Source organism: Triturus cristatus, chromosome 4_1 (assembly GCF_964204655.1).
Source record: "Triturus cristatus chromosome 4_1, aTriCri1.1, whole genome shotgun sequence".
NCBI classification, from domain to species: domain Eukaryota; kingdom Metazoa; phylum Chordata; class Amphibia; order Caudata; family Salamandridae; genus Triturus; species Triturus cristatus.
Genome location: NC_140585.1, coordinates 343,547,996 through 343,692,174, shown reverse-complemented (window position 1 = coordinate 343,692,174; position 144,179 = coordinate 343,547,996).

Below are 144,179 nucleotides of genomic sequence, written 5' to 3'. Positions count from 1 at the left end.
TCTCGTGCAAGATTGTTTGGATGAAGGGTCCTTCGGTGTTTCATCATACTTGCCGTGACGCACGAGTATTTCTTGTTAGGATCCCCTTGCAACAGAACTCTTTTGCAAATCTTGCACGTGACCAAGGTGGCATTGATCTTTGTTTGCCCCGCGGGAAAAGTAAAAAATGTCCACACCACTGAAGAAAAACGTTGTGGGCGTGGTGCGTCCTCCAAAAATTCATCCTTAGATTCGGTGAATATTTTAAAGCGACAACATTTACAGTTTTTGTAAGTTAACCTTATAAAATGTTGTTAGCTGTAAGCATTTTATATATCTGTGATTTGTATCTTGTGGTATTTTGCTGAGAATAGCATGTTGGCTTTTTTTAACAATCTTTTTGATTATTTTTTTTTTGCCTGCTGTTAAGTGATGAGTACGATTGAAATCACTATTTTTAGTGAAATTCAATATATTCTGAGAACAGCAAAAAAGGCAAACAAATTACTTAGTGGAAATTATGCTGTGTTGTAAAAAATGTATTATTACATGTTATAATTTTTTTTCCTTTTCTTTCACAGATCCAAATTAAAAAATAAGCAATTTATATGAATTTAGATTGCAATGAAAATCTGAAAAAAATGTATACCATTTTTTATTGCTATTACTGTGAAGGTAAGTTTAACTAAGTCTCAATATGCAGAATGAGGAGGTCTGCAAGAAGCTACAAAGTTGAAACACGTTTCTAAAAACACTCTGTTTATACCTATGTAGTTTTGAAATCTGACCATGATCAGATATCATGTGACCTGCAAAAAAAGAGATTTGAGGGGTTCATAATATTTCCCATTGTAGCTATTGAAGGACCGCAATTATTTCAATCATTCTTCTTTGAACATCTTTGCAGACAAAACTCTGTGCTTACCTTCTATCATTCGCAAGGAATTTTTAAACTGGAAATATGTCACTTTTTGTAACATTGTTATTGCGCAAGACACTCTTTCATATTTACAAAGAGAGGAAAAGGCACTCTGTGCACTTTTTATACTCCATGTAATTACAACCTCATTATGCACACCAGTTTGCGTTGAAAGGGTGTTCTATAAGTGTTGTTGTGCATGATTGCACTGAATACTCATAGAACAAGACACATGTCTAGATTTGTCAGAAATCATAAATCTCGATATGTGTGTGAATGCTGCACCATTCTAAAATTGGTGTAGGAAAGCACAACAAGGAGAATTGTTTTCATTTCTCCACATTTTTATATCTTCAATGCATGCTACAATGCTCAGCATACATTGAAGGAGAAAAATGCCTTTACTGATTGTTTTTTTGCAGGAAGGTGTGTCTTCCTTTACAAAAACAAACAGCTCATGACACAGATATCCTTGCACTATGGTGCAAGGGTGCCTGTGTCACCACATGGCTGCAGTTTAAGCAGTCGTGCAGAGAGAAGCATAGATTTGCAACATATTTATGTACATATGTTGCATCTCTGTGCTTCGGAAGTACTACAGCACACTGTAGTTAAAGAGGTTACTGTGTGATGCTGCAGCACTTCCTCATAGTTTTGCACTTATACTTTCACCATACGCTACTAATGCATTAATTCACTCAATTACGTACTACACATACATTCATGTAAACTTTCACACACTAACAAAGAAATGTTGCTCTTTTTTAAACCAGGAAAGTTAGTTCTTCTTTCTTCTTTTATATTTTTTGGGGGGTTTTCTGAACAATTTTTAATTTTTTTTGGTTTTTCTGGAAAAAAAAACCCCAAAAACTAAACAGGAGGAACCAAACAATGAACTTCAGGGAACAATAAAAAAAACTAGCAAATGTGACTTTCTTGCCGGCGGCAGATCAGATCGATCGACTGCTCACCGTAACACAAAGTCACATTGCACTTAGTGCAGAGCACTTTTAAATATTAAAATTGAGGACGGATGTCCAAGTTTTTGGCTGATGGATGCACTCTTGAAGTGCTCCGCTGCGATGAGGTGGAAGGCGCAGGAGTGTTTCTCATCCGTTTGCACTCTTCTCGTGCAAGATTGTTCGGATGAAGGGTCCTTAGGTTCTTCATCATACTCGCCGTGCCGCACGAGTATTTCTTGTTAGGATCCCCTCGCGACAGCACTGTTTTGCAAATTTTGCACATGACCAAGGTGGCATTGGTCTTTGTTTGCCCCTCGGGAAAAGTAAAAAAAAATTCACACCACTGAAGAAAAACGTGGTGTGCGTGGTGTCTCCTCCAAAAATTCATCCTCAGATGTATGAGGAGATGCAGGTGATGCCTGCTGCCCTGAAGCCATTTATGGGTGAAAAAAGTTAGAGCTAAGTGTAAACTAGGGTGCCGATCACGATCCTGTAAAAATTTTCCCCGTACGACTCGTATCCGGTCTTTTTACCGTACGAATCGTACAAGTGCCGTACAAACTGCCAATTACGATTCGCATGGGAAAAAGACCATACGAATCGCATTCGGAATAATTCCCCACACGTCCTCGGGTGGGAAAATGTGTCCGACACGTCCTCGGACGATTTACGGTACAAATGTGAAAAGTGAAGTCCGACCGCGGAATCACGATCCATCCCGTGCGTCCGATGTTACAACCGTATGGAAAAAACACCGTCCGCACCGAACTCCCATAGCAACCATGGAGACATGTGCCCGCATACGCGCCCAACACTCCCCCCAGCCCCCGTACGTTCGAGTTGTACCCCCCGTGTATGTACACCCCCACCCGTGTATGTACACCCGTGTACGTGTCGTACCCCCCTGTGTACGTTCGTGTCGTACCCCCCCGTATTTACACCCGTGTACGTTCGTGTCGTCCCCCCGGGTATGGACAGCCGTGTACGTGTCGTACCCCCGTGTATGTACACCCGTGTACATGTCGTACCCCCGTGTATGTACACCCATGTACGTGTCGTACCCCCCGTGTATGTACACCCGTGTACGTGTCGTACCCCCCCTGTATGTACACCCGTGTATGTGTCCTACCCCCTGTGTATGTACACCCATGTACGTGTCGTACCCCCCGTGTATGTACACCCGTGTACGTGTCCTACCCCCCCCTCTACGTTCGTGTCGTACCCCCGTGTATCTACACCCGTGTACGTTAGAGTCGTACCCCCACCCGCGTATGCATGGAGCGTACCCCCACCACAACATTCTAAGTACGGAGGGCACCCCAGGCCCCAACATCACAACCGCATGTACGAGTCGTACCAAGCCACACACAAGGACAGCACTGTACAACAAAATGGCCCATGTACACACCGTACACACGCAAAAAACGCACGTACACAACCAGGACAAACCAAAACGACACAAGAATACACCATTTGAATGGCACAAAGCCACAAAACATGTCCAACAACCACTAAAACAACACATTCACTGACCTGCAACTGCCAAAAACAAACAGAGGCCCAAAACACAACCACTCCTTATAACACACCCACCCAAAGTTCAAACACAGCCACCAATGGACCAATAAAAAGGGCCCACACACACAAACCATGAGCCTTTGCAACAGACTCACTGTTGCCAGACCCCACAGACAACCTACAGCACCATACTAGAAGCTTTACCACACCTTACACTTGCACACCTTCACACACACACCTTCACAAACACCCCCTCATCACATTCACACACACACCTGTACAACCACACCCACACACCCACAACCATCCACACACACCCCCCCCACCATCCACACCCACACCCCTCACCATGCCCACTAACAAGAATCCAAAGTTCACTAGCCGATAGTTGGAGGTCCTTGTCGATGAAATCCTCAGAGTCGAGCCACACCTCTTTGGAACATTGGTCAGACAGACCAGCACTTCAGCAAAAACAGCCATGTGGCAGACCATCGTCGATGCTGTGAATGCTGTTGCGGACACCAGAAGGAACAAGCAGGAATGCCAAGCCAGGTGGTACGATCTGCGGAGGAGGGTCCGAGCCAAGATGACGGATGAACACAACCAGGCCAACGTCACTGGAGGAGGTCCGTCCCGCAGACCCGTACACTACCATCCCTGGGAGGAGAGGGTGATGGCCATACTGCCGGTGGAGGCAGTGGACGGATTAGAAGGACTCCGAGACCTGGGTGAGTACACAAACAACTCACCTCACATGGGGGAACGTCATCCACAACCAAACTCACAAACAGGCATGCAACCACCCCAAGCTATCGCATGACTCAACCACACTCCATGAACACGCACATGCCACTGGCGCCACCATGCCCCATGCACCCAGCTGGACAATGTCAAGTCACAGGCCACAGAAGACACCAACACATGACACGGTAAGCCGGATGGCGGGAGGGTGGGCCCCAAAAATGACATAGTGCAACTCAGAAGCAGACAACAATGCCCCCTGCCCATATGGCCTAGGTCACAGCCAGACAAACAGTGTGTCCCAACACAGGAATGACTTGCCAGCAAATGGCGGACGCCTTGCATCAACACATGGGGGTGAGGGCACGTTCTTGCACATGACAGCAGCTAATGAACAGCCAACACTGTGAAAGAGTGGCAGCACACACCACCACAGCAGCAGTGCAGACACAGACACTACACCCAATGGGTGCCTGGAGATCAGAAACAAACTCACATCAACAATCCAAGGGCCATTCAAAGATCTGCTAACAGTGTGTGCACAGTAAGCTGGGCTGAGGTGACAGAGGGTGACACACAGAGGGAGGGAGAGGGGGACAGAGAGGGAGGGAGACACAGGGAGACGGACAGAGGGAGGAGGCTGACACACGGAGGGAGGGAGAGGGGGACAGAGAGGGAGGGAGACACAGGAAGACGGACAGAGGGAGGAGGCTGACACACAGAGGGAGGGAGAGGGGGACAGAGAGGGAGGGAGACACAGGGAGAGCAAATCAGCCTTGTGGTGTGTGGGAATGTCTGCTCGTCAGCAGGTGGACTGTGTGCATGTAGACAAGGGTGGCCAGTGCCAGCACCCCCCTCTCCTCCATGGCAAAACACAGGGCCATGTCACAACCTGTGCACGAGCACAACGACAGCTACCTGCATCATATAAGTGTGTGGAACAACTTCATGTGCCCACGTACAGTGCTACACGGAAGGCGCCAATGCACGGCTCGCCACACCTGCCCACTCCACTGCTGACTGCAGTCACACTTGACGCAGCAAGTAAGACTGTGCCACACATAGGTAAAGTCGCCAAAGCTGTGCCCAAGGGACATACCCATGCACAAGTGCACTGTGAGTGGAATGCAAGACATATCCAAATTCCCAGAGGAAATGTTCCAACTTTGAAACTAATGAAACATGGATATTGCATGGAACAAAATTAACATTGTCTCTCTCACACACAGGTCAACGTCGTGGATCACCCCCCAACACTGGGGGGGGAAGACTCACAGGACCCGGCTTGGCGGGATGAAGGAGCCACCGGCAGCGACGACTCTCACCACTCTGTGGACCAACCCGACCCCGACCAACCTGGCCCCTCTGGTGTCCAACGACCTGCAGCACCTGCGTCAGGTACAACGGGGCCAACCACCACCCCCACTCCTGCCACATCCCAGGAGACACCCAGGATCCCTGCCCCACCACCACAAAGCAGCCAGGCTGGCCAGGAGGGACACGGTGTCCCGGGTACCCAGGAGGAGGCAGGCGACAACGCCAATGCCACCCCTCAGGGGTTCCGGAGACCCGATGTGCCCACAAGGGCAGACCAGGTGCAAGTGGGCAGGGGTGGTGGGAGTGGAGGACGGCGGAGGCGCCAGCCTGACCAGTTGGCTGGGGAACCGGTATATTCCCATGTCCGAAACATCCTGGACACATACCGGCAGGACACCACGGGCATGGCCCAGGTTGTGTCCATCCTCGAGGGGATCAAGACCCAGCAGGCCCAGCAACATGCGGAGCAACATGCCTGTCTACTGCAACACCAACGGAGGATGAAGGACAGACAGGCTGAGCTTGTGACGGTGTTCACAGGAATTCACAGTACACTCCGTCGGATGGCAGACAACATGGGCAACCCTCCCTGTGCCAGAAGGCATAGAACATCACCACCCACAGGGAGGGATCAGGAGGAGGAGGAGGAAACATCCGATGGAGCATCCCAAACATTGTCACGGCCTGCTTCTGAGGGTCCCCGCAGGACGGCGGGTCGTCCACGTAAAAGACCGTGAGGGTCGGCGCTACAGCACCATCTCCCAGGACACCTGGCCTGGCCCACTGGAGCAACAGCAGCACAGCTCCCCCCCACTAAAATAAAAAGTCACACCATGAAGAGAAGATGCCTGCTGGTTGCATTATTACCTTACATGTGTCTTGTAAAGTCTAAACATGCCTGAGTTCTCATTTGACTTCAACCATCCACACCCTGGGGCCTGAGTCTGGCACAGGACACACGGGTCACAGTGTATTAGGCAAGACAGACATGGAGCACCATACACACCCGTGATGGGCCCAACCAGCTGAGGGGGTGGCCGCACAACCGTGCCGACAGACATATTGAGTACAGCAACAGTCATGCGCAGAGGTCAGGGATCATGACGAGTGTCCTGGGGGGCACCCAGGTATGTGTAGACAGGTGGCAGAACCATGTCCTGGAAGCTTGAGTCAGGTGGATGCAGAGAATGGTGGCCTGGCCAACATTGGATGCATGGGGATGGCACATGTCACAATACCCACACAGTCATGGACATCATGCACAATACACGGTCTAATCCCACACAAACAGCTTGCATCTTGCTACTCTACACATAGACACATAGCCACTATCACGGAAAACCATGCCAGACATGCCGGATGCACCGTGGCAACACACCAGCATTGACAGAGAAGAGGCACCTTTGAGGCATAGGGACACCTTTATTAGTCATGTATTTGGGATTGCAGAGGCAAGTCGGAGTACACATGAACGGGTCATGTGGAGTAACATGTGGGTCCAATACTGGCACCCCCCTTCTGCACCACAAATGCGTGATATCCATGGAACTGGCACACAAGTGTCGGCTAACAGCTAAACACCCCCTGCTGCTCACGGAGAGCCTGCCATACACCATTGATCCGCTGATGTGGAAGTCCCACACCATGTCAAGCCAATGCAAACCGTATGTGTCCGAGGGCAGTGTTACACACATTGATGCCATCATCACATTCCACAATCCCATCACTGATGACTGTCAACAAGTCTGACTATCTATTCAGGTGTACCCATCTGCATGTCATGTGTACCATGGTGATGCAACATGTCTGCAGAGGAAACAAACATCGACAGGGGCAGTGTGCATACATCGTGAACTACTGCCACACCCAATACACCCCTGATGCATCCCTTACCCTAAGGAGACTTCCAAACTTGTCCGTGCGTGTAACGCTGAGTCAGCACACGATGACGTGTCCATGAGGAATAGCAGTGCCACAACAATGCAAGCAGCAGACGGCATGCGCAAGTACCTGGGGAAGAGAGACACACAAGAAGTCAGCCACAAAAAGCACAGCCACTTGCATGTGCATGTACTCGACACATGTATGCATGACAACATGCTAGGTCACAATTATGACTGGGGAAATACACTCATCACTGGCACCATCACTCCAGTGACACATCCACACACACCTCTGACTCACGTGCCATACATGCAGATGGAGACACACATCGCAACACATGCCACACAAGGACCAATGCGTGCACACTCAGACACTGGTACTCACCACTAAGCAAAGAAGTCGCGTATGAGCCGAGTACGGATGTCCTCTTGCGGCTCCACATCCTCCACATCACTAGCCCCATTGCCAAGCCCTTCGTCCTCCACGGGTGGATGGTCCTGGTCATCTTGATCCAGGATGAGTGGCACAGCTTTCTCAACTGCCATGTTGTGCAGCATGCAGCAGACCATGAAGATTTTGCAGACCTTCGCCGGGGCATATGGGAGGGCGCCGCCGGTCTTGTGGAGGCATCTGAATCGGCTCTTCAGGAGGCCAAACGTCCTCTCTATCACTCGCCTTGTCCGGCCATGGGCGGTGTTGTAGCGGAGCTGGGCCGGCATGATGGGGTTGCGGAGAGGTGTGATCAGCCATGGCATGTTGGGATAGCCAGCGTCCCCTACATGGAAAGCACATGGACATAAGTAGGACAGGAGAAGCGGTCGTGCTGGAAGTCTACGCAAAATACAGGACAGACAGACTGTACCCACCAACAACACATGCTCGTTCGTTGCGCAGCTGCGTCATCATTTCAGGCACCCTGCTACGCCTCATGATGTAGGCATCGTGTGCTGATCCTGGAAAACGAGCACAGACATGTGAAATCACCATGTTGGACAGACACATCACAAGGGCATTGATGGAGTGGTAGTGCTTGCGATTCCTGTACTCTACCTCCTGTGCCTGTGGTGGTACCAAAGCCACATGTGTCCCATCTATGGACCCAATGACATGGGGCATCCCTCCCAGGGCATAGAATCCACGCTTGACCCCAGTCAACATTTCAGGGGTTGGGAAATGGATGAAGTTATCCAGGTGAATCAACATGGCCTCTAAGAAATCATGCAGCACACGGCAGAACATACTCTGGGACATGCCACCAACATGAGCTATGGTATTTTGAAAGGTACCCTTGGCTAGAAAATGTAGGGCTGCCATTACCTTCAGCTTGGGTGTCAGTGCCGTAGGATACCTGTGCAGCGGTTGCAGGTGTGGTGCCAGTCTCGCCGTCAACTCCAGAATCAACCTTTGGGGGAAGCGGTAGCACCGGATACAGTCATTCTCCCGCATGGCAGCCAAGTCCGGAATTGGTCGGGGAAGAGGCGGCGCTCTGCAGTAATTTGGAAGTGACAAGGAAGAGTGAGTGCACCACAACAACAATTTATTTGTACTGAGCACATGTTAATCTGTCTATACACATATGCTACATACGGAGTCAGGTATGTGCCACATGCCCTGGATACGTATGGCTGCCAGGTGACACTCCTACCAAGACCCAGCTACACACGGAGATTGTGAACCTCCACATGCCATGGCATGGGATTAGCTGTGTCCCAGTGTAAGTGAACAGCCAGACGCAAGACAGGAGTGACACACATCCACACATCAGCAGAAGTAGGATGTCGATTTCAGAGACTGGTAGCGGAACACTAGAGCCACAGGTCACATGACATTACACTAGGACAGCCCACACACCTTGCCATTAAGGTGTACATGTGATGACTCACCACACATTCATAGAGAGGATGCAGACATGTCCTTGTAACGCTACTCCGTGTCCCATGCATACATATGCACCTCACATCCGATACCACATGTGGCATGGTGTGCGGAACAGTGTGCAATGTCAATCTACACACAGACACATGTTGGTTGCTGCAACAGCTGCAGCTTTTGAGGGAGCTCCAACATCAAGCTAATGCGAATCCCCCACACATACATGAAATAGTCACATCGTGCACCGTGGGTAGTGACATGTCAGGTGTGGTAACCCCTGTACCGGGCCTCAGGGGACACTTCCGTGTGTTGGTGTCCGTGCCATGCCAGTGACGCTCATCCCAAGTGTGCAGTACGACATGCACACATGTCAAAGGAGTCAAGGGCATGCCTGGCACACATTGCACCGTCACACATTACATGTGTACACATCTCATCATACATCTGGTGCCTTCTCGACTCAGGAGTAATGTGCCACATCACAGCCTTTCACACCTGTGTCCCACACATGTAGTACTGGCCAGACAATGCCTTGATGTCCATCCATGGACAAGTATGTCAGCCCTATTCCTTCCTGTGTGCTGCCTGTCACCACTGTGATGTGTGAAAACCACCGTACTTTTGCTAAGAGGGCCTGTGTACGTTCCCGTATCACTATGGGAGTGCTGCCGTATGTGTACCCATAGTGATGGTGAGCGTACAGGCGTGTGTACGCTCACTATCACTATGGGTACACATACGCGAGCACACCCATAGTGGTACGGACCGTACACACGTGCGTACGTTCACTATCACTATGGGAGTCCTGCCGTATGCGTACCCATAGTGATAGTGAGCGTACAGGCGTGTGTACGGTCCGTACCACCATGAGTACGCATACGCAAGGACACCCATAGTGGTACGGACCGTACACGCGTGCGTACGTTCACTATCACTATGGGTGTTCTCGCGTATGCGTACTCATAGTGATAGTGAGCGTACAGGCGTGTGTACGCTCCGTACCACCATGAGTACGCATACGCAAGAACACCCTTAGTGGTACGGACCGTACACGCGTGCGTACGTTCACTATCACCATGGGTGTTCTCGCGTATGCGTACTCATAGTGATAGTGAGCGTACAGGCGTGTGTACGCTCCGTACCACCATGAGTACGCATACGCGAGAACACCCATAGTGGTACGGACCGTACACGCGTGCGTACGTTCACTATCACTATGGGTGTACTCGCGTATGCGTACCCATAGTGATACGGACCGTACACACGCCTGTACGCTCACTATCACTATGGGTACGCATACGCGAGCACACCTATAGTGGTACGGAGCGTACACACGCCTGTACGGGCCATTGCTATGCATTTGGGGTGCCCCAGGGCCCCGGAACGCACCGTACCTGTGTGTGAAGCTCAAAATTACATAGGGGACACATGAGGGACAAGTATAAAGGCCTACATGCATGCTGGTTGTCATGGAGACCAAGTTTAAAGTTTGAATTTGTTCTGGAAGGTGCACAGCAGAAGTCAGTTGGAATGAATCTACTTTGTTGCAATGTGTTTGTGGGGTTGACATCATGCTGAAGAAAAAAACACAATAAGAACCCACTGACTGTGCTAGGTTTGAAGGGATTGGAGGAAACATAGGATGCAAATGTGAGTGACCAATCACTCTGTACTCCTGTGCATGAAGCAGGCCAGCAAGGCAGATATAAGGCAGCCAGGTCCCATGAGGGAGCACTTGCCTGCACATCTTTGTATTCCACGACCCAGCTGCTGCTACTGATTCCCTGGAACCATGTCAAGGTCTGTGAAGAGGTCACAACCCTTCACCCTGGAGGAGAACCTGGGTTTGCTGGATGTGATCCTCCCACAGTACCCCATGCTGTATGGCCGACCAGGGTATCAGGTGAGTGCAGAGTCTACCAGCACAGACTGTGTCCCTTTTTTGTGAGTTTGACTTCTGGCATTGTGTCCAGGTGTGACACACATTGTATGTACTGTAGGGGGGGCCAGGGGGGGGAATGCCTGATGTTTCCCAGCCAGTGCATGCTGTGGTGCATGTCTGCCGTCCTCACTTGCATTGTGTGTACTGTGACAATCACTGCATGCTGCATGCCACATTCTGCCTGTCTCGTCCTCCTGGGAATGTAGCCTCTACAGTCCTCATGTGACTCTGTGCTCACACCAGTGTGACAGGTGACTGTACCCACAGATGTGTGTTAGTTCTGTGTACCTGTGCTGAGAGTGTCCACATGATGTGTTCGTACCCTGGACATCGGTGTGTGTGTAAGTCCCCTGTCATGTGGGTGGGTGCATATGTGGAGTGGAGCACCCCAGCTGCATGAGGGATGGATATACCCTGGCCATGTGATGTGAGCAGGGAGCAGTGCTGTGTGTCTGACGTGCAGAGCCAGCCCCACACCTCTGAGCCCCCCCCCCAGTCTAGTGGCACATGTGCAGAGTGAGGTATGTCGCTGCATTTGGCAATGGCAGGTGAATGTCCTGTGCCTGTGTGTGTCTGTGTACTCTGCTGCGGTAGCGTCAGTGGCATGTGACTGCTTAGAGGTGCTGCACATTATCCTGGTGTAGCTTGTGATGCACAGTGTGAGCCTGGATCATTGATTGTGTAGTTGCCCTCATTCCACCTGTGTCCTTTCAATGGCACGTACTGCTTTTGCCCTACCACAGAGGATCATGTCCCTATGACAAAGGTGCAATGCGTTGGATGCATACTATGCCTTGTTGTAAACAGCAGATGTGTTCTAATATGTGTCCCTGTGACATGTGCCAGGTGTATTGATGTAGTGTCACTTGTTCATCCTCACAGGTAGGCGCCTCTGCCAAGGAGCAGATATGGCTGACCGCCGTCAGCGCCGTGAGGAGTGCGGATGGTCGGAAGCGGCGCCTGTCCCAGGTGAGGAAACGCTGGCAGGATATCCGGTGCTGGACGCGGAGGATCGCACGGGTCCTGCTGGGGGACTCACCTGAGAGCCATAAGAACCGCGGGTGCCGCCGACTGACCCACATCCACAAGCGTGTGCTGCCGGTGGTATTCCCAGACTTGGAGAGGCGCTTACAGGAGAAGCAGCAGCAGGAAGGGGGTAGGTACATGTGTGCTTGTTGTGTTTCACCAGCATTTGTAAGTGCACAGTTGCATGGATACACTGCCAGGGTTTAAAGGTGCTGTGCAGATCCAGTTACCCACAGTATAGCTGTGCTCTCCTGCCTCCCTTCCCCTCCTTGCAATGTGTTCCCTGGTCTGTGTGTGTGTAGACCACTGCGCCTTCATCGGCCTGGTCGCCCCCACGCTCCTCATCTCTCCTGCCTCCTGAGCCTCACCTGCTGCCTGTGCCTGATCGCCGACGCCGATTCCGGCGCCCCAGCCGCCGCAGGGCCGCCCGCCAAGCCCGCACTGGTTTTCCTGCCGCTGCCTGCCTGCGGCCCCGCCCCCCCGCCAGCCGATTGGCTGCCACACTCCCGCCTCCCAGCGGACCCTCCCTCACCGCTCCCTTCTTAAGGGGACCTAGACTCCTGCTCAGGAGCGACCACTGCGCCTTCATCGGCCTGGTCGCCCCCACGCTCCTCGCCTCTCCTGCCTCCTGAGCCTCACCTGCTGCCTGCGCCTGATCGCCGTCGCCGATTCCGGCGCCCCAGCCGCCGCAGGGCCGCCCGCCAAGCCCACACTGGTTTTCCCGCCGCTGCCTGCCTGCGGCCCCGCCCCCCCGCCAGCCGATTGGCTGCCACGCTCCCGCCTCCCAGCAGACCCTCCCTCACCGCTCCCTTCTTATGACGCCCCCAGAGCGACCGCGCAGCGGAAGCGCGCAGCGGGAGCACTGATTGAGCGCCGAAGGTGCGCCAAAGGTAAGCCCGTCTGCGCCCGTCCGCGCCTGGACCGCGCCCAGAGCCAGGACCCCTGGCGCCCGCAGACACCAGCCCACCCACCGGATCTACTACGCTACCGAACTCTACGCACTCAACGCCGGCAGAATCCCGGGCTGCTATCGAGCCAACCCGAGACGCACCCACGGACCCTTCTGCTGCCTCTCCTGCAAGTTCGCCTGCATTCGGACCTGCACCACTCCAGCACCGACCAAGCCGAACTCCAGCAGCAACCACCTCAAGTGCATCCTGCTCAACACCCGCTCCGTCCACAGACACGCCGTCGAGCTCTGGAACCTGCTCGACACCACAGCCCCAGACGTCGCCTTCCTCACGGAAACCTGGATGAACGCCTCCTCAGCACCCGACATCGCCATCGCCATCCCGGACGGCTACAAGATCATCCGGAGGGACCGCGTCAACCAGACAGGACGAGGCATCGCCATCATCCACAGGAACTCCATCCGCGTCACGACCAACACCGACGACACCCTCGCACCCGCCGAACACCTGCACTTCCAGATCCTCATCAACCCCAAGACCACCCTCAGAGGCACCCTCATCTACAGACCCCCGGGACCATGCACCCAATTCAGCGAAGACATCGCCGACTTCATCAGCCCGCACGCCCTCCCCTCCGCTGACTACATCCTCCTCGGGGACCTCAACTTCCACCTGGAGAACAACAACGACCGCAACACCACCACCCTACTGGACAAACTCGCCAACCTCGGTCTCAAGCAGCTGGTGACCACCCCCACCCACTATGCTGGACACACACTCGACCCCGTCTTCTCATCTAGCAAGGACGTCGCCTTCAGCCACGCCACCGGACTCCACTGGACGGACCACAGCTGCGTCCACTTCAGCTTCAGAAGGACCACGATCCACCACCACCAGCAACAGGCTGCACGCAGAAGCTGGAACAAGATCACAGCCGAACAGCTCGCGACTTCCCTGAACATGAACCCTCCCACCAGCGCAACGAACCCAAGCCAGGGGGCCACCAACCTCGCAAAGTGGATCAGCAACTGCGCAGACGACCTCGCCCCCCTGAAGACCCCGCCTAGCAGACCCGGCTGCAAGAAAGCCCCATGGTTCACCGACGAACTGAAGAGCTCCAAGAAGAACTGCCGAGCCCTCGAGAAAGCCTGGCGCAGAGACCCAACACCGAACAACATGACTGCCCTCAAGCTCGCCACCCGAAAACACCACCAACTGATCCACGCCACCAAGAAAACTGCCTTCAAGGAACGACTGGACAACAACGCCCACAACAGCAAGGAACTCTTCAACATCGTTAAAGAGCTCTCCAGCCCCAACACCGGAAACAACGACATCACCCCTTCGCAAGACCTCTGCAACTCCCTCGCCTCCTACTTCCACAACAAGATCGCGGACATACACAACAGCTTCAGCCCTCAACCGACGCACGCCACGACTGAACCACCACCCTCCTCCACCATCCTCCGCGCCTGGACCCCGATCAGCACCGAAGACACCATCCGCACGATGAACTCCATCCACTCCGGATCTCCGACCGACCCCTGCCCTCACCACGTCTTCAACAAGGCTGACACTGTCATCGCACCCCACCTGCGGGACATCATCAACACCTCCTTCGACACCGCCACCTTCCCGGAGAGCTGGAAGCACGCCGAACTCAGTGCCCTACAAAGAAGCCATCAGCCGACCCCACCGACCTCAAGAACTACCGCCCTATCTCGCTGCTCCCGTTTCCTGCAAAAGTCATCGAGAAGACCGTCAACAAGCAGCTGGCCGCCTTCCTCGAGACGAACGGATCCCTCGACCTCTCGCAGTCTGGCTTCCGGGCCAACCACAGCACCGAGACCGCCCTGATCTCACCTACCGATGACATCCGAGCCCTGCTCGACAACGGAGAAACAGCGGCCCTCATCCTCCTAGACCTCTCCGCGGCCTTCGACACAGTCTGCCACCGAACCCTAGTGCAGCGCCTCATCAACGTCGGAATCCAGGAGAAGGCACTGGAATGGATCACCTTGTTCCTCGCCGGAAGGACACAGAGAGTCCGCCTCCCCCCGTTCAGATCAGAAGCCACTGAAGTCATCTGCGGCGTTCCTCAAGGCTCCTCGCTCAGCCCAACCCTCTTCAACGTCTACATGAGCCCCCTCGCAGCCATCGCATGCCAACACAACCTCAACATCATCTCCTATGCCGACGACACCCAGCTGATCCTCTCCCTCACCAACGACCCCACCAGAGGCAACCTACACGAAGGGATGACAGACGTAGCCAAGTGGATGATGAGCAGCCGCCTGAAACTGAACTCGGACAAGACGGAAGTCCTCATCCTGGGATCTTCACCCTCCGCCTGGGACGACTCCTGGTGGCCCCCCGCCCTGGGCAGCGCACCCAAACCAACAGACCACGCACGCAACCTGGGCTTCATCCTAGACTCCTCCCTCTCCATGACCAGACAAGTCAACGCCGTCTCCTCGTCATGCTTCAACATCCTGCGCATGCTACGCAAGATCTTCCGGTGGATCCCCAACGAGACTAGGAAGACGGTCACCCAGGCCCTCGTCACCAGCCGTCTGGAGTACGGCAACTCTCTCTACGCCGGAACCACCGCCAAACTCCAGAAGAGACTCCAGCGGATCCAGAATGCCTCAGCATGACTCATCCTGGACATCCCCCGTCGCAGCCACATCTCCAGACACCTGAGAGATCTGCACTGGCTCCCGGTCAACAAGAGAATCACCTTCCGCCTCCTCACCCACGCACACAAGGCCCTACACAACCAAGGCCCAGGATACCTCAACAGCCGCCTCAACTTCTACGCTCCCTCACGCCAACTTCGATCGACCGACCACGCCCTCGCCGCCGTCCCCCGGATCCGAAGAGCCACCACAGGAGGAAGGTCCTTCTCCTACCTGGCCGCCAAGATGTGGAACTCCCTCCCGACCCACCTCCGCCTGACCCAGGACCACCTCGCCTTCAGGAAGCAGCTCAAGACCTGGCTGTTCGAGCAGTAGCGGACCCCCCTCCCCCAGCGCCTTGAGACCCTCCGGGTGAGTAGTGCGCTATATAAATGCTGTGATTGATTGATTGATTGATAGTCACTCCTTCACAAGGTAATGTAGGCTGGCGCTTTCTCCACGTGAACTATGCCTGTAGCATCATGTGTGGGGGTGGTGTGTAACAGGTTTTGGGGCCTTGGCTGTGCCCTGTCCAGTTCAGTACTTGTGGGTTCCATGTCAGTTGGCACTGATGCTGAGTCCAGACATGGGAGTTAGTCTCTCAAATGTCATGCCTTACAGCACGCATGTCCTATGTTGTGGCCTGTGACATGATGTGCATGAGTGTGCGATACGCATAGTGCAGGGATGGTGGCGTGTGTTGCAGTCATTCCCATTCAGGACCATGGAGTTGTGTTGCCACTACTGTCCCCTGGGGCATATTTTCCTAGGTGTCATGTGTGTCATCACAAAACGTGGACACTCTCAGTGTCTACAGCATAGGTTGTGCTCTGTGCCATTGTCCCCTGGCACCATGTATATTGACGTGAAATGTAGTAGAAGTGTCCACTGTATGGCCTGACCTGATTTTCCTTGTTCATAGTCACAGTGGCCAGTGCCTGTGTGTCTTGTTACAATCATCTGATGATGGCCATTTGTACATGATTATGTGGACAGGCGCACCTTGGGTATTTGGCGTCAAATCTTGCATTTATGCATCCCCTGTGTATTTCACCCAGACTAAGAGATGTAAGTGCCACCTGTGTCTCAACAAATTGTCTCATGGAGGGGGTGGTTGGTGCGGGCCAAGCCTACATGTCAAAACCAGAATTCTCCTTGCTAGGTCTGGCCAGTGTGTGATGTTTGTCTGGACATACACTCAAGGTGCAGTGAGCCAGTCATGTTGGGCATGTTTTCAGTTTTACCTATGCAGCATGTGCCTCAAGCTCATGGATTTGGTCCCTCCTCATCCCTATTGTCGGCAACGCTGTGTGGTGCAGATGCAGTGCTGGATTGTCCCCAGGGCCTGGCTCCTATGTCAAACTCCATTTCATTTCATTTGCTATTGTGTCATGCTCTCCATGGATTTTCTGTGGCATGGTGGGTCAACCAACTGTGTGTTGCATGCCCTACATCTGTACCTTGTTTTGTAGATGTTACTGATCTTTCTTTGCAGGCTATGCACTGTGACCTATGTAGATTGGACTCATGTGACATATGTATACAGGTGTGTGATTAATTCCTGTCTGTTCACCTTGCCCACAGCATCGTCGGGGGACACGGAGGGAGACATGAGCACAGACGGAGCGGAGGGACCGAGCACCAGTGCCAGCGTTGACATCGTGGCTGGCACATTGAGTGGTACAGAGGCGGAGGAGAGTGAGGCCGAGGACCTGTCCACTGGCACCACCGAATATGAAGCCGAGGATGATCTCTCCGAGTGGGCGGAGGCTGCACCAGCAGCTGACAGTGGAACAACATCGCACCCCGCCCCCTCCATTGCCATCAGCCGCCTCCCACTTGCTCGTGTCCCTTCCCAACGTCCACGGTCACCACATGTCTCCTTCCTGCCAGGCACCGCACCCCCTGCCCCTGTCTCCACTGCTGCCGCCAATGCCGAGTCTGTGGACATCCAGCGGCAGTTGCAGGTTGGTCAGGCTGCGATCCTTAATGTCCTCCATGGCCACAGCCAAGTGCTGCACAACATGGAGGCATACTTGGAGGGCATTTTTTCGTCGCAGGCTGACCAACGCCAGTTGCTGAGGTCCATAGACTCGACACTGACTGCAGCAGTGGGTCTCCTGCAGCGCTACGTCCCACCCCCTACCCCTGCCCCATCCACACTTCCCACTCCCATGCCTGTCCCACGTACACCCAGACGTACGCATGCACACACCACAACAGACACAGGCACCACACCAGCAGGGAAGGTCATACACACACCTCCTGGCACGCACACACAGAGTGAGGTAGGCACACCCACTGGGTCGGGGGGCAAATGTAAGACACGCAGCCAGAGTGGGAGTCCACATTCCACCCAATCCACTCCCTCCAAATCCCCTCCCCTCAGCTCTCCTGGCCACATATCAGGCAAGGACTCCTTCATGGCCGCTCTGTCCCTGAGCCCCACTGTGACACCACCCCGCAAGCGGTCAAGGGAGTCCCCGGTCAGGGTGGTTGAGTCCCCCCCCTGTCCACACCCTCCCCCAGTGGCGCTGCGACCCATCCCTCCGCCCCCCCCTCCTTGGGGCCTGTGGTTCCTTCGGGTGCAGGGGAGACGCTGGAGGACCTTACTAAGGTGTGCAGCGAGATCCTGGCCTCCGCCTTTGGCCCTGCCCCACCCCCTGTGGCGGAGTCCTCCATCCCTGCACCCAAGACACCTACCCTTTGCCCTCCTGTCCCTGCGGTGCCTGGTCCTTCCCCCCAACATGATGCCCTCCCCGCTGTGGAAGACGAAGGAGTCTGACTGTGCAGGCAAGCTAGGGGACACGCGTCCCACTGTGTCCCCCGTCCAGCTGTGACTCATGGACTGCCCTATGGGCTTTGTAAATATTGAACTTTCTACGAACACACTATTTAAGATCATGCTGATTAAAGCCATTATTGTTTCCTTTGAACACTACAGCTTTTCTGATGTTGCTGTTGGTGGGGCTGCTACATGAGTTTGGGTGTTAATCATGTGTTGGGTGTGTGGGAAATGTAGTAGTGTGCTGGTCATAGGGGGGACCCTGGTATCTGTGTGCCATCACACGGTGTTGACTAAGTTTCTCTGTTCATGTAAGCAGTTACTGCATGGTGAAATTGTCCCAAGGTGTATTCCTTCCTCTGTGTACCCTGACATCTTCCCTGCAGGGTGTTCCCAATATTGAGCGCTGAGCTGTGTGTACATTAGCTGGGTGTGTGACGGACTCCTTCAACTTTGCACATGCATGCTGAGCGATGTCTCCACCTGCATCATTCGTGGCATCCTTGGTAGTCATTGTACTTGTGTATGTGGACTATTGACATGACTTCATGTGGACATGTTTTCTTTTCGGCGCTATGCATGCGTATACTCCCAGCCTCCCACACATGTGGTACATGTACTGCAGGGTCTTTGTGCACCTGACTGACATTTGTGGGCATGGTATCTGTGGCTACTCCACCCTTTGCGTTCCATGGGCACTGCTGGGAGTATTAGGCACACACCCCTCCTGTCTCTGGGCACTGATGGGAGTGATAGGCACACACCCCTCCTGTCTCTGGGCACTGCTGGGAGGACTCTGCACCCACCCCTCCTGTCTCTGGGCACTGCTGGGAGTGTTAGGCACACACCCCTCCTGTCTCTGGGCACTGCTGGGAGGACTCTGCACCCACCCCTCCTGTCTCTGGGCACTGCTGGGAGTGATAGGCACACACCCCTCCTGTCTCTGGGCACTGCTGGGAGTGATAGGCACACACCCCTCCTGTCTCTGGGCACTGCTGGGAGGACTCTGCACACACCCCTCCTATTTAACAATATGTACGCTTAGAACATACACGTGTGTGGGTTTGCTCCATGCATACGAGGTGGGGGTACGGGTCGTACTTACACTGTTGGGGTGGGGGTACGCTCCATACGTCCGCGGGTGAGGGTACGGGTCGTACTTACACTGTTGGGGTGGGGGTACGCACCATACGTCCGCGGGTGAGGGTACGGGTCGTACTTACACTGTTGGGGTGGGGGTACGCTCCATACGTCTGCGGGTGAGGGTACGGGTCGTACTTACACTGTTGGGGTGGGGGTACGCTCCATACGTCCGCGGGTGAGGGTACGGGTCGTACTTACACTGTTGGGGTGGGGGTACGCAACATACGTCCGCGGGTGAGGGTACGGGTTGTACTTACACTGTTGGGGTGGGGGTACGCTCCATACGTCCGCGGGTGAGGGTACGGGTCGTACTTACACTGTTGGAGTGGGGGTACGCACCATACGTCCGCGGGTGAGGGTACGGGTCGTACTTACACTGTTGGGGTGGGGGTACGCACCATACGTCCGCGGGTGAGGGTACGGGTCGTACTTACACTGTTGGGGTGGGGGTATGCACCATACGTCCGCGGGTGAGGGTACGGGTCGTACTTACACTGTTGGGGTGGGGGTACGCTCCATGCATAGGGGGGGTGGGGGTAGGGTCCGTACATATCCGTCCCCATGCTATGTGATGCTTGTGCGGGCCGTACCCAGGCCTTTGCCACGTGGGTACAGCCTTCCCGCCATTGTTGGGGTGACGTAGGTGTGGGCAGGGTACGACTCGTACCCACGCTCTTAAGGCGTGGGTACGGACGTACCTGTATTGTTGTGTTGCCGGTTTGCACCGTCCAGCACTTCCGTTGTGGCGGACGCTGGCTTTGCTGGACACGCCCCCACCCCCTCGTAGTGACCAGGGCCTGGGGGTCAGGTATGTCCAGGGCATGTGTGCTGTGTGACTTTGGTGGGGGTTTTGTGGCCTGCCCCTGGGCCTGCCCCCCCCCCTCTCCCCCGCCCTTTGTTGTTCTGACCTTCTGCGGCGTCTGCGTCCGAACCTGTAGAGGAGGTCGACTGCTATGAGGGCCGGGATGACACGTAGGTTCGGGTCCATGTCTGTCCGTCGCGTGCAGGTACTCCTTGTTCGCGTCGTCCTGATTTCCCGGCAGTTTTTGGCAGTCGGAAAATATTCACCGTGCGGGATGACGTCGGTGCGAATCGTAATTCCTGGTTCATGAATGGCAGGCTGCGTGCGTCCCGACGTCACGTCGGCGCTTTCCCGGATCGCATTTGTATGTTTATTTTCGTCGGTCGGGGTTTTGTACGATTCGTACGGAAATGGAGTTTCCGTGCGAATCGTAATTTCATGTTTGTAAGTTTTGACGACCGGGTACGCGTCGGGCGGAGAATATGCTCCGTCCGACGGTTCGTACCCGGTTTTTACAGGATCATGATCGGCACCTTAGTCTAAAAAAATCTTCTTCTCTGCAAAGAGATGCTCCTCCAAAGAAGGTCAAAGAAGAATGATTGAATTGGGTGGGGTCTTTCAATAGTTAGAACAGGAAGTGTAATGAACCAATCAAATCTCTTTTTTGCAGGTCACATGGGATCTGCGCACTGTGCGCATACGCAACACGCACCCAGCGCGCATCCGCGAAATTGAATTAAAAAGAAATATAGGATTAGATGTACAAATATATTACTTTTAAGACTAGTTCAGATTTTGTCTTCAATTAATATTCACATGAAATACATATATATGTTTTTTTAAATGTAAAATATTTTGCGGGAGCCGCACACCTATCGCGTCATAGACGCAGATGACGCATCGCAGAAGCGCGTAAACGTCGCGTTACGTACATCGAACATGTCGCGTATAGGCTGGGAGTCGCGTACCGGTCGCATTACGATCGCGCACTAAACACGTACCCAACGCATACCATGCGCAGATGCTAACACATAGGGATCGAGAACGGTGCACAGAGGGTACGCAGATCCAAAAACATTGAAAGAATATATATAAAATAAGGTTTTGAACATATAGTTAAAAAAATATTTTGAAAAATATAAAAAAATATGTTCGAAAAACCCATTAAATTCAAATAATATTTTTTAATTTTTAAAAGAATTAATTGAAAAAATAAGTTTAAAAAAATGGTGATAAAAAAGTATTTAAAAAAAACATAATTAATGAAATTGACACACTGAATTTGAAAAATATATAAATCCAATCAAAATCATTAAACATGATATCTTTAGAGATAAGTTATAGATAGGAATTAGCATTTAAAAAACCTTTGAAATTCACTGAAAAAACCATAGGTTTCATGCACGTTATAGTTAGGAATTGGCATTTAAAAAACCTTTGAAATTCACTGAAAAAACCAAAGGTTTCAGGGGCGTTATAGTTAGGAATTGGCATTTAAAAAACCTTAGAAATTCACTGAAAAAACCATAGGTTTCAGGGGCGTTATAGTTAGCTGGACATTTCCCTCGTACAAAACCCTAGAAATTCCCCTGTTATAGTTAGTTCAGCTAACTATAACTCGCGCCCCCGTAATGCATTGCTGATGACGTCACATATTACATCACTAATGACATGGTCAGTTACATCACTGATGACATCTCAAATGACATCACTCATGACATCACTGATGACATCATCCAGTGAATGTGTGTTTATCTGAAAAGTTTAAATATGTTTTATATATTTATAGTGAAAGGCCTATGGAAGAATGAGTGGTTGTATAAGTGTGTGAATGGGTGATTTTCTAGGTGCGTAACTGACTCTATAAGTGAGTCATTAAATTTATCTTACTGCAGACTAGTGACTAAACTGTGTGAATGTCTGTATGTGTCTGTGTGTTGGTGTATAAGTGGCTGCATGGTTTTGTGAATAGCTATATGTGTTTCTATGTGGGTTATTGATTGGTTGTCTGAGTATCTATATGGGTGCCTGAGTGTTTGTGTGGGTAGGGTGTGTGTGACTCTGTGCATAGATGTGTGAGTGGGTGATTCTATGGGTGCATGGTTTTAACAGTGTAACTGTGATGGACTGTATGGTTGGGTGAGTGTATGTATGAGTGTGTTAGTGACTGAATGTATATCTCAGTTGTACATGTGTCAGTAACTACATATGTGAAACACAGTGTATATGTGTGTAAGAGTATATAACTATCTATATGTGAGAGTGTGTGATTGCGGGAGTGGCTGTATGATGAGTGTGTGCTTGTATTAGTAATTGTATAAGAGTGTCAGAATTTGTTCGTATTTTTATGAGTAAGTGAACTTGAGTGTGTTTAATTGTATAGGTGAGTAAATTGGACTGTGTTTAATTATTTGCACAACTGACTAGGTGTGTCAGTACCTCAATGGATGATTGGCGGTGTCTGAGTGTCTATATAGGTGTATAAATGCATATGAAAGTCTTGTACGGAGTGACTGTAAGTATGAGTGACTGTACAGGTGAGTGAGTGGAGGTGTATGTAGACCTAAGAGTCAATGAGTGGGTATGTAGTTATTGGTATTGGAGTATCTATGGTTTTCAAAATGGCCGTCTGAAATTTTGAGTCGGTGTATCAAAGGTTATATTAGGGTGTGAGAAGATGCACTAATTTATCACATGGATGACGTCATCAGTGATGTCATCAGTGATGTCATCAGTGATGTCATTTGAGATGTCATCAGTGATGTCACTGACCATGTCATGAGTGATGTAATATGCGACGTCATCAGCAGTGCATTGCGGGGGCGCGAGTTATAATTAGCTGAACTAACTATAAAAGGGGAATTTCTAGGGTTTTGTACGAGGGAAATGTCCAACTAACTATAACGCCCCTTAAACCTATGGTTTTTTCAGTAAATAAAACAACAAAATAGGCACAAATACCTGGGTCCGCTCTTGTTTGTTTGCAGCTGAAGAAAACGAGGAATCACATATAGATATATATATGTGTGTGTGTGTTTTCCTTGGTTCTTCACTACCTTTTTTTTCTTCTTTGTTCTTCTACAATAAAACATTTTAGGGGGGGTTCTTCTTTAAAGAGGTGAGATAACTGGTGTTTATGTAATATTTAGACTGTAGCTTATATTACAGAGTGTCGCATAAAAAATGCTTGGGTATCGTAGTTACCAAGGAGCCTGTGTTATATATAATGTAGTCTTTGGAATGTGTTGGGAAAAGGATTAGAACACAAGAGTTAGTATGTGCTGATCCTCTGGGCCCTCAATACATGTACCCTGCTATATGCTTTTAACTTTAATAAATAACTTGTGATCATCGATGGCTGCTGGATCATTCCTACCATGGATCAAAAGCAATCTAGTTTGTTCTTCACCTTGAGAAAATCCACAAGGGGCAGGAAAGGTGCCAGCCTCAGGTAGCACTTCAAATCAGCAAACTGCAGAATTTGAAGATGATACTATATGATCTATCCTACAAGTGATGTGGTGTAGTTTTCAAACAACTGATGGCAAGATTGACGTGTTTTCATTGAGTATGGACCACATGTCCAAAAGACTCAATAAGCATGCCTCCCTACTTAATCAGGCAGAGAGACGAATATCAGAAATAAAGGAAGAAGAAGTGACCAACACTGATAGAAAGCAGAGACTGTAAATGATAATGAAACTGATTCATGCCAAAATGAAAGCCCTTGAAGCATGTTCTCAATGCAACCTTATTAGAATAAAAGACATTTCCGAATCCACCAACATTGGGAACATGGAAAAGTTTGTATAAACAATTTTATCAAAATTATTTAGCAAAGACAGTTTTTCCACATTGTTTGTTGTCGAACTTGCAAACATAATGCTATCCTCAAGACCAGTCCACTGTGCTCCACAGTGTCAATAATTAACTAAAGAGACCAAGACTTTGCACTGAGAATAGCACCAGAGAATTGTGGACTATACTGCTCTGGATTGAACATCTCTCTTGTTCCAGATTTTAGAGTGGTAGCGCAAAAAAGAAGATCATTCACATCAGAGAAATAAAAATGTCAAACTCTAAACATTGATAGTAGCAATATCTACCTGGTCCATCTCAGGTTCACCCTAAAGGGTGAATCACAGAGGCACTCAAACCCACAGCAAGCACTAAGGTCACTGAAAAACCATATGAAAGAGAGTGAAAATGATAAAAAAATATGCAGGAGGAGAAAAAGGCAACGACTGCAAAAGAAAATGACTTAAATGTGATCAATAATAGGATTTCATAAGCCCTTCTTATTCTGAGATCCTTTTGGGAGTTTATTAGTTACAAGATAGGTGAAGAAGGAACATAGCATGAGGTAACTTACATGATGATGAGAAATGTTAACTAAGTGCCACAGATCATGAACAGAAATAAATAACTTAGCATGGGGTAAACTAGAGTGCCAACAACACCCTGTTAGAGGGTGGAATGTAGGAGCAGGTTGCGGTTACAGTAAACCAGGAGCTCCAGGAGGAGACATGATGGTCCCGTTGGCACCCAGTCTATAATAAGTATAATGGTGAGAATTGGCAATTGACTGCTCAGCTCCTGAGCTACTGCTATGGAGAGAAACTGAATAATACAGTTAGAACAGCTACTGGACATATGGAAGGACAGAAACCCACAGGAAGCAGGATCTTGCATGATAAGCACTCACGCATAAATGACCTGTTATCTTCTGGAGCAGTGGCCTCACGGGCCTTATGAGTAAAACCTTGCTCACACTAAGCTCGTGCATACATAGACCACTCAGCATTTATCATTGAAGTTGATTTGCTCCTTAGAAAACCCCCATGTAACATATGGAAATTCTCATCACAGACTGTACTTGACAGTTGCTTTTAAACACATCAAACATACCCTGGGTATAGTAAAAAGCTAAAGAAGCATTTAAAGCATATATTCATAGAATGCAGAGCTAAACAATCTTGTATTCTAAAGCCTATCTGAAATAGTTTGAACAAATTGGAGGCAAAGATGAGTGTGATGGAAAGAGCTTGTCACTCTCGTGCACAGACAAGTGACAATATAACATTAAGAGAGATTCAACTTAAATAGATAGAGAGGATAAATACTTAGGAAAATACATACTGGCTAAGGCCTGTGGATAGGGTGAATACCAAGCAGAAAACTACCATGGGAACTCCATCCCAAATGGTCAGAATGATATACAGCAAGAACTGAAACAGCAAAGGAACAAGTATTGTAAGATACACCCTTGCTCCCGAATAGCCAAAAGGTTCAAACAGTATTATGGCAATCTCTATGCATCATGAAAAATTTACCTAAGCATAGAAACAGAGTAGTACTGGATGGACTGTCCATGTGCTGGCTTGTGAACTCTGACAACAAAGTTCTGATGGCACCGCTGTCACAGAAAGAAAGCAAAGAAAGACATAAAGGACATGCCCAATGGCAGGGCACTGAGAGCTGATTGCCTCACCATGATTTTGTTTTACAAAGGATGCATAAAGAACTGACTCCACTTATTACTGAACTATTTGAAATAGCGTATGACAGATGGAGACTCCCGCCCATTTTTAGGGAGGCAGTGATGACAACCCTCTTGAAACCAGACAAACCTGCAGAATCCTTTTCCTGTTACAGACCATTATCTTTGCTTAATATGGTACCAAGACGCTTCCAAATATTTTGGCTAATCGTATCATCCCACACATATCATAATTAGGGCAGCTTCATACCCACCAGGAGAACGCTTACAAGTTACGTACCTTCCTGAGCAAAATCTCACAGTAAGACCCTGGCACAAATACAGCTGCTGTTTTCCTAGATGCCGAAAAGACCTTTGATTCTGTTGAGGTGGGAGTGGGGTTACGTGCTGGCAGTACTTAAGAGCGTGGGACTGTGGTATACTTTTTCAAAAAGGGTGAAATTGTTATATATAGACCAGAGAGCAAAGATATAGATAAACAGGCAAATTAGAGACACTATTCACTTCAAGAAGGGAATGCAGCCGGGCCGCGAGCTCTCACCACTGTTGTATGCATATCCAGAGAGCCACTCACATGTGCCCTTAGAGAGCACCATGCACAGAAGGGACTAGCATTTACAGATAAACAGCAAATGTTATCATCATTTGCAGACAACCTACTAGTATATGTTACAGACGCAGCCAGAGGATAACCTCTTCCTATCATTTGTGTGGTCCTAAGATTCGGAGGTATAAACAGAAATAAGCCCCAGATCATTCCATTAACAGAATTCACGAGACAGTGGACTCAGGAATTTTCACCATGGTGGATTGAAGAACTTATACATTGAAGCACAAGCTGTTATTATGAGGTGGTCATAAATAAGTTCTTGCAGGTAGAATAGGTTTTATGAAAATTGTGATGCTTCCTAAAATGTTATACTTGTTTCACAATATCCCAATAGTTACCACTCATGCATTCATGAAGCCTTTTCGTTGAACTGCCCTTGACAGCAAAGAAACCTAAAGTAAAATGGCCCACGCTAACTCTGCCTTATAAGAAGAGATGCCTTGCATCCTCTTATCTTAAACTATACTTTGACACAGCAGAGGCTCAATATACATATGACTGGAGCCATGGACCCATGGACTCCATACTTGCCACACCTCGCGTAACATTAAAAGGATACTGGCAGCGGCCCTTCGTCTTCCAGTTGCAAAACTGTGGCTGTGCATAGACCTAGAAAAATTTACCAGACTGGCTGGAAGGTGATACATGATAGAACTCTCCTGCTCTCCCATGCTAGTGGGTGTTCAATATAATGTACATAGGTGTGATGGTCCAGCACAGTATCATTAAGACACTAGAGCAGTTGAAGTTCAAAATCCCTACCCTGTCAGCATTAGATTTGCTTCAATATTATAGAATAAAGAGCACACTCAAAGTACACGTAAGCATGTCTTCCGAAACTGCACCAAACAACCTGTGTGTGTATTAATTTATTAAAATGAAAGATCATAAGCACATTGAAAATATATCAAGAGGCTAGAAGAACTGAGTAGACCAGCAATGGGAACTAGACCTGAGCTGCCCAATTACAGCTCTAAAATTAAAATCACTTCACTAAATAGCAGAAATGGACACATACATGTTAAATTCATCCTGCAAAAACGTGAATCCTGCCTGTATCATGTAAATGTACTCTTATGTATTACAGTGGTAATCATTACATATAAAACCAAGAATGTACCACTATCTTATAATTATAGTCAAATATGAATATTGTTTTATTGTAGTTTGAAACTTCTCTGGCTTTGAATATGTTTGCTAATTTAAATGATTCAAGTAGCACTGGAATCCAGAAGACCCATGTTTGTTCATTTGCACATTTCCTAGAGGTGCACCCTTGCTTTTGAACAAGTGGTAGCATTAGTACGGAGAATACTAATCCTAGTATTGTAGTATTGTATATAAGGGAGGACATCTATCCACAGACTTCTCTGACCTCCTTAGCAACCTAAATTCTCGAGCAACATGTGCTTGCTCCCACTCACACCAAAGGCCACATGTTAGACACATGTTAGACAAGGGGTCACCAAGCTTTTCTGTAGTGAGAGCTACTTCTGCTCAAGGAAAGTGCTCCTGAGCTACTAGCAAATGTTGTCACTGTAAAATAGCGACAACGTGAGTAAACATTCCACTGCTACCACCCTAAGAAGGATTATCAATAGTGACCCCCAAGCAGTCCAGGCGGGCCAGGCGGGACCAGTAGAAATACCAGTAAAATGTTAGAGATATTAAATAACATCATCTGACTAATGACATACCATCCAAATAATCACATGCCCTGTGGCAGAAAGGACACAAACATAGCATTGAGTCTCATCAACTAAGGTTGAATTATTCAACTTTAAATGTGTTTTGAAATTGCAACCTTTTATTTTCGTCAGTGTATAATTTTCCGAAAATGCAAAAATTTATTTAATCAAATACCACTTTCCATTTTGGGCAAACTGACTGAATTATCCAGAAGGAAACCCTTATCTGAAAAAACAAGTTTGCCTTCAAACTATCAGTTTTCATGTTTAGGAAATATGCAGTCCCAAAACATTAGCTTGTCCTTTTCATCAAGTACATACATGTACAAATGCCTCACATGGACAGATTCTGTTTCAAATGTCCAAGTATTACAATCATAAGCCATGGATTCTAACACCATAGATGAGTGTAAAATGCCAATAATGCTCAACATTGTAAGAGAGCCTCGAATATGCCAAGGCTGGACACTATAATGGCCAGTATGCCCACCATATATCAGTCATGGCTATTATTATGTGAGGGGTGGCCCCCATCATGTCAAGTGTGGCAAAAAGTAGGCCAGTCATGAACTTAATATGTCAATGATGGCTTCCAGAATGCCATGATTAGACCACAAATGCCCCCAATCATCAAGGATTATCATTATTATTCCATTGATACCTTTATGTTATGAACAGGGACAATTTTGCCAGAGATAAAACCCTTGTGATGGACTCCAGCATATACATTTGGGGGTCCTTAACACCAGGCGCAGTTACCAGGAAACAATATTGTGTATTAAGGAGGCACAGTATGTCAGACAGACACACACATGGCAGGTGGCTCTTACATTTCTCTACCTTGGATCCATACCCTGCTCTCCCCAGCTCTTGTGCTGATCATGCATCCAACAAACACATTTTCATTGTGTCTCCTGAAGTTCCACTTCTGTGAGTCAGCACTGGTTACTGCGCATGCTACTGTTGCCACTCTTCTTCAATGGTCAATTATTTACACACATGGTTTGACTGAAAGAGCAGGGCCTATAACATGGCCAAATTCCTTGTGACTTAGTTGGATGGAGAATTGATACAGAAGGTCATGTGGCATACCCCTAACGCCAACAAATTATGTGTTTGAGTGTTATCTTAAGGCACTGCCATAGGTTTTGCTGGATGTCATTCTAAGGGCCTTTTGCAATGAGCAGTTATATGTTATGTTAATAAAATTTATTGAGCGCAAGAATGCCCGGAGGTGTCTTGGCGCTAAGAATGTGGTAAGCCCGGGGAGAAACATCTAATTCTGAAATAGCCATGTTTTGAGACCCTTTCTAAAGGAGGTAAGTGAGCTAGCGTTTCTGATATCAATTGGAAGTGTATTCCATAGTTTTGCTGTGTCGTACGAGATGCTTTGGCCTCCCCAGCATGAGGTTCGGATCCTTGGAACCCTCATAAGTCTGGCGCTTGTGGAATGTAACTGTCTGGCTAGGTGGTACCAAGAAAAGAGATTTTTGAGAAACATTGGTCCAGTGTTGTTCAGGGCCTTGTATGCTAAGCATAGCTCCTTGAACTGAATATGATGCACCACCGGAAGCCAGTGGAGTCTTCGAATTTTCTTAGCTCCTGACTCGTTTTTAGGGATATTCAGTAGTAGTCTTGCGGCTGCATTGTGTATCATCTGAAGCTTTTTAAGGTATTGTTTCTGCATATTCAGGTAGAGTCCGTTGCAGTAGTCTAACTTTGACTGCATGAGTGCGGTCACTACCGTCTTTTTGGAGTTGACGGTAATATAAGGTAAGATCTTCTTCAATTTCTTGATCAGAAAATGGGAGGTGGACACAATAGCATTGGTCTGCTGAGAGAAGGTGAGTTTGTTATCAATCAGCACCCCCAGGTTTTTCGCCTTTTGAACTGGTTTTGGCAGTTCCCCCATTTCCAGAGGCCACCAAAGGGCTTTCCATCTGGGTTACAGATTCCCAAAGATCATCACTTCCGTTTTCTCAGAGTTAAGCTTGAGACAATGCTTTTCCATCCACCTGTTTATTTCCATCATGCAGTTTTGAAACTGCAATGTTGGGGAGGCTTTATCTTTATATGCCGCCACCACAATCTGGGTGTCATCAGCGTATGAAGTTAGACTAAAGCTGAAATCTTGGATCAAAGGGACAAATTCTGATACATAAATGTTCAAAAGTGCTGGGCTTAGTGACAAGCTCTATGGGACTCCGCATGTAACTACATAAGGTGTTGATTTAAACTGGTCCAGTGTCACTGTTTGTCTTCTATCCTTTAGAAAGGAGGATAGCAAGGTCAGTGCCATACCGTTAACCCCTAATGTTTCCAGACGCAGTTGCAGTAGGTTATGATCCACAGTGTCAAAAGCCGACGACAGATCGAGGAGGATGAGGGCAGCAGCACCCCGTCTGTCCATCACATTCCTGATCTCTTTGGTGGCCTTGATTAATGCTGTTTCTGTGCTGTGTTCAGGTCGAAAACCAAATTGGGAGGGATCGAGCAATTCATTTTCTTGTATGAACTGAGCTAACTGTTTGTTCATAATTTTCTCCACTATCTTGGCTGGGGGTGGTAGCCTTGCTCTCGGGCGATAGTTAGGGTTAGAATTGTCCAGATTGTGTTTTTTTATCAGTGGCAGGCTTGACGCATTGTTTCATGGAGCCGGAAAGATACCAGACGTAAACATGTTATTAAAAATTTCTGTGAGCGAGGGGCTCACCTCCTTCGCTTTATCTTTCAGGAATGCTGGCGGACAAGGGTCTAATGAGGAACCAGATTTAAGTTCTTTGATGTGTTTTTCCACTAGTTCAGTAGTGACCTGTGAGAAGCTATGAAAGATCTTTCCACTAAGGTCTTAACTTGGGAGTATTTCAGTAGGAACACGAGTGGGGATGGCTTCAAAGGCGTCATAGATGTATTTAAATTTATTTCTAAAGGCCTTTGCAATGACCTCAGAAATGCTGTGGTTGTTCTTGGTGCATTTTTTCTTAGGTAGCGAGGAAAGCTTCTCTACTACCGCAAACAATTCTTTGGACAAATTCTTGTTTTTCTCAATCTGCCTGGTAAAACAGGCCTTTTTTTCTGCGATCAGCAGGGTTTTGTATTGAGTTAGTGCAGATTTATAAAATGCTTTAGTCTGTTATATCATATTTTGTTCTCCAGTGTCTTTCGAGTTTGCGACATTTTTGTTTTTCCTGCCGTAGGGCCTCGGTAAACCAGGGGGCTGATGGTAAGTTACAGTTCCCTGAAATTTTACCGGTGGGTACCGTGGCCCTGATGGCCTCATTTAGCCAATCTGTATAATTGTTGACTGTTAGGTCTGGGGGTACGTTTAGAAGTGGTCGTGTCCTGTCCAATTGGGAAAGAAGCATGGCTTTATCAACCTTGTTCCCGGCATTATATGGTAATGAGTGGGCTTTAACTACCCCTCCCTTCTGGACTTTAGGGATAGTGTAGTTGAATGTGATTAAAGAGTGACCTGACCAGGTAAGAGGGTGAATGTATTTTACTGTTAGGCCCGATACTGATGTAAAAATGCCATCAAGTGTGTGTCCTGCCTTGTGTGTAGGCTTGTGCACCACCTGAGATAAGCCTAGTGTCCCTAGAGTTTTTAGGAGAGAGATTGTGTCTTTATCCCCCCCTATCCTCTAGGTATACATTAAAATCACCCAGAATAGTAAACTCATTAGTGGAGATAATAGGCTCCATGAGAACATCTATGTTATTAGTGGAAGTACTTCTGGAGCCTGGGGTACGATAGAGAAGTATGCCCCTAAAGGTTTTTTTTGCATTTCCTTCCAGTGCGAAGTAAAGTGCTTCATAGTAGGGGGTGGGAGCTGGGGAGAAAGTAGCTTCAAACTTCTCCCTGTATATTACAGCCACTCCACTCCAGTGCTGTCTTCTTTAATATAAACAGACCCTTTGAGTGAGGTACTGGCCTTAGCTTCACCTCTGAGAGCTACTTTGTGGGTACTGGTAAGTTACCAGTAGCTCCCGAGCTATCCGTTGGAGACCCCTGATCTACATTTTTATAATATTTAAGAGGATGTTGAGTAGGAATCATAGAAAGGAGGTAAAATATTTTGGAGTAATCACCATTTTTACAGAATGAACTTTCCACTACCTGGATAGATGTAAAGTAAACCATTTATGAAATTTGTCTTTAACATGGTTAAGAATGCCATCCCAATTCATTGTAATCAATTGTTTGGTGGTATGAGAAAATAGGATAGCAAGATATTTAATTTTTTTTTTGCCATATTATTTCGTTGTTGGGAAGCATATCAGAAGTACATTGAACATTCAAAGGAAACAACTCTGCTTTATTGGTGTATAACCTAAATTCTGAGAGTATGCCCGAATTAAAATTAATAAAGGAGGAATGGAAGATTCAGGATTACTAATATGCAGTCGTATATAGAAGTTATGATGGCAATGAGTAATGGTTCAAAACCAAGGTGAAAAAGTAAAGGGGATAAAAAGAAACAAATTACTAGAAATATGGTCATTAATGAAACGTTTCTCAGAAAGACCAGAGTATAGTGCTGATATCATAGGTATAAAAGAACTGCCCAAATTAAAATGTGGATAAGGTACAGAATAGATACTGCCAATGGACTTTATCAAAAGCTTTTTCAGCATCAAGTGCCATGTTTCCGGAGGGGGAAGGTAAGGATGGCCCAGCTTCAATCACATCAAAAAGTAATCTGATGTTATTTACAGAATGTTTATGTTTCATCAAACCAGTTTGATCAATATGAATGAGAATTTTTACTTTAAGTTAACAATTTTGATTAACTAAAGATATAGGGCGATAATTAAATAAAAAACTGGGGGATCTTTGTTAGGTTTCGAGAGAACTACAATCAAAGCTTCAGCAGACGACTCTGAAGTTGATACTGAAATACTAAAATGCATAAATAGGTATAAGGTGAGTAGAAAAATATTTATAAAATTCAGCAGGAATACCATCTGGACCAGGAGATTTAAACAATTTAAGATATTTAATAACAGATTACACTTCTTCTAATGTAATCAGAATATCCAATTTATTTCAGACTGATTGGGCAATTTGAGGTAAACCACACTTCTCTAAGACATTATCAATATACATAGGAATATTATATAAAGTGGAATAATAATACAAACATTAATTGACTATTTCTTTATGAGAAAATGCCGTTTTACCATTTGAACCATGAATTGCATTAATGTGACTTTGTTTTTTTAATACAAAGATAATTTGCCAGGAGCCTTCCAGATCAGTTAACACTTTAAAAAAAATTGCTTTATTATTTGAAATGTGTATGCTGGCCCTTTTGCTTAATAGGGAATTTAACACATAACAAAGTTTTGTAATTGTATACTGTTTTTGATATCATTAGATATGACAAAGAGGTGTTCATGATTTGCTATTTGCTTATCTAAATCTGTCATGTTAGATTTAAATGATTTGTTATTATCTGCCATAATAGATATTGTTACCCATCTGGTATGTGCCTTAAATGCATCCCAATCGTTTTACAATTGATGTAGACTAAGTTTGGTCCTTGCATCTAGCACTGTCCAACCTTACAGTGGCCCCATGCATTTGGTCAGACCATCACCTAATTAAAGTTTCACTATCAGGACTATCTCCCCAAAACAACCTCTTGTCTACAAATAAATTGAATGAGATCTTCAGAATCATTTCTGAACTCTCTAATCCTGATAGAGTCACACTACCCATTACCCCCTCCCAGACTCTTTGCAACACACTCAATACTTATTTCATCAACAATTAAGCCTATTAAAGAGAGCATACCCACTAGCTCTCTCTCAATCAAGATCAACTTGGATGATATGGATCCCATAACCTTACCTTAATTTTCTAAAATCAGTAAGGATAGCCTGAAAGACCTGCTGTTGAAAGTAAAATCAGGCTCACCTAACGATCCCTGCACCCCTAAAATCTTAAAAATGGCTCTCTTCATTATCCTGGAATCAGTCCTGTCCCTTTTCAACCTGCCCCTCAACTTAGGGAATGTACCCAATGTATTCAAGGGACTATCACCCCATATCCCTCTTACCTTTCTTGGCTAACGCACTAGAAGGAGATGTGACATGAAACCTCTGCGGTTATATAGAGGAGTCCAAATTTCTGGGCCCATGTCAGGCTGGTTTTTGTCCATCCCATTCCACAGAAGCAGTCATCCTCTCTGTGATGCAGAATGCGACAGTGGTTTTACCAAGGCACTGGTTCCCTCTACATGTTGGCAGCTTTTGACACGGTGGATCATAACCTCCTGGCAGATAGTGCCGAGGCCGCAGGGCTGAGGGGCCCAGAGCTCGATTGTATCACCTCCTTTTTAGAGGACTGCTGCCATTCTGTCTGCCTGACATCGTATATCTCATCTGCAGTCCAACTAAACTGCAAAATCCCTCAGGGTTCATTACTATCCCCTCATCTCTTCAACCTATAGATTCGCCCCCTAGTACACACTCTTAAAAAGACGATCTGTACAATTTACAACTATGCAGACAACATGCAGCTACTTTTTAGAACTGACAACTCTGCCGAATCTAAGGAGCACTTTAAATCCACAATGCTGTTCATCCGTGACTGAAGGAACACCAACCACCTGAAATTAAACTCAGAAAAAAACAGAAATCATTATCACCAAAAGCAAGCTCGAATATTGGACCGAATCATTCTGGCCCGAATCATTCTGACCACCCGAGATGGGAGCACTCCCCACCCCAAAAAAGCAGTCCAGTAAAGAGTTTCAGTGTGACCATCAACACCGAATTATCCATGAAGCCACAAATTGGGTCAGTGATTTCATGATCCTTTCTAAAGCTCTGCAGAATTAATAAACTTGCTGAATTCCTCATAGAACAGGCCCTTATCCAAGCGACCATTGCCCTTGTTATCTCTATGATGGATTCTGCCAACTCCTTATGTGTTGGCCTCTCTAAATGCCCCATCAAAAGGCTTCAAATTAACCAGAATCAGGCACGCCAACTGACTCACAGACAATCCAAACAGTGCCATATCACCCCTCTGATGAAAGACCTTCATTGTATGCCTGTAGAACAAAACATTCTTCAAAGCTGGCTGCCTTTTAAAACAGTCTTCAACAAAAGCCCCACCTTAATCACCTACAGAATCCAGAAGTACACTCCTAAAAGCTCTTTGTGCTACGTCCATATGAACTACATATCAGTACACAAATTCAAGAAGAAGAGTTTGGGTGACGCTAGACTTTCGATCATAGCGCCTAATCTCTGGAACTCCTTCCCCCTTGAGATAAGATTGGCTTCATGGTACATAAAATTCAGTAAATTAATAAAAACCTGGCTATTCAGACAAGAAAACAACTAACCCCCTGTCCACCTGCAACTTACCTTCTTTTATCCACCCTAGCACCATGAAACCGGTTGGTGCGTGCGCGCTTTACAAGCATCTATAACATAACATAACAACAACATAAACGCTAGTTGGACTTTAAGCTCCCAACTTTTTGTGTTTTATTTTTAACAATCCAAAGGTTCTGTCATGCCTCATCCAGACAAAAGGAATAGTAGTAGTTTATTAATCGACCAATAGCATGATCATAAAAACAGCATAAAACAAAATACAAATACACATTGTCCCATAGTACATAAGTAGAACATTTCATCAAGTTTTGGTTTTGAAGCACTCCCTAAAACAAATTCAGTGTTAAAAATGTTTGTATTTACAGTTCTAAAATAGCTATACAGACATAAAAAGACATGTTCAAATGGATCCATCCCTGGCAATATTTTACTGCGGGGCTTTCGATCTCTGCCACCAGGCATATAACAAATATCTTGTAATTGCAAAGACAAGTCATTGTGTTGTATCCGATCGAAATATACGTAACGCTTCCAATGGGCGTGAAAAGGAAAGCAATGAGCAGGCTGGGATAATCCATGTTTTCCTTATGTTGCTGTATGCAGGACCCAAAAAAACAGAAGTGCTCAATTGTCTCTTGTACAGACAGACATATGGGGCACATAGAGGTGATTGTAACATTGGCCCATTTTTTTTCCCAAACATTTAGCGGTAAGGTCCCAAGCCTGAACTGAATATAAAGTGCTTGTGCCTGTGGTGGTTCAGTTTCATCCATGAACATGTCAAAGTTAAAATAGCTCTTAACATTTAAAAATTGCAAGGTTAAAGTGTCACGTGCTACGGTTTCATTGCTGGAGGAATTGATAAAATCCCAGTATCTCTTCTTTAACAAGGGAGGCATTTTTTTTGTAATAGAACCAGGGGCCTCCCACATTATATCCAGGCCCAGGCGATACAGCCATTCTCTAACCCTCTTGAACCAAAGCAATTCACCTTTCTGTTTTTGTAGGGTTAATAATTCCACCACTGCCTCTTTTACGTAGATCTCTGTATTATTAACCCATATTGTGACCCAAAACATCAGTGCTCCAAGGACAGCAAAGTGTGAGATAGATTTAACTCCTAAGTCGAGGCGCAGTGGTAAAATTGGGGTATTGATTAGGACATTAAGTATTGCCCTAAGGAATTTATTTTCCACTACCTATAACTTTTTAGTGTTCTCCAAGCTCCACAATTCGGCGCAATACAAAGTTGCACCTAATCCTATGGCCCTATATATCTCCAGTACAGGAGAAATTGGGCTATAGGTTCAACATCTTAGCCTTCTTGCGGATGCGCTGTTCACTAGTTGTAGTTGAGTTTGGGGAGTCCATGCTAAGTTGTCACTAATTCTGACTCCCAGGTAGTCAAAGACCTTAACCTGTTCTAGTTGGGGGGTGCCAAATATCAACTTCCCCTTTGAACGTTTATAGGGGTTAAAGACCATATATTTAGTTTTGGAGCAATTACTTTCGAGGTCCCGGTCTTTGCAAGCTTCTGCAACTTTATTTAAGGTGTTTTGGATACCCTTCGGAGTCTTAGAGATAAGGAGTGTGTCGTCTGCAAACAACAAGGAGGGTAAGGGACTGCCCGCTAGTCTAGGAGGATCGCCTCCGCAATCATATAACTCTTATATCAACCCATTGATGTACATGGTGAAAAGAGTTGGGGCAAGCACGCACCCCTGGCATACCCCTTTGGGGATCGCCATACTATTTGAAAGGCTGCCATCTGACTTCCACCTAATTCTCGCGTAATTACTATCATGCAGGTAAACCAGTAGCTGGAGAAGATCATTTGGTAGTTCTAGTTTCCTCCATGTGGCCCACAATTTGTTACGATCGATGAAGTCAAAGGCTGTTTTAAGGTCAACAAAAACAACATATAGATGACCCTTCAGGAGCTTAACTTCCTTCCAAATTAAGAACAAAAATCTAAATGCTTGGTCTAGGGTGCTTGTAGATGACCTAAACCCAGCTTGCAGTTGGGAGATAATGTTATTCTCTTCCATCCAATATTGAATACGGAGCAAAATAACTTTACAAAAGAGTTTCTGGGAGACATCTATAAGACTTATTGGTCTATAATTTGAGGGGTCCCATTTCTCTCCTGTTTTAAAGATTGGTATCATTTCTGCTCCTTTCCATGTCGCTGGATGGCGTTAAAAACCTTTTGAAACAAAGGGCCCCATATATTAGGCTCAGCTTTGTACAAGTCTCCTGGGAGTCTATCTAAGCCAGGAGCTTTTCCTGCCTGGAGTAGGTTAATTGCTGCTATCATTTCTTTTAGGGAGAACCCTTCAGTAATTCCCTTCATTGGCACCAAGGTAACTTCCCCTACAGCTACCATAGTTTCTTCTTCTGAAGCGGGGGGCATCTCTAGTATAAAGTTTTTAAAAATAATCTTCCCAAACCTGTAGCTGAATATAAAAGTCATCTTCACTGACATGCCTAACTGAACCTTTAGCAAGTAGGTGCCAGAACGTTTGACTATCTTTCTGTTTGGAGGCCTCAACCAATGTACAATCTCAAAAAAAAGAGAGTTTCCCAGGGACCAGAAAGGACTGGGTGTCAAATATTTATCAAAAAAAGATTCCTTTCTGTGTATTACTCTTTTCGTTGGTGGCCATGAGGCCTACACATTTAGATCAATAACCTCTGATTTTTGACTGTGACACTGGACAAATATTATTACTCCAGACTAGAATATACTTTTTGTTACTCTCAAAATTTATTTTTCATAGGAAAACACTTATATTCAATAAAATCATATTTTAAAATTGCATTCAATATATACTCTGATTGGGTGCTCTGGTACACTCTTATATATGCTATCTAACAATTCCGTATTACGGTATCTATCTCAGAGTCACACACAGTTCAAATCATGTACTTTCAAAATTGCAAATTAAATACTACACAAATACATTTCATATGCTTTAAAAAGTTCCACTGTCGACGCGTTTCGGTGCATAGGGTACAATAGTAGCACCTTCCTCAGGACAGACAAGAATTTAAAACCAAAGATTTGTTCTTCTTTCTAAAAAAGAGAATGCATATAATTAATACCATTTCCCTATGGAGAGTTGATTCTAGTTCTGGGCTATGCTGTTAATGTCACTATTACATGTTGTCTGCCCTTACTTTAAGTGTAGGTGTTGAAGTCCTTCTGTGGGTGTTCAGGACGACTTTATCACCTCTCAACTTTTGTGATTTTAGACCACTTGCATCATAGTCAGTGGAGTCATAGAATTCTACAAAAAGAGCATGGAGTTATTTCACCATACTTTTTGAGCCTATTAGCCTATTCTCATGCTCTTAAGCAAAACACTTACTTTTAAAAAGTCACGTTGACACATGTTCAATGGTGTTTTAAAGCAGGTACGTCTTTTGATATGCACCGCCTGTATTCAGTTGTTTAGCTGTGCCTGTAAGGTACATAGATAATGCTATATACTTCAAATAATGATGTCATGGCACTGGTGTTTATTCTCAACAATTACTTCCATATACCTACCAATACGTTTTTCGCCTAATGTTTAAGTTCAGGCTGTCCTTCCCTGCACCTTTTCAAGTGGTGTCCTGATACCTGTACCGGAATAACATGACGTTCCATTTAAGTGTACAGTTATCCATAGATCATGGCTTTAGACACCTACCTATCTCCTACTCCTTCTAAATTAGAAAGGGGTTCAGTACATACCAGTTAGAGCCTGCAATATCTTGTGGCAGCCTGAATCTTGACAACGCTGTCTTCTTTTCTTTAAGCGCTGTCAGCCACACTGTAGGTTTTCTTGGGGGTGTTTTTACTTTTACTCCCAACCTGTGTATTAAAGGTCATATTGGAGGAGGTTTTATTTAGATCCTCGCATAGAAGAATCTTCTTATCGCATTCCCCAGATTTTGCCAAATTTGCTAATTACAAGTATGACCTCTACTCGCATTGTCACGTAATGCAAGCTGATAGACTATGGTCTTCAGAAAAGGAGTACCACAACTTTCCCCCTTTCCAAGGATTTCATTCTTGGAATCCTGCATAGGAGAAAAGATTCTCTCCCTCACTCTACATACATTCGAGTGCCCACTGCTTACTCAAGTCTTCTATCCATCTAGTTTGCACCAAAGCGGTCCTTACCTTTGAAAATCGGCGAGCCTGCTTGTCACAACGTCCTTCTTCCACCGCAACTGGTGAATGCAGTAGTTTGTGCAGGCTTTAAATACCCCTAGGCATACTTAATTGGATGCCTATTACCTGCCACATTGGTATTTAACATTCAATTAAGGTAGCCGTCTATCGGCGCCATTTTAGTAGTTTTTTGCATCAATCCTTTAAGGACTACAGGTCCATGGGTTCAATCCCGGGTCCTCCTGTTTGCCGAATTTTAAGCTGGTGACTATTATTATTTCTGATTTATTTATAACACTGTCCCCTTTTCTTTTAATATTGTAAACTTCCTCCTGGGCACACCGGTTTGTTCAGACCGAGTTTCGATCGTTTTCGGACGCCATTTTCGTAGTTTTTAAGTCTTATTTGCGAACTACAGAACCACAGGTTCGATCCCTGGTCCCCCTGGTTACTGATTTTCGAATTTATCCATATTTGCCGAATTTTCAGCTGGTGACTTGTATTATTTCTAATTTGTTTATAACAATAGCCCATCTTATTTTGATATTGTAAGCTTCCTCCTGGGCACACCAATGTACGCCACTTATTGGACTCCCAAGTCTTTTTAGTTCCAGCCTGGGCCCTCTTGTACAACTTTCTACTATTTATGATGGCCTCTTGAACTCCTTGCTTTACTGCTTCTGTTAGGTTAGCCTTTGCTAATCTACAATCCTCATTGTACCATGGGGCTTTTCTTCGTTTAAGAGTGTTAAAACTAATAGATTTGTTAAAAAATTGCTTAATGCTATTGGAGAGTTTCTGGTAACTAGCTAAGATAAGATTGTCTTCATTGTGGTCTAAGTCGCTAACTACCACAAGGGTCTGGGCCCCTTCTTCATACATTTTTGGGATTAATTTCCCGTCAGCTACCACACTGGGCCATTTAATACTTCTATTATTGTTCGTCGTTACAGTAGGTACTATATTGTTAGAGGTTCGACTCTCAAAGATTGGAAGGTCAGTTCGCTCCAAAAAGAGGGCATTATAGTCACTATCATCACAGGTTAAGAAAGTCATATCCTTGACATGAGACCACATGTCAAGGTCCACCATGATGTAGTTTATCCTACTTTTTGTGCTACCCCTCTAGAAAGTAAATTCCGCTGCCTTGTCAGCAGGTGTCCACCCATTACAGGCACACACCCAATGTGCAAGGGTAAGGGACAGTGCCTGCTGGCCCACTTTAGTGAGTCTTTTAATGGGAGGATTAAGAAGTTTTTTAACACCCCTAGCTTGCTCTTCTTCCTGCACTAGCTCTTGGATATACTCCACCGGCTCGTATGTTGTATTAAAATCACCTGCAAGAATGAGAGAAGGGCCTCCATTACATTTCTCTAAAGAGTCAACTAACGTTGTTAGTGTTTCTGAAGGCTTATTGTGGCTACTGAACCTATTGTAGATATTAATCAGTCTAATTTGGACACTCCTTTTTGGCCATGACAAATCAATACCAAGAATCTCCTGAGAGTCTATCTTCAGGTTCTTGATTCTACAGTTCAGCGTTGTCCTGACCCAGATTATCAACCCTCCCGCAGGGCGTCCCACCTTTGTTGGTCTGAATTCGATGCTAAATGTGGTGAACCCCACCCTGTGTACCCGCTCTGTTGCCCAAGTTTCTTGGAATAGGCATATGTGGTGACTATCAACCATCCTGCCCCATTCCGAATCACTTAATTTAGATTTAATACCGGCAATATTCCATGATATAATCTGTAGTGCTTGGTCAATACACTCACTTCCCCATTGCCATTGGCTTGGTATAGAGTTACCATTTGTTGGTGTCTGGGATATTTCATGGGAGTTTTGCCTTATGAATGGGATAATAACTAACTTCTTACCTGCCGTGTTGTCAATAAATGTGTTTCCCTCAACATGGGTTATTATAGCTGCACTATCTACCGAGGCCCTTCTCCCTCGATTTAGTCAGTCAGGGCTATCTAAGTCAGTGAGAGCTTCAAATCTATCACTGACTTCCAGGGAAAAGTGGACTTGCCTTCTTACTGGGTTACGAGATGGGTGGGCAATTTGTTAGGGATTTGACCTGGTCTGCTCAAAATGCCTGTAGAAGAAGCCAAGGGGGTTAATTCGATTTGATATTCTGTTTTTTTTTTTGTCCTCATAAGCCTCTTTAGTGAAAAAATAAAGAACAGTGACGTTCTTCCACTTGCACATCTTGACGAGCATCTAAACGTCTGAGCTCTCATTTGCCTTATATCAGTTTGGGTTAGTATAAATAGAGAGGGAGGTCAAGATACCAACAGCCCTTGGGCTCAATATTCCATCGTCTCCTGTCCAATTGTCGCTTTCTCGCCCACACTGACCAACCAGTGGACAGAAGACCAGAAGGACCCAAACCCAAGAGTCAGGTGAGGCTAGTAAGGCATAATCATTGGACCTCAAAATAAATAAATAAATAAATAAAACTAGATAAAATCATTTAAAGTTTTGCACCATTCCAAGAAGGGAAGCCAAAAATTAACATCTCTCGAACTCTTCCTATCTATAATGGCCATCTTATTAATCGAGACCAATAAGTTATGCAAACTAGGAGAAAGTGGGGACACCCATAGCTTGCAGATTTCCCTGCGCGCCAGCAGTTGAACATAAAAGATTAATTTTGCCTGACCTTTAGTAGGCTTTATCTCAGACTCCAACTGACCAAAGATAACAAGTAAAACGCTTACCTTTACATGCAACGTAAACATCTGAGATAGAGCCTTGCTCACTTCGCTCCAGAGTACTTGCAAATTTGTACATTCCAAAAACATGTGGATGTCATCAGCATTTATGTTTCCACACTTTGGACATGGGACTTCTCCTCTTCTCCCAAACTTTGACAGCTTCAAAGGTGACCAATAGGCCCTATGGATGGAAAAGAGATGATTTCTCCTCAAATGCGCGGGTTTAACTGATTTAAAAAGCGTAGACATTGATACTTGCCAGTATTTTTCTAGCGATGATTCCGGCAAGTATTTTCCCCACAGCTCCACCGGCAACGTAAAATCGCCATCCTCAGTTTCCACCAGTAGCCAATAGATGGTCGCTAATTCCTTCTTTTGATTCGGTTGCCTCCTGCTGTCCAAATCTCCGATGGGGATCCAACGGATTTTAGATGGCTTTGGCCTTTTCTGTAGCCAACACGGCCTGGAAATAAATACAGGGAAGACCAAGTTTATGATATTTAATCCCACAGCTAAAACTAGATCAAACCCATCCCTGAGTTCAGTAACACTGGAGAGAGTAAAAACCTTTCAGTATCTAGGGGTAATGCTGCATGAGAACCTATCGTGGGAACCTCATGTAGCAACCAGTCGCTTAAAGCTCTCCCAACTGTCGGGGGGAATTTTGAAGGTGGCAAATTCTTCCACCTATAAACCAATTAGCCCGGCAGTTGAAATGTACAAGTCTCAAGCCAAAGCAGCTGCATCCTATGGTGGAGAACTCTGGGGAAACAAGGCGGGCACAGGAATTATTAATGTAGAAAATAATTTCTTAAGGCGTCTCCTGGCCCTCCCCCGAGGTACACCCCTTCTTCCCCTAAGACTAGATATGGGCCTACCCTCTATAAAAGATGACCTGGAACTTATGCCTTTAACGTTCTGGCACAGGCTCTGGTCTACTGCTGAGCTTTTACATTATAGGCAAGAGCTTGTACATGTCATGAATCTGAATCTTTGCGACAAAATCCCCTGGCTAGCCTCCATAAAGAAAGAACTTTATCGTCTGGGACTCCCCGAATTATGGGAGCCGCCTGAGCAAGGCTGTCACGGGGTTTCTCGCAAACGCCTTGTGGGCATATACAGGGAGAAACGTTATGCTTCCCTGGTCTCTGCACCTAACAAAGGGTCCCTGACTGATCGATTCTTGATCTTCAAGGACTCTTATCAGTTTGAGGGTTTTATGGACATTATTTTCCCTATTTTATCTAGAAAACTGTTCATACAATGGAGGCTAGGGACTCTCCCTATTAAAATTTTTACCCACAATTGGACAAAAAAGAATGATAAAATCTGTCCGGGCTGCTGTATCCATGATGAGGAAGAAACTCACATTGTGTTCTTTTGCCCAGCTTATAACAGACCAAGAAGATACTGGCTAGTTCCGCTATGCAGAAACCTGGGCATTAGGAGTCATCTGCAGGTGTACAGAATATTGAAAACGAACATTGCTCCGCACATAGTCTTTGCAGTTGCAAAATTTTTAACGGCTATGTGGCAGATAAGGTCTAAATTAATTAATGATAGATCTGTTTAATGAATTCCACTGCTTATATGTCCGTAATCCTTTGTATACTGATTTTATTGACTCTATTAATTGTTTTTATTCTAAGTGATTGTTTTAAATGATATTGTATGATTGTATCTTTTATGGCCTAATCGGCCGAAATAAAGAAAATTTGGATTGGATTGGATTCGGTTGCTGCTTCAGCTTAGACTCTAAGTCATTTTGTCCACCTATCCTTGTTGATGGGTCAAAAAAACAACTTTGCATTTGGGCGTATTTAAACCTGGATAGGCAATAATTTGTAAGCTGGCTGAACCTCTCCCAAGATATAAGCCCCCCATCACTAATGATCTGACCCCATTGGTTAATTCCCCCTTCCATAAGAGGCTTGGTAAGAATATCTTTTGTCCACTCGGGGGAGTCTGGGCTATCCCAAATGGGGGCTAAAAAACTATGATAATGAATTTTCAAGATTTTTCTTACTTTATACCAGGTCTCTGCTAGCCCCCTCAGAATCTTCAGCCTAACCTTTTTGAAACATTTTGGGTCGGCATATTTAAAGATAAACCCCTCCTGGCCTCCCGGCTCCAGGTTCGCAACTGTGGACCACAGGCCTCCTGTCATTGAGGTGTTTGGGCAGTTAAAAAGACATTTCCCATTTTTTAGCAGAAATGCCCATGAATAAAAAAGTAAATCCCGCAGAGCTATTCCACCTTTCTCTAACATTTTCCGAAGCTTCTTCCAGGCTATTCTTGCACCTTTACAGGCCCATATGAATGAACTCAAGTCACTTTGTCGCTTTTTGATACACTCTAGATTGAAAGGCAAGAGAATTGCATCGAAGAGGAAAGTCAACTTTGGGAGGATTATCATCTTTATCAAGTTGTTTCTTCCGAAGAGTGATAACTGAAGATGAGACCAAGATTTCAAAAGTCTTGTAATCTCCTTTCGTACTATATCAAAGTTGAGTTTTGAAATTTTTCTAATGTCTTGAGGAATCCTAACTCCCAGATATCTGATCTCTTTTTTTCCGGATTCCCCTTCGATGTTCCAGGACATAATTTTGGACTTGTTTTCATTCACCTCATAGCCTGATGCCCTTACAAAGTCTGATGTCAATGCCTTCAGGCGCGGCCATGTAAGCAAAGTATTTGTGGTTAGAATCACAATATCGTCCGCATAGAGCCCCAACTTTTTCTGCCAGCCTAAAAAACTAAAGGGTAAGATTTCAGGGTCCTCTCTGATCTTTCTTGCCAGTGGCTCTATGTATAGATTAAAGAGCAAAGGCGAGAGAGGACAACCCTGTCTGGTTCCTCTAAATATTGGAACTGGTTGCGACAGGGAACCATTGACTAAAATTCTAGCTTCTGGGGCTTGATAAAGACCAGCAAGAACATTACAAAAGTTTACTCCTAGATTCAAGGAGGAGGCCACTTCTTTCAAATAATCCCAGTTCACGTGGTCGAAAGCCTTGGCCGCGTCGAGGGCCACCAGAGCAAAAGGAAGATTATAAGTGGTAGCCAAATCTATTGTGCCGATCAGTGCAAAGGTCAGATCTTTCAGGAATCTTCCCCGGATAAACCCTTTTTGATCTTCATTTATTAACTCATTCATCAACCCATTCAATCTGTCCGCTATAATTTTGGTATAGATCTTGCAGTCACTGTTTAACAGAGAGATAGGGCAATAAGAGTCATAATTTTTTGGGCATTCTCCCGGCTTCAATATAAGCGATATTATGGCTTCCTTCCAGGAGGATGGCATGTCCATATGTTTGACAAACAGTTCATTAAAACGCTTAGCTAAAATAGGAACTAAAGTATCTGCCAAGACTTTATAGACTTCTTGGGGGATACCGTCTGGCCCCGGGGCCTTCCCTTCTTTAGCTGAGCCAATATTTTTCCCACTTCTAAAATGCCTATCTCTCTATTTAATAGTTCTGCTTTTTCCATAGTCAGTGGGTTGCCCTTACTCTGTCCTACCCATCTACCAAGAGTATCCTCAGATGGCGTAAGATCCTCTGGATAGACTTTCATAAAATGGCTTTGAAAAACCTGCTCGATTCCTCTACTGACACTCACCAGGCTAGTCGATAGATCACATCTAATTTCCTCAATTCTATTTCTTAATTGATCTTTCTTTACTATCTACGCCAGAAGTTTGCTACAACCCTCACTATATTCAAAGTGAGCCATTCAACTGGCCTCCCATCTCTTTCTCACTCGTTCTTGCAAGGTAGTTGCCAGACTATCCTTTACCTGTGACACCTCTTGGTACCATCTCAACCTGCCTTCCTCATCTAACGTTGGATCAATTAGCTTTTCTTCCAAAAGGCGGATCTTCTCTTTCTGTTTTGCCACTTCTTGATGGTCATTTCTCCTTTTTTCTGCTGCTAGTGCCCCAAGTCTACCCCTGAGGAATGCCTTATAGGCATCCCAGACAACCCCAGGGGCTGTGGATCCCAGTTATTTAAAAAAAACTCTTCTGTTTCTATTTTAAGGACTAGTACCACTTCATCTTCCAGCAAAATTGTACAGTCGAGGGTCCATCTGGACTGGGTACCAGCCTTACTAGTCTCCAACGTGAGCAGCACCGCTGAGAGGTCTGACAGGTGGATCCCCTTATGCTCAACCTGCAGTACTTCATCTTTCAATTTACAGTCCACTAGAAAATAATCGATCCTGGACTGGTGCCTATACTTTTTATTGAAGAAATTAAGCCTCTTTGTTCCCCTACTCTGGGGTCGATTCCGATCCTGGAGAAACCGGGTACGAACCGTCGGTCAGAGTATTTTCTCCGTCCGACTCGTACCCGGTAAAAACACCATACAAACATGCAAGTACGATTTGCACGGAAAACCATTTCCGTACGAATCGTACAAAACACCGACCGACACAAAAACACATACAAATGTGATCCGGGACGGCGCGTACGTGACATGCGGACGGAGTTAGGCAGCTTTTTACGTACCAGCAAGTAATATTCGTACCGACAGCACTCCGGACGGCTATATTTTTACAGCACACAAAAAGTGCCGGAAAAGCTAAGTACGCCGCGAAGCGTGAGGAAAAGGGGGCCCGGTACGCGCCAGACACCCCCCAGCCCCCCATATGTCCGCAATGTCCCCCCAGCCCCCCCCCCGTATGTCCGCGATATCCCCCCAGGCCCCCCGTATGTCCACGACGTCCCCCCACCCCACCCCCGTATGTACGGTGCGGACCCCCACCCCACCCCCCGTATGTACGGTGCGGACCCCCACCCCACCCCCGTATGTATGGTGCGGACCCCCACCCCACCCCCGTATGTACGGTGCGGACCCCCACCCCCCGTATGCATGGTGCGGACCCCCACCCCACCCCCGTATGTACGGTGCGGACCCCCAGCGCACTGGGGGTCCGCACCGTACATACGGGGGGTGGGGGTCTGCACCATACATACGAGGGGTGGGGTAGGGGTCCGCACCGTATATACGGGGGTGGGGTGGGGGGACATCGCGGACATACGGGGGGGGGCTGGGGGGACGTCGCGAAACATACGGGGGGGCTGGGGGGACGTCGCGGACATGGGGGGTGTTCGGCACGTATGCGGGCACATGTTTGGACATCTCCATGGTTGCTGTGCAGGTCCGCCCCGCACAGTGTTTTTACCATACTGTTGTGGATTCGGACGGACGGGACGGATCGTACTTGCGCGTTCGGACGTCGGTTTGCCGAGTCGTACGTAAAAACGTCCGGGGATGTGTCGGACACTATTTCCGACCCGAGGACGTGTCGGGGTATATTCCCAATGCGATTCGTATGGTGTTTTTTACATACGAATCGTACTTGCCAGTTTGTACGGGACTTGTACGATTAGTACGTAAAAAAATCCGGATACGATTCGTATGGGGAATATTTCTCCAGGATCGGAATCGACCCCTCTGTGTCTCCATATGTCCAACATACCCAGTTGTTCCATCATATGTTTAATTAAACAGTGCATTCTTGGGTTAACCTGAGCTTTACTATGTGAGGACTTATCTAATGCATTATTCAGCACAACGTTAAAATCACCCGCCAAGATGATTGGATCCGACGAGATCAAAATTTCAGCCAATAGATCTTGTAAAGGGCCCACTTCATCGTGATTTGGCCCACAATAACCTGCTATCGTGAATGATCGCGCCCAAATTTTAACTTTGGGAACTACCCATCTTCCTGCTCTATCCAATTTATAAGAGTCCAGACTCACTTGCAATCCACGTTTGACTAAAATTAGTACTCCCATTGTCACAGCTGTTTGGGCTGTACATGCAAAGTGAGCCACCCATTTCGTAGCCTTAAAAAGCTCAACAGCTTCCTTCTCAGTTAAATGAGTCTCCTGGGCAATAATAATATTGGCCGGAGAGTCCCTCAAATATTGAAGAATTTTCGCTCTTCTGCCTCTAACTCGTAACCCGTTTAGGTTCCAAGACAATATGTTTATGGTCCCCCCTTCTTTTTACTAGAGGATACATTTATTTTTTTATTTTTACCCAACTGCACCCCACCCTGTGCTCCCTCCCCCCCATGGAGAACCCTCTCTCTACCTCTCCACAGCCAGAAGGCCATATGGAGTTCCCCACAGAACGCGTTGCCATCACGCAAAAGTTTACAATGTCTGCGAGTTTACTAATAAATATATACATATGTATAACTTCTTTCGTTATTTTATTTTTTTAATCCTATTATTATGTGTTTTTTTTTCCTTCTTCCCCCTCCTTTCCCTTATTTTGTTCTTTTGTTTTTTTGTTGTTTTTTTTTCTTTCCCTTCTCCGCTAATATCCCCCGCATCACTCTTCCGCTAATAACCTTAACTTTACTCCTTTATTCTTTCACTTAGGCTTAACTACACAGGAAGGCGGAATAGCAGAGGGGACAGGTAATAGATACCTTAACTAATAAAGTAACTTTTTTTATTCGCTTGTAAAATTCTTTAGAAAGTCATCTACCTTCTCTCCGGAGTGAAAGATAAGCATTTTATTATTGATCATCACCTTTAAATAAGCCGGGAATCTCAACTGTACTACTGCTCCTAGGATTCTCAACTGATCCATTCTTTTTCCAAGCTCCCATTGTCTGTTTGAAGTGGCCGCTGAAACATCCGACCTGATTTCATATCTAATCCCTCCCATTTCTATGGATTTCAGACTCAAGGCTTTGGAGAGTATTTTCTCCTTTAATGAGTTAAGAAATGTACCAATATTTTTCTAGGCTTCGTCCTATTTGGGTTAGACCTAAACGGATCTCTGTGTACACGCTGACTATCCTTGCTTATCTCCTCTTCAGACTCTTCTAGATGCAGCTCTTTTTTTATCAAACTTACTGCAATGGCCTTGATATCTTCTCCCTCCCTTCCTTCGGGGACTTTCAAGATTTTTATATTGTTCCTCCTTTGGAAGTTTTCCAACCTTTCTACCCTGTCCAAAAATTCAGTCTCTGAGAATTTTAACTTTGCGATTTCGACTGAATTTAAACTGGTTTTCTCCTTGAGCTCTTTCACTTCCCCCTCCAATAGGACTGTTCTGTTACTAAGGTCGTCCATATTTCTTTTTTTATTGATTGGAGTGACAATACCAGGTATTGGCCGGCCCCTTAGTCGAACAAACTATGAACCCTCCACCTAGGCAGGAAGGGGTACAGCAGGGAACACAGCTGGGAGCACGGGGGGGGGCATCTTCAGATACCCCCGGTCAAGGTCCAGTCACCTCAGATTCTCTGAGGGTATTGGGGAGTGAGGAGCTACCGCTGAGTGGTCTGTTAAAAGCTTTAACAGAGGAGATAAGATCAAGGTTTGAGACCTCGGAAGGAATTCAGAGGGAGATTCGATATGCCTGTGAATCCCTATATTCTGGTTCTTGTCCATGTTGTTTCCTCCAGCTATTGAGTAATTGCCTTGTGATCTGGTGATCTGCAATTAATCACTACACAGTCTCCCTTTGCTGTCTTCCGCATGGGTCCAACCCAGTGCACTCTGCGGGTGTACAAAATATTGTGAAAGCTGGAACTAGAAAAATCAGTATTCTTTGTGAGCCAGTGACGAGTCTTATTCTTTAATTGAATAAAGGATTCCTTTTTCTCTCCTCTAAGTGGTGGTACATTAGTTAAGATCAACAGCAGTCTGGGGGATGATGAAGAGTTACTTCATTATAGCTTCCTTCGCATAAAGAAGCATCATTCACTTGTATATTTAACTGCCTAGGTGGAACCAAGTCTTTCCTATTCCGTGTCAAACTAGGGCTAGTAGGATCTGTGTATCCATCATGTTTACGTTGCCTGGTATTATCCCTACTATCCCTATTATCTATACTATTATCTACTAGTTTGACCTGGTCACTCGTTTGTTCACTAGCCTTCACTAATGATTGCACTAAGTTACCATGGTGCCTTTCAGCCTTATTGCTAACTTTCCCTCTGGCTTCACCCCCTTTATCATCTCCTTGTTGGCTTACAGACCCAGAGATTAATAAACCACGATTAATTTGTTCCCTGGTTTGAGGTGAAAGTATCTTTTTTACACTTTCCACATTATTTTCTAAATTATCAAGCCTATTCAAAATGGGTAGTAATCTTTTTTGCATTATTTTATCGAAAACATCCATTAGGAGCTTGATGTCTTGTAGGGATAAAATTGTAGGGGACGGAATCATGGGAGAGGGGCTCATTTCAAATGGTGATACAACAATAGGCCTGTTACTATCCCCAGTGGGGGCCTGTCTCTGTTTTCTCTTTGATCTAGTATTTACTATTGATTCAGGCTCTAAATGTTTAAGCTTTCTCTTTCTTTTAGCTGGGGGACAGGGTACTGTAACTGCTTGAGAACGATGGGAGGGCAACTCAGGGCTAACCAAGTCATTTGTCAGTTCTTCTAAAATATGACTCTCTGGTGCAGTAGCCCTTTTTTGCCCACCAGTTGTTACATCCTGGTTCAAACATATATCAGGGATCCCCTCCATTGATAGACAGCGTTGAACTACAAGTATTTCTTTATCTATAACCTTTGCAGTCATGGGTTGAGTTCTGCATAGACCTTGGTGTACTCTCCCTCTCATCCACCCACCTTACTTTAGCCATGGTCCAATGATGCTCAAGTCAAGGTAGAATAGAGAAAAGTTGAGAGTCTTGCGTGCTGCTTGATGAGATCCCCAGAGTCCCAATGGTTCACATAGAGCAGTTGCAGGAGAAATTGAGTGTTGGAGGTTGAGTCAATAAACAGGACAAAGAGAGTGGGCCCAGCTCAGCCTTATCCGGGCTTTGATGGGCGCGGATGGGCATGCCCTTGGCACAGGCTTTGCTCGGGCGCGTCCCACGCTGCGGGAGCCCCTGGGAGGTTCTGAAGGCGCTCGATACCACAGGGGCAGCTGGGGAGTGTAATCCTGCACTCCCCCAGCTCCCGGTCCCGCTTTCCTGCCCCCTCTTGGCCTCCTCTGGTCTCTCCTGTCTCTCGCCCCCTGTGGAGGGAAAACAAGCAAACAGCAGGGCTTCCTGCGCTACGGGAGCCCCTGGGAGGTTTTAAAGGCGCCTCCTGGCGCTGGACGGACGTTGGCAGCTGCACGGCTGAACTCGATGCCACAGGGGCTGCTGGTAAGTGCAGTCCTGCACTCCCCCAGCTCCCGGTCCCGCTTTCCTGCTCCCTCTTGGCCTCCTCCGGTCTCTTGCCCCCTTTTCATTTTAAAAAGGAGAGGTTGGAATTTTTTTCAGCGAAGAAAGCCCAGGAGAACACATGAGGTACATCACTTTGCAGTGCTACTCGCCGCCAGGCTGAATGATGTAATAGATGCACCAACAGTATAGCTGCCCTAATGCATCTGGCTTGGCGAAATGGAGAACAAATTACAAATCACAGAACTGAACCCTTTCTGATGAATGCTTTGCTAGAGTATGTTAAGGACGTTCCAGCCTTAGGTAAAGGATACACTACCTCTGCACTTTTGCGTGCTAAATGCATAGTGGTGTGATGGCGAAAAGGCTCATACCTAAAAATGAAAGAATGGTTACCAGACCTAACATATTGCATTAATGGAGCAGACACATATAGTACACTCATGCTACCTAAGTAAAGACCCAAAGATACATGGTTACCGCACCAGCAATGCTTAGCTATACAGCCACAGGACCAAAGTGAAATGGAAGACTGACAAGAGAATCAAAGGACAATATTAAATCACACTTAGGAGTAGGTAGTTACTGCAAAGCTACAATGAACTGTACTTAATATATTCTGATCAGGAATGTGTGACTTCTGATCAAGATCTAAGTATAAGACTTAGAGCCCGATTACGACTTTGGCGCTGTTGCGCCGGCTCTCCGTCGGCACAGCACCATCAAAGCCACGCAAAGACTGCCCACCTGACTGCATGTTAAACTTGTGCAGGTGGACAGTCCTGTTGCCTTTCCCACGGCAGTGCCCTGAAAAAGGGCGCCACAATGGGAACTGTAAAAATGTTGCAGCATGGTATGGTCTCTGAAGTCCATGCAGTGCTGGAAGTGGGGGTGCAAGCAGACAGGGGGCACATGTTTTGCCCCCTGAATGAATTCCCATGGTGGGGAGGAATAGGGGCCCTGTGGGGCCTCCTCTATTCTCCCACCGCCAACCTTTTAGTGGCGGGCTCGCCACCATGAAAGGCTGGGGGTGGAGGAACTGGTAATATGCTTGGTGGCCTGCACCAGTCCCCCTCAGCATATTGCATTGCCCCTCTGCCGCACCACCGCATGGGAACGGCGGTTCCCTGGCACAGCTGGCGGTCCACCACCAGTACAACGGTGAAAGTCGTAATCCGGCAGATGGTGGACTGCCACTGCTGCGCCACCTCGAGGCTGGTGGTCGGAAGACCGCTACACTCGTAATCAGGTCATATGTCTATATTGTGATGTTATGTCATAATAAGTTTTAGAAAATCCCTTAAAACAGTGAGAAGGGGAAGCATAGAGCCCCAAATTGGTGGGGATCTGGAGAAGAGGTTACTCCGTGGGAAATAACATTTGCTTTCATGGAAAGAGAATTTTAATCCAACAAATGGGATGATATTTCCTCCCGCAAAATTGCAGTAAAAGGTTTGCTTACAATTGGCTCATTGTAAATTTGGGGCTGAATTCCAATTGGTCAAGTTAAACAGTTTTTGCTCAAAACACCTGAAATCAGAAGATTACAAATGTCCTGCTATATAAAGTCTGATGTATGGTCTGCTAAAAAAAAATGGAAATATCCATGAACTCTGGGCCAGAATTTGGGAAGGCATGCAAAAAACTTTACAGTAGCACCACTTTACGCATGTCATTGGGCATTCCAGATGTGAAAAATCAAAATGAAAAAACAAATCAGTTTCAGTAATACTTTATATGCTTTTGCCGTACATTATCGTTTGGACACTTGTTATCAGCCCCGTTGTATCCTGTAGTGTTCCCTATTGTGCTGCAACAAGTAGCAATAGTTCCTCACACTGATAACTCTGCTGAATTTGAGATTAACATTTAGACTCTAGAAGGGGGTGTGGTTGGGATGCCAAAGATGGTGGTCTGTGAGCCTGTTTCTCCGAGCCAGCCCGGCATTAATCCTTGCCTATCCGGCCAGTGGTGTGGCTGTAGCCGTCTCCGGACACTATATTTGGGCAGAATTACCCCCGAACCGGGAGCCGGGGTGCTGGTGGCCATCGGATGAGGGAGCAGGCAGGCGTTTTGGTTGGGGCCTGATTGCCGCCGCGTCCCTTCCACGTGGTGGCGGAGTGGAGCTGAGGGCCAGGGCCTCGGTAGATCGAGGTTGCTGTGCTCGTTGGTGTTTCGAGGCTGCAACATTACGAGAGGCCTGAGGGCACGGAGACAACTGAGGCCCCCCAATGCACCTCTAATACTGCTCCTCCGCTCATCAGGAAGCTGGATGATGCAGCTGGGAAGGGGAAGGTCGGACTTGGCTGCATGAGCTGAAGCCGGAGAACATGGTCCGGAGCAGCTGCCAGAGTTCAGAGGGCAGGTAACCTGCAGCGCATCCAGCTCCACTGTCGACCCCTTCGTCTGCTGTGTGATGCCAGGGCCAGAGACCGGCTGCCCAGAGGTGAGATCTGTGAGGTAGCGTGGAGGTCGGGCCTAGAGCGGGGCCAAGAGTGCCGAGGTTGGCAGGTGGCATGCGACTGGGTCCTGGGCCCAGAATCTGTGGGCACCCTCTCGCTAGTGCGGGCTCAGGGTGAATTCCACTGGGCACTGCTCAGCCTTTAGCTTCTGCTGCTGTGAGGGATGTGCCCTCAGCCCTGTTGGTGTCCCGTTGTGAGGCCTAGGGCCTGGCCCTGGGTGTGGGCCGCATCTGTGGCTGAAACTCTCAATGGAGTGGTGCTGCTGAGGGGGGCCGCTCTCTGCTAATGTGTGGCTTGTCAGGCGTCAATAGCTGGTTACGGGGCGCAAAATACTTCAAGGTCATACCTACTTACCACACTGTCTGAGCTCTGGGAAGGCCAGTTCTTAAGTGAGAAGGCCCTGACAGTTGTCATTATTGTGTTGCATGTGTGGAGGCTCATGAGAGTCAGCGTGGGCAATTCGCCCTGCAGTTTGCCCTTCACTGGTTGGGACCGAACCTACCCTTAATTACCAGAGTGCCCTTAAATGGTGGTTCTAGTCTGGATGGCTAAAATAGCTAGCAGCCTGGGGTCCCTTCTGGATGCCATTCTGTTGCCTCAGTGGGACAGAACACATGGCGCGCCTGACTGCACACACAAGTGTGGGGCCAAGGTTCTGGTACTTGCCTGCAGGGGGAGGTTCATTTCTGGAGCTGCATTGCCCGTGATCCCCAGCAGCCAACTGAAGGTGGTTCTGGTCCAGACCTCTCCCTGTGACAGCTGGTATCATGGGAAAACCAAGGAATAAACAGGGGGCCACACAGCCAGAGACGAGGGAGCCCTCACCGTCCCCCTCAGGGCCCATGGAAAATAAAGATGCATCTGATGATTCGATCCGCTCTAGTTGGACAAAGCTCTAGCTGATATTGCGGGCACTAAATCGGTGCGTCACCAAGATATTGGGGTGGTGTCCGTGGGACTGAGCCTTCTCCAAGCCGAACACCACAAGCTGGAGGACCGAGTCAAAGAAGTGGAACAGTAAGTCAGTGGAATCCTACTTACTCAGCAGGTGATGGCCAGCAAAGTGGATGATATCTCTACCAGAGTATGGATCCTTGAATGGCAGGCGGAGGATGCAAAAGTCCCTAACTGCTGCAATAACATCTGGAGCATCAACTGCATGAGTAGGAAACCTATTGGGTGCAGACGAAAACATTCAGGCACAGCTCACAGAAATCAAGGGTCAATACCATTCTACACTTGAACGACTCAGGTGCCATGATAACAAACATTACCTTGTCAGAGTGAGTGAACGGTGAAGAGGGTAGACTGGGCAGGCTTTTGGCCTGGCTGGTCTGCCCAGAGTTGAGGAGGGCAACCATTACTCGAATCCTTCCGAGCAGGGGCACGCCACTTTATTTTCCTGGGGTTTTTAATACAGCCTTCCAAGAGTAATATGAAACATTCTATCGGTGTCTAGAGGTTGCTCTGCCAGAGACCTTGGCGATTTCTTGGCCCCACTGTCCTTGCGTACACTCGACCCTGCACTTCGGGAGGCGCTTGGGGGCCCTGTGACTGTGCAAAAAAATGTGTTCTGCCATTAAAGACATGGCCATTGGGAAAACTCCTGGCCTAGATGGGATGCTGGCAGAATTTTACGTCTATTTTGCCAACCCCATGGCGAGGGTCGAGACAGGGGATACCATCTCTTGCCAATGTGGGGTCTATCAGGGTACTAGGCAGGGATGTCCATCTTCTCCCCTCCTGTTTCCCTGGCTATTGAGCCATTGGCAGACCTTTCCTGTCAGAGAGAAGGGGGCTATGGAGTCATAGTGGGGGTCAGAGAGCATATTATATCTTTATATGCTGACGATTTGTTCTTGTATCTGGTGGATGGCCCAAGGGGTGTTGGGAACGCGCTGACTCTGCTGAAAGAATTCTCTGCACTTGCCAGGCTCCGGGTTGCCAGAAATAAATGTAATTGTTTCCCGTGACTGCAGGTGCAATACAGCCGCTTAGTCACTGGTGTCATTCAGATACTTAGGTAAGCAGGTGTTTCATGCCTTAGACGATATCAAGGAGGGCAATCTGGGGCCTGCGATTTGCTCCCTCAAGTTTTGTGTTCAGTTCTGGCATTCTTTGAAATTACCACTTATGGCTTGGGTCTCCTTATCCAAGATAATCATGTTACCAAGGTTGCTGCATTTCTTTGTAAATCTCCAAATCAAGATAGCACGCTTCTCATTTAATTATTTGGATACCTTACTCCGAGAGCTGATATGGGACGGTCTGAACTATAGGGTACTCCGGAGACCCCCAGCTGCAGGAAGCCTAGGTGCCCCTAATTTGAATTATACTACTTGGCGGCCCAGCTTCAGTGGATAACCCAGTGGTTAGATGGAGAACGTCTCGAAGAACTGGGACCCAAACGGTTGGCTCGGAATCAGGGTACTCTATTAGCAAAGCTCCTTGACCTTAAAGTGGTGATCCCGTGACCTGGAGCTTTATTGCAAGTTGCACTGTACTGCTGTAGGTGATGCCTGTGAAGGACAGCTGGGCCTCCTATATACGCTCCAGCTCTACCATTGGGAGGGGTTCTATATGGGAAACCCCCTTCCTGCTTCACAAGGCACCAGTTATCTGATTGGACGACAGTGGGCCTAATCACCGTGGGTGACTGCTACGAATTGGGAGCACTAATCTCATTGGAGGACTAGATGACTACCCCTCGGCCAATTCCTGACATACCATGCTTTAGTATTGATGTTCGGGGACCTGTGGTCTGATAGCAGACAGGAGCCAGAGACCCATGCTGTTCCTCAGGCACTGATGACACTGGGCCCCATGCACTACCTGGTGAAGTGGTTCTACCGGGTCCAGTTGGAAATGGCCATAGCAAACTTGACAAGAAGAAGGGGGGAGGGGAGGCACTGCTCCGGGACTCTGAGTGGGGTTCAGTATTGTCATGTCCCAAGCGTATTTCTAGAAACACTGGGCTAAAATATGTACAGCTTAACATATACACGTGACATATTTAGCCCCTCATAGATTACAAATCATGTTTTGGGGGAGAGCCTAGAGCTTGCCCCTGGCGCAGGACACTGAGGGTGGATTTTGTACATTCTGGGACACTGAACTCGCCACATTCAACAGGGTGTTAGACAATTTAGTGCACAGCAGAGGTGTGCCTCTTAGGTTTGTTACCCAGATCAAAGGTGCATAGAGTCAGCACCAGGTTTGTGGACCTGGCTTTAGTGTTGGCCAGGAGATGGATAGCAATGTTCTCGCGCTCTGGGGTGGGCGCAGCAGTTGCACTGGGGAAGAGGAATGACCCCTGATCAGAAACAATAAACGAGGGATCAGACTACGCCACTGTCAGGTCTTTGGACAGAAGTTCTGGAAGCCTAGGACAACAGGGACAAGACCCTGGGGAAGACAATAGGGTCCAGACTGCACAGGGTGGTGAAGCCGAGGGCAGCCTTCAACACTTTTTGGGGGAATAGTAGGAACTTTTGATTAGAGGGAGACGACATTGGAATGGAAAGTGCAAATTGTTCCCCTTAGAGGTAGACCCTACCCTGATGAATAACTTCAGGGTGGGATCCAACTTGCTGGTGGATGAGTTGTCTTGTGTGCCACCCTCCCCCCTAGTTTTCTAGACTATAATATGACCTAGATCCCACATAGAAAGAAGCCCACTGTGAGGAATTGCATACTCAATTAAGATTCAGGCCCTTAGGACTATTTTGTTTTGTTTTAGCCTAGTTTAGGTTAATTATCATTTATGTAATATGGAAATTCCTATGGTAGGTCCTGCAACCCTAGGGTACTTAAGGGATTACTAGGGTCCCTAGATTTGTCTTGGGATAAGATTCATATCAGACACCATTACACTTCTACCATCTGGGCACTCTGGACTTCGCTGGACTTCATTTGGGCCTGACTTAGTCTCCCTTCTAGTCTGCTGCATAGTCTGTGCCAGTGCATCATACAGGAACCTTCCAAGGCCTGTGAGGCATCAAGGACAACTGAAGTAATCTCCCTTGGAGTTAAGGAGTCACTCCCCTGCATTCACAGGCACCACAACTAAGTAGACTGGTCTGCAGATCCTGAGCTCCTCCAGACTCCGTGGGCTCTGCAATCCAGGTGGTGGTTTTCCACAGCTTCCGAGGCCTGCTCTACCCTCTCACCAAGTTTGAGGCCAGTAGTCTTCATGGGGTTTGCAATAACCGAATCCCTGGGTACTGCATTCTCTTTGTAGTTGCAAAGGCTCGCTGTCATCTTTGCAAGAAGATCCTCGGGTTCCAAGTAGCCCCAACCTCGAGCACCTCCAGTGACCAGAATCTCCAGCCACACTAGATAGTGTGCATCGTGGCTTGCATCTTTTGGTGAACTGCTTGATGTCCTCTCGCAAATCCCCTGCCTCTGGTGAGTCCCCTGGAGCTTGCTGGTTCTCACTGAGTACATTCTTGACTTCCTGCGTGGGTTGCATTTGCCAAGGCTTGTTGGTGCCCCCACCGGACACCGACCCCTCAGCACTCGACATCCTTCATGGGACAGCTCGCATGCGGCTCCTGGTTTTCCTCAGCATCGCCAGGTCCCCGCAGCTGCAGAGTCAAGGTCGTCGACCTTTCTCCTGAAGCACCTGACATCATTGGGCATTCGTCAACCAAGCTCCTGGTCACTCCTAAGTGACTCAGACTCTGTCACCTCTGCTTTCAGGTACTCCTCTTTAAGAATCCACATTTGAATTCCTACGGACACTTTCTCCTCTTCAAGCAGCGGCACTTGCCTGAAGTCCACCATTGGGTTCGACGGCGGTTTCCAACGTCACTTCACACCTATGCACCTGGCTTCCCTGGGATAGGTAACTTGGGTACTACGGTATCCACGGGTGGGGTGGCTCTCCAACCTTCTGTATTCCACTGGGTTTCTTCAGGGTCCACGGGAAGTGTTCTTAATCTCTAAAACTCCAACTGAGACTCACACAGAGTTGTACAGAGCCCGCGGTCGTGTTCCCACACTGCATGCGTCCTCCATGGGGTCTCTATCTACTCACCTTGGGTGGTTCCTTGGGGTCCCAGCGATTCTATGTCTTCTCTACATTGTCCTGACTCGAGTCATGGTTCTTATTCCACTTTCTTAGCATATGGTTTGGTCCCCTTCTGGGGCCCACTGTGTATTAGTTCTATTTACTGTGATTTCTTCGCTGAAGTATTATGTGCTTTGTGTCTATCTCCGTGTAGGAGATACTGTAATGTAATAGATAATGTTATATAATAAATACATATTTTTATAAAAATTTTGTGTGGTTCTTTTTCATTTAATCATCTATACTATAAGACTGCATTCTGGTAAAACAAGCTGCTTTACACTCCTTCAATACTAAGCCTGGAGGCTGCTCTTCACAGCTATCACTTGGATAGCTTTCTAAGGTTGTCTGAGACCTCCTAAATCACCATATGGGTTGTCTGGACTGGTGCAGCTTAATTTGTAAACTATTAAGTGCAGGTGCTCAAATATTTTTAGGAGGCCACGCCCACTTCCCTGTCTCCACCCACATCCTCCACTAGCTCCATTCACTTACTCTATTGGCTCCATCCATATGCTCAACTGGCACTGCCGAAAGCTACATTTAATGACAGTGCATGTAAAACTGTTAGTGCCACAAAACACATACAACAGCCATGGCACGTCCTAGGCCTCACTGCCATGGATATTCTACAAGAGGTTAAAATTAAGTATTGGTCCTAAGGTAAAGCTCACATTCGGGGAAATGTACAAGCATGGCAGGAAGATGGTTCTAACTATATGTGAGCTGAAGGTTGGAAAATGTTTTTCCATAGAAGTAAATGATAAAAACAACTTTTTCTTAAGAAATTAGATTGGGAGACTTTCATTGAGAGCCTGAGCATGAGGGTAGGTGTAGTTTAAAGGTTTAGATATTCAAAAGTGTTATTGGGGCTTACAAGTGCTTAAAGTGCAAGCGAGGTAGAAGGGCCTGAAATGTGAATGAAACATCTGCCTCGTGCCAACCAATCACTCCAATATTTTATTTCATAGGCTTAGATTAAAACTCTCTTCAATTCTATTCTGTTTTTGGGACGCTCCTGTCTTTAAAACAATACCAATGTACATGTTGAAAAAAGCATGAGATGTGACGAAAAGGCTCATATTACCTTCACTCCCTGGCACGACCATCAGAGCAATGATGCAAATGTTATAATGCATGCTTCTGTCTGAGTCATTATGCTATGCTGACCCCAGTGTGGTGAATTATACACATGGAGGTGTCACCAAACAGTTACATGCATCATGGCACAGTGGCAACCATTTGTTTTGAAAATGACAGATGCTGCTCACGGAGGAGTAAATAAAAAAACATACAGTGTGTGTGTAGGTGCTGTTTTTTATATGGGGAGCGTGGCAGCAAATTGCAGCTGCTGGTCCCTGTAGGCAAAAATAAAACTGAAAATAAGCTACATGGTACGGGCTGCCATAGTGGAGCGGGCTTGGAGTCAGTAAATGCTACCTATTATGAGCAGGGCCGGACTGGGATCCAAAACCGGCCCTGGCAAAGTGCTCGGCCGCCCCCCCACCCCCTTGGGGGTGCAGCCAAGCTCTTTGCCAGGCCCGGTTGTCGGCCGATTTTGTTACAGGGCCGATTTTGCCCTGTAACAAGAGCGGCCCCCAGGGGCCCAAAGAAAACGGCCCCCACCTTTGCGGCACACCGGGGGATTGCCCGGTGCCCGCTACGGCCAGTCCGGCCCTGATTATGAGGCGCAACAAGGTCAAGAAGGGGCTAGGGAGTAATGGAAGAGCATACGGGTGGGATTTAATAAATCAACAAAAAGATTACGGAGGAAGGAAGGAGTGCATAAAAGAATGGATGAGCTGTAAGTGGGAGCAACATAGCAAGCAAACATGGGTGGGAGGTGAGTGGGCGGTCGCACTCAAAAGAAGAGAACGAGAAATAAGGTCCCATTCGCTCTTTTATACACACTTTACACTTACTGTAAGGATCCGACGAGGATTAGGCCTGGGCACCTACAGTGGGTGGAGAGCTCCCGTCTGGATTCGAGTGCTGACCGCTGCAGAACCAGGTAAACTCTAAAATGAAAGTCCTGCACTGCTGTTCGTTTCTGATAATTCATCTGGGACGCCACTCAGCTGGATTCAGTTCAGTGCATGTCGTGCCTGCGAGCTGTTAAATGTTAAAACCATAGGCAGCTACTAACGTTTATATTTAATTACTCCGACGCATTAAGTTTGTTATCTGGCTGAGGCCTGAACTTTCCAAGACCCAGCCTGCCTCAGTGCCTCGCCCCAGCCAACCCATCAGCCCGCCCTCAAAATGACCAATTAACAAATGTGAATGACACGCCCCTTGACAAACATGCATGCGCCGAGCGCTACTGACATCACTTACGTGATGCAGTCATCATGCCTGGAGCTGGGTGGGCGATCCTCGGAAGACATTCCAGGCAGACATGCATCCAAATCAGAGGAAGAGGACAGGACAGGTAGGCACCTTTATTTTTAATATTTACTGGGCCTATTCATCTGACAGGGGAGAAAAAAATCAATAGTCCCGGTCCTGGAAAATAAGTGCCGGTGCTAAGCACCTGAAAGCACCGGCACAAATTAAGCACTGCAAGGTGCCCACTTACATTAATGGACAGCATATACCATGCCAACTTCTCACAATGGTGTGCAGCGGTTGGGATTCAAGACGGCATTGTTTTACCAGTTAAATCTTTGTATTGTTTAACTGAAAAACCATCACTAGTACTAGGCACATATGAATACAATCTTAGAATAATAATTACTACTGAACTTAGGGTTGGGTAAGACAAGGGTCTAGCACACCCTTTCTCCAACCTCTGAGAGTTTAGTTCCCACTAGGTTAGGTAGGTGCAACCCCACACCACACTTAGAGGGTCATTAGGATGGCAGGCAGACTTTGTCCGGGCGCCGTCCTGTCGGACAATGGGATCGCCCGCCATCGGTGCGGGGGTCCCGTTGCAGACATTAGGATGCACCCACCACACTGGTGGGCGCATCCTGCATTCCTGACATTGTGGTGGAGCGGTGCTCTCAGCACAGCCTGCCGCAATGGCAGGAAGGCATGTTGTGCACTTCCATGCACAACGTGGCAGTCACCGCACGGTGCCTGCCATGTTGTGCATGGAACTGCAGGGGGTACCATAGGTACCCCCCATGTGCACCTCCCCCCCCCCCCCGGAATCCCTGGGGGCCCGCTACAGGCCCTCAATGACAAAAACGGCCTGCCTTTCCATGGCGGCAATGAAGGCAGGTTCCAGCCTGCATAGTAATATGGATGGCGGTGTCTACCAGACACCGCCACCATATAAACTGCTTTTCTGCCCGGTAGGCAATCGGGCGGAAAACCGGCGGACGGTCCGCCGGGGTCCCCCCGCCATGGTAATGTGGCAGGGGGGATTTAAAAGCGGGCGGTGGTTTTTAGCAGGCAGATCGCCACTGCCATACAGGTGATGGCGATCCGCCCGCTATCCAAATGAGCCCCTTAGTATGTCTACTGAAGGAGATGCCACTGGCTCTCTGCCTTCTAGATACAGTAAACCTTCGTTCCAAGAATTGAAAGCACTGTGTGCATCTAGGAAGCTGAAGACAGGGAGAAGTGCCAACACTCAACCCCTGGTAGAGATGTTACTGTTAGATGACTTGAGGAAAACCCCTGGGTCAGATGAACAGGACACTCTTTGACCTAGAATCTAACCCTGACCAGGTGGAGCCTGATGACTTTCACCTAGACAATTCAGACCTCCCAGAGGATAACACAGAGGGACAAGAGGATGCCCCCTTTGAACCTCCTCGGAAGGTGCAGAGTAGACCTAGGAGGTCTAGATCTCCTCTTCAGAATCCAATGCCTCTAGACAATCAGTAGGGACCTCCATTTCATTGTAAAGGAGGGAACTCTTTTTATAGGGAGTACCAACTGCTTGAACTTGAGAAAGCAAGGCTTAGGATCAGGAAAGACAGTTGGCCCTTGACAGAAGTCCCTAGAAGTCCAGAAGGCTAGGAAGAAATTGGGACTAGAGGTCCAGCGTGGCGGCAACAGTGTCCCTAGAAGTAAGGTACATTCCTTTGACCATAGGAACCTGAAATAGATTGTCCATCCCTACTATATTGGGGATGACATCCACAAATGGATAACTGCTTTAGACAGGGCCTGTAAAGTGCAGAGAGTCCCTCAACAGCAGTGGGAGGCTATCTTGTGTCTCTACTTTGCTGACAAAGGTAGAGATAAGCTCCTCACTGTTAGAGAAGAGCATTCTGACAATTACTCAGTTCTGAAGAGTGCTCTCATTGATGGATTTGGCTTTGCCACTGAACAGTACATGATTAAGTTTAGAGTCACCCAGAAGGCACAGAATCAGGACTTGGTGGATAGTGCTATTAAGGCCCTGAAACGTTGGTTGCTTGGTAGCAAAGTGCATGATTTTGAAGGATTGTACAATTTGATTATGAGGGAGCAGATACTTAATAATTGCCAAAATCAGTTATTGCATCAGTACCTGGTGGACTCAGATCTGACTTCTCCCCAATAATTGGGAAAGAAGGTAGATAAGTGGGTCAGGACCAGGGTGAAGCAGAAAAAGCAAAACAATAGTGGTGACCAGAAGAAGCATGGTTCTTCAAAAGCTCAAGATATGGGTGGGGACAAGGGTAAAGATAAAAATTAGTCTTCATCAGGGCCCCAGAAACCTGCATAGGTGGGGAGCCACAATCTAACAAGGGAAAAGGCAAAAATAAACCTTGGTGTTACTTTTGTTAGGTTAACTTCCATTAGACACAAGAGGCTGATTGTCCAAAAGCCAAGGAGACAACTCCTACCACCACTGCCCATAAGGGCACTGTTCCCCCTAGCACAAGTGGTGGTACAGGGAACAAGGGAATAGTGGTGTTAACCTTGGGATCTGAGCTAGGTTCTGACTTAGTCAGAACTCCAGCTCAGGCTGAATGGTGGCATAGATCTTGCCACCTTACTTGTCAGTTCCAGTTAACAAATTCAACAAAACCCTCAATGGCATGATCATGGGCCTCCCAGAAAAGCTTAGGCAAAGATGCTCTGCCTTCTCTTTGCCTATAGAGAGGTCCCTCAGAAGGGGTTTGGCTACAGCCCTTTTGAACATCTGTTTGGGCATCCAGTTATGGATCCCTTGTGTTTGGTGAAGGAGGGATGGGAGTTACCTCTTAAACCTCCCACGCAAGACATAGTGGACTAGTACATAAAGAAGGCCAGCAAAAACCTAGAGGCTAGCCAAGAATTGCAAAAAGCTTGGCATGACCAAAAGGCTGTCCTGACTGTTTACCAGCCAGGTCAGAAGGTGTGGATGTTGAAGCCTGTGACCCCAGCAGCTCTCCAAGATAAATGGAGTGGACCCCACTCTATTATTGAGCAAAAAGGTGAGGTCACCTACCTGGTGGACCTTGGCACTCCCAGGATCCTCCATAGGGTGCTCCATTTGAACCGGCTCAAACCTTTGTGGACAGGGCTGACATGGGCTTGCTCATGGCAACTGATGAAGGACAGGAGGAAGAGAGTGGCCCTCTCCCTGATCTCTTCTCACAAAACCCTGATGATGAGTCTGATGATGGTATAGCCTTGGCAGGCAGCCTCACAGACCAACAACAGATTGATTGCATGAAGGTCCTCATTCAATATAGGCATATGTTTTATTTGACACCCAGTCAAACCACCTGGTGTAGCCATGAAGTGGACACAAGTGAGAGTCTACCTGTTAACTCCAAACTTTTGAGGTGGTTCATTGCCTACAGGGGATGGACTATACGGTGGAATATCGACCTGGGAGTAACCATGCCAATGCAGATGGACTCTCCAGATATTTCCACTTAGAAAATGAAGACTCAACTGGGCAAGGTTAGTGTCATCCCCAGACGTTTGGGGGAGGGGGTTGTGTGGGAAAGTAGGATCTGATTCTTAGGGTTACCCCCATTTTTTGCTTTATGTGATACTGTTTTTGACTAGTCTGACTGGGATCCTGCTAATCAGGACCCCAGTCTATCTGCTTTCTCCCTAAACTGTTCTGTTAGTACCTAGGTACAATCCCAGATTGGATACTGGGGTACCCTTATCAGTCCCTAGCATATGGTACCCATGTACCCAGGGCATAGGTACCCCAGAGTGATGAGTACAGGCCCCAGCTAGGCCCGCAGGACACAAGGGTTCGCTCTCCTGTAATGGAATCTATAAGGAAGTTGGCACGGAAACTGCAAAGTATAAAGACAGCATTTATTAACCCTTAAGGGTGGTCCTACAATCCACACAACACTCTTCAGTATTGCATAGAGTAGCACAAAGAACTTACGTACATGGTCCCCTTTTATACACAATAGAGGGGCTCATAAGTGGGTGGATACAACATGAGGCCGAAGAACATTACCATTTATGGTCATTTTCGATACTGAATCAATATGTGGGCGGAGCTAACACACTCCTTGAGCCCGCGAAAACATGGTCAAGCAAGGCTAACTGATAACAGATGTGGTCAAGCCTGGGCATGTACCAGATGGACAAAAGAGCTATTTATAGACTGTTACTAGGCAGATTACAAGAGCAACTAACACAGAGGTTGGACTCTTCTCGTGGGGAACACGTGGAAGCATGACAATACAAAATGGAGTCCGAACTTCGGTCAACATAACAGAGAAAACATGATCTAGAGGAAGGGGATTAATGTCTTTAGTAAATGCTTAATCACATCGTTGTTTCAATTTACAACAGACGACCCTTTCAGCATTTACTGAAGACATCCGGTTTATTAGAATAATCATCATATATGTCAATTGTCATCATTTCTTCAACTTCTTTAGCTAGACGTTTCTGGTGAGCAACATCGGCAATAGCTTTCTTATCAGGGATACAGAATGATACGCATAGGGAGCAGAGCAAGGGACCACATTGAACACAGATACAGCACGAAAACAGAACTGCTACAATAATGCAGAGACCAGTTAAAACCTTCCATCCCCAGGCAGTAATTAATGCCCAAAACCACCCAGAAAAGGACCAAGTGCCGTTTTCTGTATGGATTTCAGCTGCAATTTTATGTAGTTTGTTGATGGCATTATAAACTGATGGCGTATGATCAGGGATAAACACACAACAGCTACTTCCAATAATTTTACATGCTCCTCCTGTGTCAGCTAGCATAACGTCTAATACCATACGATTCTGCAATGCAACAATTCTAGTAATTTGCAATTCCTCCGTAAGATTCCCAAGAGCAGCAGCAGTCTGATTTGTCACAGCCTCTACCACTCTTGTTAATCTTCGGATCTTCCTACTGTTCAGGGCAGCTCCAACAAAGAAAAACAATCCTAAGTTAAAATCAATATACTGTTGCAGACTGGTATCAGTCTGATCTACATCATCAATTGATAAAGTACGTTTATACCTATTTACAGTCACATTATTCAATAATTTCAGATCCTTATGATAAGATGCGGGTGCTAAGAATACAGGAGGTAATAGAAATGATACATAGCATACCCCAGACCACCCAGCCGGTAGACGGTAATAACCTTTATTTCCACACACAAAGTACGTATTATGGGAGGCTAAAAAGGTACTATTGTTCAACCCATCAATGTTCAGAACAGTAATACAGTCACTAACACCAACAGGAATAAAACCCACACTCTGGACACACAGGTCCGCTTGGGCTTGTGCTACTTGAATCACAAATTTGTCCTTTCCCACAGTGTCTCTTGTGTTCGTGAAGATGTAGGGGATGGATTCATTGTCTGGTCGGTACTCTTCCCACTCCCAAATTGTCCCATTCGCTTGCGGATACCCATTCTTATCTTGGTGACATTCTTTATTGAGTATGAAGAGCAATCGTCCCACTGTCGGTTTCCGAGTGGCAAAAAGCAAAGTATACCATGCTCTACAAGAGCCATTATGAGAGAAAGGAAGTGGTATAAATGGCGTTCCTCCTTTCTTCTGATGGGCTGGCATCATCCCACATATCCAACAGTTCGTAGCGTTCGTAGCAACGTGGGTATGATGCAGCATCTGGATGAAAGTGTTATTCAAATAAGACTGTCGATGCTTCAACTCTTGATACGGTAATGTATAAAAGTAGTGCTCCTCGGGCACCGGAGTTGTCAACACAAGTATTTTCCGAGCGGGAGTTACATCCTCCACAAACCATGTGGTTATCCCAACAATAGCTACTGTCAACATGAACCCTAATGCACAAAAGATTTTCTTTTTCTCCATGTCAAAAAATAAAAACCCAATATCTTCCTGAAACTAAAAGTCTGTCAGAACTCTTCCCCTTGGGCAGCGGTCGATTTCTTCACCAGCGGGCCAAGACGGGTGTCGCTACACTAATGCAGGGCTGATCCCCCCCCCTTGCCTCATCGGCTCTCCGTTTCACTAACCCAAGGGCCGTTCTGACAGTATGTCCCGGTACTGGAGAACTCACTTCCTTGGTCGAAAATGATATCGCCTTCCTCCAGGAGTCGCGTGGTCCGGAAAGAGCTCCTCAGTGGCGTTTGGCTCCGCAGCACGGCCTGTCTCTGCAGCCAAGATTTCTCGTTGATCGGTCAGCACGGCAGGTTCCACCAATCCGGGCGGCACCCTCCTACAGTGCAGGGAATGGATCCAATTCTTTCTGTTGGAGACTCGCACAGCCGTCCTCGTTGCGAGGAGGACCTGCTCAGGACCCACCCATCTCGGTTCCAAGCTGTTTGTTCTGTCAAATATTTTCACCATCACGTGGTCACCAGGTCGAAGACCATGTCCTTCACCGGTGGACCGATCAGGGAGCGCCTCTCGGACCTGTTGATGAATAGAAACCAAGTTATCCGTTAACTGTGCCAGATAATCGTTCATCATTACACAAGATACATCATACACAGCTTTAGGTTTTGGTGGACCCCAAATATTCATTGGGCGTCCAAAGACAATCTCGTACGGCGTAAGGCCAGTTCGAGAGTGTGGTACCGATCTAATTGACAATAACGCCAGTGGTAGAGCATCTGGCCAAGTCAAAGACGTCGAAGCTTGAATTTTAGCGATCTTGAGCTTCAGTGTACCATTATACTTCTCGACTAGTCCCGCAGACTGAGGGTGGAATACCGCGTGAAACTTCTGGGTGATGCCCAGGCCCTTCAAGACATACTTTATAACATCCGCTACAAAGTGAGGCCCATTATCACTCCACAGAAGTCTACAGACGCCATATCGAGGGAAGAACTCTTTCAACAGCAGCTTCGCAGTAGTCATTGCAGTATTGTCTTTCGTAGGGTACGCTTCAACCCATTTACTGAAGGCGCAAACCACTACTAGAACATACTTCAAATTGTTACAGCGCTCAAGCTGGATGTAATCCATCTGCAAAACCTCGAAGGGTGCAGTGGGTGTCACAAATCCTCCTGCTGGAGTTCGAGTACCCTTTCCTGGGTTATACCTCAAGCAGATCATACAAGTCTGCACCACCCTCTTTGCCGTGCTAGCAATCTCTGGATGCTCCCAGACTTGGGTAAGCAATTTTACAATTGCGGAAGCTCCAACATGTGCTAGCCCATGTGCCATCTGAACCATAGGTTGTACAAAAGCCGTGGGTAATTTCCATCTATCCATCTGCTTATTTCTCCAACAGCCCTCGTCATCCAGTTCTCCCTCACTAGCCCATTGTTCCCGCTCTTTGTCAGAAGCGGCCCTTTGCATTTCCCGCACTTCCTCCTTCGCATCATGCCATCTTTCCACCCGTGACTTTACTACATACATGGCAGTAGCACCGGGCTGCATCGCAGTCTCCCGTGCTACTCGATCTGCTAACGCATTCCCTTCTCCAACTTTGTCAACTACTTTCCTATGGGCGCTACACTTAACGATGGCAATTTTCTTTGGGTATGTCAATGCAGTTAAAAGGTTGTGAACTAACTCTCCATGCATTATCTGTACTCCATGTGACGTTAAAAACCCTCTCTCCTTCCAGAGTAGGCCGAAGTCATGCGCTACTCCGAAGGCATAGCGGCTATCTGTATAGACATTCACACATAATCCTGTACTGAGCTCACATGCTCGTGTTAATGCTATCAGTTCCGCTGCTTAAGCTGATTTCTGTGGTATGCGTGCAGTCTCCACTATCGTTTGCAACGTGGTAATTGCATACGCTGCTGAAGTCGTACCATCTGGTAGCTTCAGACATGATCCGTCCACCCACAGTTCCCCATCTACATCTGGAAAGGGCGTATCCTGGAGATCAATACGACCCTTTGTTTGTTCCTCAGTCACGAGAATACAATCATGTGCTCTCCGCGCCTCAGGCTGGGTTTCGGGGTATGGCAACAATGTTGCCGGGTTTAACGTTACGCACCTTTTCAACGTAATATGAGGAGCCAAAAGCGTCAACTCATATCCCGTTAAGCGGGCACTGGTCAAATGCTGCGTCTTCGTTTGATTAAGCAGGGCATCGACAGCATGGGGGACTAATACTAACAGCTTATGAGATAACACAATTCCCTCACTTTGGCGTATTGACACAGCTGTCGCCGCAACCGAGCGAAAACACCCTGGTAATGCTCGGGCGACAGGATCAAGTACAGCCGAAAAGTATGCACAAGGGCGCTGCTTATCGCCGTGCATCTGCACTAAAACTGACAATGCACATCCATCTTTCTCATGCACATACAATGAAAAGGGTTTTGCATAATCAGGGGTCCCTAACACTGGTGCTGAACAAAGGGCCTGTCGTAGTTGCTGAAAAGCAGTATCACACTCATCTGACCAAGGGATTGGGATAGGCGTGTCCTTTGTCAAGAGGGCTAACAATGGTTTAGCTATATGTGAGAACCCCAATATCCATTGTCTACAAAAAGAAACAAGACCCAAAAATGCACGCACGTCCTTCTGCGTGGACGGTCTCGGTGTGTCCAAAATTACTTGGATACGATCCGGTGTGAGTGCACGTCCCTCCTTAGACAAAAGGTGACCCAAATAAGTCACCTTTGGTCTACAGAATTGCAACTTCTTCCTAGATACCTTATGATTGTGGGATGCTAAAAAGGAAAGTAAGGATAATGTACTTTTTTCACACAACTCCAGGGTGTCAGCTGCCAGCAAGATGTCATCGACATATTGAATGAGGGCGACCCCCTCGAGCAGAACAAAGGAATCCAATTGTCTTTTCAAAGCCTGACTGTAAATGCTAGGGCTTTCTGTGTAGCCCTGGGGGATCCTACAAAAACGATAAGATCTATTATTTAATGTAAACCCAAAAAGATATCGGCTATCAGGGTGAATGGGAATGGAAAAGAAGGCATTCTTCAAATCGATCACTGAGAACATAGTCGCCGTAGGCGGGACCAAAGTAAGCAACGTCGTGATATCGGAAACCACTGGGTACTGAGGTATCACGATCTTGTTTACTTCTCTCAAATCAATTATAAACCGATAAACTCTGGCATCCGTGTCCTTTTTCAGTATGGGAAGAATCGGACTGTTACAGATGTTGTAGGGAACTTCCTCCACTACCCCTACCGCCATCAAATCCTGCACTATCTGTATGAGAGCCTCCTCGCCCTCCTGGGAAATACGGTACTGTGGGAGGCGTGGTAACACCGCCCCCTCCTGGACACTAATGTGGACCGGTGGAATCACCATTTGTCCCACATCAGTATCCGACGTTGCCCACAAAGCACGAGGGAGGGTAGCTAACAGCGCATCCTCTGACATCGCACACATCCGTTCAGACCGGGGGTAATTGTCATTCAATATTACCCGCACACCAGCAGGGGAGCAGCGGATCGTAGCCCTAAAATGCTTTAACATATCAAGGCCCATAATGTTGTCCGGTGTGTACGGGGCAAGCAGAAACGGACAGGGTGCAGAAAAAGAATCAACCTTAAACATGAGGGGCTGCGAAAGAGGGCTTCGGGAGAGTGTACCGTCAAACCCTACCGATGTGACCATTAAGCCGGATGGGGGAGCCCCCGGAACCAATTGCTTAGACAGCGCACTACGTGTCGCTCCTGTATCCACTAGGAACTGATCAGTAGAGCCCAAAACCTCAGCCGATACATAAGGACCCTTCTGATCGACCGGCACCTCAACTGATTCTAACCCCCATCCAACGCATTCCTATGCATGCTGAGAGTCATGGTACCCCGATCCGTCAATCCCCGACACTTGATACTGATGCTGGCGATCGAAAACATTTGATCTATCTCGGTGCTGCCCAGCAGAGTCAAAACGAGCCTGTTCGTTAGAACTCCCTCTAAAGTTCGAGAAACCCCCTCTACCTCGCGGGCCACCCTGAGTATGCCCCTGACGCGAAGCATGCAACACCGGGCAGTCCCTAGCCCAATGACCCGATTGCTTACAATACGCACATTGGTTCCTATTCAAATCAGATCGGCCCGAGGGAGGACCATAAAATCCTCCCCTACCTCTATTACTACCCCGTCGGGGCGGGCCATATACTTGTGCCAACATCACCTTTGTTTTTAAATCCTTCGATTTCTTTTCCTCCTGGCCCTTTGCTTCTTGCTCCTGACGCTCATAATACTGGGCGATAGTCAGGAGGGCCGTCGGTGTTGCGGAAGACCAAGAACTTTCACTCGCTTTCAAACGGGTCGCAACTGCCGGCAGCAGATTAGCCACATATTTATCCGCAAAAAGGTGGCGACCCGTATCATCAGTAAGCGACTGGCCACTAAAATCATGAAACGTCTCCTCGAAACGCGTAAAGAAGTCCGCAACTGACTCGTCAACTTTCTGTTTACATGAAGCTAACACATTCCAGTCAATCTTTTTAGGGGGGATAATTGTCTTCAACTTAGTCAGAATAGCAGCAGGGAGGTCTAAGATACTCTGGGGTGGTTTCTGCGCGGGCTTCCGTTCCCTATCCTCATCCTCAAGGTCAGACCACCGAGCCTTAAAGGCAACTATATCATCTACCTTTCGGACAGATCGCCACATATCCGGTGGTAGAATAAGGCCAAAGAACAGGTCTATATCTGCTAAGGTCATAACGCAAGAATTCAAGGCCCCCTCGACTTCTTCGTAGAAGGCCGCTGGATTCTTGCGGGGATCAGGCAACGCATTCTTTAAGGCCATAACATCAGCTCTATGCCAAGGAGTATAAACCCAATTATACACAAAATATCCCTTAGCATCTGCGGAGGTAATGTCCGAGCTAGTCCCCGCTCCTTTAGGAGGAACATACAAAGGCGCCGCCTCTCGCATTGGTTTAACATGCACTATGCCATCCTTATCTGACTGGGAGGTGGATGAGTGGCCTTCTGCTGTACACGGATCCGACTGCTTCACCTCCCCTGCTTGTTGGCGCGCTTTTCCTTTAAGGGCCAGCACCGCGTCCCGCAAAGCGAACAGCCGCCGAGCCGTGTCAGGAGCCTTAGAGGGAGAGAAAACACCATTATGCAATGCTTTAGCATCCAATGTCACATCATCTGGCTCAAAAACACTGGAATATTTCCGGTAAGCAGCAGTCACTTCATCAGCAAAGTGACCCAAAAAATACAATTTCTCGCTCTCATGCCACGGCCCCCAAGTATGGAACAATTCATCCAGGGACACCTTGCCCTTAAGTGCACGGAAGGAAACTTGCCGAAGCTCAGCCATTTGCTCAGCCGACAGCATGGACCGCGTATCTACCTTACCCGGAACCGGGTCAGAATCTTGTGGCCTCGGAGCAGATGCGCCCACATAAGGGGGCGGAGAGCGATCTAGTAAATAAAAATCATCATCAATATTATTAAGGACAGGATAAAGTGGCTGCCGAACAGCATATTGACCCGAGACTTGCAGCCTACGCTCTTTCTCTTGTCTCTCCGTTTGTTCTTTGTCCTCCCGACGCCTCGCTTCCTGTGCTCGCACATGATCATTCTTCCGTTGTTCTTTATCAAACAGCGCTTTCTCACGCTTCTCTCGCTCACGCACTTCCTTCACCCACAACCGCACACACTCAAACATATCCTGCCGAGCACGCCGTTTACACATACACTGTTCCACATACTCAATCTTACGTATATCAAACGATCCATACAAAGGCCATCGCAACTCAGGATCTTTTTTAGTATATTTCCTCCATACTGTGCTGTACATTATAGAAGAAAGACCATGCTTCACATACATATCCCTATTAGGAGTCCCCTCTGGGGGAGCCGGAGCAGATTCCTCGAGGTTCAACCGGTTTCCAAAGCAGCAACACCACTTACGGAGTGCGCTAAAAGCAGGCATGCTCAGAAATAATGCAAAATATGCAATATTATAAAGAAAATGGCACTTAATCGTTGCGCCGTTCAGGGTTACACAGCTCCGGAGAAATCTCTCCACATTACCTGCCTATATGTGTTGCAACGCATATATTTTCACAAAGACAAATACAAAATATGACTAGTCATCACAAATCAAACTCAAATAGCCAGACCAGGCTTCAAAAAAAACTCGGAGCAAGTACCGTACAACGGTTCTTACCAATCAAGAGTCCAGATTCCAACTGCCAAGCTCCAAAATCGCCCAAACGGCTTTCACGGCAGGACCGACAGAAGAGGTCTCAGTCGAGGACCGGCGCCACCCAGACGGTCAGCTCGGAAGGGAAGGAAGAAAAACCTCGGGATGCCAGGGCTAAGACGCCGCTGGCAGTGATCACGTCCCTGGCCAAATTCCTCACCTTCGTCGCGACCAGTCCTTCGAGCATCCGAGTCGCCGATGAGCCCCACGTGACGGGCGCCAATTGATGAGTACAGGCCCCAGCTAGGCCCGCAGGACACAAGGGTTCGCTCTCCTGTAATGGAATCTATAAGGAAGTTGGCACGGAAACTGCAAAGTATAAAGACAGCATTTATTAACCCTTAAGGGTGGTCCTACAATCCACACAACACTCTTCAGTATTGCATAGAGTAGCACAAAGAACTTACGTACATGGTCCCCTTTTATACACAATAGAGGGGCTCATAAGTGGGTGGATACAACATGAGGCCGAAGAACATTACCATTTATGGTCATTTTCGATACTGAATCAATATGTGGGCGGAGCTAACACACTCCTTGAGCCCGCGAAAACATGGTCAAGCAAGGCTAACTGATAACAGATGTGGTCAAGCCTGGGCATGTACCAGATGGACAAAAGAGCTATTTATAGACTGTTACTAGGCAGATTACAAGAGCAACTAACACAGAGGTTGGACTCTTCTCGTGGGGAACACGTGGAAGCATGACAATACAAAATGGAGTCCGAACTTCGGTCAACATAACAGAGAAAACATGATCTAGAGGAAGGGGATTAATGTCTTTAGTAAATGCTTAATCACATCGTTGTTTCAATTTACAACAAGAGGTCTCACATGGGTTGCAGCATGAATTATGCCACCCATGAGAGACCATGCAAAATGGAACTACAGGCATGCCATTGCAGCCTGTGTAAGTTGGTGCATGCACCATTTACTAAAGATATAGGTTTACTATATCTAAGGGTGACTGAACTTAACGCCTATAAGTCACTCCTATAGCAGGCCTTTACAATCCTGAGGGAAGGATGTTTGGTTCTAAGTGAGAGGGTGCCCCTGCATGAGCAGGATACCCCTGCAGCCTACGGAGTCCATTCTCCCAGGTTGTCAGTGAAGCAGCTTTATACTATATAGAGGGGCACCGCTTAATTACGCGATGCCCATCTCAAAAACGGCTGCAACAAATCCCATCCTGTTTGGTATCAACCATGTTGGAATCACACCCCCACACCATAATTGGTGTGGGAGGTATAATTCCAAGCACTGGAAAAGCCCTCCATTAGGCTCTCAGTGTTCCCGGTACCAGCCCTCTTGACCCTGACAGCACAAAAAGGTTGCTGCTGACCAGAGCCACATTTCTGCCCTCCTGCTGCTGAGCCAAGATAGAGCAGAGAAATGTGGAACAATAGGCATCCTGTCACAGGGAGGTATGACCACCTCCCAGACAGGATTTAGTGTATTGGGGCTGGGTAGATGCGCTTGTCAGCGCCATAAAGTTCGCATGAGAGGCACATTTGGTGTCTCTGTGCATAGTCCATTTCAAACAAGTCATTGAAGCCGTTGGCTCCCGCTCTGGCACGAAACTAGACAAAGGACATGGGAGTAACCTCCCCCCTGTCCAGACCCTCCCCTGAGAGGGTCCCCTGAATCATCCCAACCCTTTTCCTAGGGTACTTAAGGGCTTACCTGGGTGTAGGTCCCTAGATTCTTTGTGGGATAAGATTCATATCAGACACCATTGCCCTTCTACAGTCTGGGCACTCTGGACTTCGTTTGAGCCTGACTTCATTTCCCTTCCAGTCTGCTGGATCGTCTATGCCTGTGCATCATACAGGAACCTTCCAAAACCTGTGAAGCATTAAGGGCAACCAAAGGAATCTTCTTTGGAGTGAAGGAGTCACTCCCCTGCATTCGCAGGCACCACAACTAAGTCGACCGGTCTGCAGATTCTGAGCTCCTCCAGACTGCGTGGTCTCTGCAATCCAGGTGGTGGTTTTTCACAGCTCCCGAGGCCTTATCTACCCTCTCACCAATTTGAGGCTAGTAGTCTTCGTGGGGGTTGTAATAACCAAACCCCTGGGTACCATGTCCCCTTTGCAGTTTCAAAGGCTTGTTGTCATCTTTGCAAGAAGATCTTCGGGCTCCAAGTAGCCCCAACCTCGAGCACCTCCAGTGACCAGAATCTTCAGCCACACCACATCATGTGTATCGTCGCTTGCATCTTTTGGTGAACTGCTTGAGGTCCTCTCGTGGCTTCAGTGCCTCCGGCCTGTGGATCCCCTTGAGGGTCACTTTTGTTTTCTTCAGGCTCTCCTGCTTGCTCTGGCCTGCTCCAAATCTCCTGCTTGTAGTGAGTCACCCGGGCCCTGCTGGTCCTCACCTAGTACATTCTTGACATCCTGCATTGGTTGCATTTGGCAAAGCTTGTCTGTGCTCCAGCCAGACACCGTCCCCATAGAACTCAACATCCTTCGTGGGACAGCTCATATCCAGCTCCTGGTTAACCTCAGTGTCCCCTGGTCCCCGCAGCTGCAGAGTCAAGGTTCTAGACATCTGTCCTGAAGCACCCGACATCGGTGGGCATTCATCTACCAAGCTCCTGGTCACTCCTACATGAGCTAGACACTTTCCCCTCTGCTTTCATGAACTCCTCTTCAAGAATCCACATTTGGATTCCTTTGGACTCTTTCTCCTCTTCCAGCAGCAGCACTTTCCTGAAGTCCTCCATTGGATTTGACTGCGGTTTCCGACGCCATTCACATTTATGAACCCGCCTTCCCTGGGATAGGTAACTTGGTTACCACGGTATCCACGGTTGGGGTGGCTCTCCAACCTTCTGTCTTCCACGGGGATTCTTCAGGGTCAATGGGGAAGTGTCCTTAATCTCTAAAACTCCAACAGCGACTTACACATAGAGTTGTACGGAGCCCGCAGTTGTGTTCCAACACTGCATGCGTCTGCCGTGGGGTCCCTATCTACTCACCTTGGGTGGTTCCTTGGGGTCCCTGCGATTCTACGTCCTCTCGACATTGTCCTGACTCGAACCGTGGTTCTTATACCACTTTCTTAGTATATGGTTTGGTCCCCCCCTGGGGCCCACTGTGTATTAGTGCTATTTACAGTGATTTCTTTGCGGAATTATTGTGTGCTTTGTGTCTATCTCCATGTAGGAGATACTGTAACATACTATATGGTGTTATATAATAAATACATATTTTTATAAATACTTTGGTGCCGATTACGATCCTGTAAAAACCGGGTACGAACCGTCGGACGGAGCATATTCTCCGTCCAACGCGTACCCGGTCGCAACAATATACAAACATGGAAGTACGATTCGCACGGAAATACTATTTCCGTACGAATCGTACAAAACCCCGACCGACGAAAATAAACATACAAATGTGATCCGGGAAAGCGCCGACGTGACGTCGGGACGCACGCAGCCTGCCATTCACGAACCAGGAAGTACGATTCGCACCGACGTCATCCCGCACGGAGAATATTTTCCGGCAGCCAAAAACTGCCGGGAAATCAGGACGACGCGAACAAGGAGTACCTGCACGTGACGGACAGACATGGACCCGAACCTACGTGTCATCCCGGCCCTCATAGCAGTCAACGTCCTCTACAGGTTACGACGCAGACGCCGCAGAAGGTCAGACCAACAAAGGGAGGGGGGAAAGGGGGGGGGGCAGGAGCAGGGGCAGGCCACAAAACCCCCACCCAAGTCACACAGCTCACATGCCCTGGACATACCTGACGTCCAGGCCCTGGTCACTACGAGGGGGTGGGGGCGTGTCCAGCAAAGCCAGCGTCTGCCACAATGGAAGTGGTTGACGACGCGAACCGGCAACACAACAATACAGGTACGTCACGTACCCACGCCTTAAGAGCGTGGGTACGAGTCGTACCACGCCCACACCTACGTCACCCCAACAATGGCGGGACGGCTGTACCCACGTGGCAAAGGCCTGGGTACGGCCCGCACAAGCATTCCACAGCGTGGGTACGGATATGTACGGACCGTACCCCCATCCCCGTATGCATGGAGCGTACCCCCCACCCCAACAGTGTAAGTACGACCCGTACCCTCACCCGCGTATGTATGGAGCGTACCCCCACCCCAACCGTGTATGTATGACCCGTACCCTCACCCGCGTACGTATGGAGCGTACCCCCCATGCCAACAGTGTACGTACGGACCGTACCCCCACCCCGTATGCATGGAGCGTACCCCCCACCCCAACAGTGTATGTACGACCCGTACCCTCACCCGCGTATGTATGGAGCGTACCCCCACCCCACCCGTGTATGTACGGACCGTACCCCCACCCCAACTGTGTATGTACGACCCGTACCCTCACCCGCATACGTATGGAGCGTACCCCCACCCCAACCGTGTATGTACGACCCGTACCCTCACCCGCATACGTATGGAGCGTACCCCCCATGCCAACAGTGTACGTATGGACCGTACCCCCACCCCGTATGCATGGAGCGTACCCCCCACCCCAACAGTGTAAGTACGACCCGTACCCTCACCCGCGTATGTATGGAGCGTACCCCCACCCCAACCATGTATGTACGGACCGTACCCTCACCCGCGTACGTATGGAGCGTACCCCCACCCCAACAGTGTATGTACGACCCCTAACCCCACCCCAACCGTGTATGTACGACCCGTACCCCCACCCCGTATGCATGAAGCGTACCCCCCACCCCAACAGTGTAAGTACGACCTGTACCCTCACCCGCGTATGTATGGAGCGTACCCCCACCCCAACCGTGTATGTACGACCGGTACCCTCACCCGCGTACGTATGGAGCGTACCCCCATGCCAACAGTGTACGTACGGACCGTACCCCCACCCTGTATGCATGGAGCGTACCCCCACCCCAACCAAGTATGTACGACCCGTACCCTCACCCGCGTATGCATGGTGCGTACCTCCACCCCAACGGTGTATGTACGACCCGTACCCTCACCCGCGTACGTATGGAGCGAACCCACACCCGTGTATGTCCTAAGCGTACATATCCTGAAATAGGAGGGGTGTGTGCAGAGTCCTCCCAGCAGAGCCCAGACACAGGAGGGGTGTGTGCAGAGTCCTCCCAGCAGTGCCCAGACACAGGAGGGGTGGGTGCCTAACACTCCCAGCAGTGCCCAGACACAGGAGGGGTGTGTGCAGAGTCCTCCCAGCAGTGCCCAGACACAGGAGGGGTGTGTGCAGAGTCCTCCCAGCAGTGCCCAGACACAGGAGGGGTGTGTGCAGAGTCCTCCCAGCAGTGCCCAGACACAGGAGGGGTGGGTGCAGAGTCCTCCCAGCAGTGCCTAGACACAGGAGGGGTGTGTGCAGAGTCCTCTCAGCAGTGCCCAGACACAGGAGGGGTGTGTGCCTAACACTCACAGCAGTGCCCCTGCAAAGAAAAGGGTGGAGTACCCACAGATCCAATGCCCACAAATGTCAGTCAGGTGCACAAAGATCCTGCAGTAAATGTACCACATGTGTGCGAGGCTGGGAGTATACACATGCATAGCGCCCAAAAGAAAACATGTCCACATGAAGTCATGACAACAGTCTACATACACAAGTACAGTGACCACCAAGGATGCCACGAATGATGCAGGTGGAGACATCGCTCAGCATTCTTGGCCCAAGTCTAACGAGTCCGTCACACACCCAGCCAATGTAGACACAGCTCAGCACCACATATTGGAAAGACCCTGCAGGGAAGATGTCAGGTTACACAGAGGAAGGAACACACCTTGGGACGATGTCACCATGCAGTAACTGCTTACATGAACAAAGTTATGTAGCCAACAGCTTGTGATGGCACACAGATACCAGGATCCACCCTATGACCAGCACAAGACTACAATTCCCACACACCCAACACATTATCACCACCCAAAATTATGGGGCGGGTCCACCAACAGCAATACCAGACAGACAGTAGTGTACTAAGGAAAAATAAATTGCTTTATTCAGCATCCAAAAATCTGTTTGTCCCTTGAAAGTTCAAAATGTACAATGCCCATAGGGCAATCCAAAGTTCAAATCCAGGTGGGGGACACAGTGGGACGCGTGTCCCCTAGCTTGCCTGCACAGTCAGACTCCTTCGTCTTCCAGAGGAGGGAGGGCATCATGTGGGGGGGAAGGCGAAGGGTAGGCGTCGTGGGTGCAGTGATGGAGGACTCCACCACAGGGGGTGGGGCAGGGCCAAAGGCGGAGGCCAGGATGGCGCTGCACACCTTAGCAAGGTCCTCCAGCGACTCCCCTGCACCCGAAGGAACTACAGGCCCCAAGGAGGGGGGGGGTCAGAGGGATGGGTCGCAGCGCCACTGGGGGAGGGTGTGGACAGGGGGGGGACTCAACCACCCTGACCGGGGACTCCCTTGACCGCTTGCGGGGTGGTGTCACTGTGGGGCTCAGGTACAGAGCGGCCATGAAGGAGTCTTTGCCGGATATGTGGCCAGGAGAGCTGAGGGGAGGGGTTTGGAGGGAGTGGACTTGGTGGAATGCGGACTCCCACTCTGGCTGCGTGTCTTACGTTTGCCCCCCGACCCAGTGGGTGTGCCTACTTCACCCTGTGTGTGCGTGCCAGGAGGTGTGCGTTTGACCTTCCCTGCTGGTGTGGTGCCTGTGTCTGTTGTGGTGGGTGCATGCTGACGTCTGGGTGTACGTGGGACAGGCATGGGAGTGGGAAGTGTGGATGGGTCAGGGGTAGGGGGTTGGACGAAGCGCTGAAGGAGACCCACTGCTGCAGTCAGTGTCGAGTCAATGGACCTCAGCAAGTTGCGTTGGTCAGCCTGCGATGAGAAAATGCCCTCCAAGTATGCCTCCATGTTGTTCAGCACTTGGCTGTGGCCATGGAGGACATTAAGCATCGCAGCCTGACCAACCTGCAACTGCCGCTGGATGTCCACAGACTCGGCATTGGCAGCAGCAGTGGAGACAGGGGCAGGGGGTGCGGTGCCTGGCAGGCAGGAGACATGCGGTGACTGGGCACGCTGGGAAGGGACACGAGCAAGTGGGAGGCGGCTGATGGCAATGGAGGGGGCGGGGAGAGATGTTGTGCTGCTGTCAGCTGCTGGTGCAGCCTCCGCCCACTCGGAGAGATCATCCTCGGACCCGTCAGCTTCATATTTTGTGGTGGCAGTGGACAGGTCCTCGGCCTCACTCTCCTCCGCCTCAGTTCCACTCGATGTGCCAGGCACGATGTCACCGCTGGCACTGGTGCTCGGTCCCTCCGCTCCGTCTGTGCTGATGTCTCCATCTGTGTCCCCCGACGATGCTGTGGGCAAGGTGAAGAGACAGCAATTAATCATACACCTGTATACATATGTCACATGAGTCCAATCTACATAGGTTACAGTGCATAGCCTGAAAAGAAAGATCAGTAACATCTACAAAACAAGGTACAGATGTAGGGCATGCAACACACAGTTGGTTGACCCACCATGCCACTGAAAAACTGTGGAGAGCATGACACAATAGCAAATGACATGAAATGGATTTTGACAGAGGAGCCAGGCCCTGGGGACAATCCAGCACTGCATCTGCACCACACAGCGTCGCCGAAAATAGGGATGAGCAGGGACCATATCCATGAACTTGAGGCACATGCTGCATAGGTAATACTGAAAACATGCCCACCATGACTGGCTCACTGCACCTTGAGTGTATGTCCAGACAAACAGCACACACTGGCCAGACCTAGCAAGGAGATATCGGGTTTTGACATGTAGGCTTTGCCCGCACCAACCACCCCCCTACATGAGACAATTAGTTGAGACACAGGAAGCACTTACATCTCTTAGTCTGGGTGAAATACACATGGGCTGCATAAATGCAAGATTGGACACCAAATACCCAAGGTGCGCCTGTCCAAATAATCATGTACAAATGGTCATCATCAGATGATTGTAACAAGACACACAGGCACTGGCCACCGTGAGTATGAATAAGGAAAATCAGGTCAGGCTGTACAGTGGACACTTGTACTACATTTTACGTCAATATACATGGTGCCAGGGGACAATGGCACAGAGCACAACCTATGCTGTGGACACTGAGAGTGTCCACATTTTGTGATGACACACATGACACCTAGGAAAATATGCCCCAGGGGACAGTAGTGGCCACACAACTCCATGGTCCTGAATGGGAATGACTGCAACACACGCCACCATCCCTGCACCATGCGTATCCCACACTCATGCACATCATGTCACAGGCCACAACATAGGACTAGCGTGCTGTAAGGCATGACACTTGAGAGACTAACTCCCATGTCTGGGCTCAGCATCAGTGCCAACTGACACCGAACCCACAAGTTCTGAACTGGACAGGGCACAGGCAAGGTCCCAAAACCTGTTACACACCACCCCCACACATGATGCTACAGGCATAGTTCACATGGAGAAAGCGCCAGCCTACATTACCTTGTGAAGGAGTGACTATCAATCAATCAATCAATCAATCAATCACAGCATTTATATAGCGCACTACTCACTCTCAGCACAGGTACACAGAACTAACACATCTGTGGGTACAGTCACCTGTCACACTGGGCTGACCACATAATCAAATGAGGACTGTAGAGGCTACATTCCCAGGAGGACAAGACAGGCAGAATGTGGCATGCACCATGCAGTGATTGTCACAGTAAACACAATGCAAGTGAGGACGGCAGACATGCACCACAGCATGCTCTGGCTGGGAGACATCAGGCATTCCCCCCCTGGGACCCCACCCTACAGTACATAGCATGTGTGTCACACCTGGACACAATGCCAGAAGTCACAGTCACAAAAAAGGGACACAGTCTGTGCTATTAGACTCTTCACTCACCTGATACCCTGGTCGCCCATACGGCAGGGGGTACTGTGGGAGGATAACATCCAGCAATGCCAGGTTCTCCTCCAGGGTGAAAGGCTGTGCCCTCTCCACAGACCTTGACATGGTTCCAGGGAATCAGGAGCAGCAGCTGGGTCGTAGAATCTAAAGATGTGCAGGCAAGTGCTCTCTCATGGGACCTGGCTGCCTTATATCTTTCATGCACAGGAGTACAGAGTGATTGGTCACTCACATTTGCATCCTATGTTTCCTCCAATCCCTTCAAACCTAGCACAGTCAGTGGGTTTTTCTTGTTTTTTTTCTTGAGCATGATGTCAACTCCAGAACCACATTGCAACAAAGTAGATTCATTCAAACTGACTTCTGCTGTGCACCTTCCGGAAAAAATTCAAACTTTAAACTTGGTCTCCATGACAACGAGCATGCATGTAGGCCTTTATACTTGTCCCTCATGTGTCCCTTATGTAATTTGGAGTTTCACACACAGGTACGGTGCGTACCGGGGCCCTAGGGCACCCCAAATGCATAGCAACGGCCCGTACAGGCGTGTGTACGGTCCGTATCACTATGGGTACGCATACGCGAGCACACCCATAGTGATAGTGAGAGTACAGGCGTGTGTACGGTCCGTATCACTATGGGTGTGCTCGCGTATGCATACCCATAGTGATACGGACCGTACACACGCCTGTACGCTCACTATCACTATGGGTACGCATACGCGAGCACACCCATAGTGATACGGACCGTACACACGCCTGTACGCTCACTATCACTATGGGTGTTCTCGCGTATGCGTACCCATAGTGATACGGACCGTACACGCGTGCGTACGCTCACTATCACTATGGGTGTTCTCGCGTATGCGTACCCATAGTGATACGGACCGTACACACGCCTCTACGCTCACTATCACTATGGGTACGCATGCACGAGCACACCCATAGTGATACGGACCGTACACACGCCTGTACGCTCACTATCACTATGGGTACGCATACGCGAGCACACCCATAGTGATACGGACCGTACACACGCCTGTACGCTCACTATCACTATGGGTGTTCTCGCGTATGTGTACCCATAGTGATACGGACCGTACACGCGTGCGTACGCTCACTATCACTATGGGTGTTCTCGCGTATGCGTACCCATAGTGATACGGACTGTACACGCGTGCGTACGCTCACTATCACTATGGGTACGCATACGGCAGCACTCCCATAGTGATAGGGAACGTACACAGGCCCTCTGAGCGAATGTACGGTGCCTTTCACACATCACAGTGGTGACAGGCAGCACACAGGAAGGAATAGAGCTGACATACTTGTCCATGGATGGACATCAAGGCATTGTCTGGGCAGTACTACATGTGTGGGGCACAGGTGTGAAAGGCTGTGATGTGGCACATTACTCCTGAGTTGAGAAGGCAACAGATGTATGATGAGATGTGTACAGATGTTATGTGTGACGGTGCAATGTGTGCCAGACATGCCCTTAACTCCTTTGACATGTGTGCATGTCATACTGCACACTTGGGATGAGCATCACTGGCATGGCACAGTCAACAACACACGCAAGTGTCCCCTGATGCCCGCTACAGGGGTTACCACACCAGACATGTGACTACCCACGGTGCACGATGTGTCTATGTTATGTATGTGTGGGGTGTTCCCATTAGCTTGATGTTGGTGCTCCCTCAAAAGCATCAGCTGTTGCAGCAACCAACATGTGTCTGTGTGTAGATGGACATGGCACACTGTTACGCACACCAGGCCACATGTGGTATCGGATGTGAGGTGCGTATGTATGCATGGGACACGGAGTAGCGTAACAAGGACATGTCTGCATCCTCTCAATGAATGTGTGGTGAGTCATTACATGTACACCTTATTGGCAAGGTGTGTGGGCTGTCCTAGTGTAATGTCATGCGACCTGTGGCTCTAGTGTTCCGCTACCTGTCTCTGAAATCGACATCCTACTTCTGCTGATGTGTTGATGTATGTCACTCCTGTGTTGCGTCTGGCTGTTCACTTACACTGAGACACAGCTAATCCCATACCATGGCATGTGGAGGTTCACAATCTCCGTGTGTAGCTGGGTCTTGGTAGGAGTGTCACCTAGCAGCCATATGTGTCCAGGGCATGTGGCACATACCTGACTCCGTATGTAGCATATGTGTATTGACAGATTAACATGTGCTCAGTACAAATAAATTGTTGTTGTAGTGCACTCACTCTTCCTTGTCACTTCCAAATTACTGCAGAGCGCCGCCTCTTCCCCGACCAATTCCGGACTTGGCTGACATGCGGGAGAATGACTGTATCCGGGGCTACCGCTTCCCCCAACCGTTGATTGAGGAGTTGACGGCAAGGCTGGCACCACACCTGCAACCGCTGCACAGGTATCCTACGGCACTGACACCCAAGCTGAAGGTAATGGCAGCCCTACATTTTCTTGCCACGGGTACCTTTCAATATACCATAGCTCATGTTGGTGGCATGTCCCAGAGCATGTTCAGCCGTGTGCTGCATGATTTCTTAGAGGCCATGTTGCTTCACCTGGATGAGTTCATCCATTTCCCAACTCCTGAACTGTTGACTGGGGTCAAGCGTGGATTCTATGCCCTGGGAGGGATGCCCCATGTCATTGGGTCCATAGATGGGACACATGTGGCTTTGGTACCACCACAGGCACAGGAGGTAGCGTACAGGAATCGCAAGCACTACCACTCCATCAATGCCCTTGTGGTGTGTCTATCCAACATGGTGATTTCACATGTCTGTGCTCGTTTTCCAGGATCAGCACACGATGCCTACATCATGAGGCGTATCAGGGTGCCTGAAATGATGACGCAACTGCGCAACGAACGAGCATGTGTTGTTGGTGGGTACACTCTGTCTGTCCTGTATTTTGCGTAGACTTCCAGCACGACGGCTTCTCCTGTCCTACTTATGTCCATGTGGTTTCCATGTAGGGGACGCTGGCTATCCCAACATGCCATGGCTGATCACACCTCTCCGCAACCCCAGCACGCCGGCCCAGCTCCGCTACAACACCGCCCATGGCCGGACAAGGCGAGTGATAGAGAGGACATTTGGCCTCCTGAAGAGCCGATTCAGATGCCTCCACAAGACCGGCGGCGCCCTCCCATATGCCCCGGCGAAGGTCTGCAAAATCTTCATGGTCTGCTGCATGCTGCACAACATGGCAGTTGAGAAAGCTGTGCCACTCATCCTGGATCAAGATGATCAGGACCATCCACCCGTGGAGGACGAAGGGCTTGGCAATGGGGCTAGTGATGTGGAGGATGTGGTTCCGCAAGAGGACATCCGGAGTCGGCTCATACGCGACTTCTTTGCTTAGTGGTGAGTACCAGTGTCTGTGTGTGCACGCATTGGTCCCCGTGTGGCATGTGTTGCGATGTGTGTGTCCATCTGCATGTATGCCACGTGAGTCAGAGGTGTGTGTGGATGTGTCACTCGAGTGATGGTGCCAGTGATGAGTGTATTTCCCCAGTCATAATTGTGACCTAGCATGTTGTCATCCTTACATGTGTCGTGTACATGCACATGCAAGTGGCTGTGCTTTTTGTGGCTGACTTCTTGTGTGTCTCTCATCCCCAGGTACTTGCGCATGCCGTCTGCTGGTTGCATTGTTGTGTCACTGCTATTCCTCATGGACACGTCATCGTGTGCTGACTCAGCGTTACACGCACGGACAAGTTTGGAAGTCTCCTTAGGGTAGGGGATGCATCAGGGGTGTTTGGGTGTGACAGTTGTTTACGATGTGTGCACACTGCCCCTGTCGATGTTTGGTTCCTCTGCAGACATGTCGCATCACCATGGGACACATGACATGTAGCTGGGTATACCTGAATAGATGGTCAGACTTGTTGACAGTCATCTGTGATGGGATAGTGGATTGTGATGATGGCATCAATGTGTGTAACACTGCCCTCGGACACATACAGTTTGCATTGGCTTGAAATGGTGTGGGACTTCCACATCAGAGGATCAATGGTGTATGGCAGCCTCTCCGTGAGCAGCAGGGGGTGTTTAGCTGTTAGCCGACACTTGTGTGCCAGTTCCATGGCTATCACGCATTTGTGCTGCAGAAGGGGGGTTCCAGTGTTGGACCCACATGTTACTCCACATGACCTGTTTATGTGTACTCCGAGTTGCCTCTGCATTCCGGAATACATGAATAATAAAGGTGTCCCTATGCCTCCAAGGTGCCTATTCTCAGTTAATGCTGGTGTGTTGCCACGGTGCATATGGCATGTCTGGCATCGTTTTCCCTGATAGTGGCTATGTGTCTATGTGTCGAGTAGCAAGATGCAAGCTGTTTGTGTGGGATTAGACTCTGTATTGTGCATGATGTCCATGACTGTGTGGGTATTGTGACATGTGCCATCCCCATGCATCCAACGTTGGAAAGGCCACCATTCTCTGCATCCACCTGACTCAAGCTTGCAGGACATGGTTCTGCCACCTGCCCACACATACCTGGGTGCCCCCCAGGACACTCCACATGATCCCTGACCTCTGCGCATGGCTGTCGCTGTACTCAATATGTCTGTCGGCACGGTTGTGCGGCCACCCCCTCAGCTGGTTGGGCCCATCACGGGTGTGTATGGTGCTCCATGTCTGTCTTGCCTAATACATTGTGACCCATGTGTGTCCTGTGCCAGACTCAGGCCCCAGGGTGTGGATGGTTGAAGTCAAATGAGAACTCAGGCATGGTTAGACTTTACAAGACACATGTAAGGTAATAATGCAAAATGTAGGCATCATCTCTTTATCGTGTAACTTTTTATTTTGGTTGGGGTACGTGGGGGGGGGGTATGACATGAGGGGCTTTCCGGGTGTGTGGAATCCAAAGTTCACTAGGGGAGTTGGTGTCCTTGCCATTGGAAATCCTCAGAGTCCATGCCACAGTCTTTGTCAACATTGGTCAGACAGTGACCAGCAAGTCCATGTGGCAGAGAATGTCTTTTGCTGCTGTGCTGTTGTTGGTCCAGTGGGCCAGGTGCCAGGCCAGGTGTCCTGGGAGATGGTGCTGTTGCGCTGACCCTCACGGTCTTTTCCGTGGACGACCCGCCCTCCTGCGGGGACCCTCAGAAGCAGGCTGTGACGATGTTTGGGATGCTCCGTCGGATGTCTCCTCCTCCTCCTGATCGCTCCCTGTGGGTGGTGATGTTCTACGCCTGGTGGCACAGGGAGGGTTGCCCATGTTGTCGGCTATCCGACGGAGTGAATGGTCAATTCCCGTGAGCACCGTCACGAGCTCAGCCTGTCTGTCCTCCATCCGCCCTTGGTGTCGCAGTTGACAGGCATGTTGCTCCGCATGTTGCTGGGCCTGCTGGGTCTTGATCTCCTCGAGGATGGACACAACCTGGGCCATGCCCGTGGTGTCCTGCCGGTATATCTCCAGGATGTTTCTGACATGGGAATATAACGGTTCCGCAGCCAACTGGTCAGGCTCGCGCCTCCGCTGTCCTCCACTCCCACCACCCCTGCCCACTTGCACCTGGCCTGCCCTTGTGGGCACATCGGGTCTCCGGGACCCCTGAGGGGTGGCATTGGCGTTGTCGCCTGCCTCCTCCTGGGTGCCCGGTACACCGTGTCCCTCCTGCCCAGCCTGGCTGCATTGTGGTGGTGGGGCAGGGATCCTGGGTGTCTCCTGGGAGGTGGCAGGAGTGGGGGTGGTGGTTGGCCCAGTTGTACCTGACGCAGGTGCTGCAGGTGGTTGGACACCAGAGGGGCCAGGTTGGTCAGGGTCGGGTTCGTCCACAGACTGGTGAGAGTCGTCGCTGCCGGTGGGTCCGTCATCCCGCCGAGCCGGGTCCTGTGAGTCTTCCCCCCCCAGTGTTGGGGGGTGATCCACGACGTTGACCTGTGTGTGAGAGAGACAATGTTAATTTTGTTCCATGCAACATCCATGTTTCATTCGTTTCTAAGTTGGCACATTTCCTCTGGGAATTTGGATATGTCTTGCATTCCACTCACAGTGCATTTGTGCATGGGTATGTCCCTTGGCCACAGCTTTTGCGACTTTACCTATGTGTGGCACAGTCTTACTTGCTGCGTCAATTGTGACTGCAGTCAGCAGTGGAGTGAGCAGGTGTGGCGAGCCATGCATTGGCGCCTTCCGTGTTGCACTGTATGTGGGCACATGGAGTTGTTCCACACACTTATATAATGCAGGTAGCTGGCGTTGTGCTGGTGCACAGGTTGAGACATGGCCCAGTGTTTTGCCATGGAGAAGAGAGGGGGATTCAGGCACTGGCCACCCTTGTCTACATGCACGCAGTCCACCTGCTGACGAGCAGACATTCCCACACACCCCAAGGCTGAATTGGTCTCCCTGTGTGTCCCTTTCTCACTCCCTCTCTGTCCCCCTCTCCCTCCCTCTGTGTGTCACCCTCTGTCACCTCAGCCCAGCTTCCTAGACACACACTTTTTCCAGTCCTTTGAATGGCCCTTGGCTTGTTGATGTGAGTTTGTTTCTGATCTCCAGGCACCCATTGGGTGTAGTGTCTGTGTCTGCGCTGCTGCTGTGGTGGTGTGTGCTGCCACTCTTTCACAGTTTTGGCTGTTCATTAGCTGCTGTCATGTGCAAAAACGTGCCGTCACCCCCATGTCTTAATGCAAGGCGTCCGCCATTTGCTGGCAAGTCTTTCCTGTGTGGGGACACACTGTTTGTCTGGCTGTGACCTAGGCCATATGGGCAGAGGGCATTGTTCTCTGCTTCTGAGTTGCACTATGTGATTTTTGGGGCCCACACTCCCGCCATCCGGCTTACCGTGTCTTGTGTTGGTGTTTTCTGTGGCCTGTGACTTTGCATTGTCCAGCTGGGTGCATGGGGCATGGTGGCGCCAGTGGCATGTGCGTGTTCATGGAGTGTGGTTGAGTCATGCGATAGCTTGGGGTGGTTGCGTGCCTGATTGTGAGTTTGGTTGTGGATGACGTTCCCCCATGTGAGGTGAGTTGTTTGTGTACTCACCCGGGTCTCGGAGTCCTTCTAATCCGTCCACTGACACCACCGGCAGTATGGCCATCACCCTCTCCTCCCAGGGATGGTAGTGTACGGGTCTGCGGGGCGGCCCTCCTCCAGTGACGTTGGCCTGGTTGTGGTCGTCGGTCATTTTGGCTCGGACTCTCCTCCGCAGATCGTACCACCTGGCTTGGCATTCATGCCTGGTCCTTCTGGTGGCCGCAACAGCATTCACAGCATCGACAATCCTCTGCCACATGACTGTTTTTTCGGACATGCAGGTCTGTCTGACCAATGTTCCAAAGAGGTGTGGCTCGACTCTGAGGATTTCGTCGACAAGGACCTCCAACTCTCGGCTAGTGAACTTTGGATTCTTGTTAGTGGGCATGGTGAGGGGTGTGGTTGTGGATGGTTGTGGGGGGTGTGGGTGTGGATGGTTGTGGGTGTGTGGGTGTGGTTGTGCAGGTGTGTGTGTGAATGTGATGAGGGGGTGTTTGTGAAGGTGTGTGTGTGAAGGTGTGCAAGTGTGAGGTGTAGTAAAGGTTCAAGTATGGTGCTGTAGGTTGTATGTGGGGTCTGGCAGCAGTGAATCTGTTGCAAAGGCTCATGGTTTGTGTCTGTGGGCCCTTTTTATTGGTCCATTGGTGGGTGTGGCTGTGTTTGAACTTCGGGTGGGTGTGTTATAAGGAGTGGTTGTGTTTTGGGCCTCTGTTTGGGATTTTGGCAGTTGCAGGTCAGTGAATGTGTTGTTTTTGTGCTTGTTGGACATGTTTTGTGGCTTTGTGCCATTCGAATGGTGTCTTCTTGTGTTGTTTTGCTTTGTCCTGGTTGTGTACGTGCATTTTTTGCGTGTGTACAGTGTGTACTTCGGGAATTTTGTTGTACAGTGCTGTCCTTGTGTCTGGCTTGGTACGACTCGTACATGCGCGATGTTGGGTGAAGGTGCTGGTGGTGGGGCCTGGGGTGCGCTTCGTACTTAAAATGTTGGGGTGGGGGTACGCTCCATACGTACGCGGGTGAGGGTACGGGTCATACAGACACGGTTGGGGTGGGGGTACGGTCCGTACATACACGGTTGGGGTGGGGGTATGCTCCATGCATACGCGGGTGAGGGTACGTGTCGTACATACACGGTTGGGGTGGGGGTACGGTCCGTACATACACGGGTGGGGTGGGGGTACGCTCCATACATACGCGGGTGGGGGTACAGGTCGTACATACACTGTTGGGGTGGGGGTACGCTCCATGCGTACGCGGGTGAGGGTACGGGTCGTACATACACTGTTGGGGTGGGGGTACGCTCCATACGTACGCAGGTGAGGGTACGGGTCGTACATACACGGTTGGGGTGGGGGTACGGTCTGTACATACACGGTTGGGGTGGGGGTACGCTCCATGCATACGCGGGTGAGGGTACGTGTCGTACATACACGGTTGGGGTGGGGGTACGCTCCATACATACGCGGGTGAGGGTACGGGTCGTACATACACTGTTGGGGTGGGGGTACGCTCCATACGTACGCGGGTGAGGGTACGGGTCGTACATACACTGTTGAGGTGGGGGTACGCTCCATACGTACGCGGGTGAGGGTACGGGTCGTACATACACGGTTGGGGTGGGGGTACGCTCCATACGTACGCGGGTGAGGGTATGGGTCGTACATACACTGTTGGGGTGGGGGTACGCTCCATACATACGCGGGTGAGGGTACGGGTCGTACATACAAGGTTGGGGTGGGGGTACGCTCCATACATACACGGTTGGGGTGGGGGTACGCTCCATACGTACGCGGGTGAGGGTACGGGTCGTACATACACTGTTGGGGTGGGGGTACGCTCTATACGTACGCGGGTGAGGGTACGGGTCGTACATACACTGTTGGGGTGGGGGTACGCTCCATACGTACGTGGGTGAGGGTACGGGTCGTAAATACACGGTTGGGGTGGGGGTACGCTCCATACGTACGCGGGTGAGGGTACGGGTCGTACATACACTGTTGGGGTGGGGGTACGCTTCATACGTACGCGGGTGAGGGTACGGGTCGTACATACACGGTTGGGGTGGGGGTACGGTTGGTACATACACGGTTGGGGTGGGGGTACGCTCCATACGTATGCGGGTGAGGGTACGGGTCGTACATACACGGTTAGGGTGGGGGTACGCTCCATACGTACGCGGGTTAGGGTATGGGTCGTACATACACTGTTGGGGTGGGGGTACGCTCCATACATATGCGGGTGAGGGTACGGGTCGTACATACACGGTTGGGGTGGGGGTACGGGTCGTACATACACGGTTGGGGTGGGGGTACGCTCCATACGTACGCGGGTGAGGGTACGGGTCGTACATACACGGTTGGGGTGGGGGAATGGTCCGTACATACACGGTTGGGGTGGGGGTAAGTTCCATGCATACGCGGGTGAGGGTATGTGTCGTACATACACGGTTGGGGTGGGGGTATGGTCCGTACATACATGGTTGGGGTGGGGGTACGCTTCATACGTACGCGGGTGAGGGTACGGGTCGTACATACACTGTTGGGGTGGGGGTACGCTCCATACATTCACGGGTGGGGGTACGTCTCGTACATACACGGGTGTACATACACGGGTGGGGATTCGACTCGTACATAGGAGGGCTGGGGGGAGTGTTGGGCGCGTATGCGGGCACATGTCTCCATGGTTGCTATGGGAGTTCGGTGCGGACTGTGTTTTTTCCATACGGTTGTAATATTGGACGCACGGGATGGATCGTACTTGCGCGGTCGGACTTCACTTTTCACATTTGTACGCTAAATCGTCCGGGGACGTGTCGGACACATTTTCCAACCCGAGGACGTGTGGGGAATTATTCCCAATGCGATTCGTATGGACTTTTTCCCATGCAAATCGCAGTTGGCAGTTTGTACGGCACTTGTACGATTCGTACGGTAAAAAGACCGGATACGAGTCGTACGGGGAAATTTTTTACAGGATCGTAATCGGCACCTGAGTGTAGTTCTTTTTCATTTAATCTATACCATAAGATTGCATTCTGGTAAAATAAGCTGATTGACACTCCTTCAAGGATATGCCTGAAGGCTGTTTTCCACAGCTACCACTTGGGTAGCTTTCTAAGGTTGTCTGAGACCTCCTAAATCACCATAAGGGTTGTCAGGACTGGTGCAATGTGCCCACTTACATTAGTGGACAGCATATACCAGGCCATATTCTTACACATGAACAACATTATAGTTTATTAAAACAAACACAGGAGAGGGTTTTGTACAGAGCACATCCTGAATTCATACATTTTGAGGTCTTCTTATATGCTGTAATGAAGAAAAAGGAGGGAAAGTGAAATATAACAATTGCATAGGACCACACAATTTGGTAAATTGGGGAAGCCAGGATTCATTTCTGGTTTCACTTTGTGCAATTCAGCCATGAGATGTATATGCTTTGCTTTCCCAAGACCCACCATACTGCCACAACATCCCCGTCCTCCTGACTGGTAAACAGACAAAATATCGAGTTAAAATTATCGACCTACCAGAATATCGATGTTGGAATATCATCATGCCAAAATATCGACAGTCAGAATATCGTTGACATGAATAACGAGTTGAAGGTAAGAATTATCGTTTTTTTAAATATCGATGTTAAAAATATCGTTTTTGTAGTTAGTGTATGTTTGTTAGTATTTCATTTAAATGTAGGTGCTCTATATTTTTGTGTAAGTAATGCTTTTGTGTTTTAATATGTTTTAAATTTTTATAAGTAATTAATTTTTTTAAACAACATTTTGCTTTTTAGTTCCACAGCGCTTTGTGGGTTTAATAAGGGAATAGAGTGGGAAGTAATTTAATTATAATAAATGTATTAATAATTTTTAATAGTTATTATTTTTTAATTACATTTTGCGTTTTATTTCCGTAGCGGGTTGTGGGTTTATAGGGGAATAGGGAGGGGTGTAATTTAATTATTATTAATTCATTTATAATTTTAATTAATTAATATTTATGTATTTAATCATTTATATTGTTAATTGTGGTAATTAATTTAATAATAATGATGTATTAATTGGTTATCAATAATTATGAATTAATTATTAAATATGTTAATTGTCTAATTTTTTAGGAGTGAGTTGTGGGTTTTAGGGGAGTGGGGTGGGAAGTAACTTCATTATAATTAATGCATGTATGTTTTTTATTTATTCATATTTAAGTTTTAAATATTTTATATTGTTAAATGTGGTTATTATTTTATTATTAATTATTTATTATTTGGATATCAATAATTTTTGATTAATCATTATGTTAATTGTGTCTTTTTTTAAGCGTTTGATGTGTGTTGATAGGGGAGTAGGGTGGGAAGTAATTTAATTTTAATACATTTTTTATTATTTTCTTATAATATTATTTTAAAGTTATTTTGTGTTAATTGTGTGAACTAATTCATTAGTGATTGTTTTTAATTTGCTTGTTAATTGATTGTTATTAGTTAATTAATTAATTGCCAATTAATTATGTTAATTTTGTCATGTTTTACAATATTGGTGGTGTTGTTTATAGGGGAATATGGTGAGAGGTAAATTATTTTTGAATAATTAAGTGTTTGTTAATTAATTTTAATTATTTTGCTGGAGTGGGAATACTAAATTAATAAACTATCCAACACTTTCCCTACTGTTGCATTTGCTGGAGTGGGAATAGTACATGAATCCCCTCCGCTATCCAACACTTTCCCTTCTGCTGCACTCACTGGAGTGGGAATAGTAATTTACCCCCCCGCTATCCAACACTTTCCCTTCTGCTGCACTCACTGGAGTGGGAATAGTAATTTACCCCCGCCGCTATCCAACACTTTCCCTACTGTTGCACTCGCTGGAGTGGGAATAGTAATTTTTGCCCCCCCAGTATCCAACACTTTCCCTACTGTTGCACTTACTGGAGTGGGAATAGTAATTTGTACCCCTCCGCCATCCAACACTTTCCCTACTGTTGCACTTACTGGAGTGGGAAAAGTAATTTTAACCCCTGCGCTATCCAACACTTTCCCTTCTGTCACACTTGTTGGAGTGGGAATATTAATTCTTACCTCCCCACTATCCAACACTTTACCTACTGTTGCACTCACTGGAGTGGGCATAGTAATTTTTACCCCTCCGCTATCCAACACTTTCCCTACTTTTGTACTAAATTATTATTTAAAATCCAATTAATATTTCAAACATTAAAATTATAATATATATATATTTTATTTATAATATTTATGTTACAGGTGTTTGTGTATATATAGTTAATTGTATTTTTTGATATATTTCTAAGATATTATAATTAAATAAAAATATTATTTAATAATTATTTTACAGTAAATATATATATTAAATTGTACATATGTTTGTTTATTTTTTAGATTAAATGTAATATTTATAATTTTGTACATTTACAAATACATTACAATAATTTATTTTTAAGTTAATAGTATTTTTTTCTTATTTTACAATATTTTTTAACATAAAAAAACCAATATATTTAATTTCGAAATTTTATACAACGATATTTTTTTTCTCGATATTTTTTACCTTACCGTGTTGTAGATAGGATGTCGATATTCTGGACATCGATATTCTTGACACGATATTCTGGTAGGTCGATATTGTTGTCGTCGATATTATGTCAGTGATCCCTCCTGACTGCCACTGTGTCACACCCTCAGTCACCCTCAGTCACATCACAGATGAAACTTTGGACCCCTGGGAAAATGTTTGTGAGTACCCATGTTTTAGAGTCTAGCTCTAGGAGTTCGATCTGCGGTGGAGAAGGCTATGATGAGCAGACAGAGAGTTATTGATGGTCACCTATGTAGCACAAAGATCAGGCAGGGCATCGCAGACGGTCGTCATTGTAGCACGAAGTTCCTGTCATGACTACCGATTTGTGTTGGCGGTCACCACAGGCTATCAATGCTGTAGCGCAAAGTGCAGTTCTCCTGTTGCCAGTCATTGCTGGCAGTTGCTATACAGTGAAGAGTGTAGTTTACCGGAGCGTTGGATTGGCGGTTGGCTCAAACGGCAAGTTCTTGGAGCAAATGGGCCCATGTGCTGTAGCAAAGAGCCCAAAACTTCAGGATTTCTTCTTTTCCTTGTGGAGGAACTCAACTGATGGCACAGCGAGAGTACAGGGTCTAGGAGTCAACTCTTGGGGGATCAGGAACTTACTCTAACAGAGGTCAGTAGGACTCAGGCTGGTCCATTTGCAGATCCAGGTGCAAAAGATCAGCTGGACAATTGCAGGGCGGTCTCTGGAGCTTGTGTCCCTGTAGCTCAGAACAAGAGGTCAGTAAGCGGACCTTTGGTGCCCCTTCAGCCTGGGAAGAATGGTGCAGGTCCAGTCGTCCTTCTCAGCAAACAGAGCAGGCCTCAAGCAGCAGGGCAGCAGGGTGTCCTTCTTTTGTAGTATCCACAGGTTCAGGAGTTTACAGAAAAGTGGATCTGAGGGTCCTTTTTTAAAAACCTAGTGACACCTTTGAAGTGAGGGAAGCATCTGGAGTTTTTCCCCTCCACAAGTGCCTGCCATTTCCTGCCTCCCTGCACTGGTGCCAGTCGATCTGGGTGCACAATTTGCTTATATGAAGTCCTTTGTGTGTAAGCAGGACCATTGCCTTTGAAGGTGACAACTCAGCACCCCCCCCATCTGGCCAGAAATGGACCATTCTGCCAACACCCCTCTGTTGTGATGCTGTCTAGGAGGGAAACACTATGGCCAAATGCCAACTGTACCTAGTACTGTGACCCACAAATAAACTGTAGGCACCAAACGGTTAGGATAAGAAAATGCCAACTTTAAAAAACTGGTATTTTCAGAATTCTGACTTAAAAGCCAACTTTACAGTTAAAGTGGATTTAAAATTTCAATTCCTCAGACAGAACTATGACTTTCCTACCTTCTCTCACATCAAATTATTAGATGTATTAAGTTAACTTAATGTTATCCTATGGGAGTAGTAGGCCTTGGAATAGTGAAAAACTAATTTAAGAGTTGTTCACCACTGGGACATCTAAAACTAAAAGGTACATGTCTAACTTTTTAATACATTGCACCCTGCCCTAAGGGCTGTTTAGGGTCTACCCTCGGTGTGACTTATGTTCATCAAAAAATAAGGTTTAGGCCTGGCAAAAGTATTTTTCCATATCGAAATGACAGCTTAAAACTGCACACACATGCTGCAATGACAGGCCTGGGACATGGTTTAAAAGGCAACTTAAGTCGATGGTACAATCAGTGCTGTACGTCCACTTGTTGCATTAAAGTTACAGGTCCAGGGTTCCTGTACTACCACTTTACTAGGGATCTACAAGTAAATTAAATGTGGTAATTGGGTGTAGGCCAATTTCACTATGTTTAAAAAAAGGAGCATAAGTACTTTAGCACTAGTTAGCAGTAGTAAAGTGTGCAGGGTCCTCAAGGCCAATAAAAATGGATTCAGAAAACAGGAGAGTTAAGGCAAAAAGTTTGGGGATGACCCTGCTGAGATGGTCAAGTCCAACAGCAGCCATGCTGTAAGATAAATATGTTTTACTTTCATTAACTGCTCAATTTCAGTTAAAAAACTGCCATGATATGTTCACAACAATTGTATGCATTCTCTTGGGACTCCATAGACATTCTCACAATCCACTTTATCTTACTGCCTCACACCCTCTCCTCTTACACACCTTCATGTCAATAGATAATGCCCCCAACCTTGAACTCACTACATTATCTAGCGGTCTAAATTAGACAATAAATCATCCACTGCAAACACTAGCCTCAACCCTTGTGAGCTCACCTTTTCTATCTTATTTTGGAATGGCTGAACTGTGTGCAACAAATACCCTTTATCATAGATCATTTCCATTCTCTAACCACCCATTATCTTCTGCATAACATTACATATTAGGACCAATTCAACACAATCCATTATAAGCCCATAAAGATCCTTTCAACCTGCAAACTCTGACACATTTGACTGGATACCCTACAAATTACCTAAAAAAGCAACAGAGGGCAGTAGTGATTGAAGGTTGCACCCTTCCTTAGAGTGCCCCAAAAAACCCTGCTGATCACCATGAAAGCTTGGTCAGTGCTGTGTTTGCAGGTTTGGTATGTGTGGTAGGGCTTTCTTGGTAATCCATACACAATGTACACAAATCGGACCTAACTGGTACCACTTACCTCATCTATGCCCTCCGCCATTTTGTACAGTTTAATCATCTGCATGTATCCTCCCAATAAAAGGCCTCTGTTTATTAAACCCAACCTTGAGCAGGCATATTGCTTTTGGCTCCCGTGTTAGAGATTGTTGTCTTCCCCATATTTTTGGGTTTTCCCCTTTAAAAACCCTTGTGAGCCTTGCCCAAATTGAAACTCTCATGCTCCCCAGAACCTGTTACGGTCCCCCCGGTATATTAACCTTTCCAAATTCACATCACACAAACACGCTAGACTTCTAGCGAAAATTCAATCGTGTCATGTGACCGGCAGCCATTTTGGTTGGGGTAGATAAAAATACCACACCCCAGCCACTTAATGGCAATAAAAGAGGAAGCTCCTCTTCACATTGACACTTACCTTCCACTGTGATATACTCCAGACCCTACCATCTGCATCGTGGATCCTTCATTATCTCTCATTCACATCCCCCTTTCCCTTCTGGGACAGCTGCCAGCACTTGGTGCATACAGACACACTGAGAGTGGTGCACAAAGGGGGTCGGGCAGACAATCTTCGCTCTTCGGGTTTGCAGGTGAGTGGTACAGCACATCACTAAGTATATGGCAAATATAGACACTCTAAAAAAGCCTTTAGACTGTATATGTGCAATGTTTAGGGTCTAGAGGACAAACACTTTGAATGGTGATAATAGCTAACAGTGTGCGAGATCGCTACATTATTTTAGAAGGAAGTTGACATTAGTTGTGTTAACACGAATAAGGGAAGCACAGCAGAAAGGAATCTTTCATTCTGCAGCTGGGTGAGCTACATGCAATGATTGTATTGCAAGGACATCTGGCCTTGCAAGACCAAATCCTAGACAGAAGAAGGAAGCACAGTTGGATACATTTGCTTGCCTTTGGAACAGATCTCTAAGTGAGACATTGCTCATATTGTACAGTGCAGATACGAAACACTAAACAATAAATTCCACCCCCTTCTCTAATTGGAGAGAAGGGTAGAAAGAGATCTGAGATATTGGAAGGGGAAGAGACATGACTACTAATTACGGATCACTGAGACAATATTGTGGTACACAATATTGTGTCAGTGATCTTAAACAATTTAGAACTAAGGCTTACGAATGAATATGGAGGAAGGAACCAAACTCCTCCAAACCTCTAACAGCTGAGAATGCAAAGAATTTCATACAAAAAAGCTATTTTGAAAGCCAAAACAACAGTGATCAGTCAGATCTTAACTAGACAGAGCGAAGAACAGACCCAGAAAACTCATTGAAATATTAAAACAACAATCAGAAAAAACTTCCAGAATCCACAATTACAAACAAGTCGAAGGACATCTGCAATGCCTTCTCTGCTTTCTTCAAAGATAAAATTGAAACCATAAGCAACTCTATTCCCAGCTAAAGTAGTTCACAACCTAGGGAATCCATCAACCACACTTTCAAAACACATGAAAGGAATACTGACCAACACACACCTATTATTCCAAGGAATAACGTTGCCTTCTGGAGCAGTTTTAGATTATTATCTGAGGTGGAAATCATGAAACTTATTCTGTCTAAGTAACCTACCACACATTTAGACAAACCCATTCCCTCCCCCCTACTGAAAGAGCTCCTACAATCTGTAACCCTCTATGGACGAAAATTGTGAACGTATCTCTCCAACAAGGATCCCTACCAGGCACAGACAAAAATTACTTAAATAACTTCATACTGGTATCCACCCTGCCTTTCCTAGCTAAATTAGTTGAAAATCCACCCATGATCAGCTAGGTGAATTTATCAAGTATTTTGACATATTAGACAACCACCTATCTGGCTTCAGACCTAGCCACAATAATAAGGTCGCCATTCTAAACATCCTAGAGAATATACAAAATATACAAAATTTACCAGACCAAACTGTATCTTGTCTCCTAACACTTCTGGATTTATCAGCAGTGTTCAAATTGGTTAGCCACGAATGACTTCGAGAAATACTTGAAGTTAGAATGGGAATATCAGGAGCCGTCCTTAACTGGTTTAATTCCTTCTTGCAGAACTGACAACAACGTGTCAAAATCGGAAACTCTCTATCTGATGTAGCAGGCATCGACGGGGGCGTTCCACAAGGATCTACAATTTCACCAGGACTTTTCAATCTATATATTGAACCACTCATTGAAATCCTTAAATAATTAAAAATGTTGTACCACATGTATGCGGTTGACATTCAACTCTACATCAAACTGTCCTCTCAAGAGGATATCCGCACTCGGTAGTCCCCAAAAACTCAATCTAAGGTGCCGATTACGATCCTGGAAAAACCGGGTACGAACCGTCGGTCGGAGTGTTTTCTCCGTCCGACTCGTACCCGGTTGTAAAACTTTTACAAACATGGAATTACGATTCGCACGGAAACACCATTTCCGTACGAATCGTAAAAAACACCGACCGACGAAAATATACATACGAATGTGATCCGGGAATGCTGCGACGTGACGTCGGGACGCTTTCAAGCAGCGTTTCACGACACAGGAAGTACGATTCAAACCGACAGCAGTCCGGACGGCAATATTTTCACGGCACCCAAAAAGTGCCGGAAAAGCGAAGTACGGCGCGAAACGACCAGAGTAGGTGGCCCGGTACGGTTGACGAATCCTCGCGAAATTTTCAAAACTAATGGGGCGCTCCGCTCAGCTCCTACCCTGAAAGTCTCGGGGGGATTCGTCAAGCGGGGGCCGTGAAAAAAGGTGGGTCCCAAAACGCATTTTCCCCATGCATTTTCCCATAGGACCTTTAGTCAAAGGTACAGCCCGAACGGCTGAACAGAATTACTTGAAATTTGGCAGAGAGGTAGTCCTCAGGTCAGGGATGTGCCTTATGCATATATGGAGTCAATCTGTTCAGTAGTTCCTGAGAAATTTGCAGTTAAAAGCACACACATATCTATAGCCGCGCACCGTGCGCGCACCGTGCGAGCACCCTAACGTGCGCAAGCGTAATTCTGATTGGTGGTTACATGTTAGTCAACGTTCGAATCGGTCGAATCGGTCGAAATCAGGAAGTGTCGGCCGCCATTTTGTTTGTTTTCAGTGCGAGAGTGAAAAACTAAGGTGGCGAACATGAAAAGGGGGCAGGGTAGAGAGTCACTGACCCCCTAGCCTTTGTCAGGGGGTCCCTGAAGGACCCCGAAGGCAGAATTTTTTTAAATTTTTTATTTTTTTTAAATAGCGGGGGTGAGCGCACCGTGCGCGCACCGTGAAATACCAAAAAAAAAAAAAAAAAAAAAATTAATACGTAGTTTATTGTAAAATAAATATATAAAAAAATAATAATACATACATAACTTAGCATTTAAAAAAACGTACAAATTCACTGAAAAAACCATAGGTTTCACACACGTTATAGTTAGGAATTAGCATTTAAAAAACCTTGCAAATTCACTTAAAAAACCATAGGTTTCACACATGTTATAGTTAGGTGGATATTTCACTCGTAAAAAACCAATGAAATTCCCCCGTTATAGTTAATTCAGATAACTATAACTCGCGCGACCGCCACTCTATCACAAGAATGATGTCATCAGTGATGTCATGAGTGATGCCACTGACCATGTCATGAGTGATGTAATATGTGACGTCATGAGCAGGATTGCGGGCGCGCGAGTTATAGTTATCTGAACTAACTATAAGGGGGGAATTTCATTGGTTTTTTACGAGTGAAATATCCACCTAACTATAACATGTGTGAAACCTATGGTTTTTTAAGTGAATATATATATATATATATATATATATATATATATATATATATATATTTGTGTGGAATAAAACCTAGTCGCATCTTTTTGAGAGGGTGTGTTTCATTGACTGAGAGCGTACTTACTTTGGATTTTTGCATAGAGGATTGCCAGCACGCTCCGCTGGTGTGTAGGCCACTTTCCTTGGGTGCCAGCTGTCCAGAGGGAGCTTCGCTTTTAAGGATATATATATATAAATATATATATATATATATATATATATATATATATATATATATATATATATATATATATATATATATATATATATATATATATATATCAGCACAACTCTCCGTATCAGGAAAGAATTCCAGGAAACACAGGGAAGTTTTTCAAGATTTAATTCGGCAAGATAATGCCTCACCAACGCGTTTCGCTTTGCAGCTTTATCACGGTATGGCGGCTACTTCACTGTTCCCTTATTTACATACAATATCATTCATTGATATGAAGGAAGGACTACCAAAAACATATATAAAAGGAGTCTTGCATGGGCGCCTTTTTCAAAAGGTATCTCAAGAAGTGACTACATAAATGCAATATTTTTAGCATATTCCAAACACTCAGCAAAAATTCCATATATCAATAATATTGATAAACAATTCATATTAATGTTCATACAAGTGACGCCCTTCGAAATGTGTCTATGTTAACATTTACAATCACAAAATCATTGTGTGAAAGCAGTCCCGCCTAGTGGGCTAATGCTAAAAAAAATATATTATAAAGTCTTGCTATTTAATGTAATCCAACTCTGCCAGTAGGCAAGTTCAACTCCTACGTGGGCCAAAACATTCAATAGTATCTTGTTATTCATGTACTTCAAACTTCACTCAGCTATCACTTGAATCCTTCTTGAAGATCTTCTTATTTCCTGTCCTAATGCTCAACTTTTCTAAACATAGAAAGGGGACAAAAAGAAAAACATATTTTACACTCGCATCTTCAATGACCAATCTAAAGGTTTAACTCACTTTTTCATTTATTCCTAAAATTCTTATATATATCTAAAAACAATTACCTTCAGAAAGTCAATTTAAATTTCACAATATGGTTACAATAATTCTTCACAAATGTACAGCCATCTCCTCACTGGAATTCAAACCCTCAGGGATAAAAGTATTGAAGTCAATAGTAAACCTTGACTCCATTCGTCTTAACTGGAACTCTCTGTCGCCACCCCTCTCTTGTAGTGCAATTGCATTTAATACCACATATGATAGCAATTTTTCATTCTGATTGTGCATCATAAAAAAACTGACGTGCCACTGGATATTGCACATCATTACATCTAATTGCACGTAGGTATTCCAGTACTCTTTTCTTTGCCCGATGGACAGTACTGCCTATATAAAATTTACCACAAGGGCAAATTAGACAGTAAACACAATAGTCAGTTTCACATGTAAAATCCCCTCAATTAAAAATTCTCACTTAGTTTTGGGAATTTTTATTCTCTTACAGTCTGTACTGTTGGCACATGCTTTGCAATGTTTACAACATTTGAAACCATTATCATTACAATTTGAATCACCAAAATCGAAAGAAGATATCGCATTATTACTCAGTTTATCTTTTAGCGATCGACTTCAGCGAAATGTAATTTGTGGTGTTTCATTCAAATATTTTTGTAAAATAGAATTACTTCTTAAAATGTGCTAATTATGATTGAACATATTTCTGATCTTAAATGCACTATTAGAGAAAGTTGTTATAAGTCTCACTTGATCTGCCTGTTCTGTTGCCCTCGATTTGGGGCGCAGCAGGTCAGGCCTCAATAATGCATCTGCTTTCAATATAGCTTAATTGATGGTTTTATTACCATAGCCACGTTGCCTGAATCTCTCACACATTACCTGTTCCTCTTCGTCATATTCCTGTTGAGTACTGCAATTACGTTTCGCCCTAATTAGCTTAATGTGCCTGAAACCTATGTTTTTTTTCAGTGAATTTCAAAGGTTTTTTAAATGCTAGTTTCTAACTATGCCTACAGAGATAGGACATGTGAAGAAAGAAGAAATAACGCACAGAAAGAAAAAAAGGAAATGCAGAAAGAAGCAACAGAAGTCCTCAAAGATGAACAAAAGTGCAGTAAAAAGGATAACGTGCAGAAAGAACAAACAGAAGAGCAGAAAGAAGCCTTGTTGCAAAATCCTCCTGTACCCTCAACTTTTTCAGACGGATAATGGTAGTAACTGAGTCTGACTAACCAGTCCCAGAGCTATGTTAAAAGACACTTAGAATACAGTGAAAAAACCTACATACACTAGGGAACACTATGCGTTGGGGTCCCCCTGTGATTAGCATGACCTCCTCTGTAAGCCCCTAGTATATAATAGGGCAGGGGGATTAAAACTACCTCTTGCACACGTCACCTCAGGCCCCGTCCCCTCCCTTCCCCACTGTGTAAACACGCCCTGTGGCCGTTTTAAGTTGGGAGATTAAGTCCCATTGAATACTGAGGGTCCCTAGGGTCCAAGTAGCCCACTAGGTACCTCCAGGAAGCACCACAGAGCTGAGTTGCAGAGAGATGTAAAAAGGGGCATGGCCTAGACCACCTCTCTGCAATGCAGCGCAGTGGCGCTTACTGGAAGCACCTGGTGGGCTAGTTGGCCCCCAGGGTCCCTCAGGATTGAAGGTGAATTATTTTCCCAACTTAAAACGCGCCACAGAGCGTGTTTGCACACGTCACCTCAGGCCCCGTCCCCTCCCTTCACCACTGTGTAAACTCGCCCTGTGGCCATTTTTAGTTGGGAGAAAAAGTCCAACTAGCCCACTAGGTACCTCCAGTAAGCGCCACAGAGCTGCGTTGCAGAGAGGTGTCAAAAGTGTCATGGCCTGGACCACCTCTCTGCAAAGCAGCGCAGTGGCACTTAAGCACCTGGTGGGCTAGTTAGCCCCCAGGAGCCCTCAGGATTGAAGGGGAATTATTTCCCCAACTTAAAATGCGCCATAGGGCGTGTTTGCACACGTCACCTCAGGCCCCGTCCCCTCCCTTCCCCACCGTGTAAACACGCTCTGTGGCCATTTTAAGTTGGGAGATTAAGTCCCCTTGAATCCTAAGGGTCCCTAGGGGCAAAATAATCCACTAGGTACGTCCAGTAAGCGCCATTGCAGAGAGGTGTAAAAAGGGGCACGGCCTGCACCACCTCTCTGCAACGCAGCGCAGTGGCGCTTCCTGGAAGCACCTGGTGGGCTAGTTGGCCCCCGGGGTCCCTCAGGATTGAAAGGGAATTATTTTCCCAACTTAAAACGTGCCACAGGGCGTGTTTGCACACGTCACCTCAGGCTCCGTCCCCTCCCTTCACCACTGTGTAAACGCGCCCTGTGGCCGTTCTAAGTTGAGAGATTAAGTCCCCTTGAATCCTAAGGGTCCCTAGGGTCAAACTAGCCCACTAGGTACCTCCAGTAAGCGCCACAGAGCTGCGTTGCAGAGAGGTGTAAAAAGGGGGGTGGCCTCAGAACACCTGTCTGCAACGCAGCTCCCTGGCACATACTGGAGATACCTCATGGGCTAGTTGACCCTCAGGGACCCTCAGTATTGAAGGGGAATTAATTCCCCATCTTACAACTCACCAGGGGGCGTGTTTGCAGAGTGCTGCAAGGAGGGGGCGTGGCCTCCGGCGCAATGCCGGTCTTTTATTTATTTATTTATTTTAAGAAGGGGGGCTGTGTGGCCCCCCCTTCTTTTTCTAATTTATTGGCCCTGGGGACCCCATCCACCAGGGCCTGCCCCCTAATTTTTTTTTAAGAAAAAAAGAAATTTGGAAGGGCGCCGCATGGACCCGCTCTCGAGGCCTTAATCGGCCCCGGGGACCCCAATCCCCGTGGCATGGCCTTTTTAAAAAATATTCTTTAGGATGGGGGCGGCGTTGCCCCCCTCCTCAGGCCATTTATGGCCCCGGGGACCCCATCCCCCGGGGCCGGCCTTTGATTTTTATTTATAGAAACACCTAGGGCATACTGGACAAACCGTACGTACCTATCACCATGACGATTTGCGTGATATTCATTAAAAGGCGACTAGGCATACAATGAATGTGTAATACTTTTTATTTTAATCTCTGGAAAGGAGACAAACCTCACTTGAGAGTCACAACGCGCTCCTGGCTGAGCCCAATGCTGTGTTACACCCACCAGTGCCCGCCGAGTGCCACACACCTCTGTGTTGTATTCCACCAGCTAGTGCGTATGCTATGACACTCTCTAGCCCATGTGCAATGGAACACCACCCCGTGAATATGTCATGCCACACTTGCCTTCACATGGGTTATATTGCCCCATCTAACGTGCCTTCCTCGATGCTATAACGCACAGCGCTATGCCATACATATTACAATCTGGGATCCATATCTTTGTCACAGTGCATATGCAACGTTACACTCCCCAGCACATATTTTATATTACAGCTTTAGAGACTAGTTAGGTTACACAACACTGCCCTGTGCATAATACACTCCAAGGTGCATATCGCATAGCACGCGCTAGTGCCTGTGCTATCTCGCGCTCTTCAATGAATCTGTCATTGCGCACAATGTATTGCATATTATATTTCACGCCCCGGTTCATCTTATATCACACTTTTTGGTGCATAGTTTATATCATACACTATATCTAGTTTTCATTTTCAATCGTGCTCTCAGGACTATATTCTATATAACACTGCGTTCACCTACCCTTTTCACGGGCATTACATGCGATGGGGGTGGAGGGTCAGGGGGTGTTTCTGCCAAGTGAGCCCGGAGTCACAGTCACAAACGTCCTCTTCTTCCTGAATAAAAGTGAGATTATGCTGCATACTTGTTCATATTTTAAGTAGTTCGCACAGATACACATTTTAAAAATGAAGTTCCTAATACCCGCCTGCTCTGACCAGTTAGCTTGCTGTCCCATCCACCTCCTCCCTATCCTCTGTTGTCTGAATCCATGGACTAGCCTCCTCCCTCCTGCCATGCATGGTCTGATATGCTGCCACTGACCTCCATTTAGCATGATGTACTGGTCCACTCCTCCTGCTCTCCATTGCCCAATTCTATGCCCCATCATTGACCTCCTGCTTAGCCTCTGTGCTTAGCTTGCTGCCCCTATTCTCCTTCCCCCTGCCCTCCGATGTCTTTGTGCATGCCCCTGCTTTATCCTTTTTGCCCACCATGTTCCATGGACCTGCCACTCCTATCTACTCTGAGTGTTCTGTTGAGCTGCCACTCCCCTCCCACCTGCCTAGCATTGTCAGTTGACTGTAACCTGTCCCTGCCACCTCCACCCTGCCTGTCCACATTCCATGCCCCTATCCCCTTCCTCCTGTACTCCATGGTCCATTTTACTGCCACACCCCTCTGCCCTCCCTGGTCTGTTGTGCTGCAACTGCTCCTCCTGCCTGCCAGACGTGGTCTGTTGTGAGGCCCCTTCCCCTGAACTCTCTTTTCTGTGCCCAGGTCCTGACCCTCCCTTATATCCTCCATGGTCCTTTGTGCATGCCCCTTCACCCTCCTTCTTGCCCATCATAGCCATTGTGCTGCCACTAACCCTCCCGCATGCCATGCATGGTCTTCTGTGCTGCCACTAACCCTCCCACCTTCCCTGTGTGGTCTGCTAGCTGCCCCTGACCCCCTACCACCTTCCCTCCATGGTCTGTCTGTATGCCATCATAGTCTCACTGTTGCTCTCCATGGTGTGTATTGCTTCTAGTGCCCATCCTGCCTGACCTCCATGGTCATCTTGCTGCTCCTGCCCTGCCCCCTTGCCCCCAGCCCTCTGTTTCCATGTGCAGACCCCTATTCCCTCCCTCCTGGCTTGTCTGTTCCATTGTAATACCCCTGATCCGTCCCTCCTGCCCATTATGGTCTGTTATGCTACAGCTTTCTCTCCTGTCTGTCCATTATGGTCAGCTAGCTACCATTGCCTCTTTCCCCTCTGTTCTCTGTTGTCCATGTGCATGGTCCTGTCCCCTCCCTATTGCTTTCTATGGAATGTTGTGCTGCACTCCTGTCCCGCATGCCCTGTGTGGTGTATTTGGCTGCTGCAAACCCTGATGCCTGCCCTGTAGGGTCAGTTTGGTGCACCTCTCCATGTCCCTCCTGTCTTCTGTTATCCAAGTCCCTACCCCAATTCCTCCTGCCTTCCATAATCCAATGTACCATACTTGCGAACATTTTAAACTTGGTAAGAGGGAGATTTTGAAAAAAAACTCGGGTATTGATTTTCCCCTTTGAGTTACATTGCCAAAGAGGAGATTGTAGACAGGAGACAGATCAAATAAAGCCCATTTGAGCTTAAAAACATTGGACATTTCCTGGCTGAATCGGGTCTGTTTGCATGTATGGTTGTACTACCACTGCCTCTTCCTTCTGCCCACAATGGTCTATTATATTGCCACAGCCTCTCTTGCCAGTCCTGTATTGTTGGTTTGTTGTCCCTGCCCCCCTTTCCACTGCCCTCCATAGTCTGTTGTGCTGCCCTTCCTGCCTGCCCAGTGTGGTCAAATTATTGCCTCTGCACCCTCCTACCTGCCTTCAATTTTCCGAGTTTGTGTCCCTGGCCTCTGCCTCTCAACAGTATCCTAATGAACAACTACATTGCTAACATTCTATATTTATTACAAAAGTGTGGAACGCCTGCCGTCATCTTGATGTAATCAAAACTGTAATACCTAGAGCATTTCCTTTAGAAATTACATATGTGAGAGGGTCTTATTTGCATCATATTTATGGTTAGTGCTCTAAAAAACTAAAATGAGGACATATTTTCTGAGTTTTCAAATAGCGACAAAGCACTTTTTTGACCACTTGATTAAATGTTGCACTTAGGGGAGAGGATGTGGTGTTACTTCCAGAGCTGCAGACTTTGCAACTGGGGAACCAGGTTGGAGTTTCTGCTTCAGCTCGACATTCTGGTCAAATCACTTAATCTCCCCATGTCTACAACCAAAATGAATTTGTTCTTGTGTGATGTAACCAATGCTGGTGTACAGCACTCCAATACCTGACAAGTCTGCACTATATAAAACTGTAAAAACACAAAAAATAAAAAGTGTTTTACACACTTCTGTCATTGGGCTACATGTGGGCTACATCTGGGTGATATTTGTGCTGCATTTGGGCTCTTTTGTCTCTGGTGGCCATCTTGGGAGATTTATTTGTTATGAAGTTTCCTAATTTCCTCATTTACTGCAGTTTCCTCAGTAGGAAATGCTTTCAGTTTTTTACTTTGATTCCATCAAGAAGGTATTCAGATATGTCACACATTTGCCATAAATTCTGAATGTTAGCACTCTAGTTGCTTATTCGATCACTGTAGTAAAGCTACTGCTCACCAGGGAAGTCTGCTGCTGGTATTCAAAGTGCATGTTTCAGTCTGCAAGTCAGAATTTTTTAATGAAATAGAAGAGGATTTGAGAAGTCAAAATGTGCCCTAATTTTTCTTTCTGCAGCACTAATCATAATTTCTATGGCAAAATGAACCCCCTCATTTTGTTCCTTAGCAAATTAAATGTTTTAAGTGTTACCACTTTATTCCAATCAAGATGGCTTCAGGTGTGCCATACTTTTGTCATAAGTAAGACTGTTAGCGCTCTAGTTGTTCTTTAGAACACTCTGGGACATTCTGTCATTGGGCTATACTTGGGCTATATCTGGGTGATATTTGTGCTACATTTGGGCTCTTTTGTCTCTGGTGGCCATCTTGGGAGACATATTTGTTATGAAGTTTCCTAATTTCCTCATTTGCTACAGTCTCCTCAGTAGGAAATACTTTCAGTTTTTTCAGATGTATCACACATTTGCCATAAAGTCAGAATGTTAGCACTCTAGTTGCTCATTAGATCACTGTAGTAAAGCTACTGCTCACCAGGGAAGTCTGCTGCTGGTATTGAAAGTGCATGTTTCAGTCTGCATGTCAGAATTTTTTAATGAAATAGAAGAGGATTTGAGAAGTCACTCAAAATGTGCCCTAATATTTCTTTCTGCAGCACTAATCATACTTTATATGGCAAAATGAACCCCCTCATTTTGTTCCTTTTTAAATTCAATGTTTTAAGAGTTACCACTTTATTTCAATCAAGATGGCTTCAGGTGTGCAATATGTTTGTCATAAATAGGACTGTTAGCGCTCTAATTTTTCTTTAGAACACACTGGGAAGCTACAGTAGAACACCAAGGAATCAACTGACAGTCTCTGCCCTTATTGGATGTACATGTTTTACTGAGAATGTCAGACGTCATTCTCACATGACTGAGAAAGATAATGTGAATTTACAGAAAATATGCTCTCAGTTTAGCTTATAGATCACCTTCCAAACTTCTGTGGGAAAAGCATGAGAAAATAGCTTTCTCTCAAACATGATTCATGATATCCCAGCAGAAGGCTTTTTCACATGGTAAAATCACCTTAGAACACACCACAATTCCTAAAATGAGTATGGTACCATCAACAAATGATTTATAATGTAACTAAAGTCTTAAAACCTTCTATTAACTGCAATGCTTTTTAATGAGGTGCTATCATATATATTGGTCCGAAGATGGCTGCCAACACTTCTTGTATGAAGTGCTGACAGCCAATCAGATCTCACGATGAGATGTGTGGTTAGGCTCCGCCCAGATATATATGTGATTTTACTTTTGATTTCCTCAGGAACTACTGAAATGATTTACACCATTTAACCAAAAGTCACGACTCTGAACCAAGGACTACCTTTTTGCGAAATTTGGTTTAATTCCATTTAGCAGTTCGGGCTGTAACTGCGATTAAAGGTTCCTATAGAAAATTGCATGGGGAAAACATGTTTTGGGACCCCCTTTTTTCTCAGCCCCCGCTTGACGAATCCCCCCGAGACTTTCAGGATAGGAGCGGACCAGAGTGCCCCACCAGTTTTGAAAATTTTGCAAAGATTCGTAAACCGGCGCCAAAGTTATTCCAAATAGAATGTTGCGGATTTCCTATGGATAATAGGTCCTAACTATATATATATATATATATATATATATATATATATATATATATATATATATATATATATATATATATATATATATATATCTATATATATATATATATATATATATCTATATATATATATATATATATATATCTATATATATATATATATTCCAGCTCCAAAAACAGGCACACAGCACTCACGGGACATTAGTTGTTTTAATAGAGCAAATGCATTTCGGCGCACTGCCTTATTTCATTGAAATGAGCACTGAGGAAGGCAGTGCGCCGAAATGCATTTGCTCTATTAAAACAACTAATGTCCCGTGAGTGCTGTGTGCCTGTTTTTGGAGCTGGAGTATTGTACGTGATTCACTCTCACGTTTGCAGGAGAAGGCACCCGTCCTGAGTTTTGGCAGATTGGGTGAAACCTGGAGCTTTGGATATATATATATATATATATATATATATATATATATATATATATTCACTGAAAAAACCATAGGTTTCACACATGTTATAGTTAGCTGGACATTTCACTCGTACAAAACCAATGAAATTCCCCCGTTATAGTTAGTTCAGCTAACTATAACTCGCGCGCCCGCAATGCACTGCTGATGACGTCACATATTACATCACTCATGACATGGTCAGTGACATCACTCATGACATCACTGATGACATCTCAAATGACATCACTGATGACATCACTGATGACATCATCCTTGTGATAGAGTGGCAGACCTCCTCTCACCCTAATATAACCTTTGAGACACACATTCAAAAATAGAGACTAAAATTTTCAAAACAATGGACATACCATTACCAGTTACAACAACCTCTTCAGTAATTCTAAGATCCACATACACATCCACTCATTCACCAACAGTCCTACACAGTCACTCATACATGTACTCCCTCATCGTATGTACTCATACACCTATACATCCTGTTACACAATACCACTCATCCATAGAGTTACTCACACACATAGTCACTCATGCTAATAAAGAATCAAACATACATTTACTTGCATATACAGTTATACACACACCACCACACTTATTTCTACGGAACCTTACACATACTTATTCTTTTAAACAATCACTTATAGAAACACATACTTATTCATACAGGAACTCTTTCAATCTCTCACTCTCACATATACTCACTTATATACACCAATAGTCACATATACTAGTTTAAAACATATGTAGTTACTCATAAAGACACTATTGAGACAGTCATTCACTCGCTAACACACCCATGCACACACTCATCAATCAATCAATCAATCAGTGACACTTGTAAAGCGCGCTACATACCCGTAGGGTCTCAAGGCGCTGGGGGGGGGGGGAGGGGGGGGGTGCCGCTACTGCTCGAACAGCCAGGTCTTCAGCTTCTTCCTGAAGGAGAGGTGGTCTTGGGTCAGGCGCAGGTCGGTAGGGAGGGAGTTCCAGGTCTTGGCGGCCAGGTAGGAGAAGGACCTTCCTCCTGTAGTCGCTCTTCGGATGCGGGGGACGGCGGCGAGGGCGTGGTTGGCTGATCGGAGGTGGCGTTTGGGAGCGTGGAAGTTGACTCGGCTGTTGAGGTAGCTCGGGCCTTGGTCGTGTAGGGCTTTGTGTGCGTGGGTGAGGAGGCGGAAGGTGATTCTTTTGTTGACGGGGAGCCAGTGAAGGTCTCTCAGATGTCCGGAGATGTGGCTGGTTCGTGGGATGTCGAGGATGAGTCTGGCTGAGGCGTTCTGGATCCGCTGGAGTCTCTTCTGGAGCTTGGCGGTGGTACCGGCGTAGAGGGCGTTGCCGTAGTCCAGTCGGCTGGTGACGAGGGCCTGGGTGACGGTCTTCCTGGTCTCGGTGGGGATCCACCAGAAGATCTTCCGTAGCATGCGTAGGATGTTGAAGCACGCCGAGGAGACGTTGTTGACTTGCCTGGTCATGGAGAGGGAGGAGTCCAGGAGGAAGCCCAGGTTGCGTGCATGGTCTGTCGGTTTGGGTGCGGTGCCCAGGGCGGGAGGCCACCAGGAGTCGTCCCAGGCGGAGGGTGAGGAGCCCAGGATGAGGACCTCCGTCTTGTCCGAGTTCAGTTTCAGGCGGCTGGTCGTCATCCACTCGGCTACCTCTTTCATCCCTTCGTGCAGGTTGGATCTGGCGGCGGCGGGGTCGTTGGTCAGGGAGAGGATCAGTTGGGTGTCGTCGGCGTAGGAGATTATGCTGAGGTTGTGTTTGCGTACGATGGCCGCGAGGGGGCTCATGTAGACGTTGAAGAGGGTGGGGCTCAGAGATGATCCTTGAGGGACGCCGCAGGTGACTTCGGAGGCCTCTGACTTGTACGGTGGTAGGCGGACTCTCTGTGTTCTTCCGTCGAGGAAGGAGATGATCCAGTCCAGCGCCTTGTCCTGGATTCCGATGTTGCTGAGGCGCCGTACTAGGGTGCGGTGGCAGACCGTGTCGAATGCCGCAGAGAGGTCTAGGAGGATGAGGGCCGCTGTTTCTCCATTGTCCATCAGGGCTCGGATGTCATCGGTGGCGGCGATGAGGGCGGTCTCGGTGCTGTGATTGGCTCGGAAGCCGGACTGTGAGGGGTCGAGGGATCCGTTTGTCTCGAGGAAGGCGGCCATCTGCTTGTTGACGGTCTTCTCGATGACTTTGGCTGGAAACGGGAGGAGCGAGATGGGGCGGTAATTCTTGAGGTCGGTGGGGTCCGCTGTAGGTTTCTTTAGTAGGGCGCTGAGTTCGGCGTGCTTCCAGCTCTCAGGGAAGATGGTGGTGTCGAAGGAAGTGTTGATGATGTCTCGCAGGTGGGGTGCGATGACAGCGTCGGCCTTGTTGAAGACGTGGTGAGGGCAGGGGTCGGTCGGTGATCCGGAGTGGATGGAGTTCATCGTGCGGATGGTGTCTTCGGTGCTGATCGGGGTCCAGGCGTGGAGGGTGGTGGTGGGGGGTGGTTGTTCGGTCATGGTGTGCGTTGGTTGGTTGTTGAAGCTGTTATGTATGTCCGCGATCTTGTTGTGGAAGTATGAAGCGAGGGAGTTGCAGAGGTCTTGCGATGGGGTGATGTCGTTGTTTCCTGCGCTGGGGTTGGAAAGCTCTTTCACGATGTTGAAGAGTTCCTTGCAGTTGTGTGCGTTGTTGTCCAACCGGTCTTTGATTGCTGTTTTCTTGGCGGCGCGGATCAGCTGGTGGTGTTTCCGGGTGGCAAGTTTGAAGGAGGTCCTGTTGTCTGGTGTCGGTTCCCTTCTCCAGACTTTCTCGAGGGCTCGGTGAGTCACTCATTCATGCACCTATGCACTACGTAATACCCCCCACCGAACCATACAGACACTCAGACACTCGTACAGATACTCAAAAAAACAACTAATAACCTATATAGACACTCATGTAGCTACTCACCAACCCATGCAGCCACTTATACACAAAGTGAGAGACTGATACAGATATTTACATATTTAAACATTACTCACTAAGCCATGTATTCACTAAGAGACACTTAATCAGTCAGTTATACAATCAATTTTTCAAAAACAAATCATCCATTTAGACACTTATATAGCCATTTATTCTTCCATCGACCTTTAGATAAACATATATAAAACATATGTAATTTTCAGAAAAACACACATTCACTGGATGATGTCATCAGTGATGTCATTTGAGATGTCATCAGTGATGTCATGAGTGATGTCACTGACCATGTCATGAGTGATGTAATATGTGACGTCATCAGCAGTGCATTGCGGGCGCGCGAGTTATAGTTAGCTGAACTAACTATAACGGGGGAATTTCATTGGTTTTGTACGAGTGAAATGTCCAGCTAACTATAACATGTGTGAAACCTATGGTTTTTTTCAGTGAATTTGCAAGGTTTTTTAAATGCTAATTCCTAACTATAACGTATGTGAAACCTATGGTTTTTTCAGTGAATTTGCAAGGTTTTTTAAATGCTAAGTTATGTATTTTTTATTTATATTTTTAAAAAATATTTGTTATTTAAAAAATTTCCTATGTATTAATTTATATATTATCTTTATCCTTTAAATTTGTTTGGCTAATTTTTTTAAAAATTTGCAATTAGGATAAAGTTGAACAGCATAGTTAATATTTTCTATTAGGTTATGTCCATTTTTTTTTTTATATTAATTCTTAAGGTGCGCGCTCAGAGCGCGCACCTAGTACGTTTGCGTAAGTTTATTAAGAATTCCGTTTTACGTCAGTTACGTACGCATACATACGTTTCCTTTCGCGCTCGGAGCGCGCACCCAGTACGCATGCGTACATACGCGTACGTACGCATGCATCCGTACGCATGCGTGCATACGTATGCGTACGTACGCATGCGTGCTTGCGTCGTACGTGCTCCACGCGGTACACTTCTGTATATGCGTAGAGTACGCGCGATGTCGTTCGCGTATACGCGTGTGCTACATATGCGCGTTACGTACGCGCATACCACGTATGCGCATGCGCTCGTACGCGTTCGCGCATGCGTAATTGCCGGGTGCGCGCTCCGAGCTTGCTCCGTGCACGCACCTCGGGTTATGTTCATAATAAAACAGCACTTCTAATTGGTTTTCATTACTTTCAGTTTCTGATTGTTTCAACACCACACCCAATCCCCTCATGTCAAGTCATGTGATCCACAATAATGACTTTTGATTGGTTTGAAGTACTTTCAGTTCCAGATTCTTCCAACACCACTCCCACTTTCTTCATTATTAGTTCTGATTCCCTTGGAGAAGGAGCTAATCTGTTGTTGAGATACAATGGCTGAGCAGCAACCATCTTCAGAGAATGAACAGGACACTCTTGAGAGACAGAGGAACAGGAAGCAGAAAGACAGCTTTATATGCCAGTTTTTTACTTTCCCTGAGGGACAAAAAAAAGTGAATGCACCGAAAGTTACTTGTGTATTGTGTCAAAAAGTCTTATCACGTGGGAATGCTAACAAGAAGTATTCTTTTAGCATACACACAATGACGAGGCATGTTGAGGCAATGCATCCAGTGTCTTTTCGTCGAGCTTCTGGAGCAAACCCTCCACCTGCTCAGCCGACGACATCTGCAGCAGCTCAGCCGAGCACATCTTCGGCAGCTCAGGCAAGCACTTCTACTGCGATGGTGCCTTCACCTTTTTCTACACCTCTTGTTGGTCCACCTTGTTTGGCGAGGTTGTCTACACGGTGCACTGATTGCGGTAGTCTTATTTCTGTGGGGGAGACCAGTCTTGATCTCCTTCAACGAAAATTTGATGCGCATCATAGATGTTTTTTCTTTTTTTCGTTTTTCTCTTCCTGTTTCCCTACATTAACTCATGGGCTCTTTTCAGAGCCACCTAAAAACTAAGCCCAAAAATATTTTTGGGGGATTTTTAAAAAAAAAATTTTTTGGGTTGCGCGCACGCTGCGCGCACCCAAGGAGGTTTTTTAAAATTATTATTTTTTTTTTAAATTTTAATGAACAAAGAGAGGTGAAGAAAAGGAATCATGAAAAGGAAGGATTAAGAAATACAAATATTTTTTACTTATCTTATTTTTAAAATAACTTATTTTGATAAAAAACATTTTTAATAATTTGCAAGGAAACAGAATTTCATTTTTTAATTTTTCTTTCAAGTTCTGAAAAAAAAGAAAAAAAGTATTAATATTCAATAATACATTTTATAAAGCAGTACATGTTTTTACATATTTTACAAAGCAATTTTTTGCCCTTTTTTTGCTGTTTTTAGAATTTTTTAATTTTCACTTAAAATAGTGAAAACAATTGTATTCATCATTTAACAGCGGGCAAAAAAAAACCAATCTGAAAGATTGTTTAAAAAAGCCCAAAAACTATCCACACTAAAATATACTTTGATAGAAATATTACATATATATTACAAATACCTTTCTAGATGAATAATAATTTTGTAGATATTCCATCTTTAAACATTGTTGCAAAAGCACATATGCCAAAATAATATCTGTCAAAAAAGTCCACATTTGTTTTTATTACTTTTCCTTTAGGCCAAATAGTAATTTCAAAATCCTTTTTAAGTGAAATCTTCAATTATAATCCTTTAAAATTTCTAAAAATGCTTTCTTCAGATGCAGTTTTTAGTTTTTAAAATTTAGGTTTCAGAAAAATTAAGTAAGAATTGGGTAAATCATAAGGCAAACGTTGCTTGAAAATTAATTGAGAATCATTACACAGTGTCCAGCCTTTTTCACATTTAAGATAAACTGTGTAATGTCCAGAAGTTACAGTAGGTCCTTCATGAAAAATTATTGCAACTGTAACAAAAGTTTTTCCAGAAATTGATAATTGTTGTCCTATAAACTTCTTTATTAAAGTATCCAATTTTAAACCATCAGCTCTACAACGTTGCATCATTAAAATTACATACTGACCGTATTTCTGTAAAAATAACGTGGAAAACATGTCAGATTTGCATTCAGAACATTCCATGTTGTGATTGGCATCTTTAACTAATTTACAAAAAGTCACTGATTTACTTTGTGGTAATGGAAAATATATGAACCTTTCAGAATCAACATTACTACTGCATGTGTTCATACAGTTTTCACAGCAATGTTCCCATTTATAAGAGACACCAAATACATTTTCTACTTCTACTCCTTCATCTTCCAGTACCATCAGCATATATATTAAGAATTCCTGTGCATCTTGCTGAACATTTTCTTTAAACTGCGTACATCCTGAACATACATCTAAAAGATTTCTAACATCAGAAGCACTTTCTATTTTAGTTTTATCATGACTGAGCTTCTCATAAAGGAGACTCAGCAGAGAACAGAATCTTTTTCCATGATTTACTTTTATCTGCTCTTGCAAATTTTCAAGATAAAAAACAACATTCAGCACTACATTTGCGTAGCAGTTGACACCAGAGCTATTTTCAAAATGACAACCAACAACCTCTTGAACACTGTCCTTTTTCTTTTTGCTTACAATCACATCACTCTCCTTTTGTTTTCTCTTCTGTCCATCCTCATTACAAATATTCTCAATTCTCCTTTTCTGAGAAACAACATGTTTTTCAATCACAGGATACTGACCTAAATGAGGAGCATAGGTTCTTCTTAATCTGTTATACTCCTTTACACAGTTTGCATCAGCACTAACTTTTGAGTCATCAAAGTCTATCATAAATAAACCAGATAATGTTTTCACTCGTGACAAAGCAACATATGCCATACCTTCTTTGAATACAGTAGAACCAATGTTTACAAAAGCACTATCTACAGTTAATCCTTGAGACTTGTGAATAGTTACAGCATATGCTAGAGAAAATGGAAACTGCTTCCTACGTACATACAAGTCTTTGACTAGCAAAAAACGAACTGAACAACGACTAATGTCTTTAACCTCTTCAATCTGGTCAAATTTTATTTTTAAAAATTCAATTCCATCTTTTTTCTGGTACTTCTCATAACCCACAACTTTACCCATAGCTCCATTTACTAAACCTTTTTCTACATCCAAATTTCTCATTAAAATCACTCGACAATTCATGCAAACATATAGATTTTTTTCTAATCCAGCTGTTTTTGAAATGTTCTTCTCTAGTGAATCCAATTTATTTTTCAGTTTGCCTGTTAATGTAATAGTAATTCCTTCATGCTGAATTTTGTCCACTGCTTCCATTTTCTTAATCTCTTCTTTTTCCAATTTCAAAAGTTCCTCATTGAATATTGAGCATTCGCGTAGTGTTGGCATTAAGCAGATTACAGTATTTTTTTCAGCAATGTTCTTGAAAATTTTCTCTGCAACTATTGTTTCCTTTGGAAATAAATTATGTAGCATCCGACTCTGTAATGCTTTTTTGCCATCTTCTGTGAGTAGTCCAATTCTAATATCTTTCAGAATAGTTGCATAATCTTCATCGTTTGCTTGCCTCATATTGGTAGTGAGTTCTTTGTACTCAAAGAACGACCAAATATTCGCATTACCAATGCTTCCTAATGACTTCTTCGTGTCTTCATGTGTCACAGTATTAAACACGGGTTGTCCTTTTACTGGAGTGAGCTGTAAAAGATCCCCAAAAACTATGACGTGTTTTCCTCCAAATAACACGTCATAGTCTCTTTTTAGAATTTGTTGCATTCTTAAATGCACAAAGGCAAGCATTAAGTTTGATACCATGCTCACCTCATCAATAATGAAAACTTGCATCTTCTTCAACACTCTTGAAACTTCGAAGCATGCTTCTCCTGTTAGCTTGTGATATTGTATTTGGTTCTCATACTCCACTGGTAACATTAGCAAGCGATGTAAGGTAATTCCTTTTATGTTATAGGCTGCTAACCCAGTTGGAGCAGTTACAACACAAGACAAAGTGGAAGCTGTTTTTTGCTGTAGGTAGCTTCTGATGACTTTTATTAAGAAACTTTTTGCAGTTCCTGCTTGTCCACTCACATACATCCTGATTGGTTCAAATGATGTGCATGAGCACTCTTTATTTTCATGTAGTAATCCATGATCAATTTTTTTAGTGACTTCTTCATAAATTTGTTTTTGTTCTTCATTCAGTTGTTGTTCCAGATTTAGTAAGTCTATTGAATCTTCCTGTGCTTGATTCATAGCCGTTTCTACTTCAGTCATGGCTATTGCAGCTTCATTTTCTACAATAGGTTGTCCTAGGGGATCTTGACTGAGTGTTCCAGAACTTTGGCTGTCTTGAGAACTGTCTCTAGCTACTTCAGCTGCAATTGTACTTTCCTGTTCTATTTCTTCATTTAACATTTGCACGTAATTCGTGAAAGTACTGCATTGAATTGTTTCTTTATACGCATTAAATGAATCTTCATAGCTGTGAAATTCTCCCAGTAGTTCGTCCTCTGAACGCCATGGTTTAAACAGCTGTAAAAGTGCCAAGTAGTAAAATTCCTTTTTCTCAGTTGTATCACAACTGAGCTTCCTGTGATTAATCAAACTTCCTTTTGTTTGCTTCACCAAACATCCTTCTTCACCAATGACTTTATATTTTCCATTATTGATGTCTTCTGTGGCTTTCCGTGAAAAAATTTAATTCTGCAGCACTTCATAGAGACACATGTTCTCAAGATGACTACTTCTTTTTGGGTAATAAGTGTCCAACATGTTTGATTTCAAAATATCTGTACTTTCTGGGTTATACTCGGCCAAATATTCAATTTCTGCAACAGATTTCAGTACCCGATTTCTCATTCCTGCAAGGCCTAAACTTACCCAAATTATTCTTCTGGATTTCGAGTAAAGACTTGCAGATGATAACCTATCTGAGCATTCGTAGGATCCGATTTCTCGATGCGATAACATCTTTAAACTGAAACTGTATAGCTTCTTACTGACAGTCTTCTCATGAGAAATCTCTTCCCACATTTCCTTCAATTCTGTTTTCTCAGATTTAGTGATGTATGATGTGACATACCGAGCAACAGCAATAGAATTGTCTGCTACATACTGAATATCCATGTTAGCATTCCACATGGATAAAATGACTGGGTTGTAGTCATTTATGTATTTTGACTCTTCTTTTCTTCGTAGGTTGTAGGTATTCTTAGGTGATTTTCTTGTAATAGTATGTCGCACAGCTGACGTAAAACTGTTTACTCTTCCTTTTGAAAGAACAGGTCGTGGAAATCCAAATCGACATTTTGTGTAGAATTTATCTTTGCTCTTGTACTTTCGCCGACAGTATTTTCCACACCGATGATTTTGAAAACGTAGAACTTGCTCTTTTAACTTTTTCTCTTGTGTGCTTTTAGGTATAGCACATGTTGCATATTCTTCAATGAAACTTAAAACTACTTCATCTGCATCTGTTCCAAATTTTGGGGCATCCTTGATCCACAACAGCATATGAATATGAGGAGCACCTCTTGCTTGGTACTCTTTTCTCCAAAATCCACAACTTCTCCAAGAGGTGGATTTTTTTTATTGCAGATGAAGGACATCATAGCCTCAAATCTATGATTAAAATATCTGCAAACATTAACCGGATCCAATGAGCACAGTTCTCCTGCTGTCTTGTATTCGATGTTTTTAATGTTAGAATTTGCCTCTCGAAGAATATCCAGTAAATCATCCCAAGCGTACTCGGCACAGCTTAGGGCAAGGAACCATGTTGGTGTTCCTAAATTTCGTAACATGCATTTTAATTCTCCATGGCGTCGGTACCAATATTCATTGGTCCCACGCTGACAAGCCATCAGATTGATCAATTGTGTTTCCAAATGATCATCTCGGTGCTGCACGTTGTCCATAAAATCCTTAGCAGACACATTATGTAGATGTACTCCACTTTTTAAAATGTGATTTACTGCGTAAGATAGTGCAGACAAGTCGCTTTCAAATAAAAGATGAAACAAATAAGGAATACTTTGACGAAATCTTGGATCTTCTGCATATAATCTTGTAGTCCGATACTCAGAAGCTGGAATCTGTTCTGGGCGTTCATCGTATCGTCCACCTTTTCCTGTAGGAAACAGCTGGGGAAAACATCGAGCTTCCAAGCTCTTCTCCCATACACTCACGGGAGTTCCTTTTGCTTTCTTCATCTGAAACAGATCAATAATGTCTCCCATAACTTCTTTTGAATGAAGAGGATGTATGCTAAAATGTTCATAAATTTCTTCTTCTTTTGACTTGTCCACTTTTTCAATTTGCCCAGTTGGTGTTTCTGTGTCTTCTTGTAAATCTTCTTCATCTTCATCTATATAAATTGATTCATACCATTTATTATTCCTTTTCAAATATAAATTTGCTCTTTGTACTTTCCGTACATCTACCAGCTCCTGCCAAATCTTCTTATTCTTTGTAGGTACACCATTAACCAGAATAACTAATGGTTCCGTTTCCAAAGTATCTGCATCAATAGTTTCCATATTTTTCTTCAAATCCAATGGCAAATACACCACTCTTCCTTTTAAACCTCTCAGTAAATCTGAAGGAGGTAATTTACCAGTTTTGGGCTCCATACGTACTATGGTCTGGAACGGATGAACACATTGAATGAGTATAGACTCATATGTATTTAAATCAGAAAGTTCGGCAGGAATAGCATCCAAGTCTAAATTATTATGTACAGCTCTGGTCGGCATTCTATTTTCTTCTAACTTGTTATAACAGTATTTACAAATATGCTGATCTTCACCCAATTCAAAACAATTTTCCAGAAATATATATGTTGCAAAATCCTTCCACTTATAATTATCTTCATTTTCACTTTTTTTATACACATCAACATTCCTTGTTTGAATTTATAATGGCTTCTGCGGCAACAAATACAAGTAATATTTGGTCTTTCATTAGAGATGATAGTAAATTTTGTCATTTCATCCTCAAAATTTTTTGTAATAATGAGTTCTACATTCTGTTCCTCATTTTCCTCATTAACTCTGTCCTTTTCTGCACTTTCTTGTTCTGGACCAAAGTAACAAAACTGAATCTCATCGGTAACCTTCACTACATCTGATACAGATCCATGGAACAGAGCATTATTTAACTCATTTAACTTTACTGCTGGACTTTTAGCAAAATACAATGTTCTCACAAACTTTCTCATTTCAGTATGATGAACAGCCAGCATCCTAAAATGGTGAAAAACACTTTGACACACTTTCCTAGATAGACAAGCCAGAGAATGTCCTTGCAAACCAGTATTCTCTCTCACTCTGCAAGGATCTAGTCTTTGAAGCACCTTAATCTTCTGTTTTACACTCTTTTTACTATATTCTCTTAGAAAGTCACGTAATTTATCAATAGATTCCTGACGCACAGTACAAATACTACTACATTTCCAAGTGTACACTGGGGTTTTTGGACGTCTCCCCATAGCCTCAGCAGCCATCACTTCTTCCTCATTTCTTGGAACCATTTTCTCTTTTTCCATCACACAACCATCTCTAACTTCATATGCTCTACCATTGGTGTCAACTGCATGCAACAAACTATTACTTTGAAGATAACTCTCTTCATTAAAAAAACTGGTTCAGTACTTGAACTGTGCTTCCATTCTCCCAAGAACACTTTACAAAAGTTACTTTCTTCACTTCTCTTTTCCTTTTGCTTTGTGACTTCATTGCATTGACTAATTTGTCTAATCTACGCATCCTATTCACAATTAAAATAAAAAGTTTTCTTTTTATTTCCAAAGCCTTACTTACAATATTTTCTATAAAAAAAAATTCTTAATAAATTTTGTTTTTTCTTATATTTTTTCACATCCTTTAGCAAATTTCACATCACTCTTCTCTGAAACATTTTTCGACGAATGTTTTTATAATCTAATTTTCGTGTTAAATCACTTTTACTTACTTCTGATTGTACATTAGCTTTTGTTTTTTGCTGTTGACTCTGTTGTTGCTTTGTACCTAAAACACTGTTTGTTTTACATTTATTTTTTCCATTTTTTTGTTTTTTGAAGATCTTTTTTAAGAAATCTCTACTTTGCTTACCAGTAGACTTTTTCTTTTTGCCATCACAAGCTTTTCCTCCTATTTTTTTTCCAGTTTTGTCCAGATATAGTTGTTGTTGCTTTTCTTTCCTCTTTCTTGTCCTTAAAGGCATTTTTTTATTTTTTCACTGTTGCTCAGCAATACCTGCAAGAAACTGTCAAAAGTAAAAAAAAATACCTTTTTGTAATTATAATTCATTTAAACAATTTTTTAGCTTTTCAATAATTTAAAATGTTTTAGCATTTGACTCTCATTTGCGATTTAGTGATTTCTGCTGAGTACTAACCACCACATTTGAAGAAAACAAGCTGTCCCTTTCCTGCAAGTGCATGTTTTACAGAACAACTGCAACACAAATTACAACTCTGGCCACAATTCCTGTGGGCACACAGCCTCATGGTGTGATTCTAAGCAGAAAACAGAATTTGATTGGCAATTTCAAAGCACATTTACTACTGTGGTAGAGCAAGTGATAATTACTGTTACAGCCTGACACATTTTCCTAGTAGATTACAGAGGCAGAAAAGAGCACATGTCCTAACAGCTACTTCATACCATGTGCATGTGCAACCTGGGTGAGTGACTACACTAGAGCAAAGGAAATGAGCCTTGGTGACGTTGAATGTCTTTGAGTAACACAGTGCTATCTGAAACAGCACACAGAGCTGATTACTACGAATCGGAGTGTTGGAGAAGCTGCTGCGTGTGTGCCAAAAGTGTGTTTCTGGAGACCGTGTATTGTCTGGTGCAAGACAGATGAGCAAAGAGACTTCCAAAACTGCATGAAGACTGCAGGGATGTATGTAACAGTGCATGTGTGCTAAGGGTTATTTTCAGTTTTGAACATATGGCAACTACCTGTGCCTTTGCTATTTTGAAAGGAAAATCTACCCTGTTGGTTTCAAATGTTTTAGCTTTTGCCTCTCATTTGCGATTTAGTGATTTCTGCTGAGTGCTAACCATCACATTTGAAGAAAACAAGCTGTCCCTTTCCTGCAAGTGCATGTTTTACAGAACAACTGCAACACAAATTACATCTCTGGCCACAATTCCTGTGCGCACACAGCCTCATGGTGTGATTCTAAGCAGAAAACAGAATTTGATTGGCAATTTCAAAGCACACTTACTACTGTGGTAGAGCAAGTGATAATTACTGTTACAGCCTGCACATTTTCCTTGTAGATTACAGAGGCAGAAAAGAGCACATATCCTAACAGCTACTTCATACCATGAGCATGTGCAACCTGGGTGAGTGACTACACTAGAGCAAAGGAAATGAGCCTTGGTGACGTTGAATGTCTTTGCGTTACACAGTGCTATCTGAAACAGCACACAGAGCTGAGTACTATGCATGGGAGTGTTGGAGAAGCTGCTGCGTGTGTGCCAAGAGTATGTTTCTGGAGACTGTGTATTGTCTGGTGCAAGAGAAATGAGCAAAGAGACTTCCAAAACTGCATGAAGACTGCTGGGATGTATGTAACAGCGCATGTGTGCTAAGGGTTATTTTCAGCTTTAAACATATGGCAACTACCTGTGCCTTTGCTATTTTGAAAGGAAAATCTACCCTGTTGGTTTCAAATGTTTTAGCTTTTGCCTCTCATTTGCGATTTAGTGATTTCTGCTGAGTGCTAACCACCACATTTGAAGAAAACAAGCTGTCCCTTTCCTGCAAGTGCATGTTTTACAGAACAACTGCAACACAAATTACATCTCTGGCCACAATTCCTGTGCGCACACAGCCTCATGGTGTGATTCTAAGCAGAAAACAGAATTTGATTGGCAATTTCAAAGCACATTTACTACTGTGGTAGAGCAAGTGATAATTACTGTTACAGCCTGACACATTTTCCTTGTAGATTATAGAGGCAGAAAAGAGCACATGTCCTAACAGCTACTTCATACCATGAGCATGTGCAACCTGGGTGAGTGACTACACTAGAGCAAAGGAAATGAGCCTTGGTGACGTTGAATGTGTTTGCGTTACACAGTGCTATCTGAAACAGCACACAGAGCTGAGTACTACGCATGGGAGTGTTGGAGAAGCTGCTGCGTGTGTGCCAAGAGTGTGTTTCTGGAGACTGTGTATTGTCTGGTGCAAGAGAAATTAGCAAAGAGACTTCCAAAACTGCATGAAGACTGCTGGGATGTATGTAACAGTGCATGTGTGCTAAGGGTTATTTTCAGTTTTGAACATATGGCAACTACCTGTGCCTTTGCTATTTTGAAAGGAAAATCTACCCTGTTGGTTTCAAATGTTTTAGCTTTTGCCTCTCATTTGCGATTTAGTGATTTCTGCTGAGTGCTAACCACCACATTTGAAGAAAACAAGCTGTCCCTTTCCTGCAAGTGCATGTTTTACAGAACAACTGCAACACAAATTACATCTCTGGCCACAATTCCTGTGCGCTCACAGCCTCATAGTGTGATTCTAAGCAGAAAACAGAATTTGATTGGCAATTTCAAAGCACATTTACTACTGTGGTAGAGCAAGTGATAATTACTGTTACAGCCTGACACATTTTCCTTGTAGATTACAGAGGCAGAAAAGAGCACATGTCCTAACAGCTACTTCATACCATGAGCATGTGCAACCTGGGTGAGTGACTACACTAGAGCAAAGGAAATGAGCCTTGGTGACGTTGAATGTGTTTGCGTTACACAGTGCTATCTGAAACAGCACACAGAGCTGAGTACTACGCATGGGAGTGTTGGAGAAGCTGCTGCGTGTGTGCCAAGAGTGTGTTTCTGGAGACTGTGTATTGTCTGGTGCAAGAGAAATGAGCAAAGAGACTTCCAAAACTGCATGAAGACTCCTGGGATGTATGTAACAGCGCATGTGTGCTAAGGGTTATTTTCAGTTTTGAACATATGGCAACTACCTGTGCCTTTGCTATTTTGAAAGGAAAATCTACCCTGTTGGTTTCAAATGTTTTAGCTTTTGCCTCTCATTTGCGATTTAGTGATTTCTGCTGAGTGCTAACCACCACATTTGAAGAAAACAAGCTGTCCCTTTCCTGCAAGTGCATGTTTTACATTACAACTGCAACACAAATTACATCTCTGGCCACAATTCCTGTGCGCACACAGCCTCATGGTGTGATTCTAAGCAGAAAACAGAATTTGATTGGCAATTTCAAAGCACATTTACTACTGTGGTAGAGCAAGTGATAATTACTGTTACAGCCTGACACATTTTCCTTGTAGATTACAGAGGCAGAAAAGAGCACATGTCCTAACAGCTACTTCATACCATGAGCATGTGCAACCTGGGTGAGTGACTACACTAGAGCAAAGGAAATGAGCCTTGGTGACGTTGAATGTGTTTGCGTTACACAGTGCTATCTGAAACAGCACACAGAGCTGAGTACTACGCATGGGAGTGTTGGAGAAGCTGCTGCGTGTGTGCCAAGAGTGTGTTTCTGGAGACTGTGTATTGTCTGGTGCAAGACAGATGAGCAAAGAGACTTCCAAAACTGCATGAAGACTGCTGGGATGTATGTAACAGTGCATGTGTGGTAAGGGTTAATTTGTGTTTTGAAAACAGACTGCCCCTTTCCTGGGTCTGCAATTCTTACAGAACAACAACTTCACAAATTAAATCTCAGACAACAATTCCTATATGCACACAGACTCATGCTGTGTTTGTAGGCACAAAACACAGGCTGCCCCTTTCCTGGGACTGCAATTCTTACAGAACTAATTCTAATTTCAAATGAGTTGCCATTTTCCTCTCTTTTCTTTCAAAGTGATTTCTGCTAAATCCTAACCATCACAATTAAAAAGAAGCTGTCCTTTTCTTTCAACTGCAAGTCTTACTTTTCAACAGCAACACAAATTAAATCTCTGTCAACAATTCTTCTCTGCACACAGACTCATGGTTTGATGGTAGGCACAAAACAGTATTCCTCATTGTTACCAGTACACATTAACTTATGGTGAAAACATACTCCATAATATTTAACTAGTTAAAGACAGTTAAATATCTCCCAAACCTCAAAATGTAAAACATAACTTTTGAAGAAGATTCACAATTCTAATATTTATATCAAAAATCACCACATACTTCCCCTCTCAAACTCATAACTCACCTTTAAAATTAGTTAGTTGTGAAAGAAATGTGCCACTCAAACAGCAGACTATCAGAGTCAGAATATCAGAGCTCTACACCTCTCTCCTCTCTCCAGAACCAGTAAATGGCAATGTTTCCCTCTCTTTTTTCACACATATACATGTTAATTTCAAATCTCAGTGCTTCCCACTTTTTTTCAAATGAAATCACACATTTCTTTTGGTTGAAAACTTCAACCCCTTTCCAAATGTACCCTTCCCCCAACTTGACTTCTGCCTGCTACCATAGCAACAGCTCATGGAACACTGCTGTGAGGAGAGAGGTCAGAAGTTCAGCACACAATGTTTCAAATCCAGAGAGCAAGAGTGGTTCACCTGTCCAACCTAACAGCAAATCCAATCTAATCTTCTGTGGGAACACAATTTTCTGAACCAATACAAAACATGCTTCTAAAAATATACACATACAGCCTACTTTTTACTGTTAAAAGATTTGAATCAGCCAATGTGTTCTTTTTATGTTAAAAAAATATGTATGCCTCCATTTTACAACTGTCTTTCATTTCATATTGCCTTTCTACTGAAAGACACCTCCTGAGTGCATCCAGATCTCCTTGGAAGATGTTCACAGTGTGGATTGTAGGTCACAGCTATGTCTTCTGGAGTGAAAAGTTTGCAGAAAAAAGAGGTATGGTGAGAGACCTTGCTTTGCCAAATGTAGACATTAAATGGATTGGTCAGAGAGGGTTAAAGTGGCACCAATTAATGCCTTTGGTGAAAACCTTTCTACATCTCCCACAGCCTAACCTTATTATTGTGCACTGTGGTGGTAATGACCTAGGCACTCTAACTGGGGTAGGTCTGGAAATGCTTATTAAGGACACCTTTGTGCAATTGATGTCGCTTTTTCCACAAACAGCCTTTGTATATTCTAATATATGCCAAAGGCAAAAGTGGAACTGGTCCAACCAATTTTGTCCACAGATTGACAAAGCAAGGAAGCACGTCAACAAATCTATTTCTGCTTTCCTAAGAGACTATGGTATGGGTTCTATATACCACAACAACTTGCGTTACAACATGCAAGACATTTATAGAGGAGATGGTGTACACTTCACTGATGAAGGCAACAGAGTCTTCCTCTTGAACTTAAGACTCTGCATCGGTACTTACTTGTAGGTACCAAAAAACACACAATGAACACAAGGGCTCTTTTTAGAGCCACCTTATATCTAAACACTTAAATGCGATTTTTTATTCTTTTTTTTTAAAAGTTTTTTTTCGGGTGCGCGCTGGGTGCGCGCACTCGGCGATATTTTTTTTAAAAATATAAATCTTTTTTTTTGCCCTACAAGGTCCTACTGTGACCCCCTTACAATGCCTAGTGGGTCAATATCTCCCCACTCTGCCCCCATTACACGTTCTCCCCCTTTGTTTCTCACCCCCTCTAAATGCGAGAGACAAAATGGCGGCCGCCACTTCCTGATTTCCACTGATTAGAATGTTTACTTACTTCTAACAACCAATCAGAAGTGCGCTCGCGCACTGCCCAGTGCGCGCACCCAGCGCGTACGCTGCGCGCTTACAGATATATATATTGATTTAAATGCTTTTTTCAATGGAAATACTGAACAGATTTACACCAAACCTGCAAAAGGCACTTCGTGGACCTTTTAGCTACCTCTCTGCCAAATTTCACATAATTATGTTAAGCCGTTCAGGCTGTAGCTGCGACTAAAGTCCCTATGGAAAAATCCATGGGGAAAACGTGTTTTGGGACCCCCCCTTTTTCTCAGCCCCCGCTTTACGAATCACCCCGAGACTTCCAGGGTAGGAGCTGAGCGGAGCGCCCCATTAGTTTTGAAAATTTCGAGAGGAATCGCCAACCGGCGCCAAAGTTATTCAAAATAGAATTTTGAGATTTCCTATGGAAACTCGGTCCTAACTATAACTATCTACTGGCGACCGCCAGTAGATAATATATATATATATATTCACTGAAAAAACCATAGGTTTCACACACGTTATAGTTACAAATTAGCATTTAAAAAACCTTGCAAATTCACTTAAAAAACCATAGGTTTCACACATGTTATAGTTAGCTGGACATTTCACTCGTAAAAAACCAATGAAATTCCCCCGTTATAGTTACTGCAGGCAACTATAACTCACGCGACCGCAATCCTCTGCTGATAACGTCAGATATTACATCACTGTATTTAGACACTTATTTACCCATGTCTTCTTCCATTAATCTTTAGCTATACATATATTACAAATATTTATTTTTCTGAAAGACACATATGTCATCAGTAATGTAACATCAGCAGTGCCTTGCGGGGACGCGAGTTATAGTTAGCTCAGCTAGTTATAACAGCCTAATTTTTCTGGTTTTGTACAAGTGAAATGCTCAACTAACTATAACGTCCCTGAAACCTGTGTTTTTTCAGTGAATTTCTAAGGATTTTTTAAATGCTAATTCCTAACCATAACGTCCTGGAAATCTATATTTTTTTCAGTGAACTTCAAAGGTTTTTTAAATGCTAATTCCTAACTCTAATGTCCCTGAGATCTCTGTTTTTGTCAGTGAATTTCTAAGGTTTTTTAAATGCTCATTTCTAAATATGCCTAAATATGCCAACATAGGTAGGACATGCGCAGAAAGATGAAGAAAGGTGCAGAAAGAAGCAAGAGAAGTGCAGAAAGAGGCAACAGAAGTCCAAAAAGAGGAAGAAAGGTACAGAAAGAAGCAAGAGAAGTACAGAAAGAACCAACAGAGGTGCAGAAAGAGGCCTACTTTGACCCTACCTTACAGCAGACTCATACAAAGTAGCCTAATCACTAATCCTTCTCCCAAGATATCTTAACCCTCACTTTTCTCTTGAAGGTTCACTATTAATAAACTGCTCAAAATGTTAGGCCTACCTACAAAATATAAAACAGCAATCCTAAGCATATCACTGTTGTGAGTCTGACCAAGTTTGTGTAGGTGTGCATGCATGTCTCTGCTTTTACCGAGCGACATGTTACATAAAAATAAACATAGAAATACTTGAATACCTGTGTTTCAAACAGCATACTCTGTAAATATGTGTACAAAAGGGTGTATGTATTTCTTTCTGCTCATAATACAGGGCACATGGGTATTCAATAGTATATTTGAGTGGCTCTATGACACCTAAAGACATGTCTGCCTGTGCAGAGCTGAACTGAGAACATTTAACCACCTATAGAAGAAGCTACCCACTTTTTAAGCTACCATCTTCAGATGCATAACACATGTGAGACTACATATGCAAGTAGACATAAACCTTTAAACTTGACAGCTTGCACTTCCCATTTGAGTACAGAAAGATGCAATAGAAGTATAGAAAAAAGCAAGAGATGTGCAAAAAGAAACACAAGAAGTACAGAGGTGCAGAAAGAGGCAACAGGGGTGCAGAAAGAGGAAAGAGGGGTGGAGAAAGAGGCAAAAGGGGTGCAGAAAGAGGTGTAAAGGGTGCAGAAAGAAGCGACAGGTGTAGTAAGAACCAAAAGAAGTGCAGAAAGAAGGAACAGAGGTGCAGAAAGAGGCAAGAGGGGTGCAGAAAGAGGGAGGAGGGGTACATAAAGAGGTAAAAGGGGTGCAGAAAGAAGCAAGAGAGGTGCAGAAAGACCCAAAAGAAGTACAGAAAGAAGGAACGGAGGTGCAGAAAGAGGAGAGAGGGGTGTAGAAAGAGAGAAGAGGGGTACAGAAAGAGTCATGAGGGGTACAGAAAGAAGCAAAAGAGCTGCAGCAATAAGTAAGAGAAGTGCAGAAAGAAGAAACAGAGGTGCAGAAACTGACGGATGAGGGGCGGAGAAAGAGGCAAGCAAAGTGCAGAAAGAAGCAACAGAGACGAAAAAAGGGGAAAGAGGGGTAGAGAAAGAAGCAAGAAGGGTGCAGAGAGAAGCAAGAGAGGTGCATAAAGAAACAAAAGAAGTACAGAAAAAAGCAACAGAGTTGCAGAAAGAGGCAAGAGGAGTGCAGAAAGAGGGAAGAGGGGTGCAGAAAGAGGCACGAGGGGTGCATAAAGAAGCAAGAGAGGTGCAGAAAGAAACTAGAGAAGTGCATAAAGAAGCAACAGAGATGCAGAAAGGGGGAAGTGGGGTGGAGGAGGCGACAAGAGGGATACAGAAAGAAAAAGAGTTGTAGAAAGAAACAAAAGAAGTGCAGAAAGAAGGAACAGAGGTGCAGAAAGAGGCAAGAGGGGAGCAGAAAGAGAAGAAAGGGTACAGAAAGAGGTACAAAGGTTGCAGAAAGAAGGGACAGAGGTGCAGAAAGAAGCAACAGAAGTGCAGAAAGAAGCAACAGAGGTGCATAAAGAGGGATGAGGGTGGAGAAAGTGGCAAGAGGGGTGCAGAACGAAGCAAGAGAGAGGGAAAAAGAAACAAAAAAATTGCAGAAAGAAGGAACAGAGGTTCAGAAAGAGGCAACAGGGATGAATAAAGAGGGAAGAGGGTGGCGAAAGAGGCAAGGGGTACAAAAAGAAGCAAGAGAGCTGCCCGAAAGAAACTAAAGAAGTGCAGAAAGAAGGAGAAGTGATACAGAAAGAGGCAAGAGGGGTGCAGAAAGAGGCAAAAAAGGTGCAGAAAGAAGCTAGAGGTATAGAAAGCAACAAAAGAAGTGCAGAAAGAAGGAATAGAGGTGCAGAAAGAGGCAAGGGGTGCAGAAAGAAACAAGAGAAGTGCAGAAAGAAGCAACAGAGGTGCAAAAAGAAACTAGAGGGGTGCAGAAAGAGAGAAGAGGGGTGTGAAAGAGGCACGAGGGGTGCAGAAAGAAGCAAGAGGGGTGCAGAAAGAAGCAACAGAGGTGCAAAAAGAAACTAGAGGAGTGAATAAAGAGAGAAGAGTGGTGTGAAAGAGGCACAAGGGGTACAGAAAGAGGTGAGGGGTGCAGAAAGAAGAAAGAGGGATGCAGAAAGAGGCATAAGGGTTGCAGAAAGAAGGGACAGAGGTGAAGAAAGAAGCAAGAGAAGTGCAGAAAGAAGCAACAGAGGTACGGAAAGATGGATGAGGGGTGAAGAAAGAGGCAAGAGAAATACAGAAAGAAGCAACAGAGATGCAAAAAGGGGGAACAGGGGTAGAGAATGTGGCAAGAGGGGTACAGAAAGAAGGAAGAGGGGTGCAGAAAGAAGCACAAGTGGTGCAAAAAGAATCAAAGAGGTGCAGAAAGAAGCAAGAGTAGTGCAGAAAGAAGCCACAGAGGTGCAGAAAGGGGCAAGAGGGGTACAAAAAGAGGGACGAGGGGTACAGAAATAGGCATGAGGGGTACATAAAGAAGCAAGAGATGTGCAGCAAGAAACAAAAGAAGTGCAGAAAGAAGGAACAGAGGTACAAAAGCGGCAACAGGTGTGAAGAAAGAGGGAAGAGGGGTGGCGAAAGAGGCAAGGGGGTACAGAAAGAATCAAGACAGCTGCCGAAAGAAACTAAAGAAGAGCAGAAAGAAGGAACAGAGGTGCAGAAAGAGGCAAGAGGAGTGCAGAAAGAGGCAAAAGCGGTGCAAAATGAAGCAAGAGGTGCAGAAAGAAACAAAATAGGTGCAGAAAGAAAGAACAGAGTTACAGAAAAAGTCAAGAGGGGTGCAGAAAGAGACAAGAGGGGTACAGAAAGAAGGAAAAGTAGTGCAGAAAGAAGCCACAGAGGTGCAGAAAGAGGCAAGAGGGGTACAAAAAGAGGGAAGAGGGGTACAGAAAGAGGCACGAGGGGTACATAAAGAAGCAAGAGATGTGCAGCAATAAGCACGAGTAGTGGAGAAAGAAGCAAAGATGTGCAGAAAGAAGCAAGATTAGTACAGAAAGAAGCTACAGAGGTGCAGAAAGAGGCAAGAGCGGTACAAAAAGAGGGAAGAGGGGTACAGAAAGAGGCACGAGGGGTACATAAAGCCAAGCCAAGTCAAAGTATGCTTTATTCGAAATTTCATCATAAAAGCAAAATACATATAACAAAAGAAAAAAGCTAAAGTTCATACAACAGTTTAAAATAGAATTAAATTTTACGACTATGTGATGTCAGAATACAAGACATACTTTTTAGAATTTCTAACTTGATTAACAGTTCTAATTTAAAACTAACATACTATATCAATTAGACAGTTAAAAATAGTAAAAAGTTTAAAATCGACTTAGTTAAAAATATTTGGTAAAAATAGGAAAATACAGGTTAGAGGTTTAAGCAGAATGTCATAACAGAGAATAGTCAAGAGACTAGCAGTCTCTGTCTGATCGACCACACCCATCCAAGATATTTTGCAGTAGCTATTGAAATCCATGTCAAAGAGCTAGTGCGTATGATACGCAGGGCAACAATACTACTGGTGGTTCCCAGATTTTTGCACATCGGAGATAACCAAATGCGTCTCGGGACCAAATAGGCTTTACAAGCAAATAGAAAATGACCAATTGTTTCTTTAGTGATGCCACATACAGGGCAGCTATCACAAGATCCACCTTCCCATTTAGCTACCAAGTGTCTAAGGGGAAGTGCACCTGCTCTTAGCTGGAAAAAGAGCTTTCTTTCACCTGGTCTAGTTATAATTTCCCAGTAGGGTTCCAGGCAAGGGTGCAGCTTGGCTTCTAAAAATCCTCCAGCCATAGATCCAACACTAGAACTACTCCAATACCGAGAGGCTACAGTCTCCCAGTAAATTTCTTTCAGAGTACTTTTGGATGGGAAAGTTGCTCCCACAGGATCTTCCCAGAGCTGGCACATACCAAGCTCGGTCAAAGTTGTCTTAAGTGATTTGAGCCACCCAATTTTATGGAACACATCTGTTTTGATAATGTCTAGGAACCCCTCAGCATAATGGAAGAGCACTGGTGTCGTCCATAGCCTTCGCCAATACAAAATCGGACGGAGCCTGACCAAATCTGTGACTGCTCTTCTACCCAAATCATATTTAAGGGGTAACAACGGGGTGCTTTTAGGGACACCAGTTATTGCCCGAAGAAATTTATTTTCCGAGGATTGGAGTGCAGCCACCTTCTCGAAGCCCCACAGCTCGGCTCCATAAAGTGCTGATCCTAGGGCCTTTGCTTCATAAACCTGAAGTACAGGTTTTACTGGTTTGGTCAAAGATTTTCTGTGCTCTGAGCTAATGGCACCGGACAATTGCCTATGTCTAAGTGTAGCAATATCTATATGCTGACGCCATCTATTATCACTAGATATGTGTAGTCCTAGATAAGTAAAAGTGTTCCCTACCTCTAGCGGATGGCCATTCATGATAATTTTCGATTTGAAGCTATGATGGGGGTTAAAAGTCATAAGTTTAGTTTTAGCCGTGTTAACCTCTAAGCCATACTCCCCACAAAATTGATCAAAGATGGATAAAGCACGCTGCAGGCCGCTTGGGGTCTTAGATAAAATGAGCGTATCATCTGCAAACATTAAAATAGGCATTTTAGTGCCGGCTAAAGAGGGAGCATCCACCTTTGCAGAAAGCATGCGGGCAACAACATCGTTAATATACAATGTAAAAAGGACGGGAGCCATTGAGCATCCTTGACGAACACCCCGTTCAACTGGAAAGTCCGCGGTCACCAAACCCTGTCCCCCCCACTGAATCTTGGCGAAATTTGTTTCGTGAAGTCTCATTATCAATGATAATAACTCTCCTGGTAGACCCTGGTTCTTGAGAACCAGCCACAGTTTGGTCTGGGGAACCAGGTCGAAGGCAGCCCGCAGATCGACAAAAGCCGCATACAAGCTGCCCTCGCCCAGCACCACGGTCCGCCATTGCAACAGGGTAAAACGAAAAACCTGATCCACCGTGCTTGTGGACCGACGGAATCCTGCCTGGAAGGGTGACAGGGCATTGGTCTCCTCGGCCCAATCAAGGAGCCTGTTGACAATCACACGCCCCACAACCTTTTGTATAGTGTCAATAAGGCTTATCGGTCTGTAGTTACCCGGCTGCGACCGGTCACCTTTCTTGAACACAGGTATTATTACTGCACCCTGCCAAGATGTCGGTACTACTGCACCCTGGGCAATAGCATTAATAAGGAGATGTATGTACTTACACCAGCGCTCTTTATCATTAATGAATACATCAGCTGGGACACCATCAAGTCCTGGGGCACGTCCACCAGACACTGAGCTGAGGGCCATCATAATTTCTTTGGTACTAAAGAAATTATCTTTAAATTGAATTAAACTTATATCTGACCCATAATTTCTTTGGTACTAAAGAAATTATCTTTAAATTGAATTAAACTTATATCTGACCCAGTAACAACTTTATTTGACTCAGCATACTGATTTTTAAAAAATTTTACCCATTCATCTTCCGGAACATTGTTATTTGGGGGCTCGGGGAAACCCGAACTACCCCACTTAACAATGCTCCAGAATAACCGGGGATCTTTCCTATCACTAGCTGACTTTAACTCAGACCAATGGTGCTCGTCCCAGGCTTTCTTAGCCTTTGATATGCTAACTTTATATTCCTTTCTAGCAGATCGAATGGCAGTAGACTGCCTTCCCTTTATAGCCGTGCCCAAAGCTAGTCGTGCATTTCTACATTGGTCGTTGTACCACTTTGCGGGCTTTGGGGCTCTAATTCCTTTGTTTTTCACAGGTTTAAGGAAGTGGTTTTTAATTGCACAGAAAAGGGAGTCGTGTATGTCAACTACTCTGCCCAACCCGGAGTTAGATGAATTAATGTGCTCAATAGCTAATATTGCTTTATCTACTTCGTCGCTAATATTAGCAATGGCCAGTTGGTTGGTCGCTATGTTCACCCAACTTAATCTGCGCATATCGTTGGTGGGGACAATCAAAGGAGGGGCAAGCTCAGTAGGGCCTATGGTCCAGTTGGAGAAAGACCACCATTTATGGACTGCGCACAGGGGGTTGTGGTCACTCTCACTCCTCCAGACAACCTCCATGTCACAGATCCACCGCCATAGTTTAAGACTACATATAACGTAGTCAATTCTGCTTTTATGTCGCCCGTTATCAAAAGTACTGGTCCCATTTTTATCACTTCATGTCCTCCCATTTAGAGCTCTTAAGCCCTTTTCATAACAAAGGGCATTCAAACTGATCACATCGTCGGTCCAGCGCACAACTGATTTGAGCTCCAACTTAGGAACTCCCCATTGCCGGTCTTGTGCATCCCCCAAAAAATCATCTTCAATAACTAGGGGTTCAAATGTTCTATTTAAATCGCCCGCAATAACAATGTTATTGTTTAGAGAGTGGATATCAAGGAGACAGCCCAAGGCCGCTAAAACCTCGGATCTCCCACCCCTACTACTCCTAGCATAAACATTGTAAATATCAAGCGTTCCCAATTTATCTAGGTTCAGTCTGATTAGTTGGATATCTCTATGGCTGGTGTCAATGACTTTGACAACTAGTTTTAAACTCTGTCGGACCCAGATAGTTAATCCACCCATTGGTCTCCTCTTTTGGCCTTTTGATGCAGGCACAGAGTAATTCAAGTATCCCTGAGCAAAGGATGGTTCACATAACCAGGTCTCTTGAAATATACATAAATCAAAGTCGTTGATAAAGCAAAGCCAGTCCTCCTATTCCAGTTTAGAGAGCAACCCAGCAATGTTCCACGAAAGTATCTTCCCTGAGTTACCCCTGGTGTCGTCCGAATGATTAGTTAATTGCGGACAATCAGGGGAAATAAGAGGATTAATACATATACCAACACTTGTATCAGGTGGTAGATTACTTGGCTCGTTGGGAGGGGAAGGCAATTCAGAAGATGGCTCTTGGATGTCTGTTATTAAGCCCTTGTAATGATTATGTCAATCCACATCATCAAGATTTGCTAGGGCCTCGTAACGGTTTCCAAGGGAGATACCAAGATTGGGCTGATTGCAAAATAAAACCCCTGGATTGACAGTAGAAACTGTTTGTGGTCTTGGGTAAAAATAAGTCAATTCCCAGGTAGAAATGAGAGACCTCACATTATTCGTATACCAGTTAAGAATGTGACTGACGGCTCTGGGATCTCTGAAGTTAATTATTACAATGTCCCCGTTTATATTCTTAGGTGTATTTCCCAACCAAGAAAGGCGCCGTACATGTAAAATTTCACCATTTATGTACAAAGGAAGAGGGCGATTCTGGCCAAGCCAATGTATGACTTTGTTTTTTAACTGCGAATGGCCTTCAGTTGTCCCCTCCTTCAATATTGGGACTCCCGCGAGGACAACTACAAGAGGGACTGCTTCTGGTGGCAATTCTATTTGAGGGCCCTTGCGTTTCTTTGCAATGGGAGATGGAATTTTGCCTATTTTGTCACGTGTTGGACCTATTTGAACTAAATCAACTTCCCTCAAAGACTCTCTGTCTTTATTTAAAGTAAAGTGTTGCAATGATTTGGGAGAAGTAGTTCTTCCTGAGCTTTTATTATTTAAATTATTGACACTTGACTGGTTTTGAGGGATAGGCTTTAAGGATGATGCAATAGGGGATGGTACAACAGGTGCTATAGTAGTAGGGGACGCCAACGCTGGCTTTGCAAGATTCTTAATTAGTTCCCTGTTATTACCTATTAACAGTTCAACATTTTCAAGTCTTTTATCTATTGATTTTAGCCTCTCAACAATAGGTAAAATAAGAGATCTAAATAGCTGTTCTGCATTACCCAAAACTTCCGCGATAGATGTATCATTTGCAAAGCAAGGGACGGAAGTAACTGGGAGAGATGGTTTGTCAGAACAAGTTGCACGACCCTTGGCAGTTGGAACTGAATCAGAGTGGTGGCTTATTTTTTTATTACTCCTTAACGGCACACTACCTCTCTTTCTCCTTTTTCTGAGTAGAGGACCTGACAATGTAGATTGCCTGGATGAATTGTCCCTTTGGGGTGAGAGCCCAACATCCTGGGGTGATGACTCAATTAGGAGCACTGGCTCGGGAACTGGATCAAGAAGCAGAGGTGAAGCAGTAATGGTCTGGACATCGGTTGACTCGGGTAAGAAAGTTGGATTTCGTGATGGAGTTGGAAAATCATCATTACTAGAGTTGTCTAGATCATCATTGTGAGAGTAACAACTCTCAGATGGGGAAGTGGCTAAATGCAAAGAAACCGCGCAGAATGGCGTCTTTTTGATACGCTCAATAGAGCTACGACGCTTTGCCCTTAATTCAGCAAGGGTGACGTCCTTATCTATTCCCGGGTTGACCCTAAATAGGTAACTATCTAGGGTCCCCTTCTTAGCGACTCCAGCCATGTGTGGGATAATACCGCTGTGTTTTAACTTTGGGTCAAGCTAAACAAAAATAAGTAGAATAGCTCGCTATGGGTAATACATGCAAACAATAGAAGCAAAGGGGACAAAAGACGATAATAAATTCCAGCTCACATAATAGTATGTCCGAACATACCATAAAACAAGTTCAGGGGGGTGAGCCCGGCCCGGTCTCCCTTGGCTCCTTAGGGCTACAGAGGGCCCGCCCTTTGCCCGGTCTTAGCCCGGCTCCGCCCGCGCGCGTCCCACGACGCGGAGGGAGCCTCTCCTTTTTCTGCGCCTCCGGGCGCGATGGTGGGCGGAAGTCCGGCGTAGCGCTAGGCACGCTGGGAGCTGTAGTCCCCTCCAACTGCGGCCAATGGATTCCGATGGCGGCGGAGGAGAACCACAGCGTAGCCGCCCCAGGTGCTGTCAACGGTGCCCAGGTAAGTGCTCACTGGCTGCGCGCTCTCAAAAGTTTTCAAAATGCCCCCGCTCCACCGAGGGAGCCTCTCCTTTTTCTGCGCCTCCGGGCGCGATGGTGGGCGGAAGTCCGGCGTAGCGCTAGGCACACTGGGAGCTGTAGTCCCCTCCAACTGCGGCTAATGGATTCCGATGGCGGCGGAGGAGAACCACAGCGTAGCCGCCCCAGGTGCTGTCAACGGTGCCCAGGTAAGTGCTCACTGGCTGCGCGCTCTCAAAAGTTTTCAAAATGCCCCCGCTCCACCGAGGGAGCCTCTCCTTTTTCTGCGCCTCCGGGCGCGATGGTGGGCGGATGTCCGGCGTAGCGCTAGGCACACTGGGAGCTGTAGTCCCCTCCAACTGCGGCCAATGGATTCCGATGGCGGCGGAGGAGAACCACAGCGTAGCCGCCCCAGGTGCTGTCAACGGTGCCCAGGTAAGTGCTCACTGGCTGGGCGCTCTCAAAAGTTTTCAAAATTCCCCCGCTCCACCGAGGAGCCTCTCCTTTTTCTGCACCTCCGGGCGCGATGGTGGGCGGAAGTCCGGCGTAGCGCTAGGCACGCTGGGAGCTGTAGTCCCCTCCAACTGCGGCCAATGGATTCCGATGGCGGCGGAGGAGAACCACAGCGTAGCCGCCCCAGGTGCTGTCAATGGTGCCCAGGTAAGTGCTCACTGGCTGCGCGCTCTCAAAAGATTTCAAAATGCCCCCGCTCCACCGAGGGAGCCTCTCCTTTTTCTGCGCCTCCGGGTGCGATGGTGGGCGGAAGTCCGGCGTAGCGCTAGGCACGCTGGGAGCTGTAGTCCCCTCCAACTGCGGCCAATGGATTCCGATGGCGGCGACCACAGCGTAGCCACCCCAGGTGCTGTCAACGGTGCCCAGGTAAGTGCTCACTGGCTGGGCGCTCTCAAAAGTTTTCCAAATTCCCCCGCTCCACCGAGGAGCCTCTCCTTTTTCTGCGCCTCCGGGCGCGATGGTGGGCGGAAGTCCAGCGTAGCGCTAGGCACGCTGGGAGCTGTAGTCCCCTCCAACTGCAGCCAATGGATTCCGATGGCGGCGGAGGAGAACCACAGCGTAGCCGCCCCAGGTGCTGTCAATGGTGCCCAGGTAAGTGCTCACTGGCTGCGCGCTCTCAAAAGTTTTCAAAATGCCCCTGCTCCACCGAGGGAGCCTCTCCTTTTTCTGCGCCTCCGGGCGCGATGGTGGGCGGAAGTCTGGCGTAGCGCTAGGCACACTGGGAGCTGTAGTCCCCTCCAACTGCAGCCAATGGATTCCGATGGCGGCGGAGGAGAACCACAGTGTAGCCGCCCCAGGTGCTGTCAACGGTGCCCAGGTAAGTTCTCACTGGCTGCGCGCTCTCAAAAGTTTTCAAAATGCCACATAAAGAAGCAAGAGATGTGCAGCAAGAAACAAAAGAAGTGCAGAAAGAAGGAACAGAGGTGCAGAAAGAGGCAACAAGGGTGAAGAAAGAGGGATGCGGGGTGGAGAAGGAGGTAACGGGGTGCAGAAAGAAGCAAGAGAGCTGCAGAAAGAAACAAAAGAAGAGCAGAAAGAAGGAACAGAGGTGCAGAAAGAGGCAAGAGGAGTGAATAAAGAGGCAAAAGGGGTGCAGAATGAAGCGAGAGGTGCAGAAAGAAACAAAAGAAGAGCAGAAAGAAAGAACAGAGTTGCAGAAAAAGTCAAGAGGGGTGCAGACAAAACAAAAGAAGTGCAGAAAGAAGCAACAGGGGTGCAGAAAGAGACAAGAGGGGTGCAGAAAGACGCAACAGAGGTACAGAAAGAGGCATGAGGGGTGCAAAAAGAGGGAAGCGTGGTGCAGAAAGAGGCAAGAGGGATGCAGAAAGAAGCAGGAAATGTGCAGCAAAAAACAAAAGAAGTGCAGAAAGAAGGAACAGAGGTGCAAAAGAGGCAACAGGTGTGAAGAAAGAGGGAAGATGGGTGGCAAAAGATGCAAGGGGGTACAGAAAGAATCAAGAGAGCTGCCGAAAGAAACTGAAGAAGAGCAGAAAGAAGGAACAGAGGTGCAGAAAGAGGCAAGAGGAGTGCAGAAAGAGGCAAAAGGGGTGCAGAATGAAGCAAGAGGTATAGACAAAAACAAAAGAAGTGCATAAAGAAGGAACAGAGGTGCAGAAAGAGGCAATAGGGGTGCAGAAAGAAACAATAGAAGTAAAGAAAGAAGCCACAGAGGTGCAAAAAGAACTAGAGGGGTGAAGAAAGAGAGAAGAGATGTGAAAGAGAACCGAGGGGTGCACAAAGATGGAAGAGGGGTAGAGAAAGAAGCAAGAGGGGTGTAGAAAGAAGCGACAGAGGTGCAAAAAGAAACCAGAGGAGTGCAGAAAGAGAGAAGAGGGGTGTGAAAGAGGCACGAGGGGTGCAGAAAGAGGAGAGAGGTGCACAAAGAAGAAAGAGGGATGCAGAAAGAGGCACAAGGGTTGCAGAAAGAAGGGACAGAGGTGCAGAAAGAAGCAACAGAGGTGCAGAAAGATGGATGAGGGGTAAAGAAAGAGGCAAGAGAAGTGCAAGAGGGGTACATAAAGAAAAAAAAGAAGAGCAGAAAGAAGGAACAGAGGAGCATAACAAGGCAAGAGGGGAACAGAAAGAGGGAAGAGGGGTGCAGAAAGAAGCAAGAGATGTGCAGCAAGAAACAAAAGAAGTGCAGAAAGAAGGAACAGAGGTGCATAAAGAGGCAACAATGGTGAAGAAAGAGAGAAGAGGGGTGGAGAAAGAGGCAAGGGGGTGCAGAAAGAAGCAAGAGAGCTGCAGAAAGAAACAAAAGAAGAGCAGAAAAAACAAACAGAGGTTCAGAGAGGCAAGAGGGGTGCAGAAAGAGGCAAAAGGGGTGCAGAAAAAAGCAAGAGGTGCAGAAAGAAATACAAGAAGTGCAGAAAGAAGGAACAGAGTTGCAGAAAGAGCCAAGTGGGGTGCAGAAAGAAACAAAAGAAGTGCAGTAAGAAACAAAAGAGGTACAGAAAGAGACAAGAAGAGTGCAGAAAGAGGGAAGAGGGGTGCAGAAAGAGGCATGAGGGGTGCAGAAAGAAGCAAGAGACATGCAGAAAGAGGCAAGAGAAATGCCTAAAGAAGCAACAGAGATACAGAAAGGGATAAGTGGGGTAGAGAAAGAGGCAAGAGGGATACAGAAAGAAACAAGAGAGGTACTGTTGTATAGTTCCTATATTACCTATACAGGATCTGCATGTTTCGGATAACATAAACTGTGGGTTTGGTGGCAGACTGGTTCCGAGCACCCCCAACAGATACGTTAGCCGGTTTGCATTAGCTAGCTCACAGTGCCACTAGAATCTCCTCTTATCTGGGTGAGAATAGTTTCTGCCAACCTCAGATTATGACAACGCTGATCCCCCAGGATCATGGAAACAATATACTACTTTTCGCTCAGTCACTCATGCCCACTTAGGTTGTCTCAGAGATACACAGAATAAACAGTCTGGGCATTTCAATAAGTATTTATTGAACAGTTGTTATTCAACTGTAGAATATATGAGCTGTAACAACCATTAGACAGTAGCACTGATATATGGTTAGCAGTACTATGAAAGTAAAAGAATAGTAAAGTTCTACCATTTTGCAGTAATCATGAATATATACAAGTACATAAAATACATGATAATAAGTGCGGACTCCTACAATGTCTCCCTAACTAGATGTACCTAAATGTACCTAGCATCTGTGTAGGTGTTATGCCAAGAATCCCTCTAAGGTCTAGTCAACCCCATTACCTGAGAAAGGAGAGAATATGGAACCCTGTCCTGGTCTCGAATTGGACACCCCGCGAGGGAAGCTAGTCCACTGCTAGCTGGAGCGTCTGCATGCAGGAACCTTAACGTCTCTGGTCAGTGTGTCAGCCGGGAAGTCACGGTCTCCCTTGTCTTTCTAAGCAAGGCATGATGTCCAAGGGTCTCCCGAGGGGTCCTACCTTGCTGTGTTACTGTGTCGGCCTAAAGGATGACGTTGGACCTGAACTTTAACATAGATATTATGCAGGAGATGTTCGTCCTGCTGTGAGTCCTGCTTTGCTTCCAAGAAGCCTCATGCATAATGTATGAGTATCGAACCAGGGAAAAACCTGAGTTCTGAATGCAGTGTCGTATCTGGGTAAAAGGTCAGTGCCTAAGAACCGTTATGTATGTATTGTAGGGGAAAATATAGGTGAAAGGTTGTAAAGTTACCTTTACCTATATAAGGTACCTATATGGAATATAACACCCACTCATCTTCCGACTGGACGACATATGTAACCTATAGCATACTACTAGCCTAACTAGATATAGGTATGCTCAAAGTTCATAAAACATTCATTTTGTTAAAATGTTTAAAACTTCCAAAAAAGCTTAGAAGATGTTAAAAAAAAAAAAATTGCAAACTATTGCTCTAAAAAGTGTTCGTAATTATACCACTATAAACATTAGAAAGCCATTTATGCCCAATAAATGAAAGGAATGTCAATGTCAATTTTGTTTCTGAGTTCCAAATTGAGCTTGTTTAAAAAGGGCGAATTTTTCCAAGCACACGATTAGCCAAAATGAGCCAAATGTTTATGTGTCGTGGCTGGTACATGCAACATTTTCATTGCTTGCTTCCGCAGTTGACGGCCCCTGTAGCACCTCGCAAAGCACGTCAATTGAGCACAGATTATGGTCTACGCTGTCCACAGCCGGTGGCCGCTGCTGGGGCAGCTAGTGCGCCTTCCAAAGCCTGGGTGTCAGTGGAGGAGGTGATGTTCATACCAACAGGTTCAGTTACCACCTGTGGTGGCTCAAGTAATGCCGCCAACAACATTGGAATGCTCTGAGGACACTGCAGAACATAGGCCATTATCGGGTCCAGTAGAGCATTCATGTCCGATTGCGCACATGATGGGAGTGTCAAACAAAGGTCTAACACGCATTCTTCTCTGCAAAACAGGCATTGGAGGAAAGGTAAGATGCAGTCCATCCAGACTCATCGAAATGACAGGAACCAAGATACACTTTGTTCTCTCAGGCGAGGAGTGCCTAGATGTTGTACCATTCGGTCACGGTATTTCTGCTCCAGGAGCGTTTTTTCCATCTCTTTGGTGACTGGGACGTCCACTGCGTACTAGATAGAAGACAATCAGGATACCTGCTATTAGAAACAGGATCAGCGAAACACCTCCAAAGATGCTTCCGAATACGGAGTGTATGAAGTTTGGTATAACTCCAAGTACTGTATGAAAGGTGCTTAGAAGTCCAGAACCTATGGTCTTAAATAGGTGGACAATGCCAGTCGTACCAGACATGTTAAAGATATGATTTACCATTTCTATGAAATGGAATGGGCAGATTGTATTAATAAGCGCCTGTATCTCAGCTGAAGACCTTGCGATCTCGATTTCAAAAGTCTCTCGAGTGGAGGTTAAGGGCACAGACTTCTGTAAAAGCATGGCTTTCATTCTGCCTAGAGTATCAAACTGTATTAAAGAAACATTCAGTGAAGGCCATAACGGCGCCTCCCTGACTGTATGCGTAGGTGGAAACAATACTTACATACAACAAGTAACCCTGGAGCT